A 121,681-nucleotide genomic window follows, 5' to 3' on the forward strand; every position below is an offset into this window, starting at 1 on the left:
TTTTCATGTTCCCTTTTATTTCCCTGACGTATTTCACACTGGCATGGACTGTATGCAGCTATAACATCTGGTGGAGACAGGGCTTTTGTTCTAATATTCTGACTTGGAATTTGATTAATGGTCAGTAATTCATCAGAAGCATATTCAGAACTGTCTTGTCCATATGGTACTCACTGTAAACACTGATATATTAAACCCCAATGTCTGTCATAAAAAAACACATAAGACCAAACTTGGAAATGAAAGAATAGGAAGCCTGCTAAAATATCAATAACAGCAGTCATAATGCGACATTGTTACTAGCTTTGTTGACTGAGCTGAGGGATTAACACTAACTTGTGAACCATATGTGCAGAGGAAATATCTTCAGTATTTTGGGAAAAGTAATGTATAGCAGCTCATGATTATTACAGAATGAGTGCTAATCAGTAGCTTCAATCATGCTGGTTAATTCTTTGCACCCTAGGAAATGGCTGGGTGTGATATATAACATGACTCACTGCAAAGAGATGTGTGTTCACTCACACTTTATGGCAGGAGAACATCAATTAATAATTTTATGTATGATTCTTTGGCTCTCCTTCATGAATGTCAATTAAGGAGAATAAAATTATTTTTCTTAATTTTATGCTAATTAAGAAGTATTATTATTCAATACTAAGTATTATTATGTATTATTCAAGTGATCAGTCAAGAATCTTACGGCTGAACATTTTCGTCTCATTTCTACAGAATAATCAAGACAAATACCTCATCATTTCCTTTGATCATCTACATCTGATATACAGCAGCGCAAACTGACTCCTGGACCTTGTGAGCTGGTAACAAAAGGCTATGCGTACTGTTTTTAAGCCCCCTAAAAAACCTACAAATAAAGTTGAGTTTGTGTCACTTCAGCTTGCTCAGATAGCACAGGTCAGCAAAGGAAGGGAGTGGTGGATGAACCAGCTACACAGGAGGTGAAACAGCTCAGGGAAGCAAGCAAGGTGGAGATGACAGGAAGCTGGGATGGAACTGATGATTTGGGTGAAGCTAAGGGAAGCAACTGCCTGCAGCGGAGAAAGCTCATTATCCCCTCCCCTCAGCCGAGGGACGGATTCATTATTGATGCACATTGTGGTCTGAATGACGTGTTTGTGGTTGTCGGGAAGCTCAGAAAACCCTGTGCTCACCTCCAGAGGAACACTGAGCAGTGACAAGGGTTATTCCGACTGAGACAACAACGGGTCTAACTTTGTGACCTGTGATTAATGAATGAAGGACAAAATCTCAATATGAGCAGAGGCAGGGTAGCGCTAGCAGTGCTCACTGTGAGAGACCAATCCCACTCTCTGTGAGTGTTTTCTTTTTTGTTGAGTGTTTGCCACTTTCCTTTGTCTACCATCTCTGCAGTTAGTTAAATGTTATTTGGCTGGGTTTATTTACTACGTGTCCTATATTCTGTAAAGATACTTTAGGTCTGAGCAGTCTGTTGTGTTATGGGGAGCTTGGGTTTACCAAGTACAATACAACCTACTTAATGCCACATGTTTGTTATGCAGTGCAGAACAAATATGTGGTATTAAGCAGGGTGTAGTTTGCACAGGGCTCTACTATTATCCAAAAAGGCCACAAAGTTATAGCAAACAAGTCCTTTTTAACATTCCTTTTCATGTGTTTTACAGTTGAATACAGATAACTAATAAAATTAATTCATTGCCATATTGTACTACCTTTACAGCATTACATAGCAACTTATTTTTCAAGTCCAAAGATTTCAATAATCACAGTATTCTTAACCTCAGTGCTGTCCTAAGTTATTAGCATGCATAAGCCTTTAAGAGCATGCCAGCTGCAATATATGGTTCCTCAAAAATACAAGAAAATAACTGTTCTCAATGTAGCAAGCTAAATCATATCATCAAACAGTGCATACAATGCTTCTGTATATTTACAGCTAATAGAAAAACAACTGTCCACCACCCTTCAGGACAATGAGGCACTATCTTGACCCTGCCGTTTAATGCTGTGAAAGCTAACAACCTCCTTGCCAAGTACTGTCTATTTTTATAGCACATGTAAACGTCTTAAAGAAAGCTGAAACAAACTGCCCGGGCTGGCAGGAACACATTCATCACTTTTAACTTTTTAACTCTCAGGGAGTAGAGATTTAAGAAGCTGAAGATCCAGGAACTGAATGCCATCTACACCTGTTTCTGTTAAGCTTGTCTCACTGTTTTTTTCCGCATCGACTCTTGGCACTCAAATCCAGGGCTTGCTTTGGAACAGTTTGGAAATTGACATTGTGTATACAGGCTTGATGCAGCACTTTTGTTACCCCTGTTGGGAGGTGTATATACCTAGAAGTATGTGTATAGAGTTGTATAGTGCATGTATATAAGTGTAAAGGAGTACATATTTTACATACCTGTGTCTGGTGATTGTATGCTTGTGTGACAGGAGAACCTTTATGGCAATGTATAAATGGCTGTCTTTGGACTGTTTCGGTGCTGTGTTCCAATACTTGTGTCTCATTTTTCCATTGGTCTCTCCCTGTGCTGTGTCCACAGAAAGATAGATTGGTGGACAGATTAACTGGCATCTTTTGTGTCTGCACAGTGCTTGCTGCAAAGTGGTCCTTCCCACAAGGTCAGCTGTGTCCCAAACTTGACCTCAAATGACCTCTTATGTACACATACAAATATATTTTGGTGTCATAGTGGATGAAGTTTGAATGCCACACTTCTGTCTTCTAATATGGGCTGAAAAGAAAAAGGTGTAACAGCGCACATGACTGACTCCAGCTCCTGACAGACCATGCATGGGTGAACCTCTGTATCAGTGCTCTATGCATTATTTTCACTGTCTTGTGGTGCAAAATATGAGTCAGGCCTGTGAATGCACCCTATTATAGAAATTGAACATCCGAGTGCTAACTCACATTTCACTAATGAAAAGTACAAAAATCAAACACCACCTGAATTTTGCTAATTAGCACTTAAAATACACCGCATGCAGTACTTTTTATAAGTTCATTGTTTCATTATAACTTGTAGGTCTGATTTATACAATGAAATCTGCAAAATAATTTTGTAGGCGTAACCATGGAAACAATTTGCACTCAAAAAAGAGAATGGGACTCAGTAAACCATTAATGGAGAGTTAATAGTTTTCCTTAATTGCAGCTTGTCATCACAAAAGGGATTGTTCATCTTCTTCACAAGAGTTACAGTGTTCTACTATCGTGCTCTTCAAAACCATCCACCTCGTTGCACTTTATGGAAGTTATGTTGCATTGCCAACAATTCAGACACCAGTTTTTAACGAACTACTGTTTAAATGAGGACAACAGAGGTGAACTAATATTACCAACAATATTCTCAGTTTCAATAAGGAGTATTTGTGTGCTTTTTTCTTTTTATTCAAAGTACAACTCATCAATGCATGTTGATAACAACTAATGAAAATGTACATACAATTGTAACCAAATTGTATTGTGAATTGTAAATACACATTATATACTAGTAACATTGACTACAACACTGTTAATGAAATCAGGGTTGCCAACTGTCACCATGATGCATTTTGTTTACAGCCTGTTTTCAGTGTTGGAGTCATTGTGAATGCATGGCAACTCATGGATACATTATGGGATGCAACACGAAAGAGCAGTATATAGGATTGTTTTTATTTTGGAGGGGAGTGCTTCTCAGGAACAGCAAAAGGGGGATATTTTGGGAAGAACAAAGTTGCCAGGAACAGGAGAGGGATGAGCTGGTGGTGTATACAGCACGGGGCTGGTCTGGTCGTTGATTGTCTGTCTTGATAGCAATTCCCTCAGGAGAAAAGAAAAAAATCTATTTTGCACTCTCAGGTTTCTTCGCTTTCCCTTTTCACTTTTTTTTATTTCCTGCTTTGTCTGATCCCTGAAGTGTTTCTCCTCAGCTTTAGAGAAACGAAGCCTCTGATGCCTCAAAGGTCAAAACTGGTTACCGATAAGCATGTGAGAGCACTCTCCAATTTCATTGTCTTGGAGGTTTTTCAGTTCTGGGAGCTGGTTATCTGTTAAGAAACTGTAAAAAAAAAAAGCAGGAACATATCACTGTCAAAGAATTGCACTGCATAAAATGCTCTTCCCTTCCGCATATGCTTACACATACTCAAACACTCAAGCTTATGCTTAATAACATGCATTTAGCATGTGTATATCAATCAGCTCATCCTGAATACAAAAATTATTTTCTTTAGACTTGTGTTGCATATCTCTGGAGCTAGAGTATGATGCTGTTCTTTTTCAGTTTTGTACTAAAACTGCATTGTCTGTGTACTTTACAGTTTCAGACTCTGGAATAGTTATTTACCCTGTTATCGCTCTAAATATTTATGAGTTCATTGTCACAGTGCTTATGTCTATGCAGGGCACCTTACCGTACCAGTACTCTACATAAAGATGTATCTATTGATTGCTAGATCATTATTTGCTTGACAAGCAATGGATACGACTACCTATATTGTTTTAACTGGGAAACGATTGTGTGTTTAGTGTGTTGGCTTTGATAGGAACAAGGATGCATGGAAGCTGAAAATTTCTGGCCAAAAGGAATTACCCACAAGTATCAGACCCCACTGGCAGGCACTCAAGGAGCCTCTGGACCATCCACTTTCCACAAAGTTGCCTGAGGTCACCTGACCTGTCTGCACTGCTTACCCCAGTGACGATCAAACCATGCGCTGTCCGCCGTCTGACTGACGCTGCTAGCGCCCTGCTTGACGGAAGCTGGATGTTAGGCCATGGGCAGCAAACCAAAATGTCACCACCTGGTACTGCAATCTGTCTCAAGTCATATCCATCAAAGTGTTTTCTGTGCTCTGTCGGTGCAACTGCTTCCAAACCTTACAAAGAGAAATACCGCTAAATGATCACTCGATTGTCCATTGCCACAAGTCTTCTTGGAAGAATTCTTGGCAACCAATGTGTCAGTTCCAAAGAATATCCATTGAACAATGAATTAAATTTGTCTTCTGACATCTGCTCTGTGGTCAAAAACAGAGAACGGGTAAGGAAGATACATCTCTAAAATGTTTGTTAGCCTGTGTGAGCACAACGCACTTGTATAATTCAGTCATAATAATTGTGTGTATATCCATCCCCTGAATTCTGTTTCCTTATGCTTGCATTAAGCAGGATAGTTAAAATATTAAAATGTCAGCTGTGAGGCCAAGTGCAATTCCAGGGTCTCTGATGATAGTATTTTATTGCATCATCTCAGCTCTAAGAAGACAGGAAGAGGACATGGGTCATTGCGTATGAATTGATATTTTTGTGTCTACAGTGTGTTTTACGATCTGTCACATCTGGCCTTGTGTTTGCCAATGTGTGAAACTGGATTGACTAGAACTGCATTCCAAACATTTCTTGTCCTCCTCTGCCCTCGGAATGAGATACAACCACTACAAAAGACTACGTGCTTAACAACTATGGAAAAGCAACTTGAACTTTTTAGAAGTTTAAAAAGTTCTACCGTAGCTTGCACACTAAAGACGATTAAGGTCAATGGAACACTTTTTTTCAGTTTTGCAGTCAGTTGTTTTGGTTTTATGTTTCTATCTGACTTGGGTGTGTGTATTCTGACTTGACTTACCTCTTTTTTCTCTCTGCAATCCTTCCATGTGGGTTAACCTGGAATACTCTGTGCACCATAGTGGTCTTATGTGTAACAACTTTGCTGGTAATTAGACAAGCAATGTCCAGATATGTCCAAAAATCTGAACTATGTGGTGTTGACAGTGTTTCCAGTGCTTTGGGTGGGATAAATTGATGACACCTGTAATCCAAAGAATTGGAATCCACACTTCACTTTGTCCAAGCTTGATTCAACAGAAGTGGTGGCAGTTTTTCATGTAGCTAGCCAGTAAATTGTCCATTGTCTCAGCAACACTTTCCTACTTACATGTTAGTTGTTTTGTTATAATGTGAAAGCTATGCCATGTTTTGTTATAGTGTGAAAGCTATGCCATGTCCTGCAAGCACATTACCATTTGTTCCTTTTTAAAATGAGACCTGGCACAATTGCCCAAACATGCTAGCTTGCTTAAATTGACTGTTTCATACAAAGACTTAAATATGTTAAAATATTGTAATCCCTATGGCTAGTTTGCTTTTGCTGTAGTATTATTCTAACTTTACACAATGAATAATGTGAGAAAAAAAATGATATTTTCAACTTGCTCCATTTTATGCTGAAGCACTGTAAATGTTCATCTTGGCTCCAGAGCTGCTTTATTTTCCAGAACATACGACATACCTGCTCAGCTTTCATGATTTAAGTGAGCATTGCAACCGAGTTATGTAATGAGGACTAATAACTCTGTGAGAAAATCTGCAACCACAGAGGTGTGGTTTTCAGGGAAATTTATTCACAGCATGCAACTCTCTACCACATATTTTAAAAGATAAACGGGTGAGCAACTGAAGTACTAATCCCAAAAACTGAAAAACCCTAAAGTGAAGTGCACAAGAAATGCTCAATGGCCTTAACTGGCTTGTAAGTAAATAAGAACATGAAATTTAACAAAGGGAAATGGTTATTTATCCAATCTAGGCTCATAACTTTGCTTATGGTCCAGACTACAAGTTAATAGATGAAATCTATTTTTTGTAAATACACTCTTAAGTTACCAGTGAAATATGTTTTTGTTAACAATTTCTGTGCATGTGTGACAATAATTGTGACTGTAAAAACAAAATAGCGGGTCAATTATTTTCCTCATGTCCCATTTAATGTTAATCAATAAATACTGAAAGCGGCCTAAGTGGTTTTGGAAGAAGAATGAAAAGAATATGGCTTCTGGGGGATCAATATAAAATGCAAAGAATGATTAAAAATAACTCCCAGCACCATAAGATTCTTTGATAACTCAATTAAAAAAGCACAAGGAAAGAGAGAATCATTAAGCATTATCCATAGAGAGATGTTATTACCATGTAATCCTTTCATTTTTTTTCCCAGGGAATGAGACCATTGGCACTTGGCCCATATTTCAGCCTTAAAAAGAAGCCAAAAAAGTAGGCAATTATTCATCCACAAATGGTATTACAAATACTTGAAGTGTTATTTCTTCTTTTACCACAGAGTACATGTGAGCAATCCTTTCAGAAGAGGGTGCATCGAAATTTCAAATGATCACAGGGTCACTGTTTTATGAATTATTCATATCTTGAATATGAGTTGTAATACTATCGAGGACAGTTTTGAATGGATTTCATCACTTAAATCAGTTTAAGGTGCACCGCCGCATCAATGGCGTCTAGGATACAGACGATAGCTGTTCATCTTAGTGAAAGAAAAATGTCCATTTTTGTGCACTATCACAGATTATGTGGACGAAGAAAGTTAATTTAGTTTTTTTTACAGCTAATACCTGATGAAACGAGTGGATATAAATTGGATGTGATGTAACTCTTTGCCAGTGTTTCTCAAACCTGATCCTCTGGAACCAGAGTTTAAGCTGGTTTACATTGCAGCTGAGCTGTCAATACATTGGGAATGATTAAACAGTTTGCCGAGGACTGTGGAAGGGTTTGACTCTATTAAGATCCTTTTCCAATGATGGGGCAGATCAACTCTCATACTCTGTCTCTTTAAATTCCAAGATGACATGGATGACAACAAGATGATGATTGGAGCAGACCTCAACTAATGATCTTACTGTTACATCCTCAACCTTTACTGCTGTATGGGCTTATTTAATCAGTCTATCTTGGTTCCGTATACCCAAAAACATAACCGTGCAACGCAAATGGCAAATGGTTCATGAACTGATCTTCAAAAACAGATCTCAGGTGGCCTAAAACATTGTCACAGTTTATGAAAGAACTCTTGAGATCAAATGGTAAAGGCTGATGAGTGAATCCACAAGATGTCATAAAAGCTAATATAATCCATTTGGAAAGGTGAGCTTCAGACAAAGTCATTGCAAAAAGACTGTTCTCCAAAGTCATGAATAACTGACCAGGTTTGCGCATGCCTGCAGCCACTACAGGTTGAAAGCGTAGCCCCGAAAGCCCCTCACGCATCACATAAGTATAGGCGCTCTGGATACACTTTCTGCTTCTACACTGAATGTTTGGAGATGCCAGGTAGGTCAGAGTCCATGGTAGAATGTCCCCTTTAAACTCATGGAGGAACCTCAGACTGTTCTGGTGATCAGTCATGGAAACCACAGCCTTGTTGTCTGAGTGTAGCATGTTATGAGGCTGAGAACGAATTTCTAAAGGGCTAGGTGAATTCTAAAACATTTGTGAGTCTATTCACACATGGGGGTCTCCACATACCCCTGGTAGTCAAGCTGTTTGACCCTGTGCCCTAGCCTCTCAGGACTCTGGAAGGGACTCTGCCCAGAGTCTCACCTTGAGTTAGAAAATCTGGAAAGTATGAACTATGAAGGTTGTCATGTCATGGGTCCAGACCAAACGTGTTGAGGACTGTACTTCTTAGGACAAGAGAGATGTCCCAGCAGCAGAATGTACTTGAGAGCTAGAAGATATATTGTTAGCTTGGGCAGATATCCTAGAAATAGAAAAAAAATAGTAGGAATTGGTCTGTACTTATGTAGGATCACTCCCACAGACACCTTACAATAAACAGTAACTCCTGCATTACCTGGACTACTTTGAGTCTGAGTATCACAGCTCAATCATATCAACAAGGAAGGGAGGAACTCAGTATGATGAGAGCGGCTGATAAGATAGTGCTTATAGTTCTATAAAACTATCTGTCTGCCACACATACATGTCTGTTCTTGATTAAAAAATACATTATGCAGTCTGTCTTTGCTGCATAAGGATGGTGATATGTAGTAAAACTGTAAAACATTAACTAGTTTGTCAACCCTATAATTGCTGTTTGGTTCTTTTATGGTTATTGTTTGATAATTTTTTCAAAAAGATATCCTAGAGCATATTGAGGGTTGTTTATAGTGACTCAAAAATTACACACAAAAATCACATTTACATGCTGTGTACATTAGTGTGCCTAGTAGAAGGGTTTTTTTTTTAATTTGATGAAAAAAACTTACTTACTTATTAGTTTTTCTGGAAACTTGTTTTGTTTGGAAAACAAATTCATGAGTTCAAGAAACCAAAAACAGAGGTTACACACATGGTATGATGGCATATATTTAGGAAATTCAAGAGCACTGATTTATATATATCATATGACTTATTATGATGGTACATCAGTATATGTTTTATCTGTTGTGGAAGACTCAAAATGTTGAATGGATGTGGTTTTGCATGGGAAGTACAACCATTAAAATTATTGCTTATTTTCTTGTTTTATTCATACATTGCTACATTCTGGAATCAAACTGTCAGTGTACAATTTGTGATGTCAGCAGCTAGAATGTCAGTGATTTATATTCAATACCAAAACTGCCAGATACAGAATACTGACAATATGGTAATCCTTTTAAATAAAAGTACACTGACACTTTAATTGAGCTCAAAATGTATAATTGAGGAATGCAAGGACGTGCATTATTTTCTGCAAGGTAGACTGTTGGGAAATATCTGAAATCAGAAGTCCTAGGAAGGGCAGCTGAAATTGTAAGTAATGAGAAACAGCTACAGGAGTTGGAATAAGATACATTGCTGACATGATGCTCCATTAATGTAACATGCACTTTCAACAACAAGTAAAGTAAATGAATTTTAAAACAGTAATTGTAAGATTCAACATGAAGAAATATGTTTAGATAAATTTTGACATAGTGGCAATGACTTCAGTTGTCCCATTATCAATTCACTATAATGCAGCTTTGTGGTATTATTCACCTCTGTTGTACATACATCAGGACCTCAAGCTGACATTCTTGCATTTTACATGCAACTCTCAACTTATAATAATGAATCTTAAAAAGAACCATAAACTCCACTGAGACCTCTCAATCAGGATGCTAACCCTGCGGTCTTCAATGGAAGGAAAAATGGTGATGGATAAGATCGAATGGCTTTGTACTTCCAAGGGTTTACAGTCCTGTGGCAGTAATGTTCCATGCAACAACAGTAGTGCAAATTCAGCCAAATTACTAAAAACATTTTGAAAAAAATGCCAGTTTTATTTTATGATTTTAGATTGGCATGCTGTATTCAGCAAAAAAATGCATTATTAGCAGCTACACTTATTTTATCCCAAATAAAAGAAGGCACTGACAGTGTCTTCCCTAGCAAAGGATTGCTGTGAAATGCACATTTCAGTTGTCCATGACATCTGCACACACTGATGTTTTATTCATGTTTAAGTTCACAACACAAAACAGTGATTACCTTCTACATTCTTCAGTACTGACATCTCTCTCTTAGGGTCTCAGAGTGTTCACATCTTAACACTGTGAGTCAGAGTTTCTCAGCATTTTTACTACATTGGTATTGTGTACTACATTGACACCACTTCATACAAAATAATGTGACTTTGCCTGTTCATCTGCTCTTGCCAAATAGACAGTCTGCTTGGGTTTTTTTGTTGCATCCTTTAAAATATTGATGTCCCCTGTGTTTATTCTATGTTTCCTATACCTGGCATAATTGAGGTTCTAAGGTATTCGTTACTGTATCCACACGTGATAAATATGGATCTACTTTTAGTGGGTACAGCAGTCAGCGAAGTGAGAATGTAATAACGCTTTCCAATTGTGACCTTTTTTACAAGGCAAATGTGGGTAGCTGTGGAGACAACCCAGCTTCAGCTAAATGTCACATGTACATATTTTGGATGTTGGAAGGAGCTGACATACAAGGGCCACACAATAGCTGATGAGTCAATTAAGATGGATATTAATTATCCAAAATAAATGTAACTGTCCCCAAGGCTTCTGAAGGGGAAAATTAGTAGATGTGGGACTGATTAGCATGATGCAATCTCAATTCTCAAGTATAATGGCTCTTTAGCAATGGTGATGATCTAATTGAAGAATCTCATTAATTATTGCTTTGTGAAATTGACTGATTAAATGCCTCTGAATGCCATATAAACTCAAATGGCCAGTTCTGCACTGGCCTCTCAAACCCCTTTGCCTCACTATGGAGACTGTATCAGTGACAGGGTGAATATGGTGTAGCATAGTACTGCCTGGTACTTAACATCCTTAACCCTATAATGGTTGTGTGGTGACAGATTTGCATGCCACAAGTAGATATGTACTGCAGCACCATACTGTCAGATGTGAGGGGCATTTTCCATCATCCAATGGAAAGAGACACAAAGGGAAAGTCTGCATTGACTTAGAGCAGGACTCATTCAGCTCTGACGAGCCAGCTAAGACGAGTTAACCCTTGTGGATTAATGGGGGAATATATGCGTAAGTATTCTGTGCAGGAAACTCAAAGTGGAAGTAAATCAAAGCTAACTAATTAAACTACAAACCACACTTCAGCAAATCTCAGTTAAATTGGTTCTAATCCAAACTCAATCTTTTGTTATTTTTACTAAGAGATTTTTTTTAAGGTAGATCAAGCATCCAGTTCTTTTAACATGGTGTCTCAACGTTTTGCGTGCTGGTAGAGGTAAAAATATATTTGATGTTGGATGAATTGCGTAGTATTTGTATTTGAAGTTTTGTGTGATTTGTGTGGCAACTGGGCCAAAAATAAGATCATTAATATTGAGGACTATGCAACAGTATAGAACAATGCTGCTGTTTCAAACATTTTTTTTTGGCAATGATGGAGGAATTTTCTTACTGTACTGTATAAAATTAAATGAAGGAATGAGTAGAAGTCTGCCTTGAAAAGATTCCACCTGCCTTTAAATTATAGCATGTATATGGTGCTCAAAGAAGATTTTGCATTAGATTATGTCGGATTATTTTCATCTTTACCACTGCCCTCTGAAGATATATACTGTGTGATTTATACAACAAAATGAACTTAGAGTAGAGCCTGAAAAGTTTTCTCACAACTTTAATACCATTTTCATAGGGAAACCATACATGATTCTGCAGTTACAAAATGCAGCATTTTGGACAAATTACAATTACTTTTTTGCTAGCAAGCACCCTTATCTGGCACATTTTACACAGCTCAGATTTTACATGTGGTCTATTGACTTTGCTCAAAGAAATAACAGTAGTGTCCCACTCCAGATCTGAATCTACAAGCCTCCAGTTACATGTGCAGTTAAAAACCACTGTGCCACTTCACCAGCCATGGTTTTGCAGATGTTACAATCATTGTGCTTTCAGAATATTAGTTGGTTTTCTCCCAACACTGCAATTTTTTATTATAAGATGGAGAGATACATGGGGCTACAAAAGCAATGAAATATGGAATATGATTGTTGGGACAAATGACACAAGTATCGTCATATATGGGGGTAGGTAGGGGTGATAGGTGTGTTGTGAATTAAGATATTTGTTCTTTGTCCTGCCAGATTCCATATTTATATATTCATATTTATATGACATTGTATGTGCATTAATTTCTCAAGAGCAGAACAGTTTGCTTTTTTCCATGTCTTTATCTGTAAAAGAAAATAAATGGATGCAGTGAGTAATAAAGAAGTGAAGCAGGCTGCCACACCATTGTGCTGCCCTCTGTACGGCCTGGCAGGGATAAACTGGAAAATGCAAGTTAATGCAAAAGACAAGAGGACTGCAGCACCAGAGTCTGTGCCTTCTCAGGGTTTCTGCAGTACAGCACTCCTCGGATTCCTTGCCTGTTGAAATGTGTGTATGCTTCTTTAAAAGGAGTGCTTCCTGCAGACGTCAATAACAATTAATTAAGCATGCTTTTGTCTGATTTAATGGAGGCTGATGCGTACCCTCTTTCACTAAGTGGAATACTTTGTAAAGGGCCATTTATAATTTCATTGGGCATTTGTTGTCATTTCTCAAGGTGTAACTGAATGAGAGTAATACATATTCCAGTGACATCATGCTTCCTGACTGCCTGTCCATTGAGGTTTTGTTGTTGTTGTGTTGTTTGCTTGTTTTTTTAAATAAATGGCATGTTCCGTCCTATGAAAAAAATATTTTTTTTCAATGTAAGGAGATGAATATCACATATTTAAACAATGTTATGATATCTGTCCTACATGGTAATGTCTTTCAATATCTGTAGCAATAGGTTCTCAGCACTTGCTGCTCATGTTTGCATGTCTTTTGATGAATCTGAGCATAATTTGAAAGGAGAAGGGCTTTGGTGTCTCAGTGGAAAAAGAAGCTGGTTAGCAGGTCATACTGTAGATTTAGCTGTAATGGCTCTTTGTGGTTTACTGCTTTCAAATCCTGCATTTGGGCAAGCATGACCGTATCTGTTTTATGTAATGCTGCTAAATTATGCAGTTGAGGTGCACAGCATGAAATAAAACCGCCAAGCAGAAGATGCTATTTACAGCCGTGGCCCATTTCTGCAGTTTACATCCTGCATGTTGCTCATTCTACAATTTGAACGGTTTATGATTCTCTGTATTTTGTTTTCTGCCCAAATTAGGCTTTCCTGCTCTTAGCTATTTGTCTGGCTGAAAATATAGAAGAGGGAAAAAAAAACATAAGAAATGGCATCACAAACCTTGTTAATATAGGCAGTCACAATTATCCATGTCTAATCACTCACTTAAGCCCAAAAAGCACACAATATGGTTGACAAATTAACATTGACGTAATAAGTAATTAGACGGAGTAGATGCCGAATGGTTTGGCCACCTACAGCCAGGAGTGCAACCGTATTATGTCTGTCTGACTTTCACACTGGTAAATCCTTAATTGTTTTTACAGTGTGCCATGTAAGTTCAACTGACAACACAAAGCTGCTTTAGAGGGAAAATACGCATTCCCCTGCAGACACACACACATTTACTGATTTTAAACAATTCCTTCACAATGTAAATCAACCAAAACTATACAGTGTTTTCTGAACATTGATAGACTGATTACATCCTGAGAGGATATGAAACTATTTAAATGAGGTCTTGCCGTCATCGAATGCATGCCAATGCATGACATTCATGCAGTCCTTTAAAAACAATTCAAGAACTCGTTCAAAGTCTGTGTTCATGGCTGGGGTTTGCTCTGGACAGTAACACTGGAAAGTTTATGAGAAAATACAAATGAAACATTGTTTTGAACAACTTTTTGGAGATCCTGTCGTACTGAATTGACACGGGGCCTGGGTAATCACATTTTAATGGGATGGTTGATTGGGACCTGTTTGTCAGGTTCTCCCCTTCAGAAAGCATCACAGGCAGATCTGTGCACTTTGCTACAGAAGGGCACCAGGGGATCACAGCCAGGTGAATTATTTACCAACACCTCCGACAAACAATCAACAGCCCTATAGCTTCACTCAGCAGGGGACTCTGGTATGTTTCCCCTGTTCGTATTACTGTTACCGGTATGACTGCCATCTCCATATAATGCTAGGCAGTTACAATGGAAATGATTGTAATTGCATAATAAGGAAATAGCCTGTTGCATCTTATGAAGCTGACAATGTCGGAATGTTAGACACTGAAGCAGAACTGATTTGACATTTTGAATTTTAAAACCACAAGTAAAAAAGATCAGACACATTGGAAGGTACAGTAGTTGAAATGCATTACAATAATGTTGACATAGCCATTATTTCACAGGGTATGACCTCAGGAAATGTAGGTGAATTTAAAGGTGTAGTATTTCTTTTAGTATTTTCTTCTACTTTCATGTCTTTACTACATTCACTGCAGTACAAGTATAAAGTTTATGGCATCAAAGAGCCTTCAGTCAAGAAAATACATATTGTATTTTATGTGCACAATTTACAGTCTGGAGGGAAATAATGTGGCTAGATATCAGTGGATTTGAGTGAAAATCTTAAAACTTTGTAATAATGTTTCTCAATGGGTACAGTCAATTTTCCGTTACATACAAGGTATGAGTCTAATTGATAGCTTGCAGGGGGGGTGCATTGCTGTTTCATTACTTTGTGACAGGAAGCATATCCTTAGCATGTAGACCTGATGGTGGAGTAGCCAAATGGAGTTATGGGTATATGGTATATATGGTGTGGGTTGGTTATCCAAAGACACAACCACCAGTGGGGGGAGCTGCAGTCAGTGTGGGTCATGGGAACATGGGAAGGTCATCAGGAAGAGCTGGGTAGGATGGACCAGGTGGGGGGGGGGGGAGTTATAGTTGTTTCCTTCTGCTCTATCCTTTGTTGTTGTCTTTTAGAAAACTAAGACGAAATAAAATATTGTTCAGAATTACCTGGCTACTTGTCCTGCAAGAGTCTGAGGTAGCCAAGAATCAAAACAAACTTGAATTTCTGAATTGTAATCTTTGACGCCATAACCTTTATACTTGTTCCGTAGTGAATGTAATTAAGACATGAAAGTAAAGAAATACCATAACTTTAAATTAACCCACATTTCCTAAGGTCATACCCTGTAAAATAATGGCTGTGTCAACATTATTGTAATGCATTTCAAGCCACAACAGAATGTTTCACCTTCATTCCCAGACATTTCTCATACATGAGATGATTGTATATTTCAAATGTGATTATCAACCACCAACCCAAAACAAGAACTTATGGCTATGTACTAAAATATTTTCACAGTAATATAACAGTTATAACATTATTTGTCATGGCCACAATGATACCCATAACTGTGTGTCAGTTTACAGTAGGGGTAATACAGTACACATGTATGACTGTTCTCTGATAGGTGGGTCTGTGCTGGGACAGGAAGGAGCCCAGGGAAGATAGCCAGAGACTGCATAGTGTATAAACTATATCAGGTAGGTGCAAGGTTGAAATGAGAATCCTCTTTGCCAGACAGAAAATGGATGTAGGATACAGATAAGCGAACGGCAGTCTGATAAGCATAGGATTAATAAGGTTTTTTGTCAAGTGATTCTTCTCTGAATATTGTAGCATGTATTAAATAGCTGATGGTCAAAGAAGTATAAGGCTCATTCTGCTAACTGTAAAAGCTAAATTAAAAGCATAAAGTCTCACTTTCTTTATTTAAGAAATATCTCTTCTAGGGCCTTCTGTGCTGCCTTTTTTTTTGTAATTGCATGGCATAAAAAGTCTTGAATAGCAGAGATGTGTCTTTAATTAATGATGTCGGACTGTCTGTATAATAGCCTTTAAATGAATAATCAGTATTTTCACATGTTTCATTTTCAACTGTTTTTCAGACTGAATTAATGATTGATGGCTTCTCTCATTCCAAGGACAATTCGTGGGACTTTTAAAGGCTGTGATGAAGTCAGAAGTATAAAGAGGAAAGATGAAAGAAGGAGCACAATACATTTCTTTTCCCTTTGTTCCTAGAGCAAGTATGTAATAATGTAGGTCTGACATCTCAATGCTTCAGACTGCAACTTTGAAACAAAGTTGCTGAAATAGGTTTGAACATTTAAAAAAGCACACTGGTCCATAAAATATGTGAGTTTGAGGCAGAGAACAAACCACTCATTTGAACAGTAACTACATATTGCCTGACTACTGGAAACAGTAGTGGTTCAGTACAATATGTGTGTGTGTGTGTGTGTGTGTGTGTGTGTGTGTGTGTGTGTATTTTTACATGATATGTGATGGTGAAATGTATGTAAATATGATGGTCAAATAGGAAATGTGAATTCATATTACCAGGAAAAGGGAATAACCAGAAGTAGTGAAGTCCCCCTTACTATGATTACCCATTGCTCTTAAAGCTGATTCAAATGGAGTCCAATAATGGATCAAAGCCTGCCTTTTATCACACCCTTCATATTTATGATGAAAGTCAATATGATAAACATAAATAATTAATTCAAAGATTTCAAAGCAGGATTAAAAACGATGTGGCTTCCTCCAGAACATTAATTCAATTTTTGGATGTATGGTGTTTGAAAAGCACAACATTAATTAATCTACTTTATCCTGAGCAACTGCAACCTTGAATAGGTCACTATGGACGATATCACAGGTGGAAGACATTTTTTCCTCACTGATAGCAGTGAAGGGATGAAGAATGAGGACCAGAGCAAACTGTATAGTGTATGAGGAAGTGGCAGAGAGAGAAGAATGATGAACTTGATTAATAACTTGTCACAAAATGAATGCATCAATCATCTGAAGTGGGAGGGATACAGATCGCCTGAGGTGGCAGAGAGGGTATGTGGATAACCAGATATTCTAGAATCCAAAACTAAAACCTTCATTGTGCCCAAGAGTAGAGTTTTAAGCCTGGCTGAGATTTATTACTGACCTTTTTCTCACTTTCAATTTTCTAGGAATGTTTTTCCATTCTGACATCTGAAAGAAAATCTCATGCGCAAAGAAATGCCATTAGTTGTTAAGGAATATTAGCTTCGCAGTTCATGTTTTTGTCATATTTTCCATAATCACGCAGATCAGTGGTGCTGAATATCCTTGCTTCCCCGGTGCCTGCAACACATACATAGCTGAGCACTCGTGTTTGTTGCTATAACCATTTCACCATTAAAGGAATCACTGTTGTGTGCCAACTCTTCCTCAAAAGGCAGAACACTGAAAATGCTGTTTAAGGACGGAACCCTTACTAACAGCAGTGGAACAAACGCATAACACTGAATCACATCTGAGTCCATATTTATCAAGCCCCTGAAAATCAGGACTCCTAAGAGTCCTGCTAAAAATACTTTTAGGACCAATGAAATGTAAAAAAAAAAAAAAAAATCAGAGTTATTTATGAAGCTTCCTACTCCTACTCTCAGCTAAGGGTGAGATCATTTCTCAGATGATTTTTATGATGTGTGAAGTGACACAAATGAATGGTAGCAATACCATTTTTCACAGTTCGTCCAAAAATGCCCAAAAAATATAGTCATTGAAAGTGTCACAGTGCTTACATTTGTAAACATCAAAAATCTCAGACATGAATAAACACCACCAATTCAGAATGGATGGTTTCCATTTCTCTCAGTCAAATTGAGAGCAACAAAAACAATTATCTGAAATTATTTTGTGAATAATCATAATAATAAAATGCTTGTCAAGACCATACATGTTGAGTGTTTGTGCAAAAGAAGGAAATGGTATCCTGTAAAAACATTGCGCACCAGCCATGTCAAAGAGCAGCTGGTGAACCTCATGTCTGTAAGGAAACAGTAAATATTGCACAGGAACTGTCATCTCTAGGTCAAGCCCAAAATGACAGCTTTGACAGCTTTGACAAATATTCAAAGGATCCAGTTTGAAAGTTCCACTTGCATGCTTGTTTGTCAGGAATAAACATTATCTGTGTCTCTATTATCAAGGCTACATTGGTTGTCTAGATTTTCATGACACCAAAGTAAACTGCAAACATGAAAAATGCTGTGACAGTTTTCTCATTATCAATCAAACCTTTCTCAAAAAAGACACTGAAAACAAATCTTTAACCCTCATGATAGCCATACTACTCATATGACAGCCTTGTGTTATTGTTTCTCGAAAGAACTTAATATGTTTGCTTGGATTTAACAGTGAGAGAAAAATGCCGTGCTTGAAAGGGAAGCTGCCAATATATGATCTTTACAACATTTCATTATTATGGTTGAAAAATTCCAGATTCTGAAAAAAGACCAATCAAATCAGACAGGCTGCAGTCATGCTTTTATTCTACTGGTGGTCATCAGCAGAACTGATTTGTGAGGAAAAACGGCATTCATTTGATTAGCAGACTACCTTACCCAGATGACAAAAAGATTTACATGTTAATGTGGTGCAATAGTACAGCTAGATGTTTACAGGGAATTATGTAGGTTGCTAAGGGGTATAACTACCTATATGGGCAGTAGCCTACCTGGAAATCAGATCCATAAACTTTTTGGTTTCAGGCTCCTTAACCACTATGCCATGCTGCTGCTATCAATAGTAGAATGCTGGAAATGCAGCATATATCCTTCTTTACACATACAAATGCATCCCTATTTGCAAGCTCCTTGTTTAACATGTGACATATCGCCCAGCAACTGCAACAGTTCTGGAAGGTTTGTGCTAATACATCAAAACCCACATATGCCCTAGATGCAAGTCACAGATATGCCTCTGGAAGTACAATAACACATTTTTTTAAAATATACATAAATAGTTGACACCATTTACACCCATGAAAATAGACTCTACAACAACTGAAATAAACAGAGGTGTCTTCAATATTTTAAACCCGTAATACACTGTGAAAGACAGTAGAGAGCTGCCCAAGAGCCAGGTCCTCCACATTGATGAGAACTCTTTGTGGCAGTCCTGTCTTTAACTGTGCCCTTGGAGGAGAAGACATGGGAACAGGTGATGCAGAATAAATCTACCTTACGCCAGCTTATGTAAGATGTTAATAAAAGATACAAACAAAAGAAATGGGCTACCAGCTTTCATACTGTCTTTATGTAACACATGTTCAACCAAGGTATGGAACATCATACATTTTATCCGAATGGAATATGGAATCCGAAAAAGAGATGACCTCAGTCAACCATTCCAAAGCTAGAAACAAAGTGGCTCAATTTAGTTATGTATACACAGTTAATAAATTATGCAATCCAAAAATAAACATTCAAAACTAGACAGCACACCAGACTGCAACCTAACAATTTAAATAAAATGCATAGATACTGTGTAAACAATGACAGAAGTATACTTCAATTTCATAACACTGCTTTTTGACACATACTGTATATGAAGTGGCTGAAAAACTACAGAACACTACATTTATTTTTGAGTTATATTCATAACTCAATATAACATGTTCAGCAGTTATGTACCTTGTTAAAATTTCATTTCTTTTAAGAGAACTGTGGAATGAGAGTTTACACAAATAACTTCAAGCCCGTAAAATATGTTTACATGAATAGCCTCAGCTCCCAAAAACGTGTTTATACAAATGACCTTAGTCACCTAAAATGTAGCTGCCTGCTGTTCAGCAGCTGGACAAGTTCAGGGTCCAGCCCATCATAAACACAGAAGTAAATGACAGTGTCCATGTTTAAGGCCTGGAACCACCACAGGAGAGGGTGTCTCTATATTGTTGCTATTGTTTCCTGTCTAGCCCCTTGGGTGAGGTCCATACTGTCATGGTAATGTGCCATAGTTGAGGGCCTTAGGGATATGAACTGTGGAGGAAAGCACTCTGAGCTCTTTACTCTATTTTGCCCTCTTTGACATGGCCTCTTCTCCCCCTTATCCATGAATAAAATGCAACAGGGGAAGAGATATGAGATATTGATAGGGGGCATGAGTTACTGAACATGAAATCCTTCTGAAATCCTGCAACATGAAAGCAAATTCTTACAACATGAATATTTCTGGCAAACATGTGCCATTGTTGCAATCTGATAATCTTGCTATAGCATTAATTAAACATTGTAGGAAGACAGCCTCAGAGGATGGCTTCATCTCTGACTTAGCAGCCGCATTTGCATAATGATACCGTCAACACTTTAATTTTCTGAAGGCAAACACAGCGCTGTGTCGCTCAGTCATTCAAATCTGTACATTGTGGCTTTGGCCCAAGCATAACAACTCAAACCGAATACTTCTCGGCCCTTCCTTTTGTCAGCTCAGAGGTATTTTCCTCTTATGTAGATCTGATGTTACACCACCTTTGGGGGCTGACTCAAGCTAACATACAGCCCATCTGCACAGTGTTGTGATTAAAACATCAGCCCACTTTATGCCTCTGAGTAAAGGTTGAGGCAGCGCATGGTCACCCTTAAAAATCGTCTGGGTTAATGGACTGAAATGGCCGTCCCAGATACATTTCCAGCAGCTGTTTTTAATGTTACTGCTAAACTGCAGTCCACCATGAAATGTAACAGCAGCCACTTCATCTCTTTGCATGACTAAGTGGATGCAGGGACGTGCTTCACAGTTAAAAGATGTACTAACATAGCAACCTGCATTTTTTTCTCCTTTTTTCACACTTGGTTCTCACTGCTTGTACCTCGATACAATGTATGTGGATGAAAGTAGAATTTGTGTAAATGGCATACAGAGATGTTGGAATTCGGTGAAATTGCTTCAACATTAATGTACTTGCAAGCTAACTAATAAAACTGATAACACAAAGAACTTCAGTCTGGACCTCAGTTGAAGGAGAGAGGAAAGACTGTTTATTGATGATCTTCAATACAGCAAGGCTTCACAGGCAATGGTTGGCTCAGCTGAGTTTCAGATGTTACACTCACAAAGCCTTGCGCTTATAGTCCCACACCTTACACACTCCTCACCCTCTCATGATCCCGTTTCCGTCTCCCCTTGGGGGCAACTCTACAGCAACCTAAATAGTTAGAAGTGCTTACACAAGCCTCGTAGGATGTTTAGGTTTGCTCGAACTTGTCATGGCCTGGGCACTGGTGCCTAATTAGAAAAACATTGCTTCAAAAGGCATCCTTGGATTGATAGTGAGCACACACTGACCGGGCTTCTCTCTGTCACAAACCCTGACAGGGGAGGCAGAGTGGGAGAGTAGGTCAGGGGGTACAACTGAATGGTAATATCAAGTAATATGCCTCCATATCACCCAAGGCAGACCATAGTTATGCACAAAGAATGGGCTAAAAGGCTTGACTGCAAGGTAGAGGACCATAGGTCACACACAAAGAGTGGGACCAAGCCTGGGATATGAGGTATAGAACTAATATACAGTATCAAAGCAGGCCCCGTCAGTGGTCAGACATACAGTAATTGAACTAAGAACAACTACATGGGAATCAGGGGCCTCTCAGTTGGAAGGCCTGCAACACATGCACACAATCACAGCGTGCATGTGCGCATGATTCGTTCAATAGCAGCATCACATTGGAATGTGTGTCACATAACCTGATTATGTGGTCACCCTAAAAACTACATACACACATTCACCATTATACTGTTTATTAATTATAACAGACTAGTCATTACACTGCTTACTAGCTATGATAAATGATAACTAAATAATCACCATTATTCTTCAGAGATAAAAATGTATTTTTGATGTTGTTGTAATACAGTGGAGATGGTTGTTTCATGTCTCTGCTAACACAGCATCTCACTAGTTCAAGGAAAGCATCCACAAACTAATGACCTTCTGCCTTACATTCACCTGAAGGTTAGCTGCAAGAAATTGGAGAATTATGTGCAAATCCTCGATAATTTAGCTTCATTTAGATGATAGCCACAAGCACCATTAGAGAGTAAGATGCTTGTATTGACTCCTTCTCATCGTGGTTAATGCTACACAGTAACCACAGATATATAAAGTAAGAAACTGGCTGTGCTTATTGCCACTGCCGGCCAGTTTCAGAGCTGCAAGGTCCACAGTATCTCTGTGCAACTGAATGACACTGGGCACAGTAAAAGTCATGGAATATGAATCTCCCCTCTTTTATAAAGAGAATCCAGAGGCACATCTGCACGGGCAACAGCTATAAACAAAAGAAAGCTACTGAATGCTCATTTTCTGATTTTTGTCATGTGAGAGGTGCGGAAAGGGAGGCTTTTTAACCAATCAAACTGGAGCTTGAGGTGTGCTAAATCACCTCTCTGACTAAAGAAGTGATCAATGGACAATTTCAACTGAATGACAAAAACAAAAATATTTTTAAAAATTATATGACTGTTTTTTTGTCTAAAAACAAACTTCAATGGATTCATCTTTGAACTAACTGGAGTATATTTTATGTTTTATTTATTTATGTATTCATTTTTTGGCAAGTTTTTCAAAGCATACAGTATTTTTCATTTAGAGTTCTATTTTTCTTTTTTATAGTCAAATGAACGTGATATGGAATTAAATATCATGCCCTAATTCCAATGAAAGTAAGTAAGATCTGCATAAAGTAACAGGATGAGAGATTATCTGCATAAAGTAACGCGATGAGAGATCTGCATAAAGCAAACACGGGATGAGAGCTCGTCAAAGGAGACAAGGTGTTTATTTACTTTTTGTACCATCCAGGGACTTTCTAGGCCATAATAAAACAGACTAAAGCCATAAAAAACTACAAACTTTAAATGTATGATATCGTCCATGTAAACTTAATGTTTATCACCAATGGGCACTTTAAATATTCATTCTGTTGCTGTGAGCAATGTTTTCTTATTTTTGAAGTTGTAAAGTTTGTCTTAATTTAAATTTCTTTGTACTTCTTGCATACATCTTGAATGTATACAAAATGTTTGAAGAGAGCACCTGTTTTTTTCAGGCTCTCTCATCCAAGGCAGCTTGCATCACTGATATTATCTTACATTTCATCCATTTCACCATCCATTTATAGTATCACAGCCTTACTGTGAGGTGAAATCTTCTGCTTAAGGGTGTAACAATTATATCCCTCACATCCAAATTAGAGTTCATCCTGGCCAAGCAACTGGAGCCCTGAGTACAACCAGGCCATGCGTTTTACAGTCACATATCATGCGTAAACATAAATATGAATACTGTAAACACATTTCCCGAAACCAGTTTACACGGTTAGACTTACTCTAGGCTTTATGCACCCACACCCAAACTATGGTTCCACCATTCAGTGCGGCTCCAGCCCCACCAGGCCATGGCTTCACTTTAGGCAGCCCCTTGACTCCAATTTTACAGACAAAATTTGAATATCACCATCATGGTGATAGATGGCTGACAATGGTTTCAGCTGCTGTACACAGAGCACATAAATTTACAACATATCAAGTTAAAAGCAGCTCTACTGCCTGCAAGGTTAAGAAATGTAACCGCTACAAACAGTAAAAGGCAATAAAAGCCATGGGTCTTGCTATGGCGGCCAGCGTAATGGGGCAGCGTGGTGAGATTGTGATGATGTATTCACATTCTTCTCCCAGCTGGCTGTGCCGCATGTATACTCCAGCAGTCTGGTTGTGTGCGGCCCTGGCTATTTCTATTTGTCCACGGTTTCATTCACTCTACCGCATTGTGATGTGAGAAAAAGTTCCAGAGGTTCTAAGCACATTCATCTGGGTTCAACACTCAGATAATAGAGGTTTCTGGCCAGCTGAGAATAACAAAATAAATAAAAGGCCACCCCAGGCGGCACAGACTTCTCTGGCCTAACTTAACCCCGGCCTGAAAGTGACCTCAAGAGCTAAGTGACAGCTGTCAATAAGCAAGACCACCTATATTACTGTATGTAATGCATGACCCCAGATCTTGTACCTGCTCATAGTAGAAGAATAATATGACTTTACCCCATATATACCTGAATAATGAAGTCTACAGCTGTGCTTTTTTCATTTGTACACAGAATCTTTCATTGATGTTGGTAACACACTGAACTCGCGATGCTGTGCAAATACAAAAGAAACATACCATTATCTTAAAATTAGCATCCCACTGGTATTACAAATATTAACAAAGTTGTTTATTAATGATGCCCTGGATGGTCTAATCTCATCTCAGTTTTGTACTGAGAGGTACTTGTAATAAATACTTGTAAAAAATAAATAAATTTTTTTCTGAGCTAACATTTACTAAACCACACTACCTTTTTTAATAGACAGCCTACAGAAATATAATCCAGTGTGTTGCACATAATGTAGTTCTTTTTTAAGAAGCACAGTTGTGTATCATAAAACTACATATTAACCAAGTAAAGATGCATGGTGATTATGTGCAGAACTGCATAATACTGTTTCAGATAAAGATAGAGAGGGGGCATACAACGACTATAAATCACTGATCTTACTAATGTCCTAAATAAAATCACCTGGCAACTGGAACTGAAAATTCTTTTAGTTTTACTCAACCTAAATTTATTTGCGAAGAAATAAATTTTGGCCCATATTTGGAAATTGTCAGATGTACCTCACATGTTTGAGTTTGATGTTTTAAAGTAGCATTAAGCATTAATATTACATTTTGCTTTTAGCTGTATGTCTTATGTGGAATGCACAATGTGAACATGATTGTTTAATACCTGCTCACTTTCTGCTTGTTGCCAGGTTCTGCCTATGTGTGTTTAATCTAAGATTAACTCAGAAGGAAAATTTTGTGATTTTTTTTTTTCTAACTTTTGATCTATCACATCTCTGCTTCAGTGGCTGCCAGCTGTTGTGTTACAAGAATTAGTGAATCCTCCTCCTGATTGAGGAGGCACTAAACGTCAGCTAAAGATGCACAATACCAAGCCAAATATTCTTCATGACAATGGGAGTCTGCTGGCCCTCACTGCAACTTTTATGCTGACCTCTTAGGTAGCATTATCTACAAACATAATAGGTTGTTTTATTTTTGTTTTTTTTTATGTAAAGTAAATAGCCACATAATGAAGGTTTAATATTATATGTCAGTTACATTCTAGTCTTAATTACTCTATACTACAGTCAGAATGTGTAATAATGCAGTAGGACCGGCTATAGCCATCAATTGCTCTCTGGAAGTCTATGACCATTCTCCAAAATTCAAGACAGAAGTCATTATGTGTTAAGCCTATTCATTTTCATCTCACAAAATTTAATTGAGAAAGGGGGATCATGAATAATAAATACTTTGCATATTTTCTGCAGTCTTTCTCATTAAGTTGTGTCAATTTGCTGTAGGGAATTGGATTTATTTTACTTTAATATTTCGAAGTTTTTTCATATAGCCCCACAAACATTAATTCCATGAAAATAAACCACCCTGGAATAACTGTTCTGTAAACCTTCCTGAATTCAAAAACTCAAATAACATGACAAAATGTTATTGACTGAGAGCACTGAAGTTGAAAAAAGTACAAAAGTCTTTCTTCCTGTACTATACAACAGCACATATAAAGTGTGTGTGTGTGCGTGTGTGTGTGTGTGTGTGTGTGTGTGTGTGTGTGTGTGTGTGTGTGTGTGCGTGTGTGTGTGTGTGTGTGTCCACAGGCACAGGCACGCATTGTTGAGTATTTCACCCATTATGTATAAGTGATACACATTCTCATGAATGAGTTCTAAATGGGGGAATTAAAATAACCCATGTGTGATATTCAATGTGTAATTTTGGATAAAAAGCTGTCAGCCATCTGAAGTTGTTTTAGCTTGGTATAATTAATTTTTCCCATTGTCTAGCTGGAAAGGAATTTTATTACACCAAAACAGATACAATGATAAAAGAATTAAGGAGTCATACCACACTTGTTCCTTAGTATGCAATTACTGCCTCTTTTCCTAAAATTAAATGTCTGCAGAGTCAGTTTATAGTTTTCCCTCTTAATTTCTAAAGTCAGTATTCATTAGGTGGTAGTTATGATTAGTACAGTAAAATTGGTAAGTTGGTTGAAAGCTTGCTGCATTTTGAATTGTAAAGTATAATATTTACAGTAGCCTGGTTTCAATAATGCAAACATTATGCAAAACAGAATTGTTTTAAACAAATTCTGATGACCATAAAAGTGCACAAGGGGATAAACTAACTTCCAGTTGCATAACTATCATAGATGCTACATTGTCCTACAAGAAAACAGGAACATTGCCATTCCTTCAACTTCCAGAGTTTCTCTGACAAGCTGAGATAATCACTCCTGACAGTAAAAATGTAAGGAAGGAGAACCCTACCATTACTCGAATATTTTCAGGATCAGCGATACATTCAATAAAAGGTAAATAAAACACAAACCACCATCTTATAGTGTACACACTGAAACAGTGCAGTTCAGATAGTTCTAATGGAAGATACAAATGGAAGCCTCACTATACAGATGGACAACTGTGTAAAAAATGACAAGGAAAAAGAGGGAATTGAACAATACAAGCTTCCACTACTTTGTACTTGTGCAGGCATGGTTTAAAGCTTGCTGCTAGAAGGTGTGCGGTCATCAGACCAGTCAATTTGTGACACTTTCAGGCCATGAATGAGTTTCTTTGAGATATCATAACTGAGACATGTGGATGCTATACCTACCATGGGAATTGTATGACCACAGAGATTATTTTCTGTGGTGCTGATAAGAGCATGAAACCTGACAGAACCTAGAGGCTGACGTATATTAATATTAATATTAAACAGTATTGAACAATGTTTTCTCTACAACAGCAGACACTGTCCTCTAAATAGATGCTGATGTGTACTTGTAAATCCAAAATGATATGCTTGTTGATGCTACTGCATTGGCGTGAATCTTTGATTTTGAAATTGTGTCAATACATCATTAAATTTCACTAGTTTTCCAAAACCAAATCTGGCAAAAAAAAAAGACATTGTTTCCAGCCATGTGTTTTGAAGAAGCTGAGAAAAACTGTTTGGAAAAGAAACCTTGATGTTGGTGAAGCACATCACACCATGTCTTCAGCAATGTTCACACCAACCTGTATATCCACAACATCAAAGGAGAAACAGGGACAGCTGCACATTTTATTTTATGTTGCCTCTCATAAAATGCTGTGGCATTTCCACATTGTAAAGGAGTCATTTATAATTTACGCTGGCAAAATCTCAACAACCACCCTGAGGCGTAAGCCCATTGCAACTCAGCAAAAAAAGCATGGCAGTCGGCCTTTAAATTGAGTTTTATTTCAGGAAGCCTACACTTCAACTTGTGTTGTGTGGTTTCATTCGGGGGTGCGGGTCGCACGTGGGCTGCATGCCGATCTGTGGGCAACTGCAACATCGTTATCCTGCAGAATCTCTGACACGCGCTTCCATTTCATAAAACGTTTAATACCTGCGCTTGACTCTATTTGGCACTGTCAGCGAGGAAGCCCCAGAGGAGGAGCTGAGGACACAGAGCTTCAGCACAGTCCTGTGCCTGTGATTGTAGTAATTTAGTTTGATCTGATACTGCTAGCTTCAGTTTAACCCATCGAGCATTCACTGTTATCAGGGGGACGCTGTTGCAGTGTATGAACTTATGAGCTCATATGAGTTATTTTCCTTCTTATTGAGGAAAGATTCTTGACTGATTTCAACTGATGCTACTAAAAACAATATGATTGAGCATTAACTGACATTATTTTTGGATGGGATATTTTATTTGCATAGAAGTATTGGACATGCTATTTAAATTTAGCATCAATTTTTAGCTTTCTCTGTATAGCGATAAAGGAAAACTTACTGGAAAGCAACTGATAAGTATGGAGTAGTTATTATGTCACTATTGTTTTAAGTATTGTAGGTTCCAGTTCCACAGATTGTCGTGTGTTCTTGCATTCTTATTAAAAATAATGCTTTATACCCTCTGGTAAAGGTGTCCAGAGATTTCAGTGGATGTGCATATATTATATCAGAGCATTAGTGGCTAATTGGCAGACAAGAGAAATGAGTCTTATACACTGGGATTTATTCAATGCTTTCCCCAGCTCTTTCTGCTGTAACAGAGTTCCTCTTTGTGTTCCACAACTCTCTGATTCATTGACTTTGAGCACAGAAGGACTGGGGTATGGTTGTATTTGGGGGGGGGGGGGGGGGGGGGCGTGGCGTATAGTTGTGTAGAAATGTATTGCATAAACATTGCTGCATTGGACAGTTTGTATGTCATCTGGAAGCATGTGTGTTTGGACAAGTTTGGTACTACCTGTAGAAGAATATCTAAGCATTTGAAGTAACTGAGGTACAACTGAACAATAATACATACTCTTTTGTGGTGGAACGATCATTCAAATTCTGTGCTGGCTGGCCATTGAGACAGCAGAGTGTATGCCGATGAGCAAGTTCATACTTTGCCAGATTCATATAGCAAGGGCAAAATACAATCTAACTGCAAAACATTGAGGCAACATAATACGCAGAACACAGGCCTTAACACAGCAGTCTCTCTGGGTCCTGAGGAAATCGATATAAAGCAGCACTTGTTTGACTTGCAAAGGCATGAAAAGGAGTGGTGCCACTAACTCACAGCCAGTGGTGAGAGCCTGATGAGGCACCTAGCACTGCCTGGCCCAGGGGTCGTAACCCTGTGTACCCATGCATGGAGTTTGCCGCCATTTTCAGAAGTGAAACTCACCGATGAAAGGGGCCGTACAAGCTGTTGAATGCTCTGAATTGTTCTGCATACGTATACAATGATATTTACGTTTGATGTTTTTGAAAATGAAATGAAGAAATGAAGGAGGGAAAGGAAAGAAGAAAATATAAAGCACCAAGAGCCTCTACAACCCTCTGACTCCAGCACTTTTTCTGGGTACTAAGAAGGGCCTGGGGAAATTAAGTGACTCTTTCAAAGAAAAAACTGACAGTATGGTTTTTTACAGTAGCCCCTATTCATTCACTAGTCAGTCTTTCAGAATGTGCGGATACTGCCAGTCAATGTGGCAAGTGGCAAATTGATTGTGCTTTTCTTCTGTGTTATTACTTTATAATTTATAAGGTTTCAGTCAGATTTCAACTCCTTACAGCCTGCCGTAATAGACCTAAAACTGCCTTTTATCACAATAAGACTAAGGCTATGTTGTTCACTCCTGGCTGTACAAAGGTTCCATACTTCCCCATCAACACTCCCTAAGGCATTCCTATTGAATTTGTAGGCATATATAAATACTTGGGTATTTGGCTGGACCAAAATCTTAATTTTAAATAGAATATAGAGTGCCTAACCAAGATGCTAAACTTTACACTGAGCTTCTTTCGTGGGTTTAAAGCATGTTTTCTGATGCCTGCACCTAAACGGCTGGATACTGGCTTATTCTTGCCCCAGCTTGATTATGGTGATACCATTTATAGAAGTGCCTGTTCATCTACTTTGTCCAAACCTGACTCATTATATCATCCTGCTTTGAGATGTCTTTGCAACTTACCAACCATCATGGTAGCCTGTATCATCTGGTCAGTTGGACATCCCTTGCTGTGTGTATAATGCAACATGGGTATGTTTTGATAGATAAACTACATCAGAAAATTTTCAGTCTTACAAAGGATCCATAATCTTAGATCTAAAAGATAGCTGCAGTTTAAGGTACTGAACGTTCAAAGCTGCAAAGAAGAGTTTGTTTCATTATGGTCTATGGTGCGGGAATAAACTGCAGGCCAGTCTCAAACTTGAGTGCCTAATCTCATTGTCTTATTTTAAACAGAAGACTTTCTCTCTCTGAACTTTGTTGCTGCGTCAGCCTGTTATTTTGTCATTTATTTGGTCACATTTGTTTATAATACCCATGTTGTATGCATGTTATTTGTGTGGTTTTTGTTGTGTAATTTAATTGTGCTCCCTGTTGGCTAGGTTGCCCTTACAAAGAAATTCTTCATCTCGATGGTATGTTCCTGGTATAACAATAAAAAAATGCAACAGTGTCAGTAACAATGCATTATTGTAGTTAGTTAGTTAGTAGCAATGCATTATTGCTTCTTCCAACATGTTTTATCATGTGTCTTTTAATGGAAGAACGTCACAGATGAGTATTTTTAAGACTCACTGTTTTTCATACATCTTCTGATGCACCAACTTGGACACATCATCAGTGTTGTATCCTGGAGTCCTCAGGTGTTTCGGGTCTCACAACAGATGTCCTCGTCCAGGTGACCCGACCGAGGTTGATCAAGCCTCGGCCGGTGTCCAGGTGGTGTTCTACTGACCCCACCTGTCACCCCTTCTCAGCCAGAGCCATCTCGATGCTTTCTCTGCTGCCTCCACGCTGTTGCTGATGGCTCTTCTCCTGCTTGCTCCCGTGATGCCCAGGGTTCTGTAGGCCTCGCTTAGGGAATGTCCTGCGAACCCCCAGCTGCCCACCTCCTCTTGCAAGTACCTGGCCCTCCACCCGTTCCTGCGGCAGTCCTCCACCAGCTCCTGGTACTTCGCCCTCTTCCTTTCACGTTCCTCCTCCATCATCTCCTCCCAGGGCACTGTCAGCTCAAAGAGGTGCTGTTGAACATTGTATTTGTGTTGGGGATATCGAAACAACATGACTTGCCAACTACAGTAAAACTATGTTTGCATGTGTTTTGCTTTATAATATTCACCATAAAACATCTTTGCTAACAAATTCACATACAATGTGTTTATTAGGGGCCAAGCACTGAAGGTGCAAGGCACCTATTGTAATTGTTGGAATTTTTCAGTAATATTATTATAGTTTCCACAATGGGAGCCTAAGGTAGCCCATAGAACCCCTTGGTGGATTTTTATGAAATCTGGCAATTGATAGAGGATAGTCCAAAGTATCCAGGTGTTAAATCTGGGGTCAATCCATCCATCATGTAGCGTCAGCAACAGGCTAAATTTCAAGGTACATTTTTGCTTATGTGATCTTTTTTTTCTCCTGAATCCTTGGGTCATCCCAATTCAAATGCACCATTGGCTTTAAAGTCGGCCATATTGGATTTTCCGCCATTTTGAATTTTATGAAAAACCTACCTTTGCAAACTAGTCCTAGACCGTTGATCCTATCACCACCAAATTTGGTACCTATCATCTACAGAGGGTTCTGACCAAAACTTATCCAAAGTGAGCATGTGGAAGTGAGCCATATATCAGCAGTGCTTGGTTGGAGTCATGCCAAACTTGGTATACTTTATTGCCAGGGGGAATATTGGGCACCCACCAAGTTTCATGTAATTTGGCCACATGGGGGCACTATGCCTTTCACTTTGGAACCACAGCAGATGTTTCAACCAAATTCCTTGTGCATCATCACAGTAAAGGACCCTAGCTGGGAAATTATGAACCCTCTGTGTCAGCCATTTTGTTTTTTGGCCATTTTGGAATTATTGTTTGTTCCACGGATTTCTATGGCAGGCCATAGAAGCCGTAGGTAGATTTTGGTGGAATCTGGCACCCTCATAGAGCACAGTCCAAGTGTGTGAGTGTAAGGGTGGGTGTCAATGTGTCTGTTCACACTGTGATGGACTGGTGTCTTGTTCAGGGGTTGTTCTGATTAGTTGTCTACCTGGTGGCCCTGTGGTGCTTGGCCCCTTCATTGCTGCCTGCAGCCATATTTTTTTGTTTTTGTTATTGTCATGTTTTGTATTACTATGTTAAATAATTTACACCATGTTAATGTAGTGTACATCAAATATGATGTTAAGTAATGTACACATGTTAAATTGCATTACAAAGTTAGCTAGCTACAACAACCAAAATTATGGTTAGTAAAAGGCGAAGGAGGGTTCAGGTCACTTTAGGTATCACTGGCTACCTAATGCTTCATGCGTCAGGGGTTAAATTATATTTGATATAAACAGGCATGTTTATCGGAGTGACCAAGGAGGAAGCAGCAGATAGAAATTATTATTTAAATAAATACTGCACATGTGCAGCTTGGAGGGAGAATCTTCATTTCAGTTTATTTACACTCGGGTTTTTTGTTTGAATTGGCTTGCTGGCTACAAGTTAACGAACAAAACAGAAAACAAAAACAGAAAATAAACCTGCTGATTATTTAACATTTAAGATAAATTGTGCTAATGTGCTAATTGTACTAATTGTGCCATGTGCTAATTTTCTTTTTTTAGCTTGTTATCTAGCAGTCACACTGGCTGCAAGCTGTGAAAAAGAAAGCGGAATAGATGCCCAATTTCTATCCAAAGCTAATAGCTCATTTTTATCAATATCATCAGAGGTATTTATTTAGCTATGAATACACATGAATTAACTTCTACTGGTGTTATGAACACAATACATACAGTATATGACTCACTTTAAGTTATTGGCCAGTTTCATTCACATTTAAACATTATGATTATCATATGTTCCCCTGATTGTTATGTCCCTCACCTCTTCATGAAACTTTCTAACAATTTACTTAATTATTTGCACCATAAAGGGAGAGGGACATATATATTCTTAACAGGTTCAAGTATCAGGTTCAGGTATTTTCCAATGTGAAAACGTTCAAAAACAGTATGTTACAAGATGCTTAGCAATCATCTTCAAAGGCTGAGACAGTACCCATTGTGACTAATTTACATTTAACATCCCCAGATATGTTCTGCTTTACTGTTTCTTATTTTCTTAAAATATACATGTCTGCTGTAGACTTGTAATGTTAAATTGACAAATGAGAATGTTACTGCATATTTCATTACCTGGATCTGGAAGGCAAAAAGGTCTAGCTTATATGATGGAAGAAATTCAAGCACAGAAACATGTGTGAGTTCATACATGTTATTTCTTTGGGATCAGCAACATTTAAATAGTTTATGCACACTGTGCTCTCAAATGATATTTGCATTATAATACTCCCAATACTGACATCTGAATACAGCCAGTACAATGCTACAATTCAGCTATTAATGCTGCTGATACAGATCAAATTAAGAGAAGGTAATGTTAGTCAATAATATTGTCTCTTTTTATTGCAAATGCTTCTTTTCTACCCAGAGTCTTTGAACATGACTTAGTAATTAGATCCTGTCAGAGGAGGCACAAGTGACACAATTGAAACTGACAACACTACAGGCCAAGCAACACCACTGCATCATGTGGCTCTGGAGTGTAAATGGTGTTAAAAGCAAAATTAAATGTGATGGAAGTTTGACACAGTGTTACTCTAACAAGCGAAGAATATGCAAGTAAAAATAGTACACTCCATGTGTGACATTGGCTTGAAAAATCTGGTTGCTTGGGGTCAGCATACTACAATCAATATGAACTTTTCCCTGAAAATCTTGACCATTCACAACCATTTTCACCTCCAGCCAACCATTCACTATTAAGCAGTGTCTCGTCATAATTAGATTCTTGCCAATGGAACAGAATCATCTAGATATGCTCCTCGTTGAATGACAAATGTGCTTGTCAGTAGCTTTTCATTTCAGGATATCATTTTTCTATACGGAAATTTCAGTTGAGAATAATGAACAATTGATTAAAAGTGGCAGCACTGGGCCTTTGGTGTCAGAAGCAGAGGGCCAGTGAAATGCCTGCAGAGAGGCCTAGCACAAATAGAGCACGCACTGGCTTCACAACAGCAACCATGAGGCCAGAAACAAATTACAAGTTTAGGGAAAAAAAATAAGCCCATTTTGAAAGTCACCTTTAGAAATATGTTATTCCTGCTTCTCAAAAGTAATACACCGAACTCATTTCAGGTCTATAAACACAAAGGTTTTTGGTGCAAAGACAATGCCTCTGCTCCAGGGAAAAATAATATTTTAATTATAAACCCACAATACCACACATTACTGTGTATTTTTAATAGAGACAGGTAATTGAGTTTAAAAGCAAGGAAATGATAATAGGATTACCAGGTAGGTTAGATTTGAAAAGCAGCAAAGGATTCAGTTTGGAGGGTGAAGAATAACAGTTGAATAAACTCCAATAACATTCTTAAATGAACTGAAATGAGCTTTTCTTGATGATTATTCTGACCATATATCAATGGTTATCTTTATGACATAACATTCCAATGTAGAAGAATCAACCCCTTTTTTACCGTGCCCTCCATATCCCTCACAGTTAAATTGTCATAATCCTAATAAAAAATGTAAGAAAAAGCTATTGCTGTGATTCCTTGAACACCCTCTCCTCCAGTTCAGCATATCTCTTCAACAGTGGTTCAAATACCTGAAAAGGAAAAAAAAGAAAAAAAAACCCATGACTCACAATTAGATTATAAGCATACATACATGCATACATCAATCAAAAACCTATACCTATATCTGTAAACAACCATCAACATTTCAAGGAACATAAAATGTACTGAACTGTTGTTTGATGGATGTGAAACAAAGAACCACCAAAGACTCTACCTTACAGTCAACTGATCTTGCATGTTGGCAACAGACAGTATTACTGTCTGCTTTGTTTTGTGACTCATAGTTGGACTTCAGTGATACTTATGAGGACAAATCAGCCCTGGGTTATCCTCAAAACTCATAGATGCAATATGATTCAAAAAATGATTGGTTCTTTTCTTGTAGGAGGCCTATGACCTTATCCATGCCAATGGCCATGTGACGCTCCTTCATTCATTTGAAATAGAACTTCCTTCATCAGTCTCTCAAAGGACCAGACTGTGTCTAGCTAGCTGTGTCTGCATCTCCATCAGTGCCCTTTACAAATCGCTTTCTGCAATGTTGAAAAGATGTATTCTCTTCCTTGGTACTGATCAAATCATGATCGTCACAGCTAACCTTGCTGCATGCGCACAATCTCTGTACATAAATCCTCTTCGTGTTCGACTTGTCTCCAGAAAGAGCTCTGGCACAGACAGGCTGAATACAGTATTTCATTTGAATCACATCTTTTTGTGATTGTTTAATTGGCATTACCAATTAAATGCTAGAGCTGTCAATCTCAATGAACAGTAAGGCTGTTCAAGCTGGGGACAAAGTCAAGCTGAGAGACTTGTGAAAAACAAGCAATCCGTACAAAGGATCCATATACATAAACAGACGTCTGACAAGGTGAATGCAAATTCATAACAATAATCATATGTCACCATCCTTACTCCTGAAATATCATCTAAAGTAGGAAGGAAAGAATTTCTCTACCCAAATAGACAGGGAGAGAGAAAGCTGGATTGGGGATATCTCTGAGCAATACACCGATGACTGGCAGGAAAAAAAAGTCCAGCAAAGATGTTGGAGAAACTATACCAATTCCTGAAATACTTACTGTCAAGATAGAACATTAAAAACAGATATTTTTAAACATTTGCAGAGGTTTCGCATCTTTTCAACCATGCTTTTTTGTTTTGCTGCCAATACAAGTCAACAAAAGCAATGGTGTTAATTTTGAATTGCATTTTCCCCAGATAATTTTCACATTTTTCCATTATCCACGTTGATTTCCCAACACTTCAGAGGAAGGCAGTTAAATTTTGTGCCTTTCCATTATACTATAAACAATGTGTACTATGTATGGGACAGACAAAATTATGTGTATTTCAAGCAGATCTCCACAGAAAAGTCTAATCATTTATGCAGTGACCTATTGTTATGTAAACAATAGGTCACTGAGGGCTTTCTGTACTTCTTACCACCTACATGCACTACTAGGGAAGGTAGCTAGATCCTTAATTTAAGGCAGCAGTAGCTACTAGTGATGTCATTATGCTCAATTAGTGTCTGAGGGTAGCTAGTGTGAAAACTAATTAGAATTAAAATAGTTTAAATGTGTTAAAATTGGCAAGCTAGTGAAATGGTAAACTTGTCAGAGAAATAACTAATAATTACATGCAATCAAACCTCTACAACTAATCCAGAATGCAGCTGCATGACTTTTCTACAATTTCCCTAAATACAGTCAAGTTACTCCTCTCCTCCCCTCACTTCACTGGCTTCCTGCCATTGTTCGCATCAAGTTCAAAGCCTTGGTGTTGGCATACAGGACAGTGAATGGGACAGGCAGCCCCCTCATACCTACAACCCGTCTTCAAACGCTATGTTCTGTCATGATCGCTGCACTCTACATCTACAGGACAACTGACTGTCCCATCCTTACAGGGTCACTCCTCTCAGACACGACCCCTGTCTGTACTGGTCCCTTAGTGGTGGAATGAACTCCCCACAGAGGTTAGGACAGCAGAATCACTGGCCGTCTTCCGACGCAGACTGAAGACCCACCTCTTCAGACTGCATCTCGGTCCCACTTCAGTCCCCGCCCCTTATAGTGTTATGCTCACACTCACTGGTCTGGGAGTGTTGTTAGTCTGGTCTAACACTGTTGCTCGTTTAAATGTGAGTGGATAAACTTATCTATTGTGATGGAAGTTGCTCTGGATAAGAGAGTCTGCTAAATGCATGTAATGCAATGTGAATGGGTGTGAGAAGAGAGCACTGTCTGTTTCCCATCAAGGAAAAAATACAATATGGTATTGTAATCTCAATTTGTCAGCTATGACTCATTTTCCCTGAAAACACAGCTCCATCTGTTTCAGTGCCAATTTCCTTTGAATTGTATACATTAGTCATGCATCCATTTATTCAGAGTTTGCTGTATATTCAACCTGCAACAGCACCATCAAGTCCAGCAGTAAGAGAATTGTTCATTGCTACACAGTTGCACCTACAGCAAATGAAAGTAAAAATGCATTAAACTGCATCTAGTAACTTGTATCCCAGCTACAGCAGATATCATTGTTTTGAAACTCCTCTTCTTTCTGCTTGGTTTATGTACAGGCATAATTGTTGTTACATAAACTCTTATCCTGGAGGAATGTATACCAGGGGTAAAGGGGCCTCAGTCCTTTTTAATCACTGCTGTAAATCAACCCCTACTTCATTTCCCCTCCATCAGATCGCCAGGAGTGGCCAGGATCCCATCAAGGCTGAGTTCAAATACCCTCAATGTTAACTCAACGCCAAGATGCGAATGAGACTAATCTTTGTAACCTCTACAGTTGACATATTCTGCCATAGTTGAGAGAGAAAATGAGAGAGAAATCAGGCTGATAGAATGTTCTGTGTGCGTGTCTGCGTGTATGTGTGTGCGCATGTGTGTGGAGCAGAACTCATCAAGTCTTCACAATACAGAATTACTGACAGTTTGTATGGAGGCAGTTTTAACTAAGCCATCAATTTATTTAATATACTTATTTTGTTATTGAGGGTAAATAATATTGTTTCAGGAGTTTCACATCAAATTGTCTGTTCATTGTCAACAGGTCTGTAATAGTGTTAATTGGTCAGTTATGGCAAAATTGAAAATGAAAATAATTACCAAATAACAACTAAATTGAATCAAGTATATCCCTCCATAAAATATGTATATTTGTGTGTATTATATACATATGTATTATATATACTATTATATAGTCACAGTAAAACCTACTGATGTATAGTAAACAAAATGATCGATTGTTACCGTTACAGCATTTCTCTTTGGATTTGTTTCATGTAATTCATTGTACTACAACCATGTAGTGTATTCTGTGCTTGATCAACTTGCAACATAAAGTGGCATTAGCATACTGACAGTATCAACTTCATGCAGTCAAAGCAGAAGGGCAGCACAAGGAGTAATAATAAACTGCAAATACTTACCGCTGGAAACACGAATACCAAAAGGACTGGCAGAAAGCATTTATACAAAAGGCGATTATGGCAGCATTGCTAAGCAGTACCAGTCTGAAAATGAAATACATTGTAATATCTTGAGAAATATGTAATTCAGCCCAAGAATACACTGCATATACATTTATTTTAATAATCAGTAAAATCAGTAATGATCAGTACTTTGCAATATACAAAACATATTAATTAATAACATTAATAACATAATAATTAACATATTTTCAATATATTCACTGGGCTAAATATATTCTAAATGTAAATTAAATGTATTCTCAATATTTCTATTTGGGTAATTAAGCAATATTTAATAAAACACAAGCATGCAGTAACTCCTGTTCCCTTTCACTTGCAGTGCACCAACTCCTATATTCTTACCGGTCATTTGTTTCACATATCACATACATTTACTGCTTTACTGCATACACAAATAAATATATCAATCACTTGTTCATTGTATTGTAAAATGACACCATATGTGTATTTCTATTATACTGGGGCAAATCCCCCTTTGTGTGTCAGCCTATCCATACAGTACAGCATTTGCGGACTTCCTTGTTCACATGGATCCACGAATAGCAAAAAGCTAATCACCCCATTTTCTAACAAAATACTGGTATCCTGAACTTCCATGGGATGACAAGGACATTTTTGTTTCTCTCCTCCCCTGAAACTACCTTCCTTGAGAAAATTGCCTCTTGCCCCTTGACATTACCAATCCATTCTGTGCTCTGGCAGCCTTTCCCTGGGGTATACTAAAAGAAATATGTTGTACGTTACATGTCAACTGCACAGTCAAATCTGAAATGTGATAGAAGTTAAACTGGAGTGGAGGAGGGGGGAGGGGACACTTTGTCCCAATTATAAGGCTAAAGAATGACGCTGACCATTTCTACCTACAGGCTATTTCGCCATCATCTCACTGAGGGAAAGAGCATATTTGAGACCCTTTCTACAGCATAAATACTGGACTGTCCTTGTGGGTTGCAGGTGAAGTCCTCCAATTCGGTAGGAAGTTTATTTTTTATATTATTATTCCCCATGTCAATCAGGTCAATGGTCTTGCTGCCACTCAGCTAGACAAAACAGCTGGCTGTCAGTCATTCAGTGGCAGATCTTCATTCTGCAGTACTCCATCAAGAGTGAGCGTAATGAAGCAATTTTATAAAGAAAAAAGCATCATCTGCACTATGCACATAGGCTACACAGTGTGTTCTTATGTATGGTCTCTGCATTTAAAAAGAACACATTCGCATCCTTGCATTTAGCAGAAATTTATTGTGTGAATTCCATGTGCATTTCCAGTATTCTAAATACACTTTTAAAATACAGTCTCTTCTGAATGATGTGATACTGTAAAATCAAATGTATGAGCATTGCTGTCAGTCTGAGGCACTGACAGAAATGCTTCTGTCATGAAAACATCTTTTTTATGCTTTTTCCCCTTTTCATAATCGGCAACAGTATTTTAGCATCATCTCGGATCATCTCATCCCAACAGCCTCTGCATTCGTGCTGGAGTGCTGGGGCTAGAGAATGCAATCTTCACATGCCTGCAGTGAAAGTTTTTTTTACATCGCACAATGCATCATGGTGATGCATACAATGATTGGAGGATAAGCATCTTCACTGACATTGTCTATTAGGCATTGGATAAGCCACAGGGTGCTTAAGAGCTTTGAGATGAGGAGAGTGTAATGTACTTAATTATAGCCAAGGTAGCTGTCATTGAACCCAAGTGAATTCAGTCTTTATCAAGACTTATTTATCTGTATTAGTGTAGCTTCATTTATAATACAATTGTTACACAGTGCTTCACAGTGGGCTTTTTCCACAGGCAGTTAAAACAAATAAATTAAAAAATAACAAAAATAAAAAAACAGAAAAAGGCTCAGTATAGTTTAAGCCAACCATAAGCATCCCTGAAAATAGTGGGACAGCTAAGATAGGAAAATAATTAGCCTGTTATCACACTGAACACAAGCACATTAGAATGTCAGCACTTTTAAGATGAGAAAAAGGAAGTTGTCTAGGTTTCTGGTGGAAAAAAAAAGATCAGTGAAGGCTGCATACTAAGGATATACAGAAATTTATCTGAATACAAAGGTTAAATGCAGGCTCTGACAACAATAACTGCTTTTGCCTAATACAAAGCGACATACCATACAATGGACAACTCAGTTCCACAGGGGTTGGGGAACACAGAGCAGTGGACTACTACACAGAACTCTTTTTTTTATCTCGAGTGGCTGTAGGACGTGATGGTTAGGGGTACTATTGCACTCGCAAGGGACGTGATCTGACCTGCATCCATAACCTTTCACCTGTATAAATGTAAAAGGAGTAAAATTCAGTCAATGCATGTTGCCCTCATTAAGGGTGCTGGCTAGGGACATACAAAATGTAACATAGCTTCAGAAAAAATATGTAACATTTTGTAGAAAATCTTCTAAATACTGAATGCGACAAAAAAAAAAAAAATCGACACAACCTGCATTCAAGGTCAGGAACAGTGTCACAGCAATTGAATTTCCGCACCGAATAATTTGCTAGAATATTTTAAGTTGACTCTCTGTACAGCAATCTCATCTGACACTTTAAAAAGGCATTGATTCCCACTTCATAAACAGAGCACATGAATATTTCCAGATAGCCTGTAGCTCACTTATGAATAATAAGAAGTATGAAAGTAATTTCTTCAGTCTGTTGTATTCAACATCAAAAAGCTCATCCCTTTTGCTGCTGAGTGTTTGAAGTGGCATGTCTGTCAGTGGCAAAGGTAAAACGAGGTATGACTTATAAGTACAAATTAGTCAGACTCTGCCAGTTCCATGTACCAGCGCAGCACATTCTGCATGTATGTGTGCCATGTTCACATGAGCGTGTGTATCAGAGCACGTAGAGTACACGGGTCTGCTGTGGGTGATTAAGCTCCAAACTGGAGTCAAAGGGGCCACGCACTGACCACGAAAGGATCACAGTCATCAGTGGTCAACGGGAGGTTACTCGTGTCTTTGAAAGACAACCCACAAAAAATAATTAGAAAATTCTGTTGTGAATGAACATGAAATCATCCTGTTGTTATTGTATTCAAAGACGAAGCAGAAGAACTACAGACCTAAAGTAATTTGTAATAAATTGCTTTCATCATCATGAGAAATATGATGGGTAGTGAAGGTCAATAATTGAGTCAAAACATAATCAGCTGCCACCTACAAAGCACACATTTGTTACTTGACCTGCACTTCAGAATGTGACAACCACAAGCTTTAACACTGGATGTTCTGCTTTATTTACCCTCCGGCTCGCTTTTAATAATGTTACTCAGGTGTGCTATATGGCAGTGCTCTGATGTAGGCTGACACCCCTCAGAGCGACCTACGGCTGGCATGACCACTGAAATTTTAGATTTTGGTGTTCTTGATGTGTGACAGCTTCTAAGAAAGGGATGCAAAAAAGACAGAAAGCATTTGGTCATTAAGACTGTATTTTTTCAGTCAAGGGCAAAAAACAGCTCACATAAGAATTTAATTTGTCCTCTGTGTAAGACACCTTGCCCTGGGCAAAATTCACATATTCTGACCTACCAGATCCATGTAGAAATGTATTTTGATGGATTTCTACCCTTTGGTCAATATACTACAGGATATTATGGTACATTCTTGCCCTGTGACAAAATGTGTTATTTCACCACATTAATGTCTAAAGGACATTTTTGATGGTCCACTGTGCAATGAAATTATATATCAAACTTAATGTTTTCATATATACAACATGCCATGTAATAGGAATAATGCATGGCTGTGGTACCTTTTGATGCACTTTCCTTCCACTTTTTGTAATTATAACAACTGCAACATTGAAATGACATGAAAACATTAAATGCATTTCCTTATGTTTGTCTTAAATGAATAACCAAGTCAATTTCTCATCAAAAGATTTGTCCTTGTCAGTTTTACATTGAACTATACGATCAATGCTGTATGGACTGCATACTCAATGGATTATAAGGAACAAGAGCCATGCATGTAGGCATACACAAAACTTGTGGTCATTGAGGTTATTTGTACAAGCTTATGGTATCTAAAGTCATGATAAATATTACTCTGAAAAATTTTTCAAAAAGCTTGACAGGATATTTACTTTCAGGAAAGTCACTAGTCTGGTTTCTGCTTCCGTAAGTGGCTGCTTGTAGTTTGTAAACGAGACTGATAACCACAAAACCTTGATATTGAGATTTCCAGGATTCAATCATTATAATTATGCATGTTTCTTCAACTGAGCTGTTGATAGGAGTTCCAGCATATGTCAAAGCAGTGCACTGCTATGAGAGACACAAGTCACGCGAGTCGCAATTTTAATTTTACTTTGAAGCAGTGTCTGAGAATTCGAATGAAGGAGTTGTAAAGCTCTTTTTGTAGGATCTGTGAAATGAGATGCGAGTCAGATCTTTGGATTAGGATGTATCTGCCATCCTGAAGAGTAAGAAAATCATGTGGTTTTATCTCTATTTACCTTTCATATATTCCTCAGAGGTAAATCTGTGGAATGTGATGAAACCAAAGTCTCATAATGAAATAAAAAGCTACAATAAACAAGGATGTGTCTTCTATTGAGCTGTCACTACATATCTCATGCATATTTAAGAGGTTTAAGTTAAATTCAAGCTTTCTCACCCTTTTCACAGAACAGGATCACATTATTCAACTCCTTTCAGAGTGCATATTCACCATAGCAGTAGTTAACTGACGCTTTGAGAATACTGATTGTGTCCTGTCCGTGACAACCTCGAATGACCTTTAGAATCAGGAACAGCAATACTGGAAGTAGATATCATACTGCCCAGTCTTTTCCATTTTTCCAAGCTCATCTTGACTGAAATTTACAATGGACACATGGTCATACATGGACACATACATACAAGTGCAGTCTGCCATTATGTATAACATGGCAAACTGCTTCATTTGATATGCAGGAGACCCAAATTTCCCCTTTTCACCATATTTCAAATCTATTGTTTTCTGTGGGGCACTGCAAGCACTTCAGGGCACCACTCATGAAGAGAGATGTCAGCACCTTGGCCTCTGTGAGTGGATTATCAGATGCAAATGACAAACAGAAACATGTGAATGTCAGGGGAGCAGATGGCACCACAGGTAAGGCCAGGACAGGGGTCTGCAGCTTTCCTTCTGATTCACAATGGCTTTGAAATAAAGCTGATGTAAACATGCTGGTTTCAATGGCCCTACCTGAATTTTCAGTTAAGTGGGCCTTGGTCTACATAGCATGTCGGCCTCGAGTTACGCATTTCTCAGATCTTCAAATAGCATTTGAGATAAGTAGCTATCTTTGTCTCGGACACCCATGAGCCTGAGGGCTTTAAAGAAGCCTTTCAATCAGTTGTTGACTGACAGGGGGGAAAACGGATGACTCTTCCTCTACAATCTATGGCTCAAGTTCATTAAGACCTGTGTTCAACTGAAGAGGAGAAGCCAATGGATATGTACTTGAAATGATTGCTAGAACAAGCAACATATTTCCTGTATGGTTTGATATTTCCAGAGATTTTTAAGAGCTTTTTTTCATTTTTATTGTGACAGTGAAGAACCGGGCTTCACTTACTGTGTGAGTATGACAATAATAACACTGATTGTTCTCGTACTGTTTACTACATACTATTCACTTGCATACAGACAAATAACTACAAATAAAGCCAAATTTTCCACTCTGTGGATTCAGGATATATACATAGGCAGTCTGAACTACAGGTGAATTGGACAAGACTGCAAAGGAAGAGTGCAAAGGATGAGAGAACCACAATAATTAATAAAACTAGATTTGTGTTTACACCGAATGTTTAGTTCCAGCAAGAACAGAACATTAAGGCTACACATGCTGCAGTATGGGGCACTACTAGACTCTTTTTGTTAAGAAGATACATTTGACCCCTTTAGTATACTCTACCAACATTACACTGGAACAATTAACCTCACAATTTGGAATTATTTTGTTTATGGGAACATGAAAAGAATGCACTTCTAACTTCATGAACACATTGCAGTTATGGAAACGGTTATGATGTTCACCATTATATTTAGTCCAAAGAGAGAATGAATACCTTGAAATGGGTACCTTTTACCAGAGAGCACAGAAATAATTAGGAATAATTACAGCAGCCTTCTGAAATAAAGCTTTTTACTGTCCCTAATTGAACCATATATTCTCATTTTCTCCTCACATAAATGATTCAACATGAAAGCCCCATTCATTTGATGTTTTCTGTTTTTCTGTCAAACAAATAGCTTCCCCATGTGTACTGTCTTCACATTAATTTTGATTAGCTTCTTCATAAAATGCACATATATAGGCTTCCTTTATATATAGGCTTTGGAATACACTCTAACAATTAGACCTTAGAGGGAACAAAGCCAAAACAATACACCAATGCAAATTAAAAACCTTTTACAAAGATGAGCATCGCATGCATTTTTGCTCTCCTTTTTTTGTTTATGTGATATTCACTTTTCCTTACTTTTTTGGTAATAAACATGGAACCAAATTCATTTGCATTGATACCTTGATTGAGCCTTTAGCTAATCCTCTGTGTGACTATGAACCAATAACATTGATTGTACTGACATGTTGTGTGTGTCTTTAAATGAATTCCATCTTCATCTAAATCACTCTTTACTGACATTTTTTTTTCGCTTAGCCTGATCTCAGAACATTACTGTTGTCTCCCATCATTGATACTCGCGTGCACACACACACACACACACACACACACACACACACACACACACACACACACACACACACATATATCGCTTAACACTTCTTCAGCAATCTACAATAGTGTGCAGATCACAAAAGCAGTTCAAGTAATTTGTGAGAAAGAAAGTTGCCTGTAATGAGGCCTTGATCTGCCCCTTTGTTAACATGTGAAAACGAATGAAATTGGCAAAGATAACTGCAGTTTGTAACACACGTTCTAATGAGAACATCGTCATCCAAGGAGCTGGGTGAAACCTACTGACTGTATTGGACGGAATGTGTTGGTTACAGGTATTCCTTACATGAAAGAGGTCGAATCATTTGCATCATCATTCTATGCAGAGATTTGCACATGAAAAGGAAACTCGTGGCCTGACAGAAGCCATTAAGAACACCAGCCTCTACACTGAAATCCAATTACACACCGTGTTTTATCAAACAACCTGCCCAACGATTTGCAGCCAAACCAAACCTCACAGTGTACAGCTGCTCAACATCCAACAGAATCAGCGTATGTCATTTCCATTTCAAATGCACCACACAACCGATTGAAAGACCCAATTCCTTATAGTTACCCAACCCTCTCCTGTTCATCTCCAGCTAAAATCCTGGACTAATTCCACTTCAGTTTTACTCATATCTGCCGTCCCCATTTGACCCCCATGTATTTTTTTAATAGTCAGAGAGGCTGGCACGTAATTTACTTTTACAATTCCACACCAAAGGGAATGAAGCATTTAATGAAGAAGCAGTGACTCATAAAGTAGGCCACTCAGCAGGCGGTAAGTCTGGATCTGGGGACTCAGAGTTCAAGTGCTAAAAAAGCTTTTACACATCTGCCCGCTGTTTAAGCTGACACTCACTCACCCAGCCTTGTGCGGCATCGCAGGGAAGTGTCCCACCTGCACGTGACCGTGAGGAAACGAGGGTCCGACGCGGGACTGCTGTTTACTCCATCAAGCTGCCCGGGTCACATCCCAGATGGAGATTAGAACAGCAGGCCTGCACTTCAATTGACTGAATGTCTGCATGCCTGGTGCCTTTAACTTCTAGTTTCCAGTTTGCAGCGAGGGAAACAAGGGCTGTTTAGCCCATTACGTGTAAAACCTTGGAGGCGTAGGTCACAGTGACCTACACTGACCGTATTCATCAGGTCAGAGTTCGTGTAGAGAATTACCAAGGTGTTCGTGTGTCCCTCACTGACTCGCAAACAGTTTCGCCTAGAGACAGACTTTATGGTAATCAAAACAGAATTCATTCCCTTGTGCTCGTTTGACCTCTCATGGGTTGAATTGCAAAGAAGCATTCGTAGCAGCGGGCTACAAACACAAGTATGCTCACACAGAAACATACAAGTGGGTGACAGGTCCAAATCTTATATCTGTTCATCTGCTCTGTTGACAGAATCCATGAAATTGTGATGTTCTTTGGTGATGCACCAAGTTGCAAGTGAACCTCATTCTGATGAAATACTGATACATCAGGGACACCACCAGTCACGTTTCCCCAGTATGCTTCAAGTATGTTTCAGAACACTTTTAGGCATTGTCAAATGGGCAATCAACACCATGTTACAGCACTACAGCAGGCATACACATGTACATTAGAGAATCCCACCTTATCTGCGCCAAGGGTTGGTGTCACTGCAAGTTTGGGTTCTGGGGCATTTCTAATCACTTCAGCAAAGTGCACTCCTTTTTCTGCGACAATTCCTGTCAAAGACAAAATGCATAAAAAAGACAATGAGAAAACGCAGACTATAAGTCCATATGTATTATAAAGTCTGCAGAATATTCAGGCTATCAAAACAGGAATTAAAACAGGGACTAGGCTCTCCTGATAGGCTGGCCATCAGACATAAGGTCACTTATAATTGTGTAACTTGTGACTGGAGTCATTCATTTATTACCATCCAATTACATCTGTGCCATGTACAATATTTCAGCAGGATGAACACACAACCCATACTGGGAAAGTTTTAATGACTGACTGATGAATGAGCAGCTACATTGTTAGTGTTCCTGTTTTGCTAGATTTATTTCTCTGAATGTACCTGTAAACACTACCCTGTAGAACTGATGTTTAAAGTAAGTGTGATTCAGAGTAAAACTATAACACCACTGTTACCAGAACTGTGGCCCTGGCTTGGTTGAATCATGTCTGGCCACAGAGATGAATGAAAACTTAGCCCCTGTGACCCCTACATATTGAGTCAATGATTATACCCACAGGTGGGTATCTGTTGGTTAGAAATTCTAATATTAGTTAAACTTGGTGATCTTGTTGTCACATCTGCAACTGTCAAAGCAATGCTGTCAATGTGCGTAATTCCTGGATGTGCACAATCAGCCAACCTGGAATCCATCTGAGTGAGCCACAATACTTCTAGTCCCTCAGGCAGTGGTGATCAATAACACTCGGGTTTCCAATCAATCTGAAAACTGAAGCCATCTCTTCTGCTCCTTCAGACAGATTGGCTCATTCCACATTTGTTTGCAATTATCAGATTGGTTTCAAAGTGCTGTGAGAATTATCTGCTGTTGGAGGAACATGGGATTTGAAGTCCAACCAACCCTTATCATAGGAGGTCAACCAATGACCATTCAGCAAGTCCACACCTGCATGCCAGCACTCTGAAACCCTCTCTGCTATGACATACATCACTTGTTTTATAGCTATACTAGGATTATAACTATATTATAGCAATTGTTAAAAAAGCAATAAATTATTAAGTTGTTTAAAGGGTCACACTGCATTTTTTGTCAGCTTTTAGCATCCTCTACCTCAAACAGACACTTTAGTTAAGAGAAGGATATCATTTCGTCACAGTGTTCATACCTTTGTTTCAAGTTATAGACGTATGTAAAGACCATAAAAGCACCCCAACAAAGACTATTGCTGAAAAATGTCAGGTTATATGGTTTACAAATGAAAATAAAGGTGTTCTGTATTTTCTCAAGTTGAGTGAACTGTTTTGGGAATCTCTTTTGTTATATGAGACTTCACTCCTTTTGCATTCTTTGATCTTTTTCCTTTTATGTTTGTGACCTTGGATATTCAGAAGCACCGTTTGGAGTTTTACTCTTCCTCTTCCTGTGCAAACCTTGCTCACATTGCAGGTTTTTTGTATCTACACTATTTCTGACAATTCCCTACACGTAAGAAGGCAGCCATTTTAGATGTAAATTTGCATCATGCCATGTTGTAACATGCTTTAATGAAAAATTAACTTTGCTAAATCTTCTAGTTCTTTATAAGACTGAAACTGAGCTATACACTTTGCCAGAAACTTCTGCCACAAAATAAATTCTGAATTTATTGCAGAGACATAAGCAACGCTTGTATAACATATTACAACTCCATTGACCTTTAATTTGGGTTGAGCAGGTTGTCTCTTCAATATCTGTTGACTCAACCTGAATGTACTTGACATTTGAAGCCAGGTTAACTGTTTGTTACTGTTAGCCCAAGCTGTAATACATTGTCCTTCAGCATTAAAAGAAAAATATACAAGTGTATACAGACTACACTGCTTTGATAAAAAAAAAAACATTCATACAATTGTATATGAATGTATTGCATACCATTGTCACTGTTCTGTTTTATGTGAATTTATGTAATATTTCATATGGACAGAAACACCTCACCCAGCACAAAAAATCTTTATTTATACATTGTTCCTTATGTCCTTCAGCAGTTATGTGTACTGAAATGCAATGAGCTGGTTTTGCACATTTGAAGTAACCATTTACTTACACAATTCTTTTTCATGCTCTGATGTTAGTGTGTGATATGCTGCCTTGCTGATGCTTTGCTGATTGATGAATGCACAGTAGATTTACAGCTCCCTGAAATTAGTCTTTTGATTCTATCTCCACATGAAAGCTTTCGAAGCACTGGTGGTTGGCCTGAAGCATGTAGCTACTTCTTGGAATTTCAGCTGAAAATGAGTGTACTCCATCTCAGGTTGGCCCCATTTGCCTCTATTCTCAAAAAGGAAGTGTGACGCTCAGACCCGGCGTTGTGGGGGTGTTTAGGGGTGCATTGCACTCCAAATGGACCTCAGTGCACCCCCAGTTGTCTCCTTGTATCCTAATGTCTACATAATGTTTATGACTTTTTGTGCACCCCCGTGGATTGCAATTGCACCCCTCTGTTATTTCTCCTGGTGCTGAACCTGGTGACGCTGGTCATACCCTTTCTACCTGCTAGCATAAGGTTAGCACACTGAAACTGAAATTTCTAAATGAGTCTCTGGTAGCTGAATTATGTACTTAGGGGAATAGTGTTGACCTCATCAGATTGTGACCCTTTAAAATTTAAGCAATCCTATGGATTGGGATTTAGAGAGGTTTGTGAGGGATATTATATTTTTTATCTCTTTATGGAAACAGTAATTCCTCACAGTAAGACACACACCATCTTGGTATACAAACTGTTTACCATATCCTCAACTAAGCTTAGTGTATGGAGTCTGCATTTATGCATCATAATGATCAAGAACTCTTTTTTAAGGGTAAGTGATTTGAGTAAGAAATTTAATTCACTACAATGCACAGAGGTTGACCAATTCATTATGGGCTTTGTTAGTTACCCCAAGGTAGGTTATAAAACCATTTAAGGATCTCAAATTACCTTATGTTACTTTTTAAAATGAATGACAATGTTTTCAATGTAGATACCTACTATAAGGTAAGGAACAACATTTAAAATTTTCATTACAGTTTCCTTCTTTTTAAAACATTGAAGTTTCCCATTTAAGAGAGAAGACACAAGACCAGAGACACAATGCAAATCAAGAGTAGACAAATTGAATTTTGATGACTGATAATTTGATTTTGCATAGATTTATGTTAAATTTAACATGGGTGATCTGGATCTAAATATGCCTCTACACCATAAGGGTGCCATTACTGCAGTGCCTATCATGCAGTATTAATCAACTGAGTACTCCATCTAGGGGACACTCACCATCTTCCAATTTCTGGAGTCTTGGAACGGATTCTGTCAAGGAATACAAAATTCATTGACAGCTGTGGATATTTGTCTACTGTCAAATCATATCACTGGCCCAACCTCTTAAGATCTCAGCACAAACCTGTATGTTTCTCTTTGCTAAGCTGGCACAACTCTGCCGCTAGGGGCTGACTGGGCTGACACAGATTCAGTTCATATATTTTATTACTTTGCTGAGTCACACTACACTACCCATGGAAAAATCATAGTACTACATATGTAAAGCTAAATATATTAGAATTTTACCTCTCGTCACTGGTTCCTCCTTGTGGTGAAATAAACCATATTGTATGTACATACTATAAGCCTCTGATGTAACATAGGACTATGTCCTAAGTAGATACAGCACATAGACATTTGGGAAATGTGTGCCTTCTTTTTTTAAAGAATTATGTGACTATGAAATATAATTAAATGGGTTTTCTTTGACCAGAGTATCTTATCGGGGCAAAATCATTATGATTATATCAATAAGCCTCTGTGCCACTTTGCTACCACCACTCTACTTCTAAACACACGTTTTACTTGAATGGCTCGAATGTTTTGTTTCAATATTTCATAATCATTCAACAATACCAGGTCAGCTGTCACCTAGTGAAACTGGAGCATCTTTTCCTGACAAACCACAGAGCCTCTGTTATTATTCAAGTTATACAAGATTGACATCACAAACAAACCTGTAGACCAACTGACCTTTCCCATGGTAGGATTGAAAAAATACAACCAACTACTTGCCCACTACCCATTGAAAGAGAGGGAATGGTGGCTTTCTTCCAAAAGGCCCAAACACACACGCTTTGATGGAGTACAGCAGTAGCAATCCTTCATGTCAAGGCAAGTCACTATTGGTCTTGGCATCCTTATTGAGTTATGTCTGGTTACACTGGAACTCAGGATCCGAGACGTCTTCATTGCTTAGCGTCCGGCTTGCCGCTGACAGGCCGAAGTTATCGCAGATGGACCTCAAATGGGGTCTGACAGGGATTCAGAAAGGACCCCTCGTCAACATCCAGCAGTCACATCTACTTCCATTTGCCAGCCAGGATGGAGAATCCTCATCCCTTTGTAAATAAAATCACTAAAAAGCCCCATTCAGCCCAGTGTGTGTTGTCCTGGCCAGGCCCGCTCTAGAGACGGCACCCTTCACCTTCTGCTTCTGATGGCACGATGGAATATAATAACTACTGACAAGCAATTAAGACTGAGCACTCGACGTAATGAAAATGGACTGTGTGTGACCTGAACACAGCGGCTCTCCGCGTTGAATGCCACCGAGCGAGGCAGCGTGCAGGCTTTTGCCTACGAGGTGAGGACAAAATGATGCTTAATTTTTTTTAATTAACGGTATTAAGAACTGCGTTCCCACCACTGCCCCGCCCGAGCTGCTTTAGTGGCAGACATGTATGACAAGATCTAATGGAGTATAATTAGTCTGAAAGAAAAGCAATGGAATGATTAATTTGACACATGCCATACATCTAAGGGCCGGCATTAATAATTCAATTTCTCTCTCTCTTTGCAAGTTTCTCTCCCCCTCTCCGGACCATTAATTACTGATCAAAATTTTTACTCCACTCAACTCTTAACTTTTAAATGGAGAGCTCCATAATGAGCTGTGCATTTAAAATATGCACGTTAAACTGAAACCATGTTAATGGGACTGTAAGAATCGGATATATTCAGTTAATAACAATATGTTTAGAGATGTATAATTATGTGTGGCTCAGACCATGGCAAGTTAAACCCACACTCTTCCTGAACAGTTAATGAGAAATCCCAGGTACAGGAATAGGGGACTGTGGGCAGCTTATTCCACTACTACATTAATTGGATTCAAAATTTGTGATTAGTGTCCATCAAAGTCATTATTTAATTTAATGCTGACATTTATGTTTGACTTTTTGTGGTCTCTAAAACAGTTTTTTGCTGCCAACTGGCTTGGCAGCCTAAGGGGGGGATATGGAGGTGTATATTATGGGTGAGATGACAGCTTTTTGTGCCAAAGAAATATTATATTTGTGAAAGCTGCTCCTTCAGTATGAGATCTTTGGACCTCTGAGAAATAAAATAAGGTGCTACTGGTTGCAATATATTTTTGATGTGTGAATAAATTCAATGTACAGCCACATACTTTTATACTGAGGTGGCCAAACACATGTATTTCGTTTTGCTTCTTGCACACAACAAAGCTATATATTACGTTCTATAAGCAGCATGTGTGGAAGACCCATGGGTACTATTTAACTCAGCTTTCTACTCTACCACATGCAGCCATCTCACAATGTCCCGCTGGTTCCCTGACCCCGCCCGGCTTTTCTGTCTCCTCTCTGTAGATGAGCAGAGTCTGCCTCTACACACCTCTGCAGCCAGGTTGCCATAGAAATACCCCAGATGCATACTGTGCAAATTGATCCATTACTTTATCTCATGGTCACATTTCATATACAGACGTAGTCGTGTCGAAATCAGTGAAAGCAGTCTCAATTGCTTCCATTCCATTGCTTTTTTCAAATACTAACCTTTATCACGATTTCTCATCATCAAAATCTGTTACTGTCAGGCTGTCCACATTGATTTATTATTATTTAAGCCTATGGTTTAGAGAATGTTTGGATGAAAGAATAACAATGAGATACAAGAGACATTGTGATGACATCAAACATGGTGTTAGTGCATGCAAAACAACCTGCAGTTGTGCTTCTTATTTCTTAAGTGCAAGACACATTGAGTCTGCAAGGGCAAAGGTCCTTTAAAAGGCCAGTCTGTCTTTACAATGAAATCTGCATGATCCCATTATCTGACCCCTAATTTCCACAAATTGCTCAGCTAATGAAATTACTATTCCATCATGTAAGCTTTAAATCACATAGCTGATTGCATTAAACCCCCTGGTCACTTTACAATCAATGCATTGTTTCCTAGTAATTAACATAATTTAATCAATTGTTACACTCAAGTATTGCTAAAAAGAATATCTGCACTGTCTTCAGGTTTGAAGGTGTAAGTGTTAAATTCCACCGTAAACTAAGCACAGCTGTAATTCCAGTATTTATGAGTTATTATTACTTATTATTATTGTACCATTATTTGTACTAATCATCTGTTGTGTACAGGGCCCTCCTATGGCTTTGTGTTTTGTTCACAAGCCCACTCAGATCATTGCCTTTCATAAACCCAATATGTATCCTGCAATCAAAAAAAAATAACGCTGACAGTGCTACAGCACTGGATACAGAGTGCACAGGTGCAGACACCTGACTATCACAATCACAGCAGCCTGTGGGTACAGCAATGAGGGGCACACAGCGTACAGCTACTTGACACTGAAAGAAATGTGGCCCCTCTTGCTGATGAATCCCAATCACATACTTGACCTAAAGGAGAATTAAAATATAAGATGCCCTGACACTCAAAGCAGCTGAATATCAAATGTCTATTAGGATAAACTGGGTCCAGTCCAGAGAATGAACTGAACACCATTGTGACCAATTTTTCTCATGACCTGTAACACTCACAGTGTCAGTATTCCACCAGCCTATGTCCACTTGCCATGGACTGTCAAATTTGTATATTGCCAAGGCAATGAAAACAGTCATTACAATGTGTCTTAGGTATGTAATTGACACAATTGTGATAAAAATAATAATAAAACAGAGCTGATATGACTAGATGGGCTACATATTGGTCTGCTGTTCTAGTGTCTGCCTTAAGTCATGTTAAATGACAAGAGAATGTTAGGTAAACCTATCAAATACAATCGATTTGCTTCTGATACACATCAGCAGAAAAGATGTAGTCACACAATGTTTGGTCATTAAAGACAACTAAAGAAAACCAACCTTTGCAACCACAGATTCACATTAGCAATGACAAGTGTGGTCAAAAGAATCAAATGGCTAACATTCTTACAATGATACGGCATTGATGTTAATATCATCTTACAGTTAACTTGCTTAAGAAGGCAGGCGTAACGGTTAGGGACCTGGCCTTGTAACTTGAAGGTTATATAACTCAATCCCGAGGTTGTAGGTTGAAAACTGAGTGGTGCACAACAGCTGCAGTCATTGAAAAAGGTATTTGAATTGCTTCAGCAACTGCTGAAAACATAAATGGTACCATTTAACATAGAGCATACTCCTACTGGCTTTAGTGATTGCCTGAACCAGGTTAGCATTGTCACAGTCTTAATTCAAGAACCAGCAACACAGATGTTAATACATATTACAAACACAGTATTAAATTTCAAATGCAAAGAGTGTAAGAATTAATTGTAATTATTAAATTATTAAATTAATGTCAATTGTGATCTAATTGGTAGAACAGCACATGGTTATTTAGTAAGTATGCAGGTTTCTGCACAAGAAGGGAAAGAGCAGAGCCTACAGAAAGTGAAAATTGAAGCCTTGCCTTCAATTAAATAAGCCCTGTGGGCTACACATTAATGAAGTTTAAAAGAGTTGCAAAATATTCCAAAATGAAAAATGAAAACAACGATGAATAATAAAACAGTAATTAAAGCTCTAATTTAAGAATCCTGATCTCTGAAAGACCTCTCTTCAACTTAGCTAATTAAGTGTCAGGACACATTTAATCCTATTTCCTGGCATTCAAAAGCTATGCACAGCTGACACTGAATCAAAGAAGGATAAAAGTACATCCATTCATTCACTTCATCAAAGTTCAACAGATTGACAGATATTCTGAGACTTAGACCCATCCAGAGAGAGAGAGACAACCATGACACACTGAATGCGAATCCAGCAGGGACACAAAGCAAAAGCCAGACATTAACGATGTATGTGCACTGCAGTGCACAAGGTTAGGGTGTAAGAATAGCATTTCAATATGGCAGACATATTTTTATGAGACGGGACACTTATCAGTTTAATTCTAGTTTACTCTCATGGTGATTGATAGTCGACAGTGTGTGTGGCCTGCTTCAGAACAAGCTGAATGTGTTTGCTGATTTCAGCAGAAAACCCTTCTCGTGTCATGGAAATTCAAGAATATTTATACCTTGCTGCTGCCATTTTCATGACTCTATAAATCAAGTAAAGAGGCTGTTATTTACCAGCTGTAGATGGGCAGGCCTCTCTTGGGGTTTACCAGCTATGTTTTCCTAGGGTTTAACATTAATCGGCTTGCATCAGCCTACTGTCAGGCAATTTTTTTGCCGCAATTAGATAAAAACATCCGAAGACAGAAGATTTGGAACAAGCTGTCTGCATTTATTTTCTGCACTGTGTACTATTTCAAAATGCACATTTAATCCTACACAAATAAAGTGCTAAATTAGAACTTCATCAAGGCCCTTTAAATTGCAAGACAAGTGCACTAACAATAATCCTCCCTCAGATGAACATTCCAGTTTTTTGGTATTATTGCATACTATGCCTCAATAACGACATCACTCTGAATGAGGAACTTTCACTGGTTCCGATATCTTGCAGATGAAGGACAGTGCTCAGAAAATATCTCATCTTTATGCGCGGGAGCATCCATCATCCGATCAGGTACCCGGCGTTCTTACCATGCATGGCTCTGTAGGCACAGCCCAGACAGGCGGAGTTGGCTGTGTCGATCGTGTACACGGGAGCGCCAAACACATCGGACAGGACCTGTGCAATCACGAAGAGGAGGAGAGGTCAGAACTCATCTTTTCCAGAGTTTGAAATGCCCCTACACCTTGACTGGCCATTATCTATGCTTCGATTTGGGCTCTCATCTGGCCGTCTCCTTTCACTGACCATCTCTACATAGCTGCCCTCCTACACATTTAACTGCTTGGATCTCTAATACTGGAAATTCTTTGCTGCTAGACCAACTTCACATTGATTTACACAGAACAGAGATGGGTAATTTCAGACCTCAAGGACCACATTTCTAAAGGGTTTACAGTTAGATTTAAATGCAAGATAGATTTACACCTTGACTGCTAGGCAGGTGACTTGACTTCCTACCTGAATGTTGACTGTCGCTATACTTGCTGTATGTACTTTTGTAAGTCGCTTTGGATAAAAGCATCTGCTAAATAAATAAATGTAAATGTAAATGTAAATGACTTATATTTAACAATTAAGAGCTAAGGCAGAATGAAAACCTGCAGACACTATGGCTCTCCTGCACCTGAATTGATGAGCCATGACACAGCATTTGCTAGTTCTTTTGCTGATGTCCTGAATAATATAATTTCAAACACTCCCACGAAACAGATAGATATTTCATAAGTTGTTACAATTAGGAGATCACAACTGGAAAGTTGGGGGGCTGGGGAGGGGGGTGGTGCTTCAGAGCTTACTGGAGGCATAATGTAGCATCTAATGAAAAACCGCTAGCAGTGTACAATACATTGTGGGAAAATCCCACTTTTTCATAGGTTTGTTATAGATTTCAATATCTGATGGCCACATTCCAATGAGGAGCAATGTGCACAGAGAATCTGTGAAATAACAAAAAGAGGGGAAAAAAGACAACATGGCACTTGATTTTAAGCAAACCCACTGATAACAGGGCTTGCACTGACTGCTCACCCCAGGGCGAGTGCACAACAGGGCCTAATGCATGGAAAGAGAGGACTTCTGAGGTCAGCCTATTTTTCAGCAAATCAAACCAAAGAGCAGCTGTGTCCCTCCAGGAGACATGAAAGTCAGATGAAATCAGTTTCATTAATGACTCGAGGGCAGTATACATACGTGTGGCGGTGGGTAATATCGGGAGGTAAAGTAGTCAATTGCGGATACACTGTATGATTTAAAAAAAGAAATGAAGGAGATTTTGCTCGCTTCTACAAACAATAAATAAATAATTATGTATGGGATACTTTCACTGCAAATAGGGACTCTAGTGCTGTACCTGCAGTATATCTTTGTTGGAGGATGCTCCGCCCGTAGCAAGTACTCTCGTTCCCGGGACTAGAAAGAAACATAAATAAAGGTGACATGAAAACGGTACAGAATGACTCCTGAGTGGCTGAAACAGTTAAGGCACTTGTTTCAAGTTTAGGTTACACCCCAGGAACCCATAGCACCGGAAAAAAGTGGCTTTGCTCCACTAAGGGGAAAGGGGTGGGTAGGTCAACCAGGGTTCCCTCATTCCTCCACTGTAGCATCCTCTAACGGCTCATGAGATGTGTGAAGTCCCTCAGTGACGTCAGTAAGGACACACCCATCCTCCACTGGTCGGTTGGCTCTGCTGTGTTGCACCGTGGGACTTACTGTGTAAAAAATAGCCTCTAGATGTGTCCGAGCATATTAGAGGATTGCACTTGTCTCACTTCGGCACTCCTGCTCTAGCACTGGCATTATGCATAGAGACAAGCTTCACACAACACTACTGTTGATCCAAAAGTGGGGAAGAGAGAAAGGCAGAAGGAAAACACTGAGAAAAGGATGAAGAACCTTAGAACAAACTGAACAACTGGATTGGATTCTGTGTGCTCACTAGGGATGCAACGGTACACGGTATGTTGTCGAACCGTTCGGTACACCCCCATGTTCAATACGCACATATGAACCACGGTATTACGATATGCCTGTCATTTTCCTATAATTTCCAAAACTTGCTTATTGTGCTGCAGACTACATGCACATTGTACATTCAGATCCACAGAACATGTCTGGAGCCTATCAGCACTCTGTATGCAAATATAAGCTGGAGAAGAGAGGGGAAACTAAAAACAAATATTCTCTGAGCTCCAACGTGACAATGGCGAGCGCTAGCGAGACAGAGAGAAGCAAATTTGAAGAGGCACCGCCGTTTTTCAAATCCACTGTGTGGGAACATTTTGGATTCAGCATTCAGTACGATGACGAGGGTAAGAAGACCGTAAACAAACAAAGTACAGTCTGCAAGCATTGCTTTGCCGCTGTCGGCTACTCGAGTGGAAACACTTCTAACGTGTCTCATTTTACGTCGCCATCACCCGGCTGTATCCCTTGCAGGAGCAAGGAAAGTCCACTCATTAGGGGAAACACAACAATCTCACGCCACTGCCTTCCAACAACAATTTGTGACAAATTCAGAAAAACATAAAGAAATAACGAAAGCAGTGGGAGTATTCATAGCCAAAGATTTGCAGCCCTATTCGGTGGTTACTGACTCGGGATTTCGTCACCCAATGAAAAAAATTGAACCACGTTACAATATCCCCATACCGCACACATTTCAGCAGCAAAGTAATTCCCAAACTCTATGAAACATCACGGAGAGAAATTGAAAACGAATTGACACGGACACCCTATCCAGCTGACATTGTCAGTGCAAGCCGTTCTCGTCTTGCTTCAGAGAATGTTGACATGCTCATCTTTTTACAGAAGAACCTCAGCATAAAGGAATAGATATCTTATATAGGGTACCAACTTGATGTTGCACTTTATGTTATTTTTACATTTAATATTGCCTATACAAGTACACTATATGGACAAAAGTATTCGGACACCTGACCATTACATTGTAATGACATTGTATTAAAACACATATAGTTTAATATGGAGTTGGTCCCCCTTTTGCAGCTATAACAGCTTCCACTCTTCTTGGAAGGCTTTCCACAAGATTTTGGAGTGTTTCTGTGGCAATTTGTGCCCATTCATTCTGTAGAGCATTTATGAGATCAGTCACTGATGTTGGACGAGAAGGCCTGGCTCGCAATCTCCGTTCCAGTTCATCCCAAAGGTGCGCGATGGGGTTGAGGTCAGGGCTCTGTGCGGGCCAGTCAAGTTCTTCCACACCGAACTCATCAAACCATGTCTTTTTAGTCCTTGCTTTGTGCACTGGGCACAGTCATGTTGGAATAGAATATAAGGGGATAGAGATAGAGAGGGCCTAGCCCAAACCCTGAAAAAACAGGTGTGGCCAAATACTTTTTTACATATAGTGTATGTACCCTGTTTATTTAAAATAGAGACGGCAAAGCACCTACAGGTTATCAAAGCTAAGACGCACCTTTAATTTTAATGTTTTTTCCCCCCTTGATTTCATACAGTAGAGACAGAAACCAGGCCTAGTCAGTCATGCTGCCATTTTTTTGAATGGAAAGTTTTATTTGTCTATAGGCAAAATAAAGAGTTCACTGTTTAAAGGGTGATGTGATTTTATTTTTTTCTTAAATATAAAGATACCGAAACTGTACTGTTACCGTGGCCCAAAACCGTAATACATAGCGAAGCGTGGGCCCATTGTATCGTTGCATCCCCAGTGTTCACGTGACCACGTTATTCAATATTGACCTATTTATATTAACTGTTTACTCCAGGGGCTGACTGCAGCCCCCGCCAAAGTCACAAAGAGTGAGCTGAGGGAATTAAGTGACCCCAGCAGAGTCCATTATAACGTTTGCGGATCATGTGATGTTTACATATTTATGATTAGCAGAAAGCAATCTACATACAGTATACATGGAACGCTTCATCTCAAAATCTCACAACGTTGTCCACAAACATTTTTAAAAACAGTATATATTAGCAAGCATTTCCCCATTTCATATAACAGTATGTTTCATCGTAACACACTAGGTTCATGATATATCAAATCCTTTAACAAAGCTATAAACTTTTCAATTGAATACCTATCACCCATTCCAGAGCACTCAATTTTTATTCAGAATCAGAACCAAGGTTCTGTAGAAATACTGACAGGGCTGTAGGTGTTTGACAATGAAAATGACTCGCTAAAGAACAAAATGTAGCAAGCTATTAGCCAAGTGAATATTGATTCATTTTTTCAAATAAAGGAACGGACATATTGAGGTGAAATATAAGGCAACTGAGATTCTTTGTGCGGTACCAGAGAGGCATATTTACTGCCTGCTGTTGAATAATTGTGGAAATACTCTCCTTTCATATAGTGAATGTGGTAGTCAGAGTGGCCTAAGAAAACCAATTAAACAGACCCAAACCACTTATCTTTTGCTTCTCAATATCCCTTCTTGCCAAAAAGAAAGTTGCTAGGCAAGTGTTCAGCTAGTCATAAAGAACAGAGTTAGAGTGACGTTTGTCTTCTTAACTTAAACCCTATTTAAAAAAAAAAAACTGGTGATCTCAAGGTAGATCCAAAATAAAGCCTCCCTGGTGATAAGCGTTCGTGAGAGAGGTGAACTCTGATCAAAATCAAGAGGAGCCCCTGTCAAATAGAACAGAAGTACGGGTGAACCTCAGTCCCCTTCGGGAAACAGTATTCCCATATAAGTATTACTTCTCTCATTCACTAGTGGGATTATTTCCCTCTGTTTTCCACAGGAACTAATAAAAGTCCGCACCCCCCCGTTCCACCTCCCCCAGGATCCAGTAGCTGACCCCAAACCCACGACTGGGAGAGCTGAGACGTGAGTTGACAGAAAAAGCCGTCCTGCTTTTTTTAAATTTTTTTTTTTTTATTTCAATGCATGCCTCTGCTATGATATGCTAATGCATGCAAATGATTACCCTAGCACATGTCCTAGCGAGAGATTTTCACCTCAGTAAATACAATCCTGCTTAAGATGATCTGAGACACCGTATTTCTCGGTGTGAAAATCTACAGCACGTTGCCTGAGCTGACCCCATCTGGCAGGCACGGTGCTTTCACTACTAGCCTCCTTCGTGCATATCCTGGAAGCCAGCAAAGCAGTCAGACTACAATTTATCCAGCTTTATTTTCACCTTCAATTATTTCCCACCTACCTAGAATACATTAACCATGAACATCAGATACATAATGCCACGTGTATGAGTGTGCTGTGATGTAGCTGGTACAGAAGAGACTACTGTCACAAAAATATATATGGATAAAAAGAATGAGCGTTAAAGCATGAGCTCTGTGGTCAGTGGTGTTTTCGGAGGACTGTGAACAAAAGGAACTGTGGTTTTCTACTGAAAACCACATGATTGCAGCGATGGAAAAAAATATCTTTTCTTATTTATGTTCAAAAGTAATGTATCATAAATGTGATTATCAATCTACCATTTCATTACCATTTGTACTGTATATCAAATTAAGATATAGAGATGATTAATTGGCTAGATCAAAAAGGCCAATTAAGAAATTTGGTGAGAAATTTTTATGAGGCATGAGATTTTTTAATGATGGCCTTGGTTGAACATCTCATACAAAACACAGTATTCCTTTCAGTGTACTGAGAAGGCTGTGAGAATCAGCACTCTTGTTCTGCAGTAAATATCATTACATATAACCAGGCATCTCAGTAACCTCCACAGTGGTGAAGTGATTCGTCAGGTAATCTCATTTGAATGTGTGAGTAATTAGTGTAAAATTGAAATGAAAACCAATTAAGAGCAACTTATGGCCTCCTAAATAATGGATGGGTAGCAGAAAGCCCAGAAAGCAGAAGTGTAAAAAATTGCGAACAAACAATACACATCAGGGAGAATACACAGCAGTGCACTGAATTTATAATGCACAATTTGCAACATAGATTTAGATCACACACTTATGCCAACAAAAGAGAGACATCTGACATCAAAACACATTTCAAAAGGCACACTGAGAATAGAGAATTTCTGATGCAGAACCTGAAAGGTGAATGAAAATTTTTTCGACTGCTGCAGAGATGTCATTTATGATTTAACAGAGGCATTTTTCAGTGCAAACATACCCTTAGAGGAATCTGATCATCCTAAACGTAGGCTACACAATTTAATAGCAAAAACTTAATAAGGGGGGCTAGAAGCGGTGTGTCATCTGAGGACACAAAAGACTTGTGGGCTGCCACAAAAAGAAAACACTGTTAGACGAGCCTCAAAAAGCATATCCATAGCAACACAGTGGTCCCTGGACGATGCATGATACCTTAAGGGACCTCATCAAAAACTGCATGAACCACTATCCATACTGATACAACGTTATACAACATCACAATTGTTTCATTTACCCAACAGCAACTGATTGCTAACAGCAGTCCATAGGATGCACTGAAAGACAGTGTGAAAGAATGAGGCATCCAGTTCACAGGGCCTTAATTAACAGCCGAAGGTTAAGAAAGAAACATGCCCCCTGCTCATCCCCCAGGAACTCTGTCAGTGCCAGCCAAGTAGGACCTATTCAAATACTAACCTGACCCAGCTTCTGAGATTTTGCTGAAGAGGTGGTATGTTACAAGGTGGCATGGCTGCTTTTTTGACTGCAGTAAAGCACTATATGTCATGTAATTAGGAATCTTCTGAAAAGAGAAATACACAGGCTCTAGCACACCTGTTAATTGGCTTATAAATATTGAAACATTATTGCTATGAAACCCAAGTAAATTATTAACAATTCTCATCATTTTATTTAAATTTTTTTTCAGGGTTTATCATTTCCCATGAACCATTTTATCATCATGAAAGAATGAGCTTCTCTCCTCCTAACCACCCACTGTCAATGCTACAGAGCTTTAGCCATTATTGGCCACTGTGCTTATACTACTATCGCTTACACCAACTTGCACTAACTTGCACCTGGTCCAAGAACACATAGGCCCTTGACAATGTATTTTGTGCTGTGTCCTTTGTGGGTGTCAACAACTAATCAATTACATCTTTGATGGCATTTTACGCATGAGGTCTCAGACTGCAAGAAAGTCCACCAATATCTATTCTGTTTCTGTTTCTTTTACTTTCTGATGAGAGGAAATCATCACATACGCAATTAAAACAGTCACACTACAGCATTAGGAGTCAATATTAATGAAGTAGATCCAGACAGTGTTGTCCATAATTGATTTGTTGCTTCAATTTTCTTGTTTGAGTGCCCATCACTGATGACAGCAATAGACGGAAAGGTGCTGTCAGGGAAGAAGATCAGTTCAGATTACTGCTTAGGTAAAAATGCCAGGTTAGAATTTTCCCCAGCGGTCAGAATCAAGCTGCACATTTGTTTGCATTCACAGTCTCTCGTTTTAATGACTGCTGAACGGATGCTACAGCCACTTACTTTGAATGTGACATCACTCAGTGTTTCAAAAGTTAAAACAGCACGTTATTATATTACACTTTGTGAGAACCAAATGACAACCGTGTCCACAAAAAGGCCACAATTAGCAGGTGTCTGTGTACCACTGAAATTAATTTGTTTCAGATATGTCATGCGTGCAAATGGACAGACACTGCCACACACAGCTGAAGAGAATAGTTTGAAGACAAATGTGTTTTTGAATCACAAAGCCACTGCCACTGTAGTATTCAAATGCTTGGATAGTGCAAAACAGGCCACAGATCCAAGAAGCCAAGGTCTCATGGGAGAAATAGTACCTGAGCTTGTAGCCTCCAACTAAACATTCCTAATATTAAGCAATTCCTTATAAATTATATTTTATTGTTACTTTTATAAGGAATTATACAATTAATACTTAAAATGTTGTAATCAGGAGCATTATTAGACAAAACATTCTCAAGAAAACAAAACAATCCAAACCAAGCCATATTCATCATTTTCCTTTTTCAGAGCACAAGCACTACAGGAATATTATATATCCAACTACATTCACAACAAACAATCACTCTGACTCAGTAATTTGATGTATGGAGCATAAAATTTTGTTCCTCATTTTCCCAATTTCACTCACCAAGAGATCTGCTCTTTTCTATTTAAGAACATAATCAGTGCATTGCAGATACAAATCCTAAATCTAAAAAGGCCACATTCCTTCTTTTTCTGAGATTGTTGGGGTCACAAAATACACTAAAATTTGTCTACACTACATTTTCCACACAATTTTTCTTTACAAAATTATCCTCAGAGTTTACCTTCATCTATTTATTTTCCACATTATCCCCAATGAATCACTGATATGTTGCCCAAAATATTTTATATGTTGAATGTAATGAGCCCATAGTCATACACACTTACATACTTACACACGCTAAGGGGATGACTGAATCATTTTTAGTTGTGTTGGTAAAATAACTGTAAAACCTTCCCTACCCCCTTCAAAAGTGAAATCTTTCAGCTTTAGGGCACATTAAATGTGTTAAATAAATGAAACCCATACTTCCTCATTTTGCAAGACTGGTATTTGTGTATTTGATCTTTTGGAACATGATATGGGAAACTATGAGGAATTGCTTATATTTTTAACATTCAAACCCTAAAAAACTATCCAAGAGAAGGCAATCTCTTTGACGATTATCTATTTTCTTACAAATTTCTGTAGTAATAACCACGTGGCACAGCAGCTAGCTCTAAGATTTCATTTTACCTGAAGGATAGTAAAGAGACTTTGATGCAAATAAAACCTGATAGCCAAAGTTTACTCCACCTAACAACTAAAAGCCCATTGGGATTCACCAAGGACAGGAAACAACACTGCTGCTGTCCGGGGGCATCCAAAGTGAGTTTACACAATTTACTGAACTTCACTGTGAAGGGTACTCTTCCCACTTACAGTAAACATACTGACTGAGCCCTCCGCCTTCATGTAGTCCTTCTGTTCGACTGACTTTATCTCATTATACTCTGGCACACTACAACTCAAATTGAAATTTTACCCATATCATTCTCTTCCCTTCAGACGGCCTACAGTGGAAGTTGGGCTCATCATCTGAACTCCTAACTACAGTCTCCTTTACCGCCAACCCCCAAAAAAAGGTTTATCCAAAGCATTCCATGTCAATAAGCTATAAGTCATTACAGGATTAACATTAACCAGTGACGTATTCACCTCTTAGCATTTCCTTACCCTAAGGACTAGTGGATCCTAGTGGACTATTTCTAAGGGCACCTGAAATACATCTGCGACTGCATGGTTTAACACAGCGTTTCATCTGTGACTGCTGGTGAGAGCGCTGCATGCAACGTTCCAATGAGGTCTGAAAAACAGGACATGTAAAAGTCTCTCCACTATGGATGCCAAAATGGTTAATTAAATAATGTAAGCAAATTTATACTGCTGACGGTTGGCAAAAATAAGAATCTCATGAATTTTAAATGGCATGCTGTTGAAGCATTGAAGCATATCATAATATAGTTTCTGTTAGTTTGTTTAAATTTACATATTAGCTCTGCTTGACACTGGGATGAAAACAAAGAAAGATATTCTCTCTTTTCCCATGCTAAAAAACAAGTGCTGAATTAATACACCTGACAGTCAGGAAATATGTACTGCAATAATAACTGGAATATTCCAGTTACTTGAAGGCTCTGCAGCACCTGTCACATGTTCCACTAGGCACAATAATTGAATAATGGTCTTCAGCTGTACATCCATCACAAAGAAAAATCCAAATGCAAGAGCAGGTCCACCTTTCAATAGTCATCCAACGTGCAACTGGCAACAAGCTTATAAATTGCGTTTACTGCCTGCGTTTCATTCCATTACAGTCAAATGGTAACCCTTTCTGTTGCCTATATCAAAAGAAGCTAGCCCATCATTACCTTCTTGCATAAATAACTATTCTTTATAGACTCTTCAAATTAGATTCTACTGACCAGAGCTTTCACATCCATTGTACACTTAGCCACAAATTAAGACCTCTATACTAAAGATGGGTGCAGACAAAATTAAGTCAAATGACTCAAACTCGGGAACAAAGCACATTTCCAGGAACACACTTGCCTTGATGTGAAGGGTAAACTTTCAGTGAATAACAGGTAGCTTTATCCTAAAAGTAAGCAAATACATACATCAAACCTTGTAACACTGGGTCCTACTGTTCCTACAGGCTTTTACCGGCATCGTTGAGTGATTATTTTTGAAAGCAAAGTGTGGGTGACTTCAAAGAGGGGCCATAATTATATGAAGGCAGGAGAGGTATCCATCACTGTGACACTGATTAGACTGCCACACACATTTTGTGAAGTGTTTATTGTATTTACTGGAAAAATGGGTAAAAAGTTAGATAGGACTGGTTTGATCTTTACATAATGGGGGTGGCTGTCTCTTACCCTGCACCACTTTAAGAGATAAATCAATGAATCAATGATATGCCGATTAATTCATTTTGTATATATCATATAAATAAAATGATTCATTCAATGTAACCATTTGTCAATGACTTTCATCTGTAAAGTTTAATTTTATGCATGGTTAAAATTTAAGCCGTTTTATTTTAAGTAATTTGTTAAGAACTTCAAATGTATCAAATGTATTGAGTAATGCCTTTTAAGGCATCTACAAGCTATCCCAGCAAACAGTGATGACGGTGAGCTTTAAAAGTGCATTTTTCCCAACAACTGACAATAGCAACCATTATTCACCATGAAGGGCTTCACCATGAAGAGGTGAGATTAGGCCTACTGTCTGATTCACTCCACCTCCACCTCTCTGTCAAATGGCAGTCTTATCTACAGGTAGACCCCCTGCCTGATGGTAATGAAGAAGCAGATGGCTGCATATGAATGAATGAGTCCACTGCAGAGCAGCATGTCTTTTGGTAATAAAATACATGAAATAATCATTAGTTTGAGTTTTACATGCATGCTCCGGTCAGATGTAAAAAAAAAAAAAAAAAAAACTACTTGCCGTTATAAAAAGTGCTACTTGCTCGGGTTTTTAGATTGGGTGGGCTTTGCTGTGAATGCGACTTCAGACTACTCATAAGCCAAGTGTAATGGGATGCTGCACTTATCTCATTTGACCATTTTAAGCCACATGTCAGCAGTTACATGAACATCTATACATGTAAAATGGAATATCACTCCCTTGAAAAAATAAACAAAAGTGAACAATTAAAATGATAAATAAACAAAGTTAGTTTGCACAGAAACGATCACTTCTGTGATGGCAACCAGAACAAGCACAAATGAGTCTAGGATATGCTGAATGACATTACCCACCATGGCATTAAATATGCCAAATGTCTGAATAACCATTGTATTCTGAAAATTAATTTTAACTACACTAGACTGTGCAAACATTATGCAAACAAATGATCTATGATTTACTGTTACTGCTGTTTATGGAGGTGCCAACTTCAATGAGCTCTTGGATCTGCGAGTGTTAACTGACAAATCAAAACCGTTTGTTAAACTGAATACAAGTCATTCATAAAGAATTACTTATACAATGTCATAATCCATATAAAACAGTTAATCACCGTCCTTTTTTAAATCCACAAAATGTGGTTCGTTATTCACTTTGTAAATGGTGTCCTTCACAGCAACCAACACTCTCAATGGAATTACTAAGGTTGTTAATTAAATGTTGCGGCCCATCAAAAAATATTTATTTAATTAGCTTTTTCCCTTGTGCAACCCTCTTGGAATCACTGTGGCAATTTCTGTAGTCGTGCAAGAGCACTGAAGAAGGTGAGTGCATTACGATGTATCTGATACACTCACAAACAGCCAACGGATATTTTTCACACAACATGTTCCAACAACGCTCCACAATGAAGTAGCACCAGGACAGGTGGAGGACAGGTATCTTCCCACTGACATCAGCAGAGGAGCAACAGGTACCTGACAAGTCACAGGAGGCATGGGAATGGGGAGAAAATGAGATCCTATCGACATACCGACCCCTATCCCGCTGCAGCAAAGATCATTTTTTCTTTGGCTGTGGGCTGCTGGTCATTTTCAGATGACGGCACAGCTGGGATTGAACCCGGGCTATGAGGCTCAGCCTCTGCTCCAGATGAGCCACCAAGGATCCCTATTTACCATTTATTTTTAATCATACATACCCTGCAAATGTTTTATGACCACCTCCCTTATGATGCTGTACTAGCATGTAAAAGAGTAAGCCTTGCTTAAATTCATAATTTCAAATTAAGGCTAAAGAACATGGTTGAGTCATAATTCAGAGAAAGCTTTCAGTGATACAGGCGCAGCAATTTTATTCACAGCATGCAATGCTCAAATCTCACCAAAGTGGTATCTTATAGATAGACTTGCTTGAGGCATCATTCTCACACAGATTTTTTAAGTGATCTAAAAGCAAGTAAATGATAATTGTCCAATGGGGAAAAAAACAACTTTTGTCTAGTGGCACAACAAAGCATCCCCCACCACACCATGACATCATGTACTTTAAGGAATTAATTTTCTGCTCAAACCAACTGCAGTGCCTTCCGTTCTTACCACTAACCTGGACAAGTATTACTTCATCTCTCACACATTGTGATGGACACTGAAATGAACAATTTTTTTGCTCTTTTGAATAGGTTTGTGAACAAAGCAGGAAAATCCATGAAGCACAATGGCTTGTGTTTGACAGCTTTAAGTGCTTTCCACAAACACTAGTAGTGCCTTTCCCTGGCTTCGGCTTGTCTAAGGTGTGCAGTGACATAGTGTCTCTCCAATAAGCTAGTGTGTTTCCTGGTAAACCAGCCAAGAGAGATCGAACTAGACCTTAAATAATTTACAACAAACACTACAGGTACCTGGATAATCAATGTCTCTCCACTGAGAGGGAAACCCAGGACCTCCAGTATACACAAAAAAGAAAATAAACGAAAAGACACCTTTGTGATGTGCCATCATGTGAAACACTGACAAATATATCATCATTTTGAGTCTGGGAGCAGCTCGCAACATGCAATTTGTCTGAGAAAGAACTGAGAGATCATGATTTCTGAAAATAAACACTTTTTTCCCCATACTGCTCATTTCACATTCAGATCTTCAGCCAAAATCTGTAGCTTTTGAAAGTGGCATTGTTTATATATATTGTGTGACATTTAATTAAAATAAAAATTGTAACCTTTATGCAATTTTTTCATCCAAAGCTGATTAGAAAATTAAGTCACACAGGTAAAGCATGGGAGTGTCATTTAATTAATTAAATTGCAAATGTCTCCCGTCTCATAACTCTTTGAATTGGCTTATTTTCAGCAAAACGCACCTTGATAATAGTTTGACCTTAATCTCTAATCTCAATGAAATCTCAGACCTGCTTCACTAAAGATCTGACCAGCCTCAAGATCATAATCCCCTTGCTAACTCAAAATGTCAAAACAACTTAAACAGAATCTCAAATACAAGCCTCCTCCCTGTCTTCACCCTCCCTCCTACACTCCAAAATGACCTTTCTCATGTATTTTAAGAATGGAATACCATCTCTGCCAAGTTGAATCTAGTCACTTAGACTTTTCGTGTTAGGCTACGGTCTTCCAACCTCTCTCTTTATCTTTCCATTGTGAAGGGAGGGGAGCTGGCAATACAACATATAGAGGGTGCACCCATTTGCGCATTTCTTAATGTCAAAAACACTACCATTTTGGATCTATGGAAATACAGTTTCATACTGTGGCAAGTCGTGATACTGTGGCAACTGTTCAGATGATGTGCTAAGGTTACGTTAAGGTTGGTGGAAGTAGCACCTTGTGTAATTTGAAGCAAAACCATGGGAACTGTGGAGGGTCCACACAAACTAGATATGGGCATCTAGATGTAGAATTTGGTTCTTCAGGGACATGGTAACCCACAGATTATGGATCAGTGACCTTGCAGAAAATGAGTATCTGTGAATCAAATGTCATAGTGCAAATGGCCAGTGAGGGATTTGTTTCAGTATATAAAGACAGGTTCATAACATGTTTCTAAAAAGTCAGCTTGCTTGAGGGCATTCAATTCAACCACATGGAAAAAGCTATGGCTTGAATGGCATTCAAACTTTATATGCAGCACAGTTGCACCTGTTCAGCCATTATTGTTAAGTTGAGAAAATATGTCATGTACCCACCAAATAAATCTGGTCACTATGTACAACAGTATTTACAATAACAAAGTAACTAACCGAAGCAAAGCAACTAACTAGCTATCAATGAAAAAAAGCATGAGAAAGGAAACACTGGCCTTCTAACTAGCAGGATAGTGAGTTAGACATAGACACCACTATTAATAGCTGTTAAGTGAATAGTTTTTGCCTGCCATTTCCTATTGTATAAACTTAGACTTATAAAAAGGCAAAAAACACCACATTCCTAGTTAAGGCTGCTCAGTTGAATCCTTCTTTATAATAAATAAGTGCCAGGTTTCACCTCGCTATTCTCCATTTTACTCCAACTACACTACGCTCCACTATTTTTGGGTTATCAGGTCAGTAAACACATGATTCAATCTGACTCAACAAATGAATCGATGTGCTGCCTTTTCATGAAGAAACACATGAGAAAATTATGTTTGTGAACCAATAATGGACCTTTGGCATTCTAAGAAACTAAACTGGTGGGTTACTAGTGTTCTGCTGGGTAAAGCAAGAGTCATTTGTCGCCTGGTGGAGATATGGACTGTCAAAAACTGCCCAACCCTCCCTGAAACCTGTAATCCTTAGTGGCAGGATATCGGAAGTAAAGTTGAGGCCCCATTTCTAACAAGTTTGTTTAATGTGAGCTTAGAAGCAGCTCAGCCTTCTGCCAAAGACTATAATCATCACCACCCATCAGTAAACACTGGACTACACCACTGGGCTACTCAGATAGGGACTCTCTTCCCAACAGCCCGAATGCTAGAATCTTCACATGGCACAGTAAGAAAGAAAATATACAATTTTCCCTCTATCTTGAGAAAATTCTTAATCTCATCACTTCAAAGAACCAATTAACCAATGCAGTTTAACATTTTAAGGATTAGCATATGTAATGTAAAAGAAGAAGAATACACATACTATACAATAATACACATTTATGTGTAATATATTGAGTATAGTATATTTTCATATGACGTTGTAATAGACAATACTACTGCACTCATTCTTCAAGCAAAAATATCAGATGGTAAATGTGGAGTGGTATGGGCTGGGGCAGTGAATAACATTACTGCATCAAATCATGCGATAAAATCTTGCTAGCTTCTTTTTTATTTCTAACGTTGACACATTTACACACATTTAGCCTTGGCAGACACTCTAGTCTGGAGCAACTTACAAAAGTGCACTCAGGAGGGCTGGACATTAGCTGTACACATACTAAAACATTAATGCCATCCTTGAAATGTAGTGCCACTGTGGGAAACACTGCCACAATGGGACTAAGTGTTGTCAAAGCATACAATATTAAGCATAAACCTTGAGTCTTTAAATGCCAGAGGTTTCTTTTGTCACAATACTTATTGCTAATGCCACTGCAAATGCTTGAGGTGCCTCAAGGCTTTCCTCTTCTAGTTGAAACGACTATCAATTGAACAGCTACTAGTTCATCTAAGTGTTAGGAGGAGGAGGTGTCAGAGTATGGAGAGCCCAGATGTGCTCAGAATACATGGGCTTTTAATTTGCAATGGAAAATGGATGGTGAACATGCAGTTCTGACAACAGTAGGGAGGTCATTCCATCGGGTAGAGCTGGAATGTGAACATCCTACTCAATGCTCATTGACCAATCCAGGAGGGAAACATCTGACGTTCAGAGGTAGCAAAGTGATGTGGTATGGCAGGAGAGTAGTGATCTGATGAAAGACTGTAAGTATGGGGGTACAGTTTTTGTTACAGCTCAGGAGCACAGAACCAAAGTTTTGAATTTTAACTGAGCCGTATCAGGTCGCCAACGTAGAGAGGTGAAAAGAGGTGTGACATGAGAGTATTTTGGTACAGTGCATTCAGAAAGTATTCAGACTCCTTCACTTTTTTCACATTTTGTTATGTTGCAGCCTAATGCTAAAATCATTTACATTCATTTTTTCACTCATCAATCTACACTCAGTGCCCCATGATGACAAAGCAAAAACAGGATTTCAGAATTTTTTTTGCAAATTAATTAAAAATAAAAAAAATGAAATATCACAATTAGTTATAGGAAATTGACAGATCTTATGGATGGTGTTGAGTATGAATCTGCAGCTCTGTGTCACTGCTGCTATTTTGATGCAGAAGGAGAGGCAAGTTTCAGGCACCACCCCCAGGTTCTTGGTGGTCTGGGATGATGAGTCATGTTGTCACATGGCATAAATCCAAACATCTGATGTTTTACTAAACCCGGGAAAATGTCAAACATTCACATTCGATCTACAAGCCAGGCTACGAATGGATGAATAACTGACATATGAACATATGAACAAACACTACAAATAATATGTTAACAAATAACATGTAAGCTGTTTCTCGCTATTGTTTTAATTCAGCATTGCACTTTTGTTTGTTTTTTTTTGTGTTTGGTGTATTGTATAGATACAGTGTAATATTTTCAGTAAAAACATTATGTCACTTTAAAAATAGAAAAATGTCAAGAGAATCTGAAACAGTTTGAGGTTACACAATTTTTTTTCCAAAAGGTTTTTTCATTGAAAAACAAGATGTAATTAGTATGGAGAAAAGGTCAGGAGAATGTTCTTGTTCAGTAAATCATGATTCAAATTCTGATTGGTCTAATTTGTAAAAATCTTCCAGATGTCAAAATATTGTCTGAACAGAGTCTAATATAGTTTGCAAAAGTGTTATTTTACATGCGATGAAAATTAGGCCACTGGAAATATTAACTACTTGTTAATGTGCGTATTATAGGCAGTTGACTTTCTGGCTTCCAACAGTCAAGTCCTTATATACCATTTAAACATCATTAGCAATTTGATGCTTGATATCTTTAGGTGCACAGCAAGGGCAGATAGAAGCTGCTGTTATCTCTCAAGAATAAGAAAAAACATACAGTAACCAATTTAATTCACCAAATCCATTCCTGTTTGCACAGAGTATAGTCCTTGTCTGTCTGTTTGTCACCTGACTACACCTGATGAAATCTTACAAAAAAAAACAACTATGCCATGCCCAGTATTTTTAAATGATCTTCAAATGCACTTCATTTGCACTTTATTTGTCACATTCACATTTATTTTGATGATAAATGAAAAGTGTTCTTGGGACTTCTTAGAGTGACAGAAATATGTTGAGAAAACTGTAATGTTTCTCTAAATAGTAGGTTTTTCTCCATGCCATGCCTGGGCATGCCTGACAGTAAATGTGACCACACTGGCCCTTAATTCTGAAGCCAAAGGCCAGTAACCAGACCATAACAGGAACAGCATGGAGAGGATTTGATCGTGTGGTGACCTAATTTTGAAGAGGGTTTGATACCAACATGACGCACAGCTAGATCCTGACTAATAATAAGCATATATTCTTGTCTTCAGATCTGAATGTGTTCTATTTATGAAGCAGTGCATTTATAAAAGCCTTAGGGAGTCCAGGAGTCCCTTAAAGACTTTAAAAACATGCTTAGTCTGAGCATCGTACATGGTTTATATTTTACATGTAGGGGTACATGCATGACAGTAATGCTTCACGTGACAGAAACACAAGTACAGATGTATAGATGTACCATTGTTTACTTATTTTGGATATGAAGTTTTCAGGCCATGTTTCTGCTTTTAAGTCATTGATGGTTACACAGAACAAAGTGCCTTTCCGATTTGTACGTCATTAAAGTAACACACAGTAGGACATGGTCACGGTGTCACCATTAATATGTAACACTTGGCTATGTCTGGTTTTTTTAAACAGGTGGCAGGCAGGGGACAACTTAATTATTGAGCTCAAGTAAGCATGGCTTGTATATTACTAACAGCTGACACAGGGACACAAAGGCTCACAAAAGCATTTTGGGGAATGGTCAAGACCACTTGGATGTGGACTATGTACCACTACTGTAGCCATGAAAGACTGTCTCCAGCCAATAGCCTTACAGTTCATCATCCTTATATTCCTCTTCCAAGTCTCTGATTTAATATGTTATCAATCCTTTTTGTAAGTTGGTGAGTGGTATTCTTTTTTGTATCACTGTGGACAATATTTGGGAAGACTAGAAGGAAACTGAATTATTTACTGTATTTGTCTTTGAGATCCTTAATGCATGACTATCACACTGTATTAAAGGACTACTATTATCTGTTACTATTACTTGTATTAGCTGAATTTTGTATCATGCAATATTGTTATAATAAGTTGTGTACATGTACTATAGTGTTGACCAAACATAATAAAGGGGTGTATTGTGTGTGCACAGCTTTTGCCTTCCTGAAGAGCACAACAGCACTGCTGCTCCTGGGACTTGGAACTAGATGGCTTATCATGGTCTTCCAAAACATTTTTGAAAGCTGTATACAATTATGATAAGAGTTAATGATGTTGCATTCACGCTAAGGTGGCTGAAACCCTAAGGCACACAATGCAAATCTAGAGGGTTTCCCCTTTGTAATTTAGCCCTTTGCTGTCATGTTTCCATAACTGACTTTTCCTTCTGTTGCTATGTCAGGCCTATTTGCCATTCTTCCACACTATCCAATACACTTCAGTGACTATTTCTCAATGCAACATGCAACAATGCAGCATTTTTGGTCTACCATTAGACCTCATACAATTCCTCTGTTCTCACAGTACATGTAATGTCATGTAAATTGCAGGGGTGTTTCTGACAAGAACTATTTTCTTCTGGTTAAATCCAGTAACACAATTTTGTAGAAACTTATTAAAGCATGTGGTGCCAACTTTGTTAGTGCATTAATGTCATATTAGGGACACTTTGTGCAAATCAGAGGGCAAAAATCCTGTGGTCACTTCAAGTATTGGGTGTCACATAAATCTTGAAAGCTCTCAGCTGCATGACTTCATCTGTGTGCTTCAATATACTGGAAGACACAGCAATGTATGTGAGGGTATCGAAAATTTTATACAATATACATTAACAAGAATATTAAAAAATCCCTTACATGTACAGGGCTTCAAGCAGCTCAGGTGGCAAGGTGTTCACTATGAGCATCGGCTGACCCCTGCAGCCTGGGTGTGAAACCAGCTGTGTCTTTTGCCGGCGGCCGATAACACCCAATAGCAAACGAAATTGGATTCGTTCTGCCCGGGAGAGGGGTGGGTAGGCTGGACAGGGCTTTCTCATTTCCCCAGTCCCAGACATCCTGTGATTTTTCAGGCACCTGCGAATTGTTCAGATGATGTCAGTGGAGTAGTGCCTATCCTCCAATGAGCACTCGCGAAACTGCAGGGAACTGTGCGATTTGTAGTGTGAACAATTCTCGTTAGTTGCTGTATTGTATCTAAGGGTTGAATTTGTCGCACTTCAGGGCTCCTTGCAGGAGAGCAGAGGTTGTTTGAAATGAGCCTTGTATATAACTGGCAATGCCAAAACAGGGGTTGATAAAGTTGGAAAAAATATTTTGAAAGACCCTGACACTCTATTGCAATGTTTCAAAGTTAACTGAAGCTGAAGTTAGTACATTTATGCTCCACAAGGCCTTGCCAGAGAATCCCTCACTGGTCATATTCAGCGGGAAAAAAATAATTATTGTAAGTACATACAGATCTTCACTTAAACTATAATTACTATTATTAGTACACCCAGGGACTTCACAGCAGGTTTGACCTGAGGTCCTGAAAGTTGCATTGAACACAGATTGCATAGTCTTTCAAAGCACGTTAATAGACACTTCGTCAAAATGAAAGTATTCAAACAAAAAGAAAGTGCTCACAGTGATTTTGTTGATCTTGTAACCTCTCATGCAGGTGGTAATTTTATGTTTTCAGGCAAAAATTCAATCTATATTTACTGTGAATGAAAACAAACACAATGAATTCAATGTTTGAAATATAATTTCTGGTCCAGCTCTTCAGTAGTTTTCCCAGACTTGATACTATTTTATTTCATGAGGGGTTCTAAACAGGGGATGTGAATTTCTTACAGATGTGACTTTAGCTAAAGAAAAAAATAAATAAACATGAAACAATGCAAATAACTGCAAATATATAACTCTGACAATAGGACAAATTTGACCTCTACCTCTCCCCATGAAATATCACATTTAAAAAGCAATCAGTACTTATAATAAAACAATCCTTTCATTTACCAACTGTTTGGTTGTTTAAACAAGCGTGAGCTTGAGAATATTTCATATTTCATTTTATGAACAGTTTTAAACTTTTCACAGTAATGACAAGAAATGGTACAGAAAAATGTCAGGGAGCTGACATGTTGTGTGTAGAGCTGATAAGTTTCAACAAGGAGGCCAAACACACAAGGGAAGCCAGGTAAAATCAATGACTGACTTTCTTAATCGGAATGCCAATGTTTCCCACAAAGAACTCTGCCTTGCCTACAGATTAGTAAGAGCCAAGCTGCTATTTAGAGCTGCTGCCATCTTCAAAGAAATAGCTGAGAAAATTGTCCCAAGCCCTGCGCCTTTTCTGCATTGCAGTGCAAGAACTATGGCAACAAATTGTTGCAAGAATTTAGGTGACTACAATAGGTCCACAGCAAAACAATAAAAGAAGAGAAAAAGGCTTAGATTTTTAATCTCAAAGTTAAATAAATAAAAAAAAAAACTAACGCACTCCAGAAAACACACTGTAATGCAAATAGGATGACTTCAAGGCACTTTTCAATTCTGACCACCGTGGCAGTGATGTCGCTAAAATGTGGTGCCATTAGTTTAAATCAAATAAGAATGAGCACAATGAATTGGCAATGCTTTACTAACCTTGAGCCCTGACGGTTATTGTGTGCAAAGCATCAGTCACACGAATGCAATCAAGAGACTGACAATAAATCCCCTGGAAAAAGGTTGTTGAGGCTTGTTTATGCATAGTCGCTGCAATAATTAGCATGCAAGGAGCTTGAGAGAAGAAATATTTTCAGGAGTGCTCACACAGCCAAGCTTCATCTTGTTCAAATGTGAGTGGCTAGTCACTATTTCACTGGGGGAAAACGTTAAAATGTTGTTTTAACTGTTACTATAATAGGTATTTCTACTTGCATTAATGGCTGATTACGTAAAAGTTAGTCGGTTCACCACACTCAGGATTGGTCTGTGTTATGGTTCCTCCTTGTTCCAACAGATTTTGTCCATGCCTAAGTCCAGTAATTTGGTTATGTGTCCATTGCACAGCATATTGGTGCCAAAACTGAAAATCACAGTGAATGAAATACACCCTTATTATTCGTAAATGTACGTATTTAAAGACAAATTCAGTTTGTTGATGGGTATATTTTTCTGGCACTTTGTCCCCATTGTTGCAGTAAAATCCTGAGGACAGGGGTCAAGTTTGTTGCCCTTTTGTTGTCGATTACTATACCCTTCACTATTCTACAGCGGTCCAAGTCACTTAACTCTAACATATCCATCCAGCAGAGGCCAATTATTCAGACAGAGAGGACCCAGATTAAGGACATTAAGCTTCAAATTGGATCTACAGTGGGGATTATATATGATGAAGGACTGCTCTTCCTCCAGTACCTGAACTTTCTTCTATCTCTTTCTCTAATACTTTGAAATGGAGGAATTAAATGGGTTCCAGGCAAAATCCACAGGTGAGATTGTTTCTGTGTTTTACTCTGACTTTGTTCTGGATTCTTAAAACACTGATGGACAGATCTGCTCCACTAGGAGCCCACTTCCATCAATGGTTTTAAGTCTGATAACACAACCCTGCATTTGTATTTTACTGAATTAGAGAAGACCAACAAATTATGATTAACACATCAAAGTTGATGTGTATGACGAAAAATATAATATTCACATTGGAGTGAAACAAGAATGGCCTTAGATATAAAATGTACAGGTCTTCACAGCCTACATCTGAATAAATATTAAAAATTGATTTTGTTTAGATCCACAGATTCACAGGTTAGTAACACTGTCAAATAAAAGTTATGTCCCCATATTCCCTTTCAAAGTTTAAAAAATGAAAACAGTGACCTAAGGGTGCAGCAGCAATGCCCCCGTGGGGAATTGAACCAGCAACCTTTCAGTTACAAGTCCTGCTCCTTAACCACTATGCTACACTGCCACCCCAGTGATCCATTGTCCTCTGAGTAACTGGTAGTAACACTGGGATTTGTGGAGCTTTTTGATTTTAACTTCACCTCTTCCCCCCATAACAAATACAGCTCATTTTGTGGTGCATTTATCCACATAATGGCAGAGTGGCATTCAAAAGTTTAGACTGTGGTGATGGCATAAATACCTTCAAGCTATGCACATTATGCCCCACTTCTTTCTACCTGCTAGATTTCTAAAATGTCTGACCCATATAAAATGGCACAATATTATCAGTGAAAAACAACCCAAGTTCCAAAAGAACTGAGCCACTGTAACAAATTGTAACAAATTGCTAGAAAGACCTTATGCCACAGACTCTTCATAGACTCACTGAAAATTCCCTTGCTTAACAGCTGATTGAGATTTAATTAAAATATCCTGTGTGCTTATTTATGGCAATATTCCTATTTACAATACAAATGATCTTTTTCAATTTGTTTTATGAACAGCTTTGACCAAGATAATTAAACTTCTATTTCAAAGCATAAAAAATCTAATTACTGCTCAATATGCGGTCTTCCTAAAGTGAAAGCACTAAGTGCTTCATGCCAGTATTGTAGCACAACACTGAACTGTGTCAGGGGAATGTCACCTAAAATCTATTACTTGATTTGCTGTTTCTTGCCGGTAAAATACTCTGTATCCTCATCTACAAATCAGAACCAAGACACATCTAGAACATGATGATACAGCCGGGAACACCAACCGTGAAATTAACCACGTCAGACAGATCTAGTATATATTCAAAGAGCCACTTGGCTTCACTGACACTCGCCACAAGAAAAGGTTTTGAAGTATAATTTAAGTAGCACATACTTAAAATTACATTTTAAAGATTTTTGAACCGCGTTAATTAGCACAATGAGGTTTGGTTTGAAAAGTGCATTGCTGTAGAAGACAGATTACTTTTCCGTATTATGAGCTTGATGAACACAGTGGAAATACAAATGGTTCTGACTGTACTGTTATATCAACCATCAAAATTAAATATTTACATTTGATGGTTCCGACTGTACTGTTATATCAACCATCAGAATTAAATATTTACATTTGATGGTTCTCCGACTGTACTGTTATATCAACCATCAGAATTAAATATTTACATTTGATGGTTCTGACTGTACTGTTATATCAACCATCAGAATTAAATATTTACATTTGATGGTTCCGACTGTACTGTTATTTCAACCATCAGAATTAAATATTTACATTTGATGGTTCTGACTGTACTGTTATATCAACCATCAAAATTAAATATTTACATTTGATGGTTCTGACTGTACTGTTATATCAACCATCAGAATTAAACATTTACATTTGATGGATCTGACTGTACTGTTATATCAACCATCAAAATTAAATATTTACATTTGCAGTCAACATATACATTTACATTTATTCATTTAGCAGACGCTTTTATCCAAAGCGACTTACATAGGTTACAGTTCTTTACAATGTTATCCATTGATACAGCTGGATATTTACTGAGGCAATTGTGGGTTAAGTACCTTGCCCAAGGGTACAGCAGCAGTGTCCCAGTGGGGATCGAACCCGCAACCTTTTGGTTACGAGTCCTGCTCCTTAACCACTATGCTACACTGCCGCCCAACGCCTCAATGCCTGATTAACTCCTGGATAATCAGCAGTGTGGAGAAGTGGTAAGCAGCAGGGCTTTTAACCGAAAGATTGCTGGTTCGATTCACCTTTGAGGCACTGCTGTTGAACCTTTTGGCAAGGTACTTAACCCACAATTGCCTTAGTAAATGTCTAGCAGTAAAAATAGATATAACACTGTAACCTGTGTAAGTTGCTCTGGACAAGAACATCTGCTAAATGACAATAATGTAATATAATGTAATAGATGATGGCGGGGGCAGTGTCACAGATGACCCAAAATTACACATAATGTAAATCCCATTCATTTTATTGTAAACCTGTTTATTTTTAGCTAGAGAATGCTTTAGTACATTACGTTACTGTCATTTAGCAGATGTTCTTTCCCAGAGAGATCTTTCAACCACTTATACAGCTGCACATTTTACTGAGGCAATTGTGGGTTATGTTCCTTGCCCAAGGTTACAACAGCAGTACCCCAGCAGAAAATTGAACCAGCAACCCTTCGGTTACAAGCCCTGCCCCTCACCACTGTGCCATACTGTATAGAGGGAAGTTCTCAAAAAGCAGAGTAATACCTAGGTGGCTACTATTCTAACACATGCCAAGATAGTTGCTGCAAATACCCTAACTACTACACAAAATCTACCATTTAGCTAGTTACTCTCTTAATTCACCAACAATGGGACACTGAAATATTTTGTTAAGTCGCATAACCTTAAAGCAGCAGCAACAATCAAGTTTCACTCAGCAAGCCACCCACAATAGCCACATTACTTAAGAAGAGCAATCGGTCTAACATTAGCTTGACATTAACAAAATGATCCATTGTAGTCACCTGTCACCTAGAATCCCTTTTCCTTTTGTTTGCCTGTATTGTTCTGAGAACCAGTTTGTTATCCATGTCCACTCTACTGGGAACAGTCACAACGCAGGTGAGACTGGCATTTTGTAAAACATGCTGCTATGGAATTCAGCCTGCCCCTCCTCCTCCATGTCAGTCTCAAGCATCATTTGAATTGCATGTCGATCCATATGCATTCTGCACAATTTGGCCATTTATTAGTAATTTACAATCAGGCTTATTGTGACCCCTGCTGAAAATTACTTTAGGATATTATTTATAGATACTATATATGATGTCATACATATTGATGTTATATATTGTTACGCCCCACACGCGAAACACTCTTATGACTTAGGGTCATAACAATATAGATATTCTTTACATTATTATTTTTTTATTGAATTGGGGTAAATGGTGCATGCACATGGCACCGTCACAGTTAACCTACACAACACTTAATTTCAGTCACAGATACAGTTTGACTGTATATGAATTCTGACACTGGCCTCCATATTTCTATTCACATTCAACACACACAAAAGTTGTCCTAGCAGTGGTGTCAAGTCAGATTTAGCTACACAATCTTGTTTCACCATTTTTGGACCAAGACAATATCTGAAAATATAACACTTATTTTAAGAGTTTAAAGTTCACAGCGTTCACATGTTTTATGCTCTGTTTTCTATGTTATTGTCCTTTTTGTTTACTGGGTGACCAAAATAGTTGATGGATTGTTTTAGAGGTTTATGCTTTAGCAATCAGCATTGTTGTCTCTCTCTAATTCTTCTTGACATACCCTGGAAAGGTGACCCACTGCAGCATGTGTTTTTTAATCATATATTTATCATTCATATCTATTGCTGTTATTTTGCTGCATTCATTGAATCCATTGTTATTGCAAAATCTAGTCTAGAACATTCTAGGAGTTTGGAGAATGGTTGTCAAAAGTTGTGTTTAATTTGCAGACAGAACTTACTATGAAAGAGTACATAAATTGTTAATGTTTCTGCAGATAAAATATTGTATGTGTGTGTGTGTGTGTGTGTGTGTGTGTGAGAGAGCTTACCTGCCAGGTAGCATGGTCTCTGGTAGCTCTGTCAAAAGCTCATAGCCTTTCCAGATGAGTCCTCTGGGTTCTCTCATGATCTCTGGGTTCACTCATTTCCTCCCATGGCTTCCCCTACCATTGCTATACAAGCGGTTTGCCTTATGCATTAAGGCATACCTCAATGGTAGATCAAATTGAATGATTAACAAACATCTGAAGCCCAATCTCTCCAAAATGAACTGCTCTACAGCTGAGCCCTCACTTCTGCCTTTCCCTCCCTATTGACAGCATGACTGTGTCAGCATCCCAGGGTGCCAGCGGCCTGTGTGTGATGATCAATATTAACCTGTTCATCAAACACAACACAGCAACAGTGATCTGGAGTGGCAGATCCCTTCTCTGTAAAACTCTCAACAATCTGTCTACTACCTGCTCAAGACATCTCTTTGTACAGGCCCTCTTACTCTATTAAAAGGACTACTGCAATTCTCTTCCTGATGCCCTCCGTGCAAGCACCAGGCCCCTCCAGCTGACTCAGAAAACATCTGTTAGAACGATTTACAGCCAACCAAAATGCTGTCACATGACACCTCTCTTCATCACATCGTCTAACTCTATCTGCCCAGTGCCGGCCAGAAGCAGATGGGCCCCCCCATGAGCCCGGTTCTGCTCAAGGTTTCTTCCTGATAGGGAGTTTTTCCTTGCCACTGTTGCCTTAGGCTTGCTCTCAGGGGGTCTCAGGCCTGGGAACAATGTAAAGCTGCTTTGTGACAACTTGTGTTGTAAAAAGCGCTATACAAATAAAAATGAATTGAATTGAATTGAATCACACTGGCTATCAGTCACGGCTCAGATAAAATTCAACTCTGGTTCTAAACTAGCGAGCCGTAACAAGAACTGCACCCTCATAAAATCTATTGTCAAATGCTATACTCCTCCCTGACCCCTCTGTTCCTCTGCCTCTGGTTGACTTGTCCCTTCCTGGCAGGGTTCCTGATCTTGATCATACCCCTTTATCTACTCCGGCACTCAAATGGTAGAATAAACTCCTCACAGCAGTCAGGACAGCTGTGTCGCCCATTTTCTGGCATAGACTAAAAACCCACCTATTCAGAGTACATTAGAGGCCTGGTGGCAGTGTAAGCCCTTACTGCAGGAAAGAGCGTGGTGGTCAAAATTCTGTGGTGTGGCAGTGTAAGCTTGGTGACTAAAAATGGCAACAGTTTTATGATAGTTGTGGATAGACATTTGTGTGCTATGTGACAGCACTTGTTTTGGCAATGTTTCCCACAAAAGTGCTCTATTACTAGTATTAAAAGAATAATTATTTAGTATCCATACAGCAGCATGCCTAACTCTACTGCCCTTTTTTTCAAAGGTGTCAAATGAATAAATGTGAATGTGCGTGTGTGTGTGTATACATGTGGGTATAGATGTATGCACACATAAGGACATTCACATTTGTAAATCATGTTTCTTGACTGACATCAATGGGTTTGCATACTGCTAATACAGTTTTTGCAGAACATTTTGATAAATGGCTAAAACATTCTTCCTCATTATTGAAAAATTAATTTGTTCACAATAGCAATGATGCCATTGTTTCAAAAAATGTTACACTCTTTGCTTTCAATGTCCACCACAGATCTAGAACACCTGCATTGCTTGCTTGAACCTTCACAGGCAGGCACATCAAAGTATGCTCAAAATCCCATGGCTCTGTCTTCTGTACACACTGTCCCCACTACGGAGTGACAGGGCTCCTGCATCTGGTGTACATTACTGTTTTCACAATACCTGAGCTGGCTAAGATCAGGGACACTGAGTGCACAGTCTTCCCACAGCAAGACTGGTAACGCACAGTGCTCCTGATGTTCTGAGAATTACTGTAAAAGCTGGTGTATGGGATTTTGTTGGAATCTGGGAGCAGCAAAAAGTGGGGAGCAACTATTGCATCTTTTGCATCATTCTGAAACTGATTTGATTTGGACGATGGCATGGTGATAAGGTGATGCATTACAGGGAAACTGGACTTGTCTGATGACAGACCAGGATGGAATAAGGCATCCATTAAACGGCGACATGAGGCATTCCAGGCAGCGCAGGCCTGTGTGCTCATTCCTGTAAACAACCACGACATTCTATGCTTTCTGGTTAATTTTACATGTATTTTCATCATTATGGCATTCATTTGCATAATGAATGCATATTTATGTAGGGCTGTTTCACACATAGTCATCCATTATCTTGTGTTTTTGCACTAAATCACTGCCAAAAACCCACAGAAATGAAACCCTGAATGGCTAAAACCACAATGCAGTAACCAAACCAGTGCAGATATGAGCATGTCACAGAAACATTTAAAGGGGACAGAGAGGAGGACGAAAGAGAAAAAGAGAGAACACTCACTGATTTTATAGCCTAGCTTTTCAGCATGGACCCTCTTTGCCAGGAACTGTCCCTCCACTAAGGCTCGGATTTCCACCTCCTCCGAAAATCCTGCTACCTGCGCAAAACACAAAGGAGGCTTAGGTAACATGAGAGGGGTGAATCCTGCTACCACAGAGCCCTCTTTGACTTTGGAAACATTTCCCACAATTCAGTGCTGCAGCCTTGTGTGACCTCCAATCTCTCGGTTAGTTCAAACCCTCACACAACATCCTTCAACCTTTCAAGCTCTCAGTATATGGCTGCATGGATGAGAGTATTTTCTTCACATAATGGGTAACACCCCTTTATTTTTCTCTGGTTGTCAGTTACATTCATCGATCAGATCATTGCCTTAAAAAAAGCATTTTAAGTTCTTAAAAACTATACCTATACTCTTTTGTTCAAAATGTGTCAATGCATCTTTTTCATTTTGAAAATGCAAAACTAGAGAGTAATGAGATCAAACCTGAATTTGTTTAAACTGCATTGCTTTTCTGCCAAAGCAAAGGTGCTTTTCTCACCTCAACTGTATGTTGTAAATGATTTTTTTTTTGCAATGAAATCAGGATTTTATTTGTTTAATGACCTTATAAATAAGTGCTGTGCAACGCCTTCTGCTCTTTACAGACCTCTGTGTACACAACGGGGACCTTGTGCCCACCTTACTGTTCTCCTCATTAAATCTGTGAACCCCAGCTGTCGGCGGTGTGATCTCCATTGCATCAAAATAGATCCCTGGGAGAGAAAACACTTGTATCACCATGGCTGATTAAAGCCAACCAGAGTGTCACGACGTTCGCACAGAAGATACCTTTTGGTACAATGCATCTGCACTGCACCAGAAAATTCCAACATGAAAATATGTGGTTTATTACAAGACAACAGCGCAATTTACCAAAAAAAACAGCACCACGTTTTCCACTCTGATAATTAGGATGAGATTTTTTTAATTGATTCCATGTGCCTTCAAAGTACAGCCATTCAAACTAAACACAACTCACCTATATTTCCATTGTTTCCCATGGGAACAGACCTTAGGGCCTTGGAAAAAACCTCCCATGACCCCGCCGCACACTCGTTCCGGATTCTCTCTCTGGTTAGAGAGCCATTTTTGAAGCTGGGAAAGCAACACAGTGCACATTTATTGGTGCCTCCTTTAGACAGGCTTTGATATCTCAGCCTGCACTCCAGTCAATCTATTCCCTAGCGTTATTCAGTTAGGGCTATTGTGCCCTTTCAGATTGGATTTATTTTCTGAGTAAAATCATTAATCCTTTAGTTGCTACTGTGCACAGAGACCAAAGTCAACAGAAGGTGTGCCTAGGGGACTTCATAACTTTGTTATTCGACTTAAAATGTATTACTGCAAATAAAATGTATAGGAACCTGATCTAATGGGGAGTAAATAATAAATTGTGCAAACAATCAATTTCACAACTGAAAAGTAGAGGGGAAAAAAATCAGCTCACAGCATGCAGGTTTCATCTGCCTGGGACAACCTGAACTAAAAACAGCCAATCAAAGGCTCCCAGCCAGTGATTACGCAGACGATTACATTGCATAACATTACATTACGGTTGCTCAGCAGTTGCTGTCATCCAGAGTAACTTACCCTAAACGATTTTTACAGTATCCATTTTATACAGTTAGATATTTACTGAGGCAATGTAGGCTAAGAATCTATCCCAAGCGTACACAAGCAATGGCCCACCTGGCACAAATGGGCAACGTTTGTATTATGAGGCCAGATCCCTCCTACTGCAACATACTACTAATTGGTCAGGAATATATGATAGTCTTGAATTAAGGGTCAAACTATGCCTGCGAGCTAAAAAGGTCTGCTATAATATATCTGCAATTGCAAGAGCTGGCTGTTTTGCAACTGACCTTTGAAGAAGGACACCGTTTCTGTTGTGTAGGCTTGCCATGTATCCCCTTATGTTTTAGATGAAAGTAAAGGTTACTATGTAATGAGAACAACAAAGTCTGCTTATGAGTGGCATGACTCACGGTTTTAAAAACTAGCCATTTTCCCCAGGACTGGAAAGTGATCACGCACACATCATATATATATATATATATATATATATCCCTCAAGATTCCTCCCCACTGCTTTCAAAGTGGCGACAGTTCAAACGTCTTTTGCATGGGCAGTGTTCACACGCTGTTCTCCAACGGTCTCCTTCCCATTGTGTCTGAGTGAGTCACAGCTTTTGTCTGTATGAGCTATAGCGGTGTGTTCCTAGATTTAAAGGCACACAGGGTGGCCTTTAACAGAACACAGTGAACAACGGTATTTGGACCAGTGGCGGCGCATGAGCTGGAAACAGGGGAAGCCCGAACACTAACTTTAAATCTATCAGTACTTTCAACTTGTTCCCCTTTATCCTCCTTGATTAACAATAAAACAAATAACTCACAGAATAATCAACACCATTAACTCAGTGCAGCATAAGATAGCACAGATCCTCGTATACTTGTATTCATTTATCTAGATGGCTTTATTGTAACCACAGTTCTGCTCACAGACTTCAATTGTCACTTTGGTCGCAGCTAGCCATTGCAGCAATTGATACTTGTAAAGAAACCGGTGAAAGGTGATTAATAACTGTTCTTGCTAGGGAAGATAATCTAATTACCAGACCTCCTGTATTTCACCACCTGTACGCTAATTATTGTCGATCCTGATCAAAGCTCTGTATCAGTATAAAGAATGCTTTCACTGAGTTCTCGGGGTTCAATTTGACTCCGCTGAACCCAGAGCGCGTTTCACGTATGTCTGACAACTGCTGTTCCTGTAAATAAAGAAGACTTTTCCATGAAGATCAGAATTGTGCCTTATTTTTCCTTACAGATGGCAATTTGAATAATTAAGTGGCAAGTAATCCCAAAGCCTTCTCTTAAATGTTTCACATTATAGCTTTCTTGTGTTACAAAATTCAAATTACAAAACAGAGCTAAATTTAGTTAAATCGATTTAAATCACTGAGAATAAACTTTTAGGTAAGGTTGAGTGCAATGAACAATAACGTTTAGAACACAGACCTCACAAAAGCTGTGATGTGTCATGAGCATTTAATGAAATTAAATCAATAAATGCCATCCTTGTTAATTAAACAATCTCACGTTGTAGCTTTCACAAGCACACAAACCACAGACAATCTGTGGTGTTTCATGAGCATAATCATTTATTCTAATTACACGATTGGTGTTGATTATTCTGTGAATTATTTGTTTTATTGTTAATCAAGGAGGATAAAGGGGAACAGGTTGAAAGTAATGATAGATTTAAAGGTAGTGTTCAGGCTTCCCCTGTTTCCAGCTCACCCTCCACCACAGATTTGGACATATCAAGCATTTATATACTTAAATTAGCCTAATAAGCACAAATGGCCCAGTGTATGCTTGTCATAACTGCTGCTTAGAGAAGGCAAAGGAAACCAAGCCTCCTCTGAAAATTAATTTTAAAAATTCTTTTTTTATATTCCATTTTTTCTTGTTACATAATTAAAATACATGTATAAAGCAGCTTTGCATGTACTTACAGCTGTTATTTTGACTTTTGCATGCACTTACAGCTGTTGTTTTGATATTTGATTAAACAGCACCAACTATCTTAAAATCCACTCTTATTTAGGTCAAGTCAGCCCATAGAAGCTGGGCTGAAATCCATGAGAAAAACTGATTTCAGCTGAAGTCAATGAGATGCTTACTGACTCTGAATCTGACTCGGATAGGAGGATAACAACATTATGATGACAATTTAGCCCCAGCCAGAAACCCAGCTTCACGTCTAGTTTCAGAGCTTGTCCTTCGATGATAAGAAATGATAACGTGATCATGGCTCAAGTTCACATGCCTGTTAGACAACCAATCATACCTTTTGGTGAATACTGACTCTGTCACTTAACCTCCAAGTGCCTTGTGCATGCATCGTGAATTCAGGAAACTGCGAAAAGCTGGTACACGAAAACAGTTTATCTGGAGAGTGGAGTTCAAATCATTGTTTTATTCTTGTTAAACTGTAATACTGAGAAATTGGTGTGCTTGCCTAAAATAGTAACATATTAAGGCCAGCTAACAACATTGTCTCTGACCCCAACTATGTCCTGAATAGTGAATACAAATTGCTACCATCAAACCATCATAATCATCATCATTGTCTAGAGTTGTTTTTTGTTTTGTTAATTTTACGTATAGTATAATATAGCATAGAATTGCAATGTGTTTTGCATTCTGCAATCTAGTGACTAGTGACTATGGTAGTAGTAATACAAGTTAAATAACTAATAATTGTTTAAGAAAGCAGCCATGGTTTGGATGATTGGGAAATGGGAATTGTGGCCCATGCAGTAACTGCAAAAAGTCAGATTTGTGCCACACGTTAGTCATGTAAGTCATTGAATCACTATTTTTCAGATGCACCAAAGACGTAGGCTTTACTTTGAATCGTAGTGTACCATTGTGAATGTAGCAAAGGGCGAGAGCAGTCACCCCACCCGGCCTTGAACCCGGGTCTACAGGGTACCAACCATGCGACTTTGACCGCGACGCCAAAGAGCCAGGCTCGTTGGTATGGCAGTCAGAGCGCATACTCAACCGTAGTGACGGCACTCTGAACATGGGAGTTTAATGGGAGTTTACCATATTAAAGCCATGTAGGCCTGGCAGTCAACAGGATTGCAGAAGATGTGTCCTTCCACAGTGGGTTTGGGGTCCTTGATCCAGAGGAAAACTGTGTCACTGGTGCCAAGACTCACCTGTCATTTTAAAAGAAACAAACTGAATAAGATTCTTATGAACACTGAAGTTAAAACATTTCACAATTTAGCTAACAACTAGCTAATCTATCTCACGTTGAAATACTACTATACACTGGTGTGAACAAGTAGTTAACCTGCAGACAATTATCACTTTTTAAATTCATATTCTGTATTACTCTATTAATCTCTGAGTTAAAGGCCAGTATGGCTGCCAACAACAACATGGGTATGCAACAGTCAGAATTACAGCGAAGTCAGCTCTTCGGTGCAGCAGCTTGACAAAAGATGTGCTCACAGACCTTACATCTCTCACATATGTTGCAATTTTTATTGGAGAGATTTATTGGTATAATGTTTTTTTATGTTAACAGCTGCAGTCCCCCACCCCCAACCCATGTTTTTTCCCCCACATACAGCTAGGCCTTTAGCAAGTATACTGAAATTACTTACTGCTATGTCTCCTTCCTGAAGTCTCATTCCTGCTAGAGATCCTGTGATATAAAATTGAACAGGATTTATTGCAAAACCCTGCTGATAAAAGAGCAACAATAAGGAAAAAAATGAAAAAAATATAATTCAGGCTTGGCCCGTCTCCACGTAGTTTAATCCTCCTTAAAATTTAGTGAGGTTGAAGAAAATCCTTGGGAAGATCGAAGGAATCTATTATGCCATTGATCTGCCAATTTACTTCATAAGGTGAGGCTAATAATCCAAAATCTAATGATCCTCCAAAAGCCAATGACCACTGACAGATTTGCATGCATAGATTAAAAATTAATAAGATATTGGGCACACACTCTTTACTGTATAGTATTTCTAACAAGGCAAAGATAGAATTTTCAAGTTGCAAGACACATTTGGGTTTTAATTTGGAGGTTCTTGGAAAAGATTTAATTATTCCTGTCAATAAGCCTTCCTGCTGATTTGGCAGAAAAAAAGTTCAATCTATCTTTTAATGTGGTGCCACACAGAGAGAGTGACTTCTGAAAGGAAATCAGTCTCAAGAAAAAGTTTCACTGTCAGAATTTTAATCCCTACATTCCACCGGGAATAAAGTGTCTTTCAAGAAATGTTCAGAAATTTACATTAATGTTTAACTCTATGCTGTTGAAAAAAAACTACAGCAGTCACTTTGTAATAATAAAATGCCGTAAAACCTTAAATGCCACATCAGGCTGTTTCTGGTGGAAAAGGTCATTGAGTGGATATCACTGAATATATGTTGAAATATTTATTCAAGCATATTTTTATCCATGACAAACTACTGCATGTAAACTCAGGTTTCCATTTTCATGGTCAAAATGCAAAGTCATACACAGGGGCGATGTGAGCAGATCTGCAAGCACTGTACATGTGGTGCAATATGGGAAAATGCAGGCTGGAATCAATGATACAACTGAATACCAGGTGGAAACAACAGCAGAAGTATCAACTGTTCATTTAGTCTGCACAGAAACATTGCCTATGAATATTACAAGATGAATCATCGAGAAGACATGCAACAAAAAAAACAATATGGGAACGGGGTGGCTTTGTTCCTTTTCTGTTTGCATACAATGCACACTATTCTTTTACTAATCTAGTCTGTCCTCTGTGATTGGTCACAAGGTTCCAGTGAAGTGCATGTTGTGAGCAAGGAGCAAAATCAAACCGCAGCCAATTTAAGTTGGGTTATTTCCACTAGCTCAATTAGCCACATCTACTGACCTCCATGAACTATACATGTGTGTGCCCTGTTATAATGTGACTCAATTAAGTTGATCAACTGCCATCTAGTACTACCCTACTACACCTACTACTAACAGCTGCTTATCCCTAAATATTTTGAGTTTGTCTTTTCAGTGCCACGAATCCTGACTTAGAAGACCTTTAAGACCTATGAATAAATGCATGATGTCATTTGACAGATTTGTGCATTTACTCACAAGCTTATAACACAAATAAATCCGGATGCTTGTGCTTTTCCAATGACTGTCCTGGACAGAGCACAACAAAAAAGGCTGCATGTGATTACATGTGAATATGGAATACAGCATGAGAACTAAATGTTTATTTTCTAACATAAACTATCCATGATATATGAACAAGATAGTGCCTTCTAGCTAGGCGTTATGCATTGTTAGATACTTTGGCCCAGATGAGCAGAACATGCTAAAATGCTAGGTCCACACCTCAGGTGTAGACTAGAACCTGGCTGCACATGACCTTGTAGTGCCGTACCATATAAAAAATGGAGACAAGAGAATCTTGTTCTGGTCCTGTAAAGGTATGAAAGTACCCTTATTTTAGCAGCAACATGGTCACCAGGAATCTGACTGTAAAATTAGTCCATGACATCCCAATCACTACTGACATGGTCTCCCTGACTATATTCTGCTGCTGTTTTACCTTTACCTAGCCTTTGATACCAGTCACAACACTCTACTCTCCTGTCTGAAGCATACAGATGGTATTCTGGGCTCTGATTTGCAGCAGTTTTATTCCTACCTGTCAAACAGGGAACAATTTGTTTTTATAAAAGGTTTCAAGTCAGCTCTCTGGTGTCCTGCAGGGATTGGGTCTTTGTCTAATTTTATTCTCCCTCTCTCTGCTCTCTCTCAGTCACATTTTCAGGAAGCATTGTCTGAAATATCACTGCTATGCAGAAGACAGGCAGCTTTACATCCAAAGCCCCCCAGACACCACCTGTGCCGCTGCTGCTCTGTCATCCTGTCTTTCTTACATCAAAAGCTAGATGAGCCAATTTTTTCTTTCTCCAGCTAAGCATCAATAAAACTGAGGTCTTATTGGTGGGCTCGACACATTTCTTAAGCAAAGCTGGTGATTGTATCCAGCTCATTGCCAGCTATACAAATCCTTCTTCAACCGTTGTAACGGACTTGGGAGTACTTCTAGACTGCACACTCTTAAATTACATGCTATGACTCTGAAATGCATTACAAAAATCCAGTTAGTTACTATTATTTCTCTTCAATGAAATACAGAGAATAGCAGTGGCTAAATTGCTACCCATTCAGGTATCCTATAAAAAATTAAATGACAGGCCAGACCTATTTTTCATGACAAAATATATTTCTGCTAACACTGTCAGAAATGAGAAGTAAACTGATCCCTGTTCTCCCACAGACATAATGTTATAACACGGGGGTGATATTCCCAAACACATGACAGAAATGAGATTTTTCACAAAAATGGCTAAATGTTGAATTAAATCAAATATTCCTCACATATGAATGCTGTTTAGTAATTTTATATTTATACTTCCACATAAAAAGTACAGAACAAATATGGCTGCATGACAGTTCAGGGATGTCAGGACACGGAGAAGAGCAGAACAAGAAGATGACGCAAACCGCAGAATAGCATTCAAGAGTAGCATCTATTCACTGGGGCGTGGAACAGCGTGCACACATATATGTGTAATTTCCATGAAAGTGTTCAATGCACAATGGTATTAGCACTCTTCCTACTGTGTGTTTCTCAGTGTATTTCTTTTCCCACAGAAAACAAGGTCAAAGTATGCTGCTTACTGGGAATTGTATTCTTGTCTTTGAATGGAATGATATCTTCCCGCTTACTGTCAATCAGCAGTATGAAGTGACCAAACTGTTTTTGCCCTCTCCTGCCCCCATATTGCCTCAGGTAATGCAGTAGGAAAGCTGTGAAGGGCAGAGGGTGGGAGGTGCCTCTTGTGCATCACAGCATGCAGCTCAAACTGTCAGAGAAGAAGCGCTGAGGCGGATACATGTCTTGCCTGAAATACATTTGTGGTTGTGTTGTAAATCAATAATTTATGTCTACTTACACATCTACAATGCTTCTACTTAGCGTTAACAAGTAACCACGTTTTGGCAGATGTTTGCGAATGCAAGGAAAGATAAGAGCTCAAAATATATTTCAATGCAATGCAAATGCGACCACACCTCAAAGAGTCCACAATATCAAGAAGTCAATTTCTCATCTCAGTGGACATGTTATGAGGTTATGAGGTATTAGAAATCACTTTGCTGCCCTTGCATTCCATATCAAAAACAGCACAACCCCTCTGGCACCTATGTTTGCCTTTAGCACAAAAATGGTCTTATTCACTACTTAATGTCAACGGTTGACCCAACTGTGTAACTGCAGCAGTTACCTGCCAATAATCATCCACAGCCGCTGCCTACCACTCATCCACTGATCATCTGCTGGAGCTACCTGCCACTTGTCCACTGATCATCTGCAGGAGCTACCTGCCACTCATCCTCTGATCAAGCACTGGAGCTGCCTAACACTCATGCAGTGATTACCAGCAGCAGGTACCTACTACTGATCCGCTCATCATCTACAGCAGTTACCCACCACCCTGATCATCTGCAGGAGTTATCTACCACTGATAATCCACAGAAGCTGCTTTCCTATGGTCATCCACAGGCTTATGTCAGGCATTCATTTCCTATAGCACTTTATTTTTTTCTGGTGCTGTATTTGCTTCAACTACTACTTTAAAACAAGCAACCCACTGCATTACATTTTTGCCGATTTAATGGATTTTTCTTTTTAAGCAAAAACCCTTTTATTGTGTCCCTTAATATATACCATTTATGCTTTGTCTAGTACTTCCGTTCCAGCATTTTACCCTGGATGGACATTAAACGTATCAAGCTAATTATATAATTAGACTGATCAGTCCCCTGGGGAACTGTCTGAAATAAAATCCAGCAGACACTGCAGCTCTCCAAGAACTGCATTTGACACTCCCTGATCTAAGTGTTTCCTCCTTTTTATCGATCATATAGGTGCTTTCATGTAACTGACACTGCTGAGCAGCAACAGTGCATGATGGGGTCAGGGTCATTTATGTTCAGCTGACAAATCGTGTTTTTTTAATTAAAATGTTCTACTTACGCTCACAACAATGGGGTCTGTTGTCTCCTGGGTACTGAGAAAATAGTTTGGCTTCAGGCCATCTGTTTCATATACAGGGCACCCTCATGGAAAGTTAATATTTGACCACTGTGCTCGCTGAAGACTTCAAAACGAGGTGTGCCAGGAGAACAATACAGCACGTAACCTCAGTGCCACCTAGTGGCCAGAAAGAGCTATGTTCCTGAAACCTCTTGGATGAGGCCATTTGGGGACAACAGCCTGATTAGGATCTTACCTGGGTTATCCCCTGTGAATGCCACCACTTTGCAATCTGCCGGGAACCCATAGCGGCTGACAAAGTAGGTGGAGATCGGACCCTGCAGAGGATAAAATGGAAGATAATAAGCGCCCAATATCCATTTGTTTCCCATTAATTGAAAAGGTGCTTATGCAGTTGACACTGCTGAAGATCAATGGCATGGGGCATACACCATAAGATTGTTTTATGTTCAGATGGTAATTACATTTAATTGGACATTCTGCTGACATATGAGGCCCAGTAAACAGCAGGTGAAATTCAGTGGTTTCGGGTGAATAAACACAGCAAGAGCAGGCACTACATCTCTCTGATCAACACGCCATCTCGCAGGCCATAAATATCTCCCATTAATAAGTAATGACAGAGCTACAATCAATTAATTTGTGGTGTAGTTCATTGTTAATGCTGTAGGTGTATGCCTAAAGATGATAAATTTGAGGCACTTGCGAGTGGACAAATTGGAGAGTAATTTCAGGCCTGGCATTTTGCCTCATGTGTGGATGAAACAAAAGCTTAAAGATTATTGTTGTCCTCAGGACCAGTTTGGCCACAGCTTTACAGAGAATTAACCACATAATTGATGTACAGTAACTAGAGTTTGGAACATTGCATTGGGTTGTATATATGGCTTCTTCTGTGTGTTTACTGATTATGGAAGTTAATCTAATTCTTGTCAAGTAGCTCAAGCTTTAAACCCTTCATAGAATTCCAGATAAGTCATTCCTACTCTGATTGATTCTTGATAGTGATTAACTTATCTGAAATCTACGAGTACAACCTACCAGTCATAGCCTGGTCTTTAACATAATTTGTGCTTAACCGCTTAATTTTTCTGTTTGCAAACATTTTACTTTAAGAATATAAATCATTGCTATGGTAAGACAGTCCAAAATAATATATTCCATACAACTGAAATCAAAATAGAAACAGGTGAGTAAAGTGACACTGAGCTATAGTAAACGAGATTGCAGGTACCAGAACTGCTGTGGATGGTACCGGGGTACCAAGCTTGTCCTCCAGCTGTGGGGCAGTGGCACTAAGACATTGTTGTGACCACTGTTTTGTGAAGATGTCCATCAAATTCATCCCCGACCCTGTAGCAAAGAAGAGATGGCACTCCTGTAACTGAATCAGCTTTAGCAGTGTTAGGATGAATGAGTTCTAACCCTAGCCCTAGTGGGGCGGTAAACAGCCTTGGCACCAGTCCCACTGGAAACAATTCCACCCACTCCAAATCCTTAATCACTTCATTAGATCAATGACTGGGCTAAATCATTAGCTGAAACATTGGACAGTGTACAGTGCTTGCTACCATAACTGTTCCCCAATATGTTCAATATTTATATGCGTATCAACATCTTCCTTGTGCAATAAAATATTCAATGTCTACCGGTGTGCAATATCTTAACATTACTGATGTGCAATGATGCTCTTAAATACCAAATAATCAAAACATTTACTGTGCAATATCTGAGTATAAACACTTAATGGTTGGGCAATACTGGTATCTGAATGTTCACCTTACCTGTTGCTGAATATTTTATTCTGCATTTACTATTACTATTATTTATTATTACTTATTTATACATTCTTTTTACCCTCTTGTATTTTATTTATTGCATGCTTACCTACTTTATTTTTATCTCCATTGTTTCTTGATACTGTATTGTGACCAATCTCTGGCACAATATTTTTCTTCGGGATCAATAAAGTCTCATCTTATCTTATCTCTTATCTTATCTTAAATGAATGTAGGTAACCACGTCTTCAATGTACTCAAATGTCCACTGTTCAGAGACTGAAAAAAATTGCACTTGCCACTGACTGTGGCACTTAAAGGACAAAGATGCCTCACCCCATTTTTGAATGCCACTGTGCTGCTGACAACAATCAACTTAAAATCCTAAAAGAGTTCAAAAGCTGACAGGCAGTCATCCTCCACAGGTAGCCGTTTACATTACCTTACCTACTATAAACTTTGTATGGTTTACGGGTTATACATAAGACCATCGCTGCATTATCAGGCCATCCATCTCTATTTCTTGTGTGTCCTTCAGATCTTGAACAGAGCACTCAGCTTTAGCTGTTTATCAGAGATGAAGAGAGTGAAATATAGTTGACTCTGAAGGTCTTATTTTATTGTTCACAGCAATGAGAGTGCCAGTTGGGTCAGTGTCACAAATGGCACAGTGTGTTTTATGTTTTAGTCTGGGGGCATGCTAGGGTGATGAAAGGGCTTGAACAGCAAGCCATTTTATTCCTGCAATACTGAGCCAAGAAAGTTGGACACAATCCACAGCAAATTTTCTGACAGCAAAGCAAACAAATGAAACAATGCCTACTTGTATGAAAATATAATCATCTGCTGCTTAATGTAAACAGTTTCATTTTTGTCAAATATTTTAAAAAAATCAAGCTTACTGGTAAGAAAACTGCTGAATAAGCAGTGATAACCAAAATCTATTGTGCCTATCTTTGGAAAACTTTGCTGGGTGTATATTCACCATGCAATCTTATAAACAGTGTTAGTGGTACAAAAGTTAATGACTTGTGCATTTATTATGGTTAATGTCTACTGACTCAAATCAATTTCCGTTCTTACAGAAAAAAAAAAAATAAACAAGAAAATGCAGGCTTACCATCACTATAATCAACATCAGCATAGTTTCCCAGGAAGAGGGAGGAGGCAAAGCTACTGACCAATGAGATTCTCTGTGATTAAACATCAAAAGCACAGCATCTGATCACACACAACCCTCTACAAAGTAATTCAATCCGGACAGTCCTTCAAACATTCTGCTCTGGCTCATCGCAGTTGACAGTACATTGTTCCACAGTGCACTGTGCCTTGATTGCTTTTCAGCAGCAGTGGGTCCCTGCTCTACAGACACTTGCTTGCTGTTGTAATATTGCATTGTTCTAGACACTTATCATTCATGGTATCAATTGAAACACTTGACACATCATAACCAGTTACTAAATATATAAAATTAATGGTAAATTGGAAAATAAGAAACAGTGAGTTAATAGCAAAGACCACCTCAGTTTCTTGGTACAGCTCTGGTCTTGTCTTGTAAATCTTGGCTATCTGGTTCCCAGTGAATCGCTGAAAGAACAACAAAATAAGATTTCCTTCATATGCAGATTTCTTGAGCCAAAATTAGATATGTCACTGTGGAACTATGAGCCAAAATTGGACTCCATCTCCCACCTCATAGGCCCGTGAGCCAGTAACGTCTGCTAGTCTCTGGGCTCCACCCACTGTGGTCTCCAGGTTAAGACACTGTTCTGTGGTGCTGGAATCCATCCACACTGGACTGTCCAACACCGCAAAACTCCCCTGTCAACACAGGGTACATTTCTTTTGTTCCGCTGTCATACAGCACCACATGAGACACGACACTAAATCAATATGGTCCAAACCAAGATGAAACCAAGGCCTAAAAACACTAAAACAAGCTGTCACAAGAGAAGTTCGCACACTACTAACAAAGATGTATTTCCAATACCAAGACTATGAGTGCTACTTTACTGCCCTGTATATGATGGAACAGTTTAAAGCCAATAGGTCCTGCAGTGTGTTGCATAAAATTTTTTGTTTGTGATATTTGAAAAAATATCCAACTCGGACTACTACAGACTCGATACTACAAGAAATGAATGTACTCATTAGACACATTAAGACCTACGGAATAATCACAGTAATCAAGCAAGGCTGACATACTGAACATTATGTATATAACAAGCAAAGTCATATTAGTTACTTTTGTTTTTTCCTCATTGTTCTATGACACCTCGATTTATCATTTTTTCCTGAATGTAAATATGTACAACTGACTCACTCTGTGTATAGTTTCCGTTTATGATGTCACTGGAAGTTGCCTATGTTGTGAAAGGTCCTTACATATTTTTTATGATTACCTCACCTGATAATGGCTGTCTGGTTCAAAACATTGCACCATGCTTTAACTGAACAAACTCTGTGGTATATTTTCACAGTCTGGGCACTCTGTTTCCTGTTCATAGACTCTGAAATAAGCTCTTTCAATGACTGAGACAACAGGACTTAGAAAGTAAATTATTGAGCAAACACGAGGCCACTGAGCATACAGTGCCTACATTGCCTTAACTTCTGTGTAAAGTGTATTTAGTTTCCTGCCGCAAGGTAATGCATTAACTTCTGACCGGACGCTAAATCCTGGAGATTTTATGTCGCAACACAATCAGAATATGCAGGCAACAAGATGGACTTTGGTCACTCTACATTTTCCAGAGAACTTCAAACTCTATGGTTTCCACCACAACAAATGACGGTCCTAATAGAAGGATAAGCAGCACAACTGTGAAAGACATTAATTCACAACAATATGAGATAGTTATGTTGTTTATGCATCAGTTTTAAGGCTGTATCAATTGGTAATCCGCCAAGTCTCACACAGATGTTCTTCAAAAGCAATGCTGACAGGTTTTTAGGATGGATATTAGGATGGAAAACTTGTTTAACATTCTATAACATTATAAATGTATGTAATGTTTATAGTTCTCAGCATTAGTGGAGGTTGTATGAGAACACATTGACTTCAACACCTTCAATCAATAACACCCACAGTAAGGTCTCTAGTCAATCAGACAAATGCATGTAACACCACTATCTGATTGCCCTTTTGTAAGTGCACAGGAATTCCCATTAACATGAACAGCAGAGGCTGAGGCAATGGTGTTATCGTCAATGTAACCCGCATTAAAAGAGGCCTTACCTGCAGAAGTTCATGCAAATGCATTTCTGCATCAAGGTTTTGAAGAACTTGTCTGGCTCCTTTCTTCCAATATACACTACCATGTTGCTGCAGAACAAACAAACAAATAAATAAGTAACCCAATAAATGGTCATCTGCCTGCTTGCAGGAATGTATATTCAGACCTCAGTACACCTCACCTGGCCACTTCCTGAAAGAGCTTTTACTTTGGAGAAATCAAAGCCAGCATTTTTCATCTTTTGAAGAATAATGTCAAGGGCCTAGAAAAATGGACATATACAGGAGCTGTTACATTTCCAGGCACACATTAAGAAAGCTGTGTCACACAGAAATTCAGAAAATCCATTACCTTCACCCACATGAGCACTGGAGAGGTGACTGTCAGTCTGTCACTGTGCACATGCACCCCACCCTGGGTGCTGGGCAAGAACAGAAGGGGAAACAGTAATGTTTTGGAATAATATCGCTAACAGAATGCACTAAGGCAATTTCCAGACTATTCCCTTTGAGATTTTACTCCATCACCTTTTTTTTTAAATCTACAACATACCAGTGTTATTTCAATGTTGTACACAGGGCAATCAAAACAGAGACCAGATTGTCATCAAATGTCATATTTATTTAGGTGGGATACAAGTGTTAAAGGATTTTCATGGTATTACCTGTACTCTGAGAGTTCACTGTCAAACTGCACATTGCTCTGTTGAACCACGTTGAGATTCTCATCCACGGCAATCACCTTCAGCTAAAATGAAGGTCAAAATGTCTTTTAAGAGGAGAAGTTTTTCTGTGTTACAGGGGAGATTCAAACTGCACTGACAATTAAAGTACATATACACACAGACTACATATGGATATAAATAGAGGGGGTCGGTGATTAGCGGTGCAGACCTAAAGCATCTCGATGGTTACATTAAACTCACTGCAAATGGGTAGTAACAAACTAGGGTACTAAAAATTCAAAGTTACATCACTTGGCAAAGTTCCTTCTGCCAAGCGCGAAGTTCGCTGCTAATCTCAGTAAACTTGACTGGAGGTTCTACGGTATTACGTGGAACATAACCATATTAACAGCGTATGCCACAACACAACATCTTCCAGTTGAGGTGCAAACACAGTATTTTCAACTGTTTAAAAGATTTACGAAAACATGGGTGAACTTGTCGAGATAACACTTAAAGCAAGTTTCCTCGACAGCCCCTTACAGCCCTGCAGCAAATAGATGCAGCTTCTATCCTTATGTTTCTTCCGTGTTTACTACATCTACGCATATTACTCAAGCCCCATAACACATTGTAAAAAGAACGGCGTAATTATGTGAATGACCTGGCCATACCTGTTGGGTACTGAAATCAAAACCCAGATAACAGGAATCGGTAAACGCAGCCATGGAATATCAGCCACACGATGACGCGAAGCTCTGCGCCCGTGTTGTGCTACTTGAAAGAAAAAATTTAAAGGAACCGTATCAAAAATGACGCGGAGGTTTCAGCGTATTTTAATTGCATGTGGTGCTTATATAATACATTCTTCGTAGTCAGTTGAACTTTTGCGACGTAATCAATCTATGAACAGGGTGATGATGCAAAGAAGTGAGCTGCCTTTACTCTGTACCGTTAAACCCAAGGAAATGACTGTCATTAGTAAAACAATTCGAGGAAGTGGAGTTTTGCTGAAATCTCAAAACTAATGATGGCCATCCTCTACTACTCTGTTGCATTCACCCTTTCTTTTCTGTAATGCTGCGAAAGCCAGATTATATTTGGTTTAAACTGTGAACAGCCACTCCCCGTGGATAACAAAACTCCAGTGGCCGATCCAAGCTCACTGTTCTAACTCAGTATAGCCTCTTTAACATGTCCTTTCTATTGGAGCTTGTTTGGAAGATAGCCATATGCGCCTCATATATTGCATAGCGCGCAACCTTTGTCACTAACACATGATGAATTATGTGATTATTACACTCTAAGCAAAAGTAATTACACAGTGTATATATCATGCAAAAAAAAATTATACTTGGCCTATCCCAATTTTACAGTGAAATCCGGGGCAAATGGTTGTGGCCATTCAGTTTTTACACTGAGTTAATGCAAATGTTTACAACATATTTGAGGGTTACCATTTACATATTTAAATCATTTCAAACAGCAGGTGGTTGAGCACAAAAGCAGTTAGAGGTGGTGTTAGTCATGTGGTCTTCCTTTCTTGTGATGCCGTTAATGAATCTACAGAATATTGAAACAGGACCCACCCATTACTCCAACACTGGTGTGTCAACATCCAGCTTGCTCTTGGTGGAGAAGAGTCTGCCTTAGAGATGCATGTTTCAGAGAACAGCAATAAAACAACACAAGCATATTATGCAGATTTATGAAATATTTATCTTTTATTGGGAATCTTCATTTCACTCCAATACTGAAAGAAAAATTACAGTGTTCTGCACAGGGTGCACCATATCATCATATCGACTTGTATAAGGATGTGCAAAATTCAACCTACATGAACATATTTCAACTATAAATATAAATGTATTCCATTCCGATTTCATGAGATTCACTCTCCGCTCGTTCTATATTTGACCCCCTTCAATGGTGGTCCATATTTGATATCTCTTTATAAGGTAAAGTTTGTTTCAATTGCAAACAACATTTCGTCTGTCCAACGATGTTTGTTCACTCTGCGGTAAAGGCAAATTTATTTACCCATTTCCCTCTTCCCTCTGTTCCTGCTTTTGTCAAAAAAGAGCAACCTCCAAGTGTCTTCCTTTGTTTGCTTTTCGTAGTCTTTCCTACGTGCAAGTGCCAAGCTAAGTTTCGAACTTCCGAAGCACATTTTCTCAGCGCAGGAACAATATGCCCTAAGACGTTACAAATGGCAGGTAATCGCTTAAAAAAGTCAGACATTTGACGAGAATTAGGATCGATGCAAGCCAAAGAGGAGGATGGTATCACGTTGCTGTTTAAGTTTGACGTGTTCGTGGGAACAGGTGATAAGGTCTTGTAAATTAGGTGGGGGAACTAAGGACGTGAGTCATTTTTGTGGAGAGGACCGAACAGAAGCTGAGGCGGATTCAGCCAGGATGGACATTGCACTTTTGAAAGAACAGTACAATTGGATTAAAGAGAAACAAAAGCTCCAAACTCGTGTTGTTTTATTCAAAAAAGGTAAGCATTTTAGGTAGCACCACAGATATCATGTTTAAAACCGGCGTAATGTTTCCATCACGAGCAGTCTCTACTTAGGCTGTACAGGAAGTATGTCGCTTTTGGAAATTTTAAGATAATTTATGTATTATTACTATTATTATTAGAGTAAGTAATTAAAACTCATAATAGTAACTTGGGTAACTTGTTCATCTACTCCAAACGTAAACGTAAAGTTGTTCATGTACTGTAAACAAAAATGAAGTCACAGTGTCAGTACTGAGCCTGTGATTTGCCTATACCGAAAAAAAGGCAGTTTTAATTTATTCCTGTCGAAAGTGTGTCTATTATAGACTACATTTTACAACAGAGGTAATTATAGCAATCTACGTTAGGTTATAGCATCTTAAGTTTTTATATGTTGCATAATTAGTTTTTGGATATTTCCTTTTTAATATAATATAGAGTGGTGGTTTAGATGTGACAGACATAGCGAAGAATTGAACCACATCTGTTTTCCCCAAACGTACGTAGGTGTAGTGCCGCATGTTAAAGGATCTAGAACCCCAAACAGGAAGTGACCTTCTCTTCATATGATTGTTATACTGCATCAGTCTTAAATTCGGTTACTCCTGACAGTACTGCCCTCACCAGGGAGACTCCTTGGTCCATATACTATGATATTAAATGCCACGTATCCCGCAGCTAACGTTAATGTACAGTCTTTGACGGTGGCTATCTGAAAATAACTTTCATAGACCTATGCTACACATGGATTTTTACTTGATCAACAGGCCAATGTGTCAATGTTTTCCTTAAGTGCTTGTCTTCTCAGGAATTCCTGTTTGCAATCTCAAAGTGCCAAATGCATTATTAGCATTGGTCTATTGCCAAGTGAAAGAGTTTGCATAGATCTCAGATAATCATATTGAATTGATTATTTACCCCCTCCCTTCCACAGCACCTGACAATGAAGAGATTTGTGGCAAGGCCCTCGTCAATATGGTCCCTGTGAGCCAGGAAGTGAGAAACCCCAAAGCTTTTGAGGAACAGATGCCAGTCAAAGAGATACAATTTAATTTTGTTGATGACCTTGATAATGACAAATCTCCTTGGCGCACACACTTAGGAATCCATCGCATGGCCTGTACAGTTAAAGCATCAGATTCCAGCATTAACAGAACTCCACCAAGCCTGACAAGGAAGCTTGCAACGTCCAAAGACTTTTCTCAGGAGTGCACAGAGCCCCAAGAAGCAGAATCTTTTGCCTCAGCAAAGCTGAATGGGCCCCAATGCATTGATAGTGGAGGCAGGACCGAGCAAGTCACATTGATCTCTAGAAAGTTGTCCACAAGTGAAGCCTTGTCAAGACAGCTCAGTGCTGGAGCACACCGACCCTCCAACTCTCAATACTACCCTTTCCCTCAGCGGAGAGCCCCAAAGAAATCGGAGGCTGCTCGGCGCCTCGGAATGTATTCATCATTTTAATTAACCCAAGTCTAAAAGTGGCTTTACTGAGGACTGCAGCAAGTGGTATGCCATCCATGTAAGCCCTGAAAAGCATGAATACACCCTTTTGCTTTCAGAAACACTTTTCAGGAGAGAAGAAAACTCGGTGGCTAATCATCTATCCCCAGTACATGCTCTGGAGACGATGCATACAGTGGAACTGAAGTTAATGTGAGCAGCCTTTAAAAGGACAAGAAGTGCCACAGAACTTGTATGTCTAACAAGATGAGATTTCCAAATAAGCAATGGTCCAGGAAGTCAAATAGTCATTTAATCTTTACACATGCAGTTTAATGCAAAGAGTGAACTAAAATCCTTTGAAGCTTTAAAGTTTTCTGAAGGTGCCCATCTATAAGAGTAGCAAAAACTGAGTGAAACCCAGTTATATTAATCCTCGCTTATCTTATCTTAGAAGACAAATGTCCTCTTTTGTTTGTAAGACTGGAACATATGCCAAAGATGCATTGTTTATTCATTTTCTGTTGTACATGTTTTTCACTATGAGAGTGAAATAAAGAGTATTATGAACACGTGATTGTCTACAGCATGTTATTTTGTTTATGATACACAAAGTTAACTTAATGTATGTTCAGGTAAGTGTCCAGCATCTTGCAATGAATGTTGTATGCATGATTCGTGTATTTGGAATGAAACATAACCATGCCCCTGCAAATGAAGATGTGTGGAGTGGGTGAAATGGAGAGACAGTGCAAATATATAATTCACATATGTGCAGCAGCAAACATTTCATCATTGTGTCAATAATATGACATTTGTAGATGAGGGTTCCTAGTAAAATTACCACAAAGACGAACCATCATTTATCACCACTGAACTACCATAACATCATATCTCAGAGTGAGAGGGAGTGATAGGGAGGGAACATAGTGTCCGATTACATTTTTTAGGGATACAGCAATAATGTAATTTAATATCTGCATAACTCCAGTGCCATCTTGTGGCTGTTGTTTAGGGCAGGGGTACAAGAATATATGTCGTCTGTCTGACAGTAAATCTGCTGTAGCCGAAGAATATATACTTGTCCTTCATGTACATAGTAATGTAAAGTAATGTAAAGTAAATAGGAAAAATATTTTTGCAATCATGTTAATGTTAATATTAAAATTTTAGATGTATATAATTTTAGCTGACTACCTGTGAAATATTCTACCTGTGAAATATTTTTATTTTATTGTATTTACAATCATACAAAATGGAAATTGGCCAGCATTTTTAGTCATTAATATGTGTATCTCAGAGATTTCACAATACTTTTTTTGTACTCTGCATGACCTATACTTGGTAGCCTATTTCTTTTGCCTCTGAGCTCACACACATTTTTTTCTGTCAGAATGAACAGATTTAGTGGAACATCCGTACATCTGACTGTTCAGAGTCCAGCCATAACTTTTTAAAATGTTCCCTCTCAAAAATCACCTAGTGAATCTGCAATTCTCTGACATTCAGTGAAAGTATTTTAGTGCATTTTGGTTAGAAATTGAACATTCTGTTCCTTTCTTGTTGCTTAATTCAAAAGCCGAGGTTGGAGAGGCCCAGTCGTCTTTGCAATATATGAATACATCCTCAGATAGTCTATCCAGAGCACTTGAAGAGCCCTGGATCTACGTATTGCCCGCTACGAACTGTTGCAAGTGCATTGGCAGCGGAGTTTGATTTGAATGAACCTATTTGCTTGCCGTAGTCGGGAAGTCAAGGGACAAAAACCCCTAACAATAACAATCTAGCAGTGCGCACTGACTAACAACGGGAAGGTAAGGCTACCAACCACGCTGCATTTAATGGTACATGATTTAAATTCCACAAAACGAAAGTCGAAGGTGAAGACAATTTACAAAAATGATGCCAAAGATTGTATAATGTCAGCTAGCTAGTTAGCTAACTTGCTATTCATCGTGACCCATCAAGTTCGCCTAACGTCACATCACTCTTAGCTAGGTTAGTTTGCTTCTTGGAGTTCCCCCGCCTGTCACTGCCATTTCAACAGTTTCATTTTCAGTTTAGTTAACGTTAACGGTCTTTCGTTTTCTTCTTTCAGCTTTAGAAGTTTGAAAATGGCAGAAGAACATATCCAGTCGAAGCTGAAAACTCTTCTCAAACAAGAGAAGATTCAGCTTTGGAATCCTCCTTTCACAACTGGCAACAACGAGGCTGGACAACAACCGATAAAGGTAGATACAGCTAAGATATCTAACGCAGCTGAGCTAATGGCTGAGCTTTTCGTTAATTAGCTAGCTGTTAAGTTAGTTTAGAGTAGATAATACTGATCGGAATATGATATCACGTAGCCAAATCTTGCTAGTTAACAAGTGACTTCAGTTACTTAAGGTTATAATTTTGCTTTGGTAGAAGCTGGGTAGCTAGCTGGTTATTAGTTGAAGACGTGAGTTGTTGGGAGTGTTTGGTTAAACGAAAGTAGATGTCATTGTTTAGTTAAAGGTGTTCATATAGCTAGCTATCCGTTTTATTTCTGTGCATTAGAATTCTGGTCTTAAATTAGTAACACAGAGAGTTATTCAGCTTTATTGATTGATTAATTGTTTGAGACATTTATATTGGGCCACACTTAAGATGGCTAACTGATAAACTATGGAGCTACCTTCACTAAGTGATAATCACAAAACACCTTAGTCGACATATTTGCTTCCATGAAATCACCTTCAGTTGAGGAAAAAAAATGACATCAAGAATGGATTGTAAGATCCTTATACGTACCAGTTTATTACAAAATTCCCACCTCTGTTCGTTTAAACAGGATGTGTTTATCAGACAGACATCGAGCCAACCGATACACACCATGATGGCGCTACTTGTCTTAATTTAGTCCCAGTCTTCGTGCATGATTTAATGTTACTTCTGGGTTGAACAGCCAAAACGCCATTTGAAAAATGCTTTTGATTAAATGGAGAGATTTCAAATAATGATTGGTGTTCATCATTATTCATAATTTAGCTGAAACGAAAAGTTGGACCAGAGTTTGGAAACAGCTGTTTATGTCACTCAGGCGAATATGTTTCCGACTAACTTGCAGCAGACGGAGGTTAGCTGTAGCCGCTTACATTATAACAATACACATATCGTATGTGCAGTTTCATTCAGCAAAGAATTGCACACAGAGTTTAGTAGTACTAGCAGTTTCAGCCATGATATGGTATAAACCATATAAACTGCTGGCATTGAAAAATGAAAGTATGATAGAGTGCTTTCCTTTCTTCACCACCACAGACATACTTAGGAAGTTCCCTGATTTTCATGGAGTGTACAAATTAATTAACATGTAATTGCCCTGTGTTTGTTTTAGGAGTTGGCAGGCAAATATGCCTCCATTGTGGGATTTTCTGTCTCTGATGTTGAAACGGCTTTGGAAACTATCAGATCCCAGGCTGTCAAGAGAGGCAAAGGAAATAACACCTACAAGGAAACATGCGTGGCCACACTGGAGCTCAGTCTGCCAAAGGAATTGAGAGAGGTATCAGATGATCCAGATTCTGTAACACAAAGTGCATTCAGTATGTGGATATCTTTTTTTAATTACTTTTATCGCTCAGGAGTTATCAGATAGCTAGAGGTCCTGTTCTTTGGAGCCACACTGTCACGTACAACACTTTAGGAGTTGTCTATACCTACGTGCATGTGTTCGGTTAATACATCCATATGCGTCACATTCCAAGATCTTTTTGAATACTTCTGTGATTTTAGGATAACAAGAGAAAGAATTATTTGGAGACCAGACTGGATGTTACTGCACAAGATTTAATAAACAAGTAAGTGAGGATGATTGGATTTGATTTGTGTGATAGTCGCTGTTTTAATTTTTCATTGCATGCACCAGAAGAAATGATTGTTTTCGAAATGATGCTGTGTTATTCCTTGTCAAGCCATTTACGGCTTTGAGTAATGAAGTCGTAAGTCTAATAGAAGTCATCCTGTTTGCTGATACACTGTTGTCATCTTTTAGGATACATGAACAATATGGACTCAAGTACATCAAGTTAATTGTTAAAGGAAAGACACTGACATCTGGTATGTGCCCTTTTGTTAAAGGCATCATATTGGGTCTTTTTGGTACTCAGATGTGACCAGTTAAGTTTTTTTCTGAAATTCTCTGTCTGTTTATGCACAGGTAAGAGGCTTGATGAACAGAATGTGAAACACAATGCCAAGGTGATGGTCTTAAAGCTGAGTGAACCGGAGAGCATGCAAATGATGAAGGAGGAAGAGGAGAGGAACGAAAGCGTGAAGAGGACAGAGAAGGGGTTCCAGATTCTGTCCGAGAGAGGTGAGCTTTGGATCGCCGCACATACACCAGCATTGCGAATGTTTCATTGCTTCATCATTAGGGAAGGGCAAAAAACATAATAAAGTAGTTTACTACAAAATACAGTATACCCCTGTGCTAAATGTAAGAAAATAAAAAAAATACAGATGTGAGAGAATGAAAAAAAAAAAAAAAAAAAAAAAAATTCCCTGGAAGCATGCTTTTATGCGTAGTTTAAAAGACTTGTCCGTTCTTCTCAAAGGGGAGTATCAAGTAAGAATGTATCAAGTGGTGTTCTAGAGCATCAACAGGTATTTAGCTAGGTAGAAATGATGGCAACCTGTCTGATTTGCTTACATTATCAGATAACACAAGTGTGGCACTAAAAGTACTGAGCTTATGAAGTGCTCAGTATCAAACCTTAACAGCATTCTATACCCTCTAAAATATCTTTACTTTTACACTTCAAATGGTAGCAAATCAAGATTAACTTCCTAGCTAGCTACACCTCCCACCACAAAAATTACAAGGTGATGAACGAATCATATTGATTACAAAACGCAAGTTTGTGAACCTATCGGGTGAACAGAGATGGAGCAGAGAGAGAGGGAGATTAATACGACAGTGCATCCAACCTCGTATTACAATATCTGAAAAGTTAAGTTGTCTTTCACTGGGTTAATAAGTCATGAAAGTGTTATTTTTAAATTATCCAGATGATGACCTGTAAACCAGATGAAAACCAGTGTACCCACTGCTGTTTTAATTGGTCCTCTAATACGTGTTGTGCCTCTCATCCTTTTGTAGATGGCAGCGATGACCCTGAAACCACTCCTTTCCTGGAAATAGCTGACCAGAAAGGCAATCCCCTCAGAATCCCACCCAGTGAGAAAAAGGTAGCCAATGTGGTAGTCAGGTATGCTTGCAGTTTGATTTACCCATGAGATTAGAAGGTGTGATGTTTGCGTTAAATGCTTTTGGGTGAATGTCTGTAGGCTCTGATCTTGGCCATGGGCTTCCACGAGAAGGGCAGAGGCTTAATGAAGAAGAAGAACTATGAAACAGCACTGTGCCATTTACTGCAAGCTGACCAACAGTTCAGGTAAGAACAGAAGGCCGGACTGAATTTAAAACATCCTTTTGAAGTGTCAGGTGTTAGTGCAGATTTTAGCACAGAACCAGAATGTGATTAACTAGTAAAAAAAAAAAAAAAGGAAGGTTGAAGGAATTTTATTGTGTTGTGACCGATGTGTCACTGTCCCGCATTCCTTTCTCTCCTTCCTGCACAGTAAGTGTGGCTCCGTTCTGCTGAACACTGTGGACAATTATGCAGTGCTGCAGCTGGACATTGTGTGGTGCTATCGAGCCCTCGGGGCCCTGTCCCACCTGGAAGACAGCAAACAGAGGCTGCAGAAAGCAGAGGCCTGCTTCCTCAGGTGCTACGGAAAGCAGAAAGAGAGGCTCCTGCAAATCAAGGTTCATTGTGCTTTATTAAGAGAATTTAAGCGTTGATGTAATTAATGTATTTTTCCTATACTGGATTTTTCTTTGCCTTTAACTATTTTAGCTTGTAGTGTTTCTCTGAATGTAGTCATCACTGTGGATCATGGGTACATCTAGTGATGTATCAAAGCTATTATCCATCTTTTTTTTTTTTTTTTATCAAAACGTCAATTCCACATTTTTACAGGATATTGTCTGCTTGAGGGGAAAAACTTGGAATTGAAAAAGTGTTTTTATTAGTTGCTTATGTGATGGATCTGCTTGTTTGAGTTTAAAAGCACAATAGAAAGTTGGTTCTTTGTGATTGTCAGGGGAACACGGGACGGGAGGAAGTGCTTTTTCTGAGACTGTACCTGCTGCAGAGTTTGCTGGCATACTTGGAAGGCGATGAAAAAGTGGCCACGGAGAAGTTAAATGAGGTAGTACTTCAGGCAGAGCTTGCAAATGAGTCTCTCCAGCATTGATGAGAACCAGTGTACACTGGGGGGGGGGGTGCTTTTAATGTCAGAATGTGAGTGCCTGTGTGCTTACCTGTCTGTTGGGAATGGTGCTGCAGGTGGAGGATCTGTATGGGCGCCTCTCCTTGGACCCCAACAAAATGACAGACCTGATGAGCCTGGGTTACACTGAGCAGGAGGCGCGGCTTGGCCTGAGGGCCTGCCAGGGGAACATCAATGATGCCGCCCTCCACATCAGCCAGAGGAGAATGGTAGACCCGCCTTGTCTCAGACAGACAAAGAGATAAAATGGAGCAGAGTTATAAATGCGGTCAGCACTGTTACCATATAATCTCAGAGGTGCTCCTGTCCTGGTCCCTTAGAGCTGCACTGTCATCCAGACACTTGGCGATCAAATCAGGTCGTTGCTGGCCTTAATCGGTCTTAATACACACATGTGATCAGGCACAATTTAGAGGAACATAAAACTAAATCTGCTTTCCAGGCCGAGAGCTGTTCATGTTACCAGTCTATAAAAATGTATCTAATGTGGCATTGTTGTGGACTGCTTATTTTGTCACTGCTAATGCCCGTGTCATCCAGGAAAAGGAGGAGATGAAGCAGAAGGAGAGGGAGAAGAGGAGAAGGCGCCTGGAGGCTATTAACACCCTGGCAGAGCTGGGCTACTCCAAGAAAGCCGCGGCAAAAGCACTCCACCAGACCGAGGGGGATGTAGACAAGGCTTTCCTGGTGAGTGGCACCTGCAAGACTCCTCCCATTGAGAAGCGATGAGAAACAGGCAAAAATGAAACGTATTATTTTACGCTACAGGTTCTTCTGGACTCGGGCCGTCCTGGTGGGGCTGCTAACAACAACGAGGGAAATGATTCTGACCCGGACAGACAAGGCAAGATCGATCAGGTGAGCGGGGGCTGTGCTCATATCACAGTTTCACTGCATTTTACAAAAAGATCATGGACAAGGTGGTAATGATTTTATGTGAAACTACTGGTAGCATCCAAAACATCAGAGAACTTGAGTGATCTCTACAATTTGTGTGTACCCATTTGGCATGGTGCTTAACTGAAGCACTATCTGCCTGTCCATGTTGCTTACTGTGTTACAGTTGGTGTATCTGGGCTTTGAGCGGGAGACAGCCGAGGCGGCTCTGAAAATTACCAAGGGCAATGTCCAGCTGGCCTCTCAGTTAATACAGGAACACCACGGCACTGTGCCACCAGAACTTCTGTCCCCCTCACCCCCCTCTTCACTGTCTGAGGAGCCCAGCACCTCCTCAGAGTCAGCAGGTGAGTCTTGAACTTCTTCAGGACAGTCTGTCAGGCCTGTAGAACGCTGGGGTAGGCTTTGCTCTCCATTTGAGCTACCCTCAGTGTTTGATTTTTGCATGGACCCCTAGGTTCACAGAAAAGTGTGAAAGGCTGCTAGGCTAGCCAAACTTGAGCCTGTTTTCATTTAGTCTTTGTCTAAGTTCTGAAAGCCTTTTCAAATCCAAGAAAATGGCATGGATTGTGCCATTTATTTTAATTCTCGTGACAGAATGCATCAAGCATAAAATGAGTCTTAGTGTAATTTCAGAGGAAAAAAATATCAGTTTTTATGTTCGTCCAACCTCTGTCTGTCTCTCTGTCTTTCTGTTGCTGTGGAGAGACAAGCCTGACAGCCTTTGCTCATCTTGCAGGGTCTGGGGGAAGTGTAGGGGAAGATCCCATGGAGGTGGACCTAGTGAATGAGGTCCTAGAGGACATCCCCAAACATGAGGAAGATTACCTGGACCTCACTCTGGAGGAAGAAAGCGAGGTCATGGCTGAGATGAGGTCATACCTCGAGAAGTACCAAACGTCTTCGAGCTAGACATTGTCCAGTCGTTTGGAAATGGACACGTGTCAAACTCTGGTCTCATGATGGTTCTACATGCGAATTTGGTTTACTCACCTGACAGGATCATAGCAGCACCTATTTAAATCGCAAAGCCTGGAGATGTATTTATTGTAGATCTCAGCGCCCGATCAACGTTATAATTGATGGCTAAAACAAACAAACAAAATCTTATCTCCACTGCCCATCTGGAACCAAGTTTGACACTTTCATTTTCATGCTGCAGATTCTCTGGTGTTTGGTGATGCACTTTACCCCAGCAATCAGAATGTTTCACTTTCAAGTCTCTATTTTTGCAAGTTTCATACATTGATTATACAATGCACATTTATGTATAATTCTCTAAAATGAAGTACATTGATAGTTTTGTTCCAGCTTTATTTTTGCCTCAGACCAGAGAATAATATGGTGATAACATTTTTCATCTGAATTATGAAATTTATGTTATAGCTATAATTGCTTACAGAGGTATTCTTTTATTTATGCGTCTTTACTTTGGCAATCTTTTGACATCCATTTATGTTATGAAGTTTAATTTTGACATAATTTCAACATGCCCTGGTCCATGGTGCCAAATGCAAAGTTCAGGTTGGTCGTCTTCTTTCTTCTAAATTGTTGGCAGCTTATTTGAAAGACAATGTTTTTTTTTCTGGAAATACAGTAATAAATACCCAATTTTGTTGACATTTTAATTGCCAACCTTTAAAAATGAGTGGAACTTTGTGTTTTGTGTGAATCGGGTTCTCATATGTTGATAGTCAACAATCACGTTCAATTCCCACGGTACTTTATTCAGTACAGTGCAACAGAAGGAGAAACGGTAACAGAAACCTGCATTAAAAGATATGATGATAGGTAAATGATAGGTACCACAAAAAGGAGTGGCAACATAAGATCATGATATAGATTACAAGTAATATGACAGGAAAAGAATGGCGTGAAGTAAAGATGCCTGCATTTCAGCTCCAATTAAGTGAAATGACCAGTTACATGCAACACGTGATGGCACATATAGAATGAAAACAAATGACACCAATATTAAAAAGTCAGCAGAGATAATGTCAAGATAATAGAATGGTGCAACAGCATTAAAATGCAATTCCATTTGTTCAATGTGAAACTGAAACGGTAAAATAAGGTTCTGTAGGAGCTGTGTGCTGCAGGTAAATTCAGTTTTCTTGGACTTGCTTATGTGCAGTGGATTCACTTTAAAGCTGAGGTAGGTAGCGACTGCAAAATCCTTTCCTTCCAAAACAGAATATGATATAACACATACATCCATTTCTCTTTGTATTTATTTAAATTCATTTTAAGCAGCATATATCGTTTTTAAACGGCAAAAAAAACATTTTAACAGCATTTTAAACAGTTTTAACATGTCACTGTGCTGCATTTGTTTCGATGTGCAAAATGCAAACATAGGAGGGGACCATGGAATACAGCACAGGGGACAAAATCCTTAAAATTACGTTAGAAATAAATATAGAAAATAAAATAAAAATAGAAAATTGCAGCAGTAGAGGCAAACTGGGGCAGAAGGGATACCAGCAGCTTGGGAAAGAACTGTAAAATATATTGAAAACCAAGGTTTAATCCGGATGATTTACCTGTTTAGGACTGGAGTTACCCCCTTGGCCGGCCTACTATGTTTTTGCACATTGTGTTACTCGTGATGCCAGACTTCTCCAAGTGCCTATAGACAGCTTTTACTGAGGGTCCACAGAAGACCTGGGCATCCACATTTATTCTGTAAGCCAGCTGGTGGCACTAGTGATTTTATACTGTCTGCATATGCAGTATTTTGTAAGTGCACTGCTCAGAATTAAAAGGGCTTTTAGTCTGGATATTTAAGTCAAGATCACAAAATATACTTGCACTGTGTTACACACAAAACCATAATGGAGAATCATTAATGAGTCAGCCAGGCATAGAGGTGTAACCCTTTTTATTATGCGTTTGCAGTTTGACAGCATCCCCAACAAATTCCATCGTGTACTCAATGTACAGTAGTATTCAGGTATCAATATAATCCATATAAACATAACAACTAACAATGACGTATTGAGATCATGGTTTAAGTATTTTCTTGTGGCAGATGAAAAGCTTGCAAACAGGAGGTATCAGAGCAGAGCAGAAAAAGCAATTCTGTCAATCCTGTTTAGATGTCTTACAAAAATTTGAAAGAGTATGACTTAAGGTAATGATGCCTGATTCACATGATTCAGGTTCCCCATCAATGTTGATTTGATGATTTTGCATTGCACTGTATGTAGTTATGGCCATATAATGTGATTTATAGGACAGAGGAAATGTGATAGAGAATATTCATCATGTGCTAACACTGGTTATTTAATGAAAAGATGAAAAGGCCTAGAGTATCTATCACTTGATTTTACAGATTAGGTCACAAATAATTTCCCTTGTACTGTAAAACTTTTTCACGTAAATGGTGAAATGGTATCTTTAGGTGTGGTTTAATGCAAAAATAACAACATTCCATGATCATTACTTTATTTAGACTATATAATTTGACATAATAAACAACATATTGAACTTGACAAAAGAAAACAGCAGTTTCATGGCCATTCTTTTAAGTGCTGTGTGTTATGCTGCCTTTTAAGTCACCATAAAGGGCTTGCATCATTTGTCTTAAATGTTTTTGACTTTGATAATGGCCATGTCGTTATCCCATATTGGATGGGAATTACTGGTCAATGTATTAAATAGTCTGTAGTCACTTTTTTATTGCGATAAAGTGGTGTGCAGAAGATATCTTTGAATGAAGGTATGCTTTAAGTAGCATTATTAATAGAATAAAATCCAAATGTGCAAGAATGGGTCATGAAAAAATGGCTCAAATCAATAAAAAGTCAATCAATGAAAAACATCACTTTTTACTTTTAGCATCCCTAATCCATTAGTGCATTTCTAGCAGTACAGTCCCCCCCCCAAAAAAAATCTTAAAAAAGATGCCGTGCATTTTGGTATCAATTGCAAGCAGTTTCTTCAGTAGGATTAACTGTCAGATGTGCAACACTATGAAATATACCAGCATTTGATAAAATATTGGTTTGTTATTGCTGTTTTAATTTCCCATTTTCACTGAATAGAGGTAAAGGGCGCAGTCCATTCCAGGTGGATGAGTTTAAAAGTAGTTGACCACCCGGCGGATGGACTGGATGCTGGGGTTCTCGGCCTGCCACTCGGTGTGACTGCAGTAGTTTCCTCTCTCCACAATGTACATGCGGCCGCGGAAGTTGGGCTCCTCGTACATTACCCAGCTGTGAGGAGAAAAGGGCCAGATTATCAGAGCTCAGAGAGATCCTCCTGACACACTGATCTTTCACAGAAAAAAAAGAAAAGAATAATAATGATATCTACTTCCACAACTGAGGGAGGGCAACTCTATACTCCTACCTATGCAGGTGAGAAATTTGCATGTAACTGCTTACTGAGCAAGCATTTATTAGCTTCGAGAATTAATAAGGCTATCTTGCATTTATCATGTCACAATATTTTCACAGGACCAAAAATGAATGCTGTGTGAGAGCTTTCACAAGTAAAATTGATGTGGTAGTGTAAGGCCTTTAATTTTTTGGAACATTATTTCAAGTCTCTTTCTTCTCCAAGTCTCAGTGATACAGTATTTTTAAACTTCTTGCCTATATCACTGCTACACCAGGATTTCTTTTATCATGATAATGTTGCTTCTCCATTTTCTCCATAGTATTAACTTCAGTACTACTTGCGGTGTATGTAAAGTATATGAGTGCAGCTGACAATCATAACTGTAATGTACAACCGTCTCAATATGAATGTATGTATATACATGTTTCTGTATCCTTGTGTGCATGAAAGCATGTACGTATGTATGCTTGTAAACACATTACCACACACGTCACTCACAATATTGCCCAGATAGCTCACCCTCACATTTGTGCAGTTGCATTATTCTGTCTACATCTATATTTGTTATTGAAATTATTTATTGCTATGTTTTTAGAAGCATTGGCATCAGCTGGGATGAATTATTAGCAAGAGGCATTGATGAGTGTATCTCTTACATACAATTGGCTCACAGCTATGCAGTTCATCAGATTTACTGCAGGAAAGCTACACCTTAGTGCAAATATAATGAAGTATTTGTGACACAGATTACTATGCATATTATTATACATACTTTCAGAGTATACATCACAGGAAAGAGGAAAAGATGTCTGATCTTTGCTATATTCCGATTTTCAAATGACATCCAGAGGGCCGTTACTATTTCATGTTTCACACATGAACCTATGCATTTAAGTTACAAAGTTGAGCATCATGGCAGTGACATGCTTTCAAACTTGAGAGAATTATTAAAACACGTTTTTTGGATAGGGATTGTCGGGAGTGTCAGTCTGTAGTGATATATGTTACTCTGTGAAGAGTTGCGCTATGGTATCAAGTTTCCTAGGAAGACACAAACACACTTAAAGCAAACATAAAGCCAAGAAAAAAAAAACAGCCAACATTCCAGCAAAGTCAGTCTAACTTTACACCATTCTTCCCATGTCTTTTCAGGTAAACTTGCACCGATGTTGTAGCACTTGGCATTGAAATATCCAGTCCTACGGTTCAGGATGGGCGGCAAATGGACTGCCATTCACGAAGACAGTGTTGTGTTTCACATGTTTATTCCCTGACACTGCCCAAAATGAAAGTGTCTTTTATTCAAAACTAAGGACACACCAGCTTTGACCAATTTCTGATTTCATCATGATTTTTTTCCCCTTATTGTTTGCAGTGAGACATGCACAGCAATAATTCAGAACAAATGAGAATCACAGTGGAATGCTAGCACACAAGATGTTCTATTTCAGCTGAGGGACAGTTCTGAATCACACAAAAGTATGATTTCAGACTCATTTCTTCATAATGGCTGAACTGTTTGGATCAGCAGGGAAACGGAGACAGCAGCATCCTTAACCAGACCAGCTGTGGTTTGAATTTTGCCAGGGTTATGGGCAGCATCAGCAGGCAATTTTTAGGATGCAGGAACTTACTGTTGTGAGCTTGAACCTTGTGCTTTGTACTTCTTGGGTGTAGCATTTAACTGGAAATGCTTCATTATCAACAAGCTATACAGGTGGGCGATCAATATGAAGTATACGGACTGTTAAGATTCCGCAAATCGTATTGGTAACAATTGGAAGCTGTTACTTACGCGCCGTCACCATAGACTCTGACGGAATTGACGCAGGTCTTGGTGAAGCCCCGGCTCTGCAGGAAGGGACAGTCATCGCACAGCTCCATGCACTGTCCGGAGAAGTCGCAGCCCTCGAACAGCTCAATTCTGTAGTGCTCACCATGCTGAGGAACAGACACAGCCATCAGGGGCTCACGACATAGGCATCTCACAGAAGGCAGTAACTCCCAGTGGTGTTAACAGGGGGAACAGTGCAGTAAAGCAACATCTGCTCAAACATGAAGAATTTTTTTTTTTTTGTTCACCAGATACTTTGCTGAATGGCCTTGTATCTTTTTAGAGCATTTAAAATACATTTGGAATGCGTTGTTTTGAATCATATTTAAGTTAAGCTGCATAATAATATAGTTTATCAAGGAAAACGGTTTTAATATGGTGCAATGGCTTAAGGCTTGCTAGTCTGTTTCTGAAGTACGCAATCCTACTTGTTAACTTTTGTTATTAACGTCATGTTACTCCCTGAAGCCAAGGAATATAATATACTTGGATTCCAAAAACAACAGCTCTGACAGACTGTACATCTGACAAATCAGGCTCTATTATCTGTTAACTGATTTCATGTTTAAGTCAGACGCAACACTTTAAGAAATGATAACTATTGCTTATTGCTTAACTAAAAAAGTTTTTTATCAATTATTGTCAAAATCATGCTGGTCATGTTCTTCTAATTAACATCTTAGAGATTACATTACTTGCTGTGTAAGACTCTTAAAAAATACCATTACTTGATTAGACTGGCTCCCGCCCTGCTGCTGTACATACACAAAGCAGTGACAGTCCAGTTCAGAGCAAGAGATGGGTTTATATTTTTTCAGCCACCCTGTAGTCCACCAACACCCTGTCATCACGCCCTCATGGGCCTCACCATCCTAATGGGCCTGCAAGAGCCCATGTGGTCATTGTGGGCATTCCAGCGCTGGAACTCTGGGTACTCGCCACGTTCCAGGATGTACTGCTGGCCCTTGAAGTCAGGGTGGTCGTAGCAGATCCAGGCCCCGCTCTCCACGCGGATGGAGTTGACCCGATTCATGAAACCCCGGTCCTGGAAGTTATCGCAGTCGCCGCATACTTCCAGCTTCCACCCTGTGAAGCAGCTCCCCTCATAAAATATGATCTGGATGAAGGCAAATGGACAGCCACACAACAGCAGGGGTGGAGAATGCATAAATTAACACATATTAGAATATGTGTTACATCACATGTTCGATCACAGATTCGTTCATAGGTTTTTGGCTTCCATTAGAAATGATGCAAAGATATGATGTTAAGATTTAAAACATCTTTGCAACCAATTGTTCATGTTTATTTTGTCAACCCTGGGTGTATTAATTATGGTCTATGCCACTTACAAGCATTAAAATGCCCTGAATCAAATTTTCTAACCATTCTTTTGTCTTTTTTATTTTTACATTTTTACTGTTTTCTTTAATTCTAGCCAATGCCAATGTGCAAATGCCAATAATCCATCAGTGGAGTGCTTGTAGCATAACAGGTTTGATAATGCCAAATGTGCCATACATGTACACTGGCTTCACATATCTAAGTTCAAAAACATATGATTCCTTCTTATTGTGTGTGTAGGATAGAACTTTAATCATAAACACACTTGGCCAGAGGCAAAAAACTGACCATAAATCCAACTGGAACTGCCAAATGCCCATTCTTGTCAAGTCAGACATTCTTAAAACTGAAATTTGGTCAAGAAAAATCCAGAAAAACGTGTGGTGTTAAATGACAGGTGCCATGGATGAATGTAGTAAGATAGTGAAGGCCTCCCATTTTGATGCCAAACATCTACACCCTACAGCTTTAGCAATGACATTGGCAGGCCTCTCCCACATTGTGATGCATGTCCTTTGGGTAGTTTGTGCTCATTTGTAACAGGGACAGTGCAGTTGGGTGGCTTACTTACCTTTCCCGAGTACTGCGACATTTCCCCCTGGATGCTGTCCAACCCGAGCCACAAGTGAGAAAGTGTGACAGTCAAAAAGTTGGACACACCAATATATACGACAAGGGCAGCCCTCTGTAGTATCGCGAGGCTGACGCAACAAAGGCTCCACAATGGAGGGTTTAGAGGTTTTGCTTCATGGACAGATTCCCTTCCATTTGGCAGTGCTGATTCTGGAGTTTGGCCTGTGGACTAGCGCACAGCACAAAAGAATCTGCTTGGACGGGGTTTTGCAGTCCTGTTTTGCACATGCTATGCTTCTGTTTTGCAGCGAGTCTCCTGTCAGCCTGGGTCTGCATGCAGATCATGTTAGACATACAGGTCTGGCGTGAACTGCCAGAGGGAGCAACAGCACCCGTATGCCCCACTGTTGCCACCAGAGCACCCAGAAGCATGAGATAAGTGCTCACAAAGCCACAGATTTACCGCTTACAAGTGGTCGTGTAGAGAAGATGACAGGCTCAGGCTCCTGGGTGGGGCACTCCTATACGGGCAACTTAGATGAATGTAAATATTGTTTTATATATATATATATATATATATAAATAAACGTATACAGAATATGTATATATAATCTGTATTAAGTGCCTTGGATAAGGGTGTCTGCTCAGCAAGTCACCTGATGCAAAAATGTAAGGCAATTTCTGATATTTATAAACATGTTTTGTGCACATGACATTTCTTGAGAACCTGGCTGTATTGCTTGGCTGGACAGGTTCCACATCTTGCTTATGGTGGGCCAGAGGCGAGTGTTCATTGCACTGCAGGCATAGTATCAGGTTATTCTAGGTCATCCCCAGGTGTTCAGGGATAGCAGGTAGTTGTATGACACCATGGTTTGCACACAGTCAAGAATCAGCTAGAATCAAATGCAAGAAACGGAACAGAAGCTGGTCCCTTGATTATCCAGCAACATGAGCACCGCGACATGCAGTGTGTAAAATGTACACTTTATAAACTGTCCTTCATCAGTGTGTTTAACTGGTGAAAGGATGCATGGTAATCTGCTATTTTCCCCCCGTCAACATCACAGAGAGACAGGCTCTAATGCCTGCTAAGGGACTCTGCTGAGCAATGGATCACGGTACCCTCACTGTGACAACAACGTATAGTTTGAGGGGAAAAAAAACAGATTCTCTCTAATATATGCAGTGTACATATTAAATGATAGGTAGCACCAACTTCACAATAACACAAACATATTCAAAACTATCAGACAGGCTACAATGGTATGCCAGACATCAAAAAAGGGGAAAGACATTATTTTTAAAATGCCACTGAGTTCAGCCATATCAAGTGCTCCTAATACATTACATATTTCGTTGAATGTTTAAAGACTACATAGCATAGATTGGTGCACAGCTCACTGTCCACAGCAAGGTAAGAGACAGAGGTGTTGCTGGACAGGGATTCCCCCCTCCACTACACTGAATATGGGCTTCTTCCACTGGATCCATTAAAAGATCCTGTAAAGTGATCTCTTCAGGATCTAATCAAAACACTCAGCAGCTGGAAGCTGATGCTATCCGAGAAGGAGATATGAGAACAAGAGCTGGGCCGTGTATCGACTGATAAAAATAATTCCATTACAATCACAACCTCTCCAAGTCAGCAATTCAGAGAGCCGCAAGGACCATTAGAGGAGATTTATGCCAGAGAGGGTAGGCAATCGATAACGATAAATGCCTTTTTTTTTTTTGCTTTCCACTTCTCAAACTCTCCTGCACATCAAGTGCTGTGGAGCAAACAGCAGCAGAGGCCAATTGGTTTAAAAATCTTTGTGAAACCCTCAGATACAACACCTAAAGACTTAAAGATGTAATGGCACAATCGTCCTCATATGCAAGGCACTGCAGAAAGGGGATTGAATGCTCTTGTTAAGCCTAATTGGTCCAATTAAGTAGCTGTCTTTCTTTTACACTCATGCATTCACCAAAAACATCTCAATAAAATGTATTTTGTTTAGGTCTAAGTACAACAGAGTAGTGAGTGATTTGTTACTTTGCAACACAGATCACTTTCATTGACTGCATTATAATGAAAAGAGCAAGCATTTGATTCATGCAGCAAATTTTTCAGTGTAACCTCAATTCTGTGGGCTGATGAGCTATTTGCAATGTTATTTGGCCTTGCTGTCATGATTCATAAATTCTGTGCTGAACACTGGATGTTCCTTGCCATATGAAAATGGAAACATTTCCAAATTTCTCCGAGAGGTAGGTATTAATTCAGCGGACAAGCAACAAAGACTTCGGGTTGAATGTGTATAACACACTGCTTGTATTTCTTGGTCAGCATTTCACTTCTGGCCTCCCAGAGAAAGAGAGATCGTTCATTACAGTTCATACAGCTCATAGAAATATTACAGTACATAAAAATTTCATTTTCCCACACTTCTGTTACATCCACAATTATTTTTTATATATCTACAACAAATATTTCAAATATATTTACCTGCAAAAAGTTACTTCACCTATGATAGGGAGCTGAGGACCCAAATGTGTCCTTTATGCATCCCAATGAACACCACTTGGAAACTCACACATACACAACCACCCCACACACAGCAGTCTTATCACACCTCAAGGCCACCGCGATCACACAGAACCAGCTCAATCCAGTCTTCATCCTATCACACAACACACATTGAATCTCAGCACAGCACAGCTGATGCTCAGCACTTGCTGTACTATAACCAGTGAACTGAAATAACCCCCTCCTTTAGATTGAAATTTATGGCGATTACATTTTCCTTTAAGAGTTTTAAAAAAGGGATTAAATGTGCTGAATGAACGAAACGATATAATGTATGCATTGGTGAAGAAGCATTATTTGTAACAATAAAGCACTAATAATTGGAGAAATAATCATCTAAGTAATATCATCTTCCTCAAAGGATACAAATTAAAAACATTTTCTGTACTTTAAATCCATTTCTCTCTAATTCCAGCTGCTTTCTATTTCCACTTCACAAGCTTTCAATCCTTTTTTTCTTCTTAACATTAATTATCACCTAACAAATATGAAAGCCCGCAGGAGTGAATGTGTGAAATTGGCCAATGACAGCTCTCAGCTAAACTGACGAGGTTTTAGTATCCGTTATTCATCCTTCGAATCCAGGGCCCAGATTCAGGGTGAAAGCATTTGCATTTAAAAGTAGCTAAAAACAAATGCTTGAGGCTTTTTAAAACTGTACTTCCATCCTGCATCCAAGGATGTTGATCTAGTCACATTTTTAATCCACCATTTGCTCAAATGTCTACAGTTTTCCCATTGCTTTCAATTTCATAATTTCAATTAGTCAGCCTGGACCCTACAATAAGTATACACTAATTCTAGATTAAATGCATTTTGTAATAGAACATATATGGCAAAACATACCCAATTACATTTGTCATACATTCTAATCTCATTGCAGTGTGCTCATACCTTGAAAGGCTTAAATCTGTAGTATGTTGTATTTCTGATGATTAGTTTGGAGCAATTCAATCTATTTTTTTTTTTTTTTTGGTGGGAGCACGACTTCATGCCTTGCGGAATTCAGCCTGACAACAGCCAAATTAAGGCAAGATGCTTATTAGTAATTCTAAATGTGAAATAAATTATGACAGAGACAGGGTGATTTATTTGAGCACATGTGAACCCATGTCTGGCAACTTGCTTGTAAATTTTTGACTGTTAAGAACAAGTTTTTGAATTGGGTATTCAAACACTGATATACATGTTTTCATTTTGTATATAGGTACAATGGCAGAGCTTGCCTTTTCACAAATGACTCTTAACTGGAAGAAAGACTTCAAATTATTTTTCTTCAGCACATTAACACATATTTTCATAGTGTCCTCACTTC

General features: G+C 38.9%; 4 protein-coding genes across 4 annotated transcripts; 2 read left to right on the top strand and 2 right to left on the bottom strand.

Moving 5' to 3' along the window:
- Positions 1–34,076: 34,076 nt before the first annotated feature.
- xylb (xylulokinase homolog (H. influenzae)) lies at positions 34,077–98,937 on the bottom strand. Its single transcript, XM_036554128.1, has 19 exons — positions 98,923–98,937; positions 98,534–98,616; positions 98,221–98,290; positions 98,051–98,131; positions 97,872–97,958; positions 96,326–96,454; positions 96,155–96,220; positions 95,754–95,826; positions 94,090–94,208; positions 93,091–93,172; positions 88,398–88,438; positions 87,829–87,944; positions 84,186–84,301; positions 83,846–83,919; positions 83,164–83,260; positions 56,442–56,500; positions 55,120–55,207; positions 46,191–46,285; positions 34,077–34,350 (listed from the first exon to the last, which is right to left on the bottom strand). Exons 1-19 carry the CDS (start codon positions 98,935–98,937, stop codon positions 34,282–34,284), a joined length of 1,560 nt encoding a protein of 519 aa, XP_036410021.1. The 3' UTR covers positions 34,077–34,281.
- A 1,952-nt stretch (positions 98,938–100,889) lies between these two features.
- On the top strand, positions 100,890–102,870 carry LOC118795246 (uncharacterized protein C9orf152-like). Its single transcript, XM_036553620.1, has 2 exons — positions 100,890–101,035; positions 101,976–102,870. Exons 1-2 carry the CDS (start codon positions 100,951–100,953, stop codon positions 102,500–102,502), a joined length of 612 nt encoding a protein of 203 aa, XP_036409513.1. The 5' UTR covers positions 100,890–100,950; the 3' UTR covers positions 102,503–102,870.
- Positions 102,871–104,223: 1,353 nt separating this feature from the next.
- Positions 104,224–111,303, top strand: nub1 (negative regulator of ubiquitin-like proteins 1). The gene is made up of 15 exons (XM_036521503.1): positions 104,224–104,295; positions 104,580–104,712; positions 105,843–106,010; positions 106,241–106,305; positions 106,500–106,564; positions 106,665–106,820; positions 107,607–107,695; positions 107,795–107,901; positions 108,089–108,275; positions 108,614–108,721; positions 108,859–109,011; positions 109,343–109,489; positions 109,571–109,660; positions 109,866–110,046; positions 110,439–111,303. The coding sequence occupies exons 2-15, from the start codon at positions 104,596–104,598 to the stop codon at positions 110,609–110,611; spliced, it is 1,806 nt and encodes a 601-aa protein (XP_036377396.1). The 5' UTR covers positions 104,224–104,295; positions 104,580–104,595; the 3' UTR covers positions 110,612–111,303.
- A 2,187-nt stretch (positions 111,304–113,490) lies between these two features.
- On the bottom strand, positions 113,491–117,960 carry crygn2 (crystallin, gamma N2). The gene is made up of 4 exons (XM_036522516.1): positions 117,793–117,960; positions 116,746–116,994; positions 115,839–115,984; positions 113,491–113,916 (listed from the first exon to the last, which is right to left on the bottom strand). The coding sequence occupies exons 1-4, from the start codon at positions 117,811–117,813 to the stop codon at positions 113,781–113,783; spliced, it is 552 nt and encodes a 183-aa protein (XP_036378409.1). The 5' UTR covers positions 117,814–117,960; the 3' UTR covers positions 113,491–113,780.
- Between the last annotated feature and the right edge of the window lie 3,721 nt (positions 117,961–121,681).

Source organism: Megalops cyprinoides, chromosome 2 (genome assembly GCF_013368585.1).
Source record: "Megalops cyprinoides isolate fMegCyp1 chromosome 2, fMegCyp1.pri, whole genome shotgun sequence".
In the NCBI taxonomy this organism is placed as follows: Eukaryota; Metazoa; Chordata; class Actinopteri; order Elopiformes; family Megalopidae; genus Megalops; species Megalops cyprinoides.

Bases quoted from the DNA above. Each gene is read 5' to 3' on its own strand.
- xylb (XM_036554128.1), bottom strand. The intron at 93,173-94,089 runs GTACCTGCAATC...TATCCTCTGCAG, and splicing joins TACCATCCACAGCAGTTCTG to GGTCCGATCTCCACCTACTT. The intron at 83,920-84,185 runs GTGAGTTGTGTT...TTTCTCTCCCAG, and splicing joins GGGAAACAATGGAAATATAG to GGATCTATTTTGATGCAATG.
- nub1 (XM_036521503.1), top strand. From the start codon at position 104,596: ATGGCAGAAGAACATATCCAGTCGAAGCTGAAAACTCTTCTCAAACAA. The intron at 109,012-109,342 runs GTAGACCCGCCT...CGTGTCATCCAG, and splicing joins ACATCAGCCAGAGGAGAATG to GAAAAGGAGGAGATGAAGCA. The intron at 110,047-110,438 runs GTGAGTCTTGAA...CTCATCTTGCAG, and splicing joins CACCTCCTCAGAGTCAGCAG to GGTCTGGGGGAAGTGTAGGG.
- crygn2 (XM_036522516.1), bottom strand. From the start codon at position 117,813: ATGTCGCAGTACTCGGGAAAG. The intron at 116,995-117,792 runs GTAAGTAAGCCA...GCCTTCATCCAG, and splicing joins TGTCGCAGTACTCGGGAAAG to ATCATATTTTATGAGGGGAG. The intron at 115,985-116,745 runs GTGAGGCCCATG...TCTGTTCCTCAG, and splicing joins CTTGCAGGCCCATTAGGATG to CATGGTGAGCACTACAGAAT.
- LOC118795246 (XM_036553620.1), top strand. From the start codon at position 100,951: ATGGACATTGCACTTTTGAAAGAACAGTACAATTGGATTAAAGAGAAA. The intron at 101,036-101,975 runs GTAAGCATTTTA...TCCCTTCCACAG, and splicing joins TGTTGTTTTATTCAAAAAAG to CACCTGACAATGAAGAGATT.